The sequence below is a fragment of the Vigna umbellata genome, chromosome 5 (genome assembly GCF_029865625.1).
Source record: "Vigna umbellata cultivar VRB3 chromosome 5, Vumbellata_1.0, whole genome shotgun sequence".
NCBI classification, from domain to species: Eukaryota; Viridiplantae; Streptophyta; class Magnoliopsida; order Fabales; family Fabaceae; genus Vigna; species Vigna umbellata.
The window spans coordinates 55,722,914-55,838,917 of record NC_142169.1 but is presented as its reverse complement, the minus strand read 5'-3'; the positions used below and the strand labels follow the sequence as shown (position 1 = coordinate 55,838,917).

The window sequence follows — 116,004 nt, the reverse complement described above, 5'->3', positions numbered from 1 at the left end:
TGTTGTGTTTTCTAAATGTATTACTTTATTTGTCCATGCCTACACAAAGTATTTCTTATAAGGAATGATCCATGAGACATTGACATATTCAAAAAATAAAGGCCATGAATTACAAACATGATGAAAACGATCAACACAATCACTAAAGGTTGATGTATGTTCACAATCCATGACATTTTCTCATGCTTAATATCCCATGCCTCAACAAAATTGACCAACATGTTGCACTTGTTGTAAGACCCTTGAAACTTGTTGTAATTAAGATACTAGATATTTTTGAAATAAAAAAAAAAAAATTTATGTATAAATGCTACAGTAAAATGCTACAGTAAAATACGTATAGTGCTACAGTAAAATATGTACAGTGCTATAGTAAAAATACCTCGTGAATCATGTGTTGCTACAGTACTGCTACAGGAAAAATGTAGTACAAGCTACAGTACCGCTACAGTGAATAGTAGTACAGCTACAGTACTGCTACAGTAATTGTAGTACAGCTACAGTACTGCTACAGTAACCCCTAACTTCAACTATAAATAGGAGTGAGAAATGAAGTTTTAAGAGAGGAGAGTGAAATTGAGTAAGACTTTTGTCAAAAATAAGGAGATATTAGGAATAGAATCTGATTTGTAGAGAAGGTAGCGAGAGCTTCTGAAGAAGTGCTCTTCATTCAGAAAGGAGGGAGAATCAGGTAAGGGGAGCTAACCTTGAGCATTTCGTTTCGTATTATCTTGAGTCTTGAATATGCAATATTTTGCTTTTGTCTGATTTTAAATTTTGAATATGAAGTATTTTGTTTCTGCATGACCTTGAAATTTGAATGAGAACATGCTTTTGTGTTTAGATCCAAGAGTGATAGTTGTAAAATGTGATGTTGATTATGTTATGTCATTTGTATATTATTAGTTGTTTATTTTGTATTTTTGGATGGATTAGAAGTTGCCTAACCGGCTCTGCCAGATTCAACTTCTTGTTTCCCCAAAGCTTTTGTTGTTTCTTATATCTTTATTTTTGGAAGGACGAGAAGTTGTCTAACCGGCTCTGTCAGATTCAACTTCTTGTTTCCCCATACCTTTTATTTCTTATTTATATTGTATTTTTGGAAGGATGAGAAGTTGTCTAACCAGCTCTGCCATATTCAACTTCTTGTTTCCCCAGAAATTTTATTGTTTTATCTATTTTTTTATTGCATCTTTCTGGAAGGATGAGAAGTTGTCTAACCGGCTCTGCCAGATTCAACTTCTTGTTTCCCCAGAATTTTTATATTAGTATTATTTTGATGGTAAGGGAAGCTAATTATTTTTGTATGAATTTATTTTATAAAAATATATGCATATGAATGTTGAACTGGTATGCTCTTGTGAAACTATTTTATGACTTTTATTATATTGGGTGTTATAACTGAAACTGTGAAATTGTACATGTTGTGATGTGATGAATTTAATCTGTTTTGAATGAGTTTGTTGGATGAAATTGATCTTGTTGGAAGGTCTGGAGTAAGGGTTCTGTAATAGCTTGTATATGGGTATTAAATAGATGTACAGATATTGTTTGAGGTTGCTGTGAGAGGAAGTGAAAATATTAAAATTTGGCATTTCAGATTTAGAGCATAAGAGAACAGGGTAGATAATTTAAAAAAAAATCAATTGTTAATTATTGAGGGCCCTTCTTTGTTGGTAGGATAGAGGAACCTTAAAAACCTGAGTTGGCACATCCCTGATCATAGAGCAGCCCTGGCCTGGTCCAATCAGTTGTGACTAGTCATATGTGCTGGCGTCGAAGGTGAGTTTGATGCGTTCAGACATCTGGGTCCTCTCCGGTGACCAATTGGGGTAAAGAAAGATCTCTACTAGGATGAAAATAAAATAAAACAAGTTGATTGTAGATGCATAAAGTTATCATGGTAAAAACTTCATATATATTTCATTTATCGTTACATTGAGCCCATACTTTAATATGTAGTTCCTAAGATATGTTGATGTATTTTGGCTGATCTATGATCTTTGATTGGTGAAAATATGTTGAGTTATACTCGTTATGGGCAAAATGAGTTTATAATATGAAGTATGATATCTGGTAATATGTTTAATTTATTGACACCAAAACGGGTTATTGTGAATTTATGATTAAAGAATGAACATGATTGAGTTAGGTGGATAAGAGGGTATGAATTGTTGATTTTATGAAATGTTGGAGTGGATATAAGAAATCATTACTTATGAAATGATGTTTACTACTAGGAGTAGTATGTTCGAATTATACCATGAGAGCTTGATATGAGTGAAGTAACACCCGAGGTTTTATGAAAGCAGGCAGAAAGTGGTCTGACCATAAAGCTTTGACATAAACATATGATTCGTAAGTTTTATAGAAGCAGGCAGAGAGAGGTCTGACCATAAGGCTTCAGAAAGTAAGACATAGTATACAGGTAAGGCTTAAGGAAGCAGGCAGAGAGCGGTCTGACCATAAGGCTTCGTGAGTAAGCATGGTATACTTGTAAGGTTTATGAAAATGAGAAAGAGGATTTTGAAGAAGTTAAAAAAAAATGGATTAATGACATCGGGATAATGGTATTTATAAATTGCGGAAATACATGCTTGAAACATTTATATTATAAGTAAGTTTAATGATTGTATGATATGGTTGGCTTACCCTTATTTGTTTGTGCTATGATCATATAACTCATGTTATATGTGAGCAGATAATGTTGCAGATGCGGTTGAAAAAACTTAGAGATGATGAGAGAGATGCGGGGAAAAACTTTCAGGGATTTTTGTAAAAAAAAAAAGAATAAATTTGCATTGGAAAAATATGTTGTGTAAGACTTATAAGTTTAATTTCAAATTTATGTTAAGTGGTGAAGACTATAATGTTTAAAGTTTGTAAGTTTGGAATTGTACTTTAAAAGAATTGAAATAAAGTCTGATTGTTTATATCAGATATCAAATTAATTTAGTCTTTACTATTAGTAATACCCTTTTATTATATTTGGGTGTTACACTTGTATTGCACATTTTTCTGAATGTGGAAGCGACATAGGAGATAGTAACATTCAGGAAATACAGTGTCAATGACATTTGTCAAAGTTAGGTCTCTATCGCTAACAATGACTTATGGACCACCCTCAAATGTCATAAATAATCATCTTAGCCTTTCCAAAGTCCAAGTAAAATTATTTTGTCATTCACTTGATAAGAATACAAAGGTAGTTGAGAAAATCAACCCTGTTGATGTGACCACTGTGACACCCGGGCACTGACGCCGGTGCAAAAGGCACGATGTGCAAGGGGCACAGACAAGGAGCGGCTCCTGCCAGGCTTCCAGTGGAAGGGACACATGGATGAATCGAACATACATCGGAATGAGAGGGATCTAGAGACTGTGTAGGTATGGGACTATACAGTTGAAGGATAGCTTAAAGGGATTGATTTGGCTACTCATATCACCAAATGCATTTGCTTTTCGGTAGCCTAACTCATAAGAACTCCATGGTTAAGGGCTCTTAGCCTAGAGTAATTTAGGGATGGGTGACCTTCTGGGAAGTTTTCCCGGAAAGTGTGCGAGTGAGGTTTGAGGACAAAGCACATTGGAAAGCCTCGTGGTGATATGTGGGGACGTTATAACCACAATTATCTCAAGTAAAGGCGACTGATATTTGTAGGTTTTGTAATTCAGTTCTCAAACCTCTCAATGATCGTTTATAAGTGTATCTTACATTATATATTTGTTTGATTTTTGTCACATTACACTCATTATTTTATTTGAGAGTAGGCTTCAGTTGACTCTTAGTCATATCAATAAACAACGAATATTTAGTGAATTTTAACCTTTCAACTAAAGTTTGTGACAAATCATTATTATGATATCCACACATTACCTTCAATACCCACCATCTCCATTAGAAATTGGTTTGCCTCTCAATTTAAAAGGACATGCATTTTCTTGTGTCGGATATACTAGGTTGAGCATTAGATTTGTATTTCTTATACTTTTCATCCTTTCACATCCTGACAATACATACGTCTTTTTCTCATATGGACCATTAGCTTTATGAGATCTTATAATGACAATAATAAAACCAATATCAAAAGTAATCCCTAAATCAACTCATCATGTATGGAAATATCTGATCACTTAAAGTTACTTGCATAATTTCTCTAGCACATTTTATTTATTAAAGAAGATAAATATGACATAAAAATAAAATTTACTTGTGATCCCATTAAACTTAAAGGAAAATCTTTCATTTAAATATGAAGAGTCTTTCGTTTAAATATGAAGAGTCTAACCATCTACAATATGACATCAACATAAAATACCTCACTTGTTCAATAATAATAACTAAAAAGGAGATCAATAAATTTATAAAAACAAACATACAAAATAATTTTTTTAAATAAAATAAAAACAATAAACAAAACAAACAAAATAAATTTTAAAAATAAAATAAAAACAGTATTGGATTTCGGTATCTAGAATAATACTTAAACTAATTTTGAAATCTGGAATAATTTAACTAAATTTCGAAATCTGATAGTATCCATAATTGGATTTTTAAATCTAGTAGTATTCTTAACCGGATTTTTAAATCTGGTAGAATCTTTAATCGAATTTTCTGGTCAAATCTTTTACACTTCAATTTTAAAATTTGGTAAGTTTCTAAACTAAATTTCAAATCTATTGAGTTACTTACCAACTTTTGAAATTGATGCATTATAAAATTTGATAAGTTACTTAATCAAATTTGAAAAATTCAATATCTCTATATCAAACTTTGAAATTCGAGTGTCTTTTTCAATCAAATTTTGAAATGAGTTGATTATTGAAATTTTTTTCTTACGACTTTTTAAAATCAGATGACTACTTTTTACAAATTATATTTATAAATTCAATATATGCAAAATATAATAAAAATAAATACCGAATCTCTTTTATGCACACTGAAAAATTCAAAAAACAATTCTATAGGTGAAGAATAATGAAATAAATCGTACCTTTATGTTTTAAACAAATGAAGATGAATAAAGAAACGCATAAAAACATCGTTGAAAGAAGAAAAAAAAAAGCTGAAGTGGAAGAAAAAAATTGTAGTTGGAATTGCTTCTAAAAGTTAAACAGTAATTACTATTTATCTAATTAATTTAATATTTTATATATATAAAGGTATTGGAGTACAAGAAGAAAAATTAGAAGCTCAGAAAGAAAGCCCCTTATTTTTTTTTTCCTTTTATTTTCCAAAAAAAAAACTGCAGTGATAGCAATAAAAACAGCTGTGGTAACAACAGTTACGTATTAAAAAGGAATAATTTAGTTTATGGAATGTAGTTAATAATAATGTGTGCAAAAAGCAAAAGTCTTTATTCCATTTTTAGAGGTACAAATGGAACTATAGACTCAGTTACACAAGTAGCTGAAAAGTTAAAGAAATAAAAAATTATTACCAAATTCAAAGAAATGAAGAATAAAATACGTTTTTGACTTCTAATAAATATAGGATTTTATTTTGGTCTCTAATATCTTTTCTATTCCTAAAGCATTATCTAAAAAACTTTATTTAACTGTTCTGAACCTTATTAAAAAGCGAAAAGATTAAAGAATTTTATTTCTGATTAAGATTAAATTTAATCATTTATTAGAGACAAAAATATATATATTTTGTGGGTGAGGGAAGGATTCAACGATTTGAAATTTAAAAGAACAATTTAACAAAAATTACTAAAATATAATTATATTTTTATATTACAAAAAATATTTTAGTTAAAAATATTGTAAGAATACACTTGTTTTACATGTAACTAATTAATATGTCCCTTATTAAAGTAGCATATCAGTTCTATTTTCATTTTTAAAGGTTGACATAAAAGTTCTATGAACATGTATCATTAGAATCCAAATAGAGTTATACAATTATGGTAAAATTATGTAAAACCAGTAAAAAATGTATTACTCTAAGAAAACGGACATTGAAATATAAATCCTTTTTAAAAATCAAACCTCTAATTATGACTGTTTTAGATATTCCTGATTTCCTGGTAAGAACTGGAAGCCACGTGATGAAAGACGTATAACTTGCACCTACGTTTCTTCCTTTTCGTGAGTTTCCAACCGCTCTTGTAGAACATCAACCTTTTTCCTTACGACCGCTTCCAATCAAAGCTCACACGTGTCTTCCTTCTTACCGTTCCGAAACTATCTCATCACTCATCCCATAATGCTCCGTTTTGTTATCCCAACGCAAAATGGCAAATAAATCTAAGTATCTAACCCACCATCACTCCATGTGACTCATTGTTTCCTTCGCTTTCACTGCTCACTTTTTTGTCAACTTCAATTGGAGACAAAAGAAAAATCTAAACTTGCATGATATTTTCTTCCTTCTATTCACTCATTCAATCACTCCAAAGCCTTTCTCTATCTCCTTCTCTTTCCATGTAAAGGGTCTCACTCTCACTTATGGTATCATTCAGCATCATATCTCTTGATTCCCTTTTGTGGCTTAGCAACAACACTCCTTGAAATATCTTCCCATTTGCTTCCACGTCCTGATTTTGTTTTTGCTTATTAATCTCTTGTTTTTCCACTTGCACGTTTCTTCAATTCTTAAGCTTGATTCATAGAGATATATAGAGAGAGAGAGGCAACATTGATTGAAGTTGGAAGAGGTAATTGTTCTTTCACTTGGGGCTTTCTTTTTATGATCAATTTTATTGGTGGTAAATGAAAGTTGATATTTTTGTGACAATTTGATAAGTGGGTTGTGAAAAAAGGAACTGTTTTTGGTCACAGATAAGGAATTAGAAATGGCTGCTAAAGTAGAGGCTAATGGTGGTAGTGGTAAGGTTGGTGTTTCTGCAGTTTCTGCCAAGATTCCAGCAGTGGCACATCCATTGGCTGAAAAGCCTGATGAGGTTGCATCCAATATTAGTTACCATGCTCAGTTCAGTCCTCATTTTTCCCCTTTCAAGTTTGAGCTGGAACAAGCTTACTACGCCACTGCTGAGAGTGTTCGTGATCGTCTCATTCGGGTATGATCGTATACTTCTTGGAATTGGGATGTCTACAGTTTATTTGTTAGTCAAGAGTGTTTTATTCATAAGCGGTTACAAATATGGATGTGTTTCACTTTCATGTTATAGTTATAGTGATGATTAAAGATGTTGGTATCTCAATTTCTCAATAGCAATCGACAACTAATAAAATGAGATTTTTCTGAGAGATTTAGGACCATTAATTGGTCATGCCAACAAGCAGAGTATTTCAGTGTATATGGAATTGTGGACATGTATGTGCATGTGTGATGTAGTGAAACTTTTCATGAGCATGGATCTTGTCATCTCAAATTTTAACATGATAAGGTTGGGCACGGGAGAGGATTCATTCTTACCTTTTTATACTTCTCCATGGGACAGTTCAATTCAGTAGTTTGAATTGAACTGAAATTTGGACAGATTTATTACTTCTAGTTGGTATTTGTAAGCAAGAGGCAAGTTATGAATAATTTCTTACGAAACTATTAAGGAATCAAATTACACAAATAAAGCTTAACTAAGTTAAGCCAAAAAATAATTGACTGTTTTTAGAATTTTGTAAATAGTTTGTTCTCTCCCTACTACTGATTTAAGTCCTAGGTGGAGTTGTTTGCTTGGATAGGACTAATGCTGCTATTGTACATTGATGATACTATTTCAGCAATGGAATGAAACATACGCTCATTTTCACAAAGTTGATCCCAAGCAAACTTATTACTTATCGATGGAGTTCCTTCAAGGTCGAGCTTTAACCAATGCCATTGGAAATCTGAACATCCAAGATGCGTATGCTGATGCTTTGCGCAAATTTGGACTTGAACTTGAAGAAATAACAGAGCAGGTAATAAAGATTACAATCTCTGTATGAAATATATTTTTCTCTAAGGCCTTGGTTGTGATATTACCCTTTTCCATTGCAAAAAGCATTTTAGGCAAACCAAGTTCCATGGTAAAAAGTTCAGAAGGAAAAAGAAATGTAGACATGATTATAGTCTAATGATCACTAGTGAGAAATCTTATGCATGCTATATTATCATTGACAAATTATGTTATTGATGTATAACTTGTGAGGAGATTCATCCCAAATGTTTACCTGATTTCTACTTCCTAGATCTTTAATCACCACGGAATGGCTTTCTTAAATTCAACATTCATTTTCAGAATGAAAGCATCTTCCCAAAGTCTTTCATATCTAATTGATTTTAATTATATGGTATATAAAAGTTGTTTGTTGCACCATTCAACCTGAAACTTTGCAGGAGAAGGATGCAGCACTAGGAAATGGTGGTCTTGGTAGGCTCGCTTCTTGTTTTCTGGATTCAATGGCAACACTTAATTTGCCTGCTTGGGGTTATGGTTTGAGATATAGATACGGGCTATTTAAACAGAGAATCACCAGGGAAGGTCAGGAGGAAGTTGCAGAGGACTGGCTTGAGGTTTGATTTATCTCCTTTATTTGAAATCTGTGGAACTATATTACATATTTCATGAGATACTGATTTGCAAAGTCAAATGAAAACCAAACAGAAGTTTAGCCCCTGGGAAGTTGTGAGGCATGACATTTTGTACCCCATCAGATTCTTTGGTCATGTCGAGGTTAACCCTAATGGAAGGTTAGTGTAAATATAAGGATTCACTTTATAAAAGCAGTTTTAGCTGTTGTTTAATGACTATCTATGATGATTAAAATTTTAAAGCATAATCCCTTTTATCCTTTAAATGTTAATTCAAATGTAAAAACAAGCTATATTCAGATGCAGTGATATGAAAGTACTTACAGTTTGGTGTTTATACCAGCCGAAAATGGGTTGGAGGAGAGGTTGTGCAAGCACTGGCTTATGATGTGCCAATTCCAGGTTACCAAACCAAGAACACCATCAGTCTTCGCCTGTGGGAGGCAAAAGCAAGTGCTGAGGATTTCAATTTATTTTTATTTAATGACGGGCAGCATGATGCTGCTTCAGTACTTCATTCACGAGCTCAACAGGTTGGCATCTGTGAATTTTGATTACTGTTAAAGAGTAAGTAGGTTGCTTCCTATACAAAGTAGGCAGAAAAATGGGGGGTGACTTGTGTGTGACTGTATTAGGTATAGTTGATCAATGGTTGTGCTTCTACCTGCAAAGATCCTGTTATAGTGATAAGAATCAAATGAACAAAGCTTTTATTACCTATATATTATCCGATAACAATCCTTTTGAATTTTAGTTATATTCCCAGCCCCCATGATCCCCTCCCCTTGTCCTTGGCCTCTGTAAAAAGAAGCAAGCAAAAAGTTATGTGAAGCATTTCTAACCTAATATTTGTATTTTGTAGATATGTGCAGTTTTGTACCCTGGGGATACCACAGAAGGTGGAAAACTTCTACGATTGAAGCAGCAGTTCTTTCTCTGCAGTGCATCACTCCAAGTAAGTCAAATCCACTTGATAACTTTCCTTTTCATGCTAAGTGTTCCTTACAGTATCGTATTATTCCTTGCTCTCATTCATAATAAGAAGCTAGGATTGAAACTTTCAGCAGTGATAGTAGGTCAGTGACTGTGTATTGTTGATTAGATGTTATCATGATTCAAAGTATAAATTGTCATCATTTTTAAGTTTTAAGAGAAATTAGCAGTTATTTTCACTATCCTCTGTCAGTAAATTATGTAACAAACAAAATGTTCTAGTTTCTCTTGGGACTTGTCTTAATGAACAACTTCGCTGACAACACTTTCTTTATGTAACAAGAATGTTTTATAAATTTAATGACATGGATATTTTCACATGAGAATCAATTAGGGTCATCTTTACATAATTCATTCTTTCCAAATAACTTGAAATTTTGTTTGACATCCTTTCCTTACCATTGTCCACTCCTATCTTTGAACAATTACAGGATATAATATCCCGATTTAAGGAGAGGAGACAAGGGCCTTGGAACTGGTCAGAATTCCCTACAAAGGTTGCTGTTCAGTTGAATGATACTCACCCAACACTTGTAATACCAGAGTTGATGCGATTACTAATGGATAACGAAGAACTTGGATGGGAGGAGGCATGGGATGTGACATCAAGGTTAATAAATTGTACAAAAATATTGTTTGGAATGTTTGTTGTCCATCCTCTTTATTTCACCACCCCTCACAATTGCAGTGTATTATTGTATATCTCACTGCTATATCTTAACTAGGACTGTTGCTTACACCAATCATACTGTCCTCCCTGAAGCACTGGAGAAATGGTCTCAACCTGTGATGTGGAAACTTCTTCCACGCCATATGGAAATCATACAAGAAATAGACAAGAGAGTAAGTTGATCCCTTTCCATGTTTCTCCTTCATTGACTTCATGAAAGGTGCACTGATATATTTTAATGTGGAAACCATGAAACGCTTGCAGTTCACTGCAGTGATAAGTACAACCCGGTTGGATCTTGAGAGTGAGCTAGCCACCATGCGCATCTTAGACGATAATCCCCAAAAGCCAGTAGTTCGGATGGCAAATTTGTGTGTGGTTTCTTCTCATGCCGTAAGTGGTGTACTTTTTGGAACTCGATTAAAGAAGAGTTTCATCTATCTTACAATGTTATTGCTTTTTATCATCATATACCTCCAAAATTTTCCAATATTGGCTTAGGAAAGAAAACATTGAACCGAATGTTTTTGGACAACTAATATCGAATTCCAGTAATAGTGCTACTCGAGCAAGCATATTTCCTGCATGTTGTATTGTTTTCTTGAAGATTTATTGGCTGTCACGTCAAGAACAGCTGCAATGTTAATACTGTAATGCATGAATCTATTGTTTTTCCAAACTCGCCTATTGTTATAATAGTGGTATTATAATAAAGTTTAAACTGAACATTTGGAATGCCTGTAAACCAGAGACTTGTAGTGTTACTATAGCAAGTAGCAGACATATTACCTATGAAGAGTGAATTTTTGCTCTCTTGGGTAATGCAATTGATCAATGAATACTACAATATATACAGAAACTGTCTTGACCAATCCCAAAATATCCTCATAAACCAACAGTATCTCCTAACTAACCCTACCCGGGAAGGCAAGAAAGCTATGTATTAGGAGAAAATAGTACAGTAGAAAGATATTACATTGAGAAATAAGGTATTAAAAAAAGAAGAAAATAGTGAAAATATAGTGCAGTTTTCATCAACCTGAGTATATTCATCTTGCATGCTATCATGATTCATCAAAGAGACTAGTATTTGTTTAATTAATATCACAATATGCTCTATTAAAATATTGTTATTGATAGAAAAAAAAAAACTGCTAAAATGCAATCTATCCTCTATCATAATTTCCATCCATTCATCTAACAGAAAAACAATTGCAAGGTAAGAATTATAATTTAAGAAGTATGAATTAAAGATGGCCAGTGAAGGTGTCCAAAATTATGAATAAAAATATGTCATCAAAGGTAAGGAATACCAAACAGCCTTTTATGAGTCTATGTGACAATTTCCTCAATATTTTATATTTATATGTCTTTCTCTCCATGTTCTAATTACTAATTTTCTTTTTCCGTGTAACCCTGGTACATATGATTGTGAAATTATTTTAATTGAATTTCATGTACTTCTTCGTGTCTATCTCCTGTAGGTGAATGGTGTTGCTCAGTTACACAGTGATATATTAAAGTCGGAATTATTTGCAAATTATGTTTCAATCTGGCCAACAAAGTTCCAAAATAAAACCAATGGGATTACCCCTCGGAGATGGATTCAATTTTGCAATCCTGAGCTCAGTAGGATAATCACCAAGTGGTTAAAAACTGATAAGTGGGTAACCAATCTTGACTTGTTAACAGGTCTTCGACAGGTAACTACCCAGATTCTTCTTCTATGCAGCAAATTGATTCCCATTACGATGGTATACTAATTCCTGGTGTTTTACCCATAGTTTGCAGACAATGAAGATCTGCAGGAAGAATGGCTGTCTGCAAAGATGGCTAGTAAGAAGCGTTTAGCACGGTTTGTTTTGCAGGTGACAGGGGAGAGCATAGACCCGGATAGTTTGTTTGACATTCAAGTCAAGCGTATTCATGAATACAAGAGACAGCTACTTAACATACTTGGTGTGATTTATAGATACAAGAAGCTAAAGGTATGAGAAACAGCCTACTGTTTGATAGGGTATTCTTTGCCTCTTTTAACTGATGTTGATAACGAATCACAGTTGCATCATGTGGCCTTATCCTCATATCCAAGCTTCTATTTTAACATTTTATTTTTTGTGCACGGTAATATTTTGGAGCATCTATGTCTAGTGAAAATTCATTAACAGTGTTTAGTATGTAGTATTCATCTTCTTCCATCTGGGAGATGAAAATATACTGTCACTTATTTTGTAAAATATCCTAGTATTATCAAAATACGTTATCTATGCTGAAGATAGTCATTATAACTGAACGATGATAGGAAATGAGCCCTGAAGAACGGAAGAAATCTACTCCGCGTACTGTAATGATTGGAGGAAAGGCATTTGCAACATACACAAATGCTATAAGGATTGTCAGGTTGGTGAATGATGTTGGCGCTGTTGTCAACAGTGATCCTGAGGTCAACAGCTTTTTGAAGGTAACTTGATTTTGTGCAACTTCCTACATAAAATTCCTTTGTTTTTTAAAGTAGAAAAAAATAGGATACTAAGTTAATCCTTCGGATATTTCCATTACTTTGACCACTCAATGTTACTAATGTTGTAAAAGAGGAATGGGGAAACAGTTAGATCTCTAGAACTGGACCTAGATTTATAAATCTTATATCTGCTCCATTACTTGACTTATCATCCACACATGCATACATGACAACTACACGAATACAAACATTATGTATTTGCTTGATTCTTAATATATATCAGACTCTTAGGGAGAAGAAAAAGCTAACTGCTATTTGAACTTTTGTCAGGTTGTGTTTGTTCCGAATTACAATGTGTCTGTGGCAGAAGTGCTAATTCCAGGAAGTGAACTTTCACAGCATATAAGCACTGCAGGAATGGAAGCAAGTGGCACAAGCAACATGAAATTTGCTTTGAATGGGTGCCTTATAATAGGTACTTTAGATGGAGCTAATGTGGAAATCAGGGAGGAGATTGGTGAGGAGAATTTTTTCCTCTTTGGTGCCACAGCAGAAGATGTTCCTCGACTGAGGAAAGAAAGAGAGAATGGACTGGTGAGCATTTATTTATGCATGTTGGGCTACCAATTATTTTCAAAAGGGATGCAAAATCAAACAATTATTTTCTCAAAAATAAGCTAATCCAACTTTAAAACACGTGTAATAAGCTTGAAATTTCCACCAAAGTAGTTCTATCAACATTACCATATTTTGTGATTTGTAGTTCAAACCTGATCCTCGATTTGAAGAGGCAAAGAAGTTTATCAGGAGTGGAGTGTTTGGAAGCTATGACTACAGTCCATTGCTTGAATCTTTGGAAGGAAATTCTGGTTATGGTCGTGGTGATTACTTTCTTGTTGGTCATGACTTCCCAAGCTACATGGATGCTCAGGCAAAAGTCGATGAAGTGTATCGGTAGGACAGAATCTCTATTATGTTTTCTCATAAATTTTAACCAATAGTAGAAAGTGTTAGCACTTCTCCTGAAACATGTTATTTGTCCTATGTAAATAATTTTGTTCATACGATTTGCATGCAGTGATAGGAAAAAATGGCTAAAAATGTCAATCTTAAGCACGGCTGGAAGTGGAAAGTTCAGCAGTGACAGAACAATTGCTCAATATGCCAAGGAAATTTGGAACATAGAAGAGTGCCGCGTGCCATAATTTCTGCTGCATGTCCCTTGCATGCAAGTTTATGTATAGCACATAGAGAATGATAAATTTATAAGTAATAAAAAATATGAAAAAATAATATTCTGAAAAGAGAAAGTAAAGGAGACTTTTTTGCTTTCTGTTTAGCTTGTCACAAGATTTCAGCTTTGTTCTTATATTAAATGTTCTCTCAACCATCTGCTTCTGATAGATAGCGCCCTCTATATGCAAATAAATCTTTAGTTTCATTCTCTGTGAAATTTTCTATAGCCTTCTAAATTTGAGGATTATTTTTTCATCTTTGCAATGAATTAGTCTGGTGTATATTCTGGTCCAGTTGAATAAGATTCTGTTCTAGAAAGAATAAATGCTGTATATTTTCGTATGGATAAATAATATTCACATCTTTTGAGAAATTATCCAAGTATAGTTATCTCTCCTTTATTTTTAAAAAATACACTATTTCTCTAAAAAATAAAACGTGATATTTTCTCTACAGTCATTACTATTTTTCTTTGTTGATCATCTATCTACTTAGTTGGTAGTTGATTTTAAAGAACTTGTTATTGATACCAAGACTTCAGAAAAGGAAATTTTAAATACTCCTATTCTCTCCTCTGTCAAAGTTTGTTGTTGATATACATTAGACAAAGGGAGAGAGAAAAAACAAAGAGATGTCTATGATATCTGCTTGACACATAATTGGTATTTGCAAATAACAGATAATTAAATATCACTGTTTATAAATAAGTTGGATATAGTATCATATTACTCATATATATATATATATATATATATGAGTATTCATTATTCATAACGAATAGACACTTTTTATATTCCACCAAACCTGTCACTGAATTGAATCCATTCAACATAAGCTAAGCTCATTTTCTACCTGTTTAATCGATCACTAACTTGGAGCCGTAAAAGCATCCAGTGCCTCGTATGCTTTTTTTTCTGCCAACCCTTAGATTTTTTTAGGTTTAATCCTTTCGAACATCCCTAGTTCTGTAGGATCGTCTCAAGTAGATGTCATTGCATTAGTTAAGATTTATATACAATTTAAACTTTGTTTAAATTTGAGGAGGGAAAAATTGTTTAATTTTTAAAATTAAGACTAAATTGAGACAAAATAAAAATACAGGATCAAATTGCAACATAATAAAAATACAGGGATCAAATTGAGACCAATGCAATGACACGTGGCCTGACAATGACATGTGGCACTGCCAGTGTCATGTCACACTCTCATTGCCACGTGGCACACTATCAGTTTGACACGTGGCATTTTTAAATTTTACTTTTAAAAAAATAAAAAATAAAATAAAAAATAAAAATAAAAATAATAAAAATATAATTAAAAAATTCAAAAAAACCACGAACTGACACGTGTCACCCCTTTAACGGTGTTAGTATGGAACTAACGGTAAGGCCTAGATTGATTCAATTTTTCATAATAAGAGACTTAATTGAGAACATTTACAATACAAGGACCTACTTGAGACGATCCTACAGAAATAGGGATGTTCGAAAGGATTAAACCATTTTTTTAATATTTTGGTAGTCACAAACTCCACTTTTATTTCCAGTGGCTTTTGCTTTCTTCCATTGTTCACTGAACAGGACTGGATTTTATAACTTCCTCTTTTGCTTCCAAGGAGATGAGTTGGCATGGAGAAAGAAATGTGGTAAAAGGTGATTGAGATGTTGTGACCTAGGATGAATTTAGGAATAATGAAGATGCAGATTTCAAAGGAATTATTTGATAAAGAAAGGGTTGGAGAGTTCCATGTGTAACTTTGAGTGTCATGCAGAACGTAAGGAATAACGAAAAAAGGTTAATTCAGATTAGTGAATGTGTATTATTAGGATAAGAAATTTTAGAAATTCTAAAAAATTAAAATATATATTATTCGAATTATTTATTGTTAAAATTTTCATTTCTTAAATAATGTGTTTGGATGTAGACATATTATAGATTTTAAATTTTTTTATAAAATAATATAATTTGTTTTTTAAGGTAAAATTTTATTTTAAAAAATTATTCTATGAAGATTTTAAATTAAATTTTACAAAAACAATATTGGTCAAATTTAAATATTCAAATAATATTTAATAATTTAATTATTTTAGGATTAAATATGTTTACTAATTTAAAAATAAATATGTTAATTATTTACTAATTTAACAATTGAATTTCTCTTTTAAAGTAAAATTTTATTTTAAGTATATTGATTCTAAAATATGAGGCTTCACACATTTCATTAAGTAAATTATCATATAAATATTCTATCAAATATATATATATATATATATATATATATATAGAGAGAGAGAGAGAGAGAGAGAGAGAGAGAAATGTTTAATTGTATTATTTTGAACACACTGGATAAAAATTAAGTGGAAAAAGGAAAGTTTGATCTACATATTCCTGAGGTAATTTGAATACACCTATTATAGTTTTAATAACTTTCTTCTTTCAATTTCTCATTAAATAATATTATGATCTTCAACAGTAAATATATAAATTTGTTAAGGGCATCCTTCTCTTAATTAACCAACATTTTAGTTTTTATAATCTACAATAAATTGCTCTTTTTGAGTAGTCATGATAAAAAAATTGAAAGTATTGTTATTATAAAATTAAAACAATTAATAGAAATGAATTATTTTTATAACATGTACATATGTTTTATTACAATTGTATTTTTTTGCTTTGATAATTATTTTTCATTATAATAAATTATATTAAATTTTATAATTACTTTCATTACATTTTTGTATCATAAAAGTGAACATTAAGGCTAATAATGTCATAATAAGATTTAAAAAAACACCATTGATTTTATGAAAATAAAGCCAAATTGTCGATAAATTAGGTTAAAGTTTGAGAAAATACTTAAATACTTGGTTGTCCTAGTTTAACAAACGGATAATAATTTCAGGAGGGCCTCCTAAGGATTATTTCAGCAAAATAATTTGTTACAACCACATGTAATATGTTTCGGTGTACATGTTGTCCAGTGTGTCTTTATTGCTTTTGGCTGTCTGGGACGCTTGCTCTTCTCCAATTGTTGTTGTTCATACTTGCCAAAGGAGGGGAGGTACCTGCAAAGATACTCCGACGCTCAAGTCAGATGTGAGTTATGGAGCCTCAGCTCTCAAGAGAGTGATTATGATACTGCTCTGAAATATTATTCAGGGTCTCTAGAACATAAAGAGAACGTACCTGGACTCTGGTCCTGTCATTGTATTTATAAGTCAAATAAAAGTAACCACCTTATCTAAAAATGTGGTTAGTTACTTAACCGTCTAAGATATTTTATGTAAATATCTTACTACATAACATAATATTTTGAAGTTATAGAAATTTTGAAAGTAAAAAGGTTTAATTCCACCTTTCTACTTATCTTTTGTTGCATATTTGACTAGGGCTGGACATAGTATACTAAATTATACTAAACTATAGTTAATTATATTTTTAATAAACTATAAAAACTGAACTATTTAATATAATATTTAAACTGTATTGTTTAAGAGTTCAGTTTTTAAAAACTGAACTTATATTAGTTAACTGAATTTTGAATTGAAAGATTAAGCATGTTATCAGCTACATAAATAATTATTTTGCCATACCCTATTGGTTGTTATGCATAAACTTAGGTATAGATTGGAAGTTATGCATTTTATAAACTTACTGTAAATATCAAAAGGTTATGAACTTAAATAATTGTTTACAATATTAATAATATTAATAAATATCAAGACACTACAATTTCAATTTGGATTTAAATTATACGTTAATTTACTTAACAAATTCGGTTGGTACTTAAATTCAAATTTTAAAAGTTCATTGTACTTCATATTAATTTTTTATAATCTTAATTATTCACCAATTAAGACAGTGAATAAATTGGACAAATAAACTAGATATTCTTCTTCAAATACTATTCTTCAAATACTATTTATTTTATTATTTTAAATATAAAACAATATCTTTAAATATACCATTTTTTATTTTAAATATAAAATAATATCTTTAAATATACTATTTTATTATTTTAAATATAAAATAAATAGTATTTTAAATAATATCATCTTCAATTCCACAATTTAAAGTTTGTAATTATATATTTACCGCTTTTTGAAACTCGCTTATGTTTGAATGTAAAGTTTAGTTTAGATATATACTTAGTATGCTTATGTTGGAATGGATAGTATAGTTCAGTTATCAGTTATCAGTTAACTAATATAAGTTCAGTTTGTTAAAATTGAACTATAAAACGGTATGGATATTATATTAACTAGTTCAGGTTCTTTTAGTTTATTATAATAAGTTAATTACAGTTTAGTATTGTTAACACCCAATTTTGTTAAATAAATAAAAATAAAAAATAAGAAAATAATAATTAATGGTGGGTAAAAAGTATAAAATAATAACTATAATACCAGACACAATATATTTTTGAAATGTTAGTTTAATATGATAATAATTTGAATGAATATTAAGCTAATAATTATAAATAATAATTAAAATAGTATATAAGAGGAAAATATGATTTTAAAAATGAACAAATTTTCTAACAATAATTATAATTAATGTCATGAATATTACTTTCCCTATTTTGTTCGTATATCATCTCTGCACCTTTCTTTTTTGGTCGTTGGCCTATGGCCGATTTCTTTCCTTTTTCCCACCATTCTTGAAATAAAAAAAATACAAGATCTTAGAAATAAAAAATGTCAATCATGTTAAACCAAATCCTTGCCGATTCACTTTTAAAAAAAAATTCAAAATAATTCATAATAATTTTCAAACAAACTCACAAACCTTTTTTTAGATAAAAAACTACGCTGATTGTCCATCATAAATGGATATAGATAAAAGAAAGGTTTTGTTTCTTAATAGTTTTTTTATATTATTTTTTAGATAAAATTAAACATTTTGAAAAACCATGTCAATTTTATACATTTAATTAAAGATACTGTCGTACTAACACCTTCCTTACGAATAACCGACGGTTCCAAAACCTTTTCTCAAACCCGTTTTTCTGCTCGTCGTCCCGTCCCGAGTGACAAGTATAATTTAGTTAATTTTGGTCAGCCTTATTTGTGACGATGTAAACACTTTCGAAGATCACATCTAAGCACCAGAAGAAAGGCCAACATAAAGTAAAAGGAGCAAATGGAAAAATAAAAATCAAACCAAACCAAGGTTGAAATTAGATGTGATCTATACTGACAATAACATAATATTTCAATCCCGTACTACTAGGAATAGGGTCGTATGGTTTTTAGACGAAGTCATTAACGGAACCGAACGAAAACTTCACCTAGAACTACTGCATACATATGTCACCACACTAATACATTATCTACTACAATAAGCCTAAGGTGTTAAGTTGATTGGGAGCATCAAATTTCAAGTTGAAGGAGAGGAAGATCTTGGAGTATTAGACCTGGATACTGATCTTGAACTTGCAACCACACTGGAGGACCTTGACCGATCTTTCGAATATTTGGCACTTCTCTTGGAGCTTCTTGAAGGACTCCTCCTTGGCCTGGGAGACACACTTGGAGAATCTCTCCTCTTCGAAACGGGAGTGGCACTCCGTGAGTAGCTCCTCCTTGACCTTCTCCTTGGCCTAGGTGAGGCACTGTGAGAAACAGACCTGTAACGATGCCTTCCATAATAGCGATCATTGGGTGAGGTACTTCGTGAAACAGACCTGTAACGGTTCCTTCTGTAGGAGCGACCATCCGGCCAGTCATAGGGAGAGTATGATCTGTCACGCATGCTGACAGGAGACCTGCTATAAGGAGAACGAGAGCGAGAATATGACCTGTGTCGATAATGATCATATCGCACATAAGACCTGTACCGGCTGTAGTATGGAGAGTAAGACCTCCTTCTTTGTGAGTAATATGGAGAATAGGATCGCCTCCGCCCATAGTCAGGAGAGTAAGAACGACTCCTACTTCGGTCTGAAGAATAGGGAGACCGACTGTAGCTTCTTCTGTAAGGAGAATAGCTAGGGGAACGACGAGGAGAGTAACTTGGAGAACGGCGTCTCCCTGTAATTTAATGTTAGGTATTAGGAAGATAACCGAATAAATAAATAAATTTGAAGAGATAATAACTATGAAAACATACCACGAACAGTTCTCAACCCTAGATACTTCCCTGGCGTTGGGGTTCGACCACGTCGCCTTCTGGCCTGCAATAAATACAATAAAGATGGCATGAGTATAGGGCATTGCCAGTCACAGATAGATAAACAATAATATTATCAATGTAAAATAAAAACATTGCATGTTGGCCCAAAAAGTAGACAAACGGCAACTGTGAGAGGAGAATCATTTGAAGCACAAATTCACAATACATGAGATAATAGGATATAAACTCAAAAAAAGAGAGAGAAATGCAGGGCATACAACCCTAATGATCTGATACTTGGTGGTGTATTTGATTTGTTTGTTTAGTTGTGATTTGAGAGTTTGATGAAGAGCTGCTTCACACAGCTAACCTGCTGCCACAGAAACTTCAAATGGAAAGCACAAAACTTTCAAAACTCGGGAACTAATGAACCAATCACCCATATAACTTCTATGCATTGGAGTTGAACAATTTCAAAGCAAATAAGAATTCAAACCACAAAATAGGGCAGCATAGCTCAAAGACTATACCTTCTCAACTGTAATAACACGCCCTTCAAGTACAGAGCGATTCAAATACTTTACACATCGATCGGCCTCCTCAACACTCTCCATTGTCACAAAACCAAACCCACGGGATTCCCTTGTCCAAGGATCAACCACCAAATGTACATCTATCACCTAAAAATAATAACTTACGAGTAAGAAACAGTAGACAGACAGTATTTACATCTCCACGGAATGATAGGCTCTTCAACATCATTAAATTAACAGCAGGCATATTGAAGAGCTTACTTTCCCCTCGGCAGCAAAATGCTTTTCCAGTTCCCTCTTGGTGATCCTAGGAGACAATCCTGTCACATACAGATTGTTTCCTGGATTTTCTGCATCCCTTGATACACTCCTAAATCAAGATATAAGAGCAAATTAAACATGAATGCATAATCAGACAGCAAAGATGAAAAGATTATACCAACAGACAATTTACTGTTGAAATCACACAATTCGTTATGGAATCAACATGGTGCAGCAAGTTAATCATTATATTGCGAGAAATCACAAAAGTCTTTCAACCATAATACGAGAATGAACCAATGTAATCCTCTAATCCCTAATCGGTCACCAATATGGATCAAATCACATTATTCAATAATTAACTGTTTATCCCAAAAATTCTCGTCAACAAAAATGAAAGACAAATATGAACATCCATAGATTTTTGGAAGAAAAAACACCTGAACGAAGAATAAACTACAGTAACATCTTACTTGACTATCCCGTTGTTTTTTACGTTTCTATATACAGGGAGTTTACAACCCTTCACTCTATATAACATCCTCAAGCGTTGTGTAGCTCCATTATCACACTCATAAAACAAAGCCTTCACATAGTCACTCAATGGACATACCTACTATTGACTAATATTCATGTTTACAGAGGCAACGCGGTTAGGTGTTGTGTAGAGCCTCAGTTTAAAATTTTAAACTGCTGTATATTGAACACCTTACTTTAAACATCACTCAAATGATTCTATAATATGATATTCAACGAAAAATCTTTCTAATAAATTTACAGGGGAAACCCTACCTTGAACGGCTTCTGGACATGGACCTTGAGAGGGACCTGGACACAGACCTACCATATCGCTTATATGGTAAAGGAGAAGGCGAAGGAGAATACCTAAGAAGGATAGATCATAAAACCAATAAGCAAAAACACAAGCAACACGAAACATAATAACTACATTAAAATTGAACGAGAATCTAACCTTGACCTCCGTGAGTACGACATCTGCAACAATGAGTAACCCAAAAAGATAAAAAAATAATAAATCAGTTGTCGCATTGGACAATGGTCAATTCGCATAAATATCAGCATCCAAGCATTGACAAGGTATTGTGTTATTTTTCAAAACAATATTTGACCCCACAAACACAAAATTACCAATTTCCACAACAACAGCCACGTTCATAAAAACCATGCAAAACTAATAAATACCAGCGTGTCCTCGCAACAAAGCTTCCTATAAACTCGAAGAATTAAATTGCCATCTAAATCTCATATTTATATTCAACTCATGTTACTTTTAACTTTCAATCAAACGAAACATCACTGATCACACACATAACTCCACAACAACTTATTACCAAATCCCTCCGAAACTAAAAAACAAACTATTAAAACTAAAAGCAGTAATATCCACAAACTCTCGAATCAATTTAAAAGTAAATAAATAGATTCAAGCATCTTGACAAATTAACAACAACTCATTCCAAAGCCGTGTGAGAAGAACAAATTCGATTGCCGCAATGGAATTCACAAAAACGATAATTGAACAATATTGAAGATGAAATTAATGAATCGTTCGCCATACATTGAAAAAACGATGAAAATTGGGCTTTACCACGGCAACGGATGAACCACGAGGACTTGCTTTATTGAAAGTAAGAGAACAATGAATATAAAATTTGTGGGTGACGAGACGAAGACAGGTGTGTTTTGAAAAGGGTGAATGTGAGGGGAAAGATGTTTATATAGAAGAAGAAACGTGAGGCTGTGGTTCTTTTGGATGCTTCTGGAGAATCGGACGCCAAAGCGGAATTAAACTCGCTTGAATTCTTCTGAGGCTTTTGGGCCATTAAGAATATGTGCCTTCAACTTTTTGCACCCCATATTTTCGTCCTTCGCTCACAATATTATTTAAATTTCCATCTTTATTCTTCTAAATTTATACCACTTAAAAAACTATTAGTTTGTTTCAATGTCACAAAATTGTGAAAGAAATGGTGGTAATAAGAGTGTTTAAGCATTATTTTTTTAACCCACGAAGAATCATTTTTCAAATACATGCTACAGTGAAAAAACTATATTACGCACTTCACAACAAGTACAATATGAAAGTTTTTAATTTTTTAATTTATTACAAAATATATCACCCCAATTTTAATTTATTGCAAGATATATATCACCCTAATTTAGATAAAAAATACCAAATGGACATAATTAAATTGGTAATACATACTAAATTTGTGAAGAGGTACTTAAAAACACAAATTTTAGAAAACTGAACTTTAAATACAAACATTAAGTATTGTTTTTATTTTTTATCTTTGTTAAATAAAGAATTAAAATTTTGATGATTTTAAGTATTTTGTATCATTAATATTATGTTTTTACTAATAAAATTGTAATATCTCTTTTTTTTTCATTCTTAAAATCTATAATTAACCCAAATTACATAACTTAAAATAAAATTTCTTTCTTATTTTATTAAAAATCTTAATTACAAACCTAAATTACATAATTTAAAATAAAATTTCTTTCATATTTTATTAAAAATCTTAATTACAAATTGATTTTATTAAAAAAAACATAGCACTGAACCATTATATAAAACATCTTCCGATATTAACCTTTCTTTGTACATCTTCCTCACCTGTATCATCATTTGTTCGTGTAAAAATATAAAAATACAATTATAACATATGCAAACCACCACATAAAAAAGTGAACTAAAATAAACAATAACGATAGTTATATATATATATATATATATATATATATATATATATATATATATATATATATATATATATATATATATATATATATATATATATATATATATATATATAAAAGGAGTGAACTAAAATAAACAATAACGGTAGCTTTATATATATATATATGGTTTAATATTTTTGCAATCATCGTTTTTTTTTGTTGACATTTGCAAATTAGTCTCTCAGTTTTTTTATTTCAATTAAGTTTTTATTAGTACTAACACAATTAAATAGATATCACGAGTCAATTTGTGGTTTTTTTATTTTTTTAAATATTTTTAATTATTTATTATTTTTATTTTTATATTTAGATAAAAATGTCATGTGTTAATATGAAATTATGTCATGTAACAATGATAGTCTAACGTGGCAGTGTTACTATGTATCATTACACTTGTTTCAGTTTGGCCTTTTTATTTTTATTTTGTCTTAATTCAATTTTTTTAAAATTAAAATTTTTCATTTTGTATATAAATATTATATAAAAATTGATAATTTTATTAAAAAATTACAAGATTAAGTTTATTTATATTTTACATTGAGTTAATTATATAAATGTTAATTATGTTTTTTAAATGTATTTATAAGAGCTAAAATGACGTGATTAGTGAAAATAAGAATTTAAATAAAATGTGGAAGAGCATAGAAGAAGTAGGAGCAATATGACCTTTAATTACGGATTTTACGATATTTTTCTAATTTTTTATTTTAAAAAATTGAATTTTCAGGTTATTAATTTGTTCATTGAGTTACGTCATTTGAAACATTCACACTAGCGTGTCAGGTCATTGTTCTTCTTTTAACTCTTATAGGTACATTTAAATAACATACTCAAAACTTATATAATTAACTAAATATAAATAAACTCAATATTGTTAAAAGTATTTGTATAACATTTATATATAAATTGAATTTATTTTTAATTTGGGAAGGGACTAAAATGTTTAATTTTAAAAAAGTTAGGATTAAATTAAGACAAAGTAAAAATAAAGAACCAAATTGAAACTAACAAAATGACATGTGATATGATATATGAGAATGACATGTAGTACTACTACTATCATGTCACATTTTCATTACCGCATGACACAACATCAATAAAAAAACGAGGACTGCTGAGTGATTAAACCTATATATATATATATATATATATATATATATATATATATATATATATATATATTAATAAATAAAAAACATAAATTCAAACAACAGTTCAAACATATTATCACATGTTCAAAACATATCATCACAACAATTTATACAACCACCAATAAACTCAAGAAGAGAAACTGATTTGGAATTAAATTGTCACTTTTCATCACTCTTCTTGAAAACCCTAAAGAAGTACACAAATAACACTTCTCACTACTCTTATTTATAATTTCAACAAAATACAAATCATACTCCCTTTGAAAAGTCTGAAGCTTACTTTTGTTACAATTGAGCAAAGTTATCATTCACTATCTTTTATCAAGTCGTCACATACAAACATGACAAGATAATAAAATAAAACTTAAATTCTCTTTATTTTTTATTCTTCACTTAATAAAACATACCTTTTAGTTTCTAACTGTACATAATATCCAAGGTTATATGTTAATATTTTTTGATTGAATAATGATTAATCGATTTTTTTAAATATCTTTTAAAATAAACTAAATTCCTTAAAATATAACTAACAAACATTATAATATTTAAACATTTTAATATAATTTTCTAATTATTAAATTTTATAGGATCTCATAAATGCATTCTACTCTTGTAATAATACTCTTATAATAATAAAAGGGTAAACATTAATTAATATAATTGTAAAATTTCATGTGTAAGAAATAATTATTAAAAACTAGTTTTTTTATTGGAAATAGATTAGTTAAATTAAAATATTATTATAAAATAAAATAAAAAGCCGTCATTCTCTTACTTATCAAAATATTACGAATATCTCTAAAGATATTTTGAGGTAATATTTTATATATATATATATATATATATATATATATATATATATATATATATATATATATATATATATATATATATTAACTAATTATCAAATTCTATTATATATATATATATATATATATATATATATATATATATATATATATATCACGAGTCTAATAAATAAATAAATAGAGTATCTCATAGGATTATTTAACTCAATTTTTTTCAACACTTAATTTTTATTCAATTCTCTTGTTCACTATCACATTCATTTATATTATAAATTTCGAAACTCTTCTTTTGTGTTTTCTAACTCAATGTTTTCTCATAACGAGATAATAACTATGCATTTAAGAGCCTGTACCTTATCTCAAAGACATTTTGATCATATCTAAAACATTTTGACGTCTATAATGAAGTCAAGTAAAATTGTTTCTAGACCACAAGTTTATAGTAATGTACTATAGTAATGTACTCCTACTCCTTAGCTTGATTTTTGTCCCTACATAGTGTTTTCAATCAATAATTTAATATATGTTTCATAAATAAATTATTGAGTTAAATATGTTTTTAGTCCCTAAACTATTGACCGTTTTTGGTTTTCGTCCCTCTTTCAAAGTAAGGTACAATTTGGTCCTCATTCTTTTCGAAACGTTCGTTTTAGTCCTCGGAATTTTGATTTTAGTCTTCATTTGTTGCTAAATAAGGACCAAAATTTTAAACAGTGTTTAGTTTTCGAGAACTAGAACGAACGTTTTGAAAAGAATGAGGACCAAATTGTACCTTACTTTGAAAGAGGGACGAAAACCAGAAACGGCCAATAGTTTAGGGACTAAAAACATATTTAACCCTAAATTATTCTCTTTATAAAATAATCACTTTATTACTACTAATTATTTTATTGTCTTAATTATATGTTATTTTATTCAAAAAGTCATTGAAATTATTGTAGGAATGTTAAGTTCAAAATAACTAAAAATTGAATGGTAGAAAAACATTGAACAATAATACAAAATGATATGCTCTGACATTGTTTGAAAGTAAACAACGAACAACACATTGGTCAAACATCATAAAAAGATAAATGATAATAAAAAGGCTAATATACATAAAAAAAATGTCACACCTAAAGTGTGGTTGTATTTAATAGATGAGTTACAAAATATTGCCTTAACCCTTCATTATATATGGGAAATAGACATACTCAAACATTTCCTAATCACTAAAGATTGGGTAAAAATTTTAAGAGTGATGATCAATTATTTTACTGGATAGTTAGAGGCAAAGCCAATTATCACTACATTACAAATGTAAAAGCTTTTTTTTTTTAAATAACATTGTATTGTATGTATACATGATTTATCATGCTTTCTTGTCATCGATAATAGTTTACAACTCATTAACAAAAACTCCAAAAAATTTATGGAGCAGATATAGAACATTGGGTCCCTTAAAAAAAGAGCATTCACATACTAACAATCTAACTGAAGTGGTAAACAAAGTTACATTGAATAAGTTAAAGAAAAAGCTTGGTTAATCCAAAGGCTTATGGACTCATGAAAATTTAAGTATATTATATGCATACTATTACACTTATCAGGGAAAAAAAACACCTTTTTGACTCATACGGAGCATCTACTATGATCCCTAATGAGCCTGAAGAAGTCTTACGGGAGAAGAAAGCTTTTATTCGAAGTTTATAATAATAACAAATTAAGAGTTCATCTTAACCTTGTATACTAGGTAAAAGAAAAGACCCGAGTAAGGGATTGGGCTCTAAAGAACCGAGCAACACGACAATACAATACACACATCAAGAAAATATAAGTATGGAGGCAAATTGGTCTAAAACTAGGATGACCCTCATTGATGAAAAATATGTATATTAGATCGGTTCTAGAGTACATATTTGATTGGTTTTGCAACCGATCTAATATGTGTTGATATAATATGTTGAAAACAAATTAGATCGATTATGAAACAATCGATCTAATAACTTAAAGACAAAAACCAAGAATTACACCAGACACAAATAGTTAATTATTCAATAAAAGATCTCCAAAATCCAATATCTCACAATAGGAATAAACCTAACAAATCACACCCTAAAATTTTAACAACTGAACAAAAAAACCAATTAAAGAACAAAAAAAGGTTGAAGTGAAAAAGTCAATGCATGGAATCGACCACATTTGAGAAAATTAAGGAAAAGAAATTGTGAAGCAAAACAATACCTTCATAAAACTATCAATAAAAATTGAGGTCCTGGAAGCAAACGAACTTATAAAGGAAGATTGAGAAATTGGAATTGGGCAAAAGAGAAAACACTACCCATTTGACAAAGGCACTACGACAATGATGATTAGGAGTGACCTCAAGACAATAAGTTTGTTGAACAACGACGCATCAACAATAGGGCACGATAACAAGAGTAGTGAGTGTTTGAAAAAGAATATATATGATAAATACTTAGAGGTTTAAAAAGGCCTTATAAGCTTAAATTGAAATATGTTCGAGAACTACTTAAAAGCATCACAACAACTCAATTGAAATATATCCAATAACTACTTAAAAACATCACAATAACTAGGATTAAAATACATAAAACAAAGTACTTAAGAGCGTTTAAAAGCACCAATACTTAAAAGCATCACAACAACTCAATTGAAATATATCCAATAACTACTTAAAAACATCACAATAACTAGGATTAAAATACATAAAACAAAGTACTTAAGAGCGTTTAAAAGCACCAATAGTTCATATTGAAATATGTTCGAGAACTACTTAAAAGCATCACAACAATTCAATTGAAATATATCCAATAACTACTTAAAAACATCACAATAACCAGGATTAAAATACATAAAACAAAATACTTAAGAGCGTTTAAAAGCACCAATAGTTCATATTGAAATACACATGAGAAGTGCTTAAAAACGCAACATAAGCTCACATGAAAAAACAATGTGAGAACCATTTAAAAGTGTTTGTCCATAATGCATGATTACTAAACTTAGATGTCTATATATCCTAGTTGAACATTTGATATTTGATTATTTTAAAGATATGACTTTTTTAGGATAAAGTTTTTAACAAGACACATATTTGAACATTTATTTACAGCACATATTTATTAAGCTTGGATTCAACCTATTTGTGTGTTTTTTTTGGATATATATGAATACCCACAAATATTTAAATAATTTTAAAAATAAAATTACAAAAAAATATAAAAAGTAATATACTTCAAATTAAATATAAATATAAATTTATTTTAATTAAATTTAATTAAAAAATATATAAATTAAGTTTTAATTTAATTTTTGCGGATACAGATAGCATGATATCCATATCCAACCTATTTATAAACGAGTACTAAATTACTTGTTACCCACTATTTACATCACCAACTATTCACTGCAAATTTTATCAATAGATACTTGCTGATACAAATATTTTTGTCAATTTTGTCTACTATTTACCAAAATATTTTGGAATATTTTCAAATATATTTATAGAACTAATTATGATATTCTATTACATTTATATGATATTTACGTGTGTTTTTAATGCATGTGCTAAAAAAATCTATAAATACAACATCCTACCGCAGTAGTACGTACGATCCTTTAAAACTTAATTCTTACTCAATTTTCTTATGCAATATCGTATTTATATATATATATATATATATATATATATATATATATATATATATATATATATATATATATTGAAAAACACATATTAAGTAAATATAAAAATAATTCCCTTTATTAGTTATAATTACTTTTAGCAATCCTATTTCATGTAAGTTTAATCAGAGATATTTTAACATAATAGAAAATAAATTAGTCTTTTCTGTGTGACATAAACTTATTAAGAATGGACTCAAGCTAATAAAGTTGTGATTGATAGTATGCAAATATGACATATTTTAACCTACTATAGAAACAACTACACTAACTTAAAACAAATGATTTTGCGAGGACCACCATGTCCCTGGTGAAATCAAACCAGACATCAAACAAGGAAAATAAATGTTAGATCCTCTATTATTCAATAGAATGCGTCCAAAATTTTACAAATACAAAATGTGTTCAACAGTTGCAAAAATAAATATGATCAAACTTTACTATCTAAACAATTACCAAAATTGTTAATCACAAAAATATGAAAGTTTAAACAAATATTTTTATCTAATAATATATTGGCGTTTTTTTTAATTGACATGTAAAAATTCCACATGTTGTTGAATTGTTTTATTGGGTACATGTAAATGTTTTTAAGATATATTTTTCTAATACAATACTCTTTACATTTCTCATACATATTTTATTCACACTTTAACTTTTTGAAACTCTTGGGATGCAATTTTTTTTTAAAGACACGGAGACTTAAATTATATCATGATAATATACTTCAATAAAAATGTTCTAAAATACCTAAATCTCAATATTATGGTTATTATCATAATCATATTTACATAACTATGTAAATTTTTATTGATTTATTTAGGAAATTCATATGAGAGACTTTATATTAAGGAGATACGAGTTAAACTCGTTGACACTATTTTTACTCAATCTCACACGACAATATGTTTTTAAGTCTTATTATTATTATTTTTTTACATTGTTTATCTTCTCATTTGTATATAATGTGACATTGATTCAAACTCTTTATTCATAACAATCTTCTTCATTTTCAATTGATGCACTTTTTATTAAATGAAAACATTTATAATCACAATTACATTATTTGGTAACTTTTACTTAGTGTTTGTTCGGAATTTAAATGTGTGTTTAAATTTTACTTTAAATAAACCCTAAAAGAAAATCCATAAACTTGTTATCTTAATGTTTCAGCTTGAAAATGAATTTAATTTTATGCAAGTTAGACTTATATCACACTCATATAATTAAACCCTTCTTTAAAGAAAAAACATCACTGTTATGTATCTTAATGAGACATGTTTTAAACCTTCAACTATTTTTTTTTTAATGAACCTCATGTCAAATGATTATGGTTAGAGATGATTATATAAAAAGTGTATGAAATGCTACATCTTATACAATATTTTTCTTCATTAATACATTTTTTATCATAATTTTGAGACATCTTACTATACTGTAATTACTATAAAATCGAATACTCATACAACCTTAACTATATAATTTCTTTAATAGAATGAAACAAAAACAAATCTCAAATTAAAATTCTAATTTATTAATTACTCAATCAAATATTTTATTAGGTATTGAAACTATACATATTAAAAAAAATATTCTTGTTTAATTCTAATATAAATATTCTCCAAATTTATTCTAGATTTTTTTTTCTTGTTTATCTTTCAATAGTGTACATGAAATCTTCTTTCTATCTATTTCTTTATGTTTGTATTATTTTTCCAATGGATTTCCTCTTTATATTCTTAAAATCCCCCATAAAAAATACCAATAAAAGAAAAACAAAAATACTTTACTTGCATATCGCACTTTCACTTGATGCTTATGGTAATTCAACCTTTTCATACATACCCCATCCAAAACCCGCGAAAATCAAAGCCTTATTTCTTTCTCAAATCAAAACTCACCCAAGGAGAATGAAGAGCCAGTGAGTGAGCATAGCAAAAGGCGTGCTATAAAATAGAGCGTGTACACACAGTGGCGCTCCCATGGATCCGATCTATGCAGCCAACGAGCTCGCTTTCCGGGTCGGATTTTCCGGCCACAGTGGTCACCTCAGACTGGAGCCGCTCACCACGCCGGAGCGCCACAACCCGCTCCGTTCCATTCCCGATTATATTCCGGTCAGTCACTGCGTCGTTGACCTTTACGTTCTCTCCGTTTACTCTATTTTCTCACTCTCTAGGTTTTTCTGCTGCCGCATGCTACGTGTCGCTAATGCTTGAATTACTACCTAATCTTTATAATTATCTTCTGTTGATTTCTTTATCTGTAATTATTCGTGGTATTTTCTTAATCAGCTTATTCAGTGATATGTTCTACTATATATTGTCAATTTTGTATATGTACCAGATTTTCCTTTTCCATGGCGTAGTGTACCGAGTGAAAGTAACAGATATGGATTCGTATGGTAGGTTTTACACCAGGAATTGATTCTCCACACCGAACTGGTTTCAACGTTTAATTTGTGACTGAGAGTAATTGGATACACGTTCTAATCTCACTGTTATGATTAAACTTCAATTATTCAAAATCATTTTTATTGAAATCAATTGTTTGTAACTTTGAAAAAAGGGCACTAAAGTGTTTGGTTTACAAAACCCTGAAAATATGTTTGGAAGTGTGTCATGGAATGAAAAGAAAAGGAGAGCAAGTTGTTTTGTTTTTCAATTGAGACATGTTTTTCATATAGACAGATGATTTGGACATTATGGTGTTTGGTATTGTGCCTACTAACAGGGACTCATGTCAAGGTGGAAGCAAAACATCGTAGGCAGAAAATGCTGAAAAAAGTGCGTATTTGAAGTAAATGCGAACACATTAAATCTATGCTAGTTTATAGTTTTATTTATTTTAGTTTAAGAAACTATAAAACTGGAGAGTATTCATAGAAATGAAATTTTTTCCTCCGTTATCCTCCCTCCCCTTTCCCTCCAAATTCCTATTTTCAAGCATACGTAAAGAGTACTAAAGACTAACAACTTGTCTTTTTATTAACGTTGTACCTTACCAAACTGGCATCACAATGAGCACGTTAGATCCCTGGGTTTTAGTTTTACGTACGGTGCCTTGCTTTGATACCTTAAATTTGCATGTTCTTGGTTTAATTTATTTTGGAAAAATAATTATTTGTTTCTCTACAGCTTCCTGAGTGAACTTTTCAAAAATGACTGCTTTTCCTAAATTATGCAGTTCCTAAACATGGTAATCTTTGAAGCCCAAAATTGATTTATTTTGCCATTGGTAACCTTTTCCTACATTATTTCAGCCACCTGCCTTTCCTAGCGAGACACCTGAATCTATAAAGAAGTACATAGAAGAGACGTATCTCCAGCCAAGATTGGATCCTGATGAATTTTCGGCAGAAAAGGTTGGGAGGCAGTGGGAGTTTGACTGGTTTGACAGGGCTGAAGTTCCTCTCGAGCCATCACTGCCACGAACTATGGTTATTCCAGTTTGGGAACCACCATTTCGACGTTCAAACAATGGATCAGTTAAAGGAATCTGGGAACCAAAATTTGAGGAGGTGGGAGGTGCTTACATGAAATTGAAAATTCCAAATCCGTGATGGAAAGTTTGGTTAAAAATTAGAACAAATTTAGTTTAGAGTCAATATTAATTTATTTTGCCAACTTCATCGATAGTGCGTATAATGTTGTATTAGGTGGATGTATCTGATCTGAAGTTGGGAGAGACCGAATCTGGGCCATTACCACGCACTTCTGGAAAGGACTTTGTAAGGGGAAGCATTAACAATCGTCCTTTCCGTCCAGGAGGTTTGGATGATTCTAGAAGTGTAGAAAGAATTCTTCCAGAAGGTGCTTCAAATGGTGAATGGGTGCGTGAAATTTTGAATGGTGGTCCTGCTCAGACAATTCCTCCAAGCTTAAAGCAAGGGTTGGACTTTGGCGAGCTCAAGGTTATTTATTTATTTGACTTTTTATGGAAAATAATTGCTTGTTTTCTGTGCTAACTTATTCCAAGCTTGAAATTCAATATAACCCACACGTTTTACTTCATTTTTGTATCCTTTTTGAAGTCCCATCCATGCTCATGGAATGTCTGCAAGGAAACCAATCCTCTCCGGAGTTCATCAGTTGAAAAATTGGTTAGTCATTTTTCCCCATTTTGCATCCAAATTTTCAAGAGCCTTTTCAGTTTATATTATTTTAAGAGGCACTTTAGACCTTCTACTCCTTATGCTGGATGGTGCCAGTTCTTGAGAGACTGTCAATATAAGGACATGTTTTTTGAACATATTTAGAAGAAATCTTTTATATTATCTACTGTATTTTCTTAAATGATTTGCTTAAATCATGCTGGGACAGAGTGAATTGTCCGTACAGTTTGATGACTTGTTTAAGAAGGCTTGGGAAGAAGATGCTGATGGAGAACAAGAGCAAGATGGTAACTAGCTTACGCTAACTGCAGTTCTTTTTACCGACATTTGTTGTCTTAAAATTCTTGGACTGTATTATAAGTATAACCAAACAAACGAAATCATTCTGGACAATACAGACCTTTGTTAGATCAGATAGTTTTTCAGTTATTTTGTTCATGATTTGTGTTGTTTTTTAATGTCATTTGTCAGAAGTGGAGTCTGTTATATTGGAAGCTGAAGTTGGTACAGCTGAGGTGTCAAGTAAACCACATGATAGTGAAATGTCACTTGATGATATTTTGTCAGTTGACTCAGAAGGACCAGAATTGCATTTGGATGGATTTAGTGATGAAATTGAACAGATGAAGAAGGAAGTAAGTGGTTATGGGCTAAATTATCACATATTGCAGTTAAAATGACTGTTTCTTGTTATGCGTCACAATTTTGTTACGGTTTCTGGGACAATGTTTCCTCACCTAGTGGGAAAGGCTTTTGTTGTTTGTTACATGACAATCCTTAAAATAGGAATCCTGTTCTTTTGGCAGGCTTGGGCTATGCATGAGTCCAGTGATCGAATTGTAGATTGCTTTCATGAACTTGTTCCTGACATGGCACTAGAGTTTCCATTTGAACTGGACGCATTTCAGAAGGAGGTATATATTCATACTAATTTTCTTCTTGTCATCAAGGTGCAGTGATTAGCACTTATGGTTGAAACTACAAACGCATGTATGGAATAATTGTTTTACGGAATAGATGCTGTAAAAATTAAGCTAAAAAACCCATGTTTGACTGTTTTCTTAGCCTACTTTTGATCTTGGTTGAAAAGTGGAAACTGATAATTTTACCAGCATTTTTCTGCCACTATGTCTTCCTTTCACTTGTGTGAAAATATCCCCATGGATTTTGAAAGTAACCAGTTATTGAGGCCTCCAATCTATATTAATTAATGTTGTAACTTTTCAAGATTCTACCAATGAAGTTCTGGTTATGCAGTTTATTTCACATTTTCATTTTATATCTTTTCTTTAATATGACAAATAATATGTTTTTCTACTTTCGTACTTCATACTTTCTATTTCTTGTATCTAATTTGTTCTTTTAATTAAATTCATTTGATGTATTGGCAAGTTCAAATTTAGTTCTTTTTATTCTTAGTAATTATTTCATGCTTCTGCTATTGTGTTCAGTTGGTTGTATGATGATTGGGATGTAACCTCGTTCCAAATTCTTGAGGGGAGGGGGGTGCCATGATATTTGGTTATTGGAATCATTTGTCTTGACCTTTGCACATTTGCCCAATCGAGTCAAATGCATCAGGAGGAGCTGCATTAGTCAAATTTTCAATATTTTTTGTTATAAGAAATAATTTATTGTTAAAGAAATCTATGATCATTTTATAAAATAAATCTGTATGTTGATTGTAGCTTCCAACTGAGAGAAGATATTCTTTCTCATAGTCTAAATTTTATCACTTATATTTAACTATTATATTATCTCTTTTAATTCTAGCATGAATATATGGCTTATATTTGTCTTATAATTTCATTTTTTATTCTTTCATAACAATTGTAGGCTATTTATTATCTTGAGAAGGGGGAGTCTGTTTTTGTTGCTGCTCACACATCAGCTGGAAAAACTGTAGTTGCCGAATATGCATTTGCTTTAGCATCAAAAGTATGCCCTGAATCTTTACTATTCATGAAGTTTCTTTGTTTCTTTTCTTTTGCTTCCCGGCAGCTTAATTGCATAAGTCATGAACCATATTGTTCAATACCATTTATATAACAGTGCTCTTTTTCTACTATTCTGATGATATTTTGACTTAGTCTTACAATATTGTTAAGTTTTTCCGTATTAAAATTTTACCAATCTTCACAAGACAAATGCTTTAGTTGAAGTTTCCCATTTGAAATTTAACAATGCAGCATTGCACTAGAGCAGTGTATACTGCTCCAATAAAAACAATCAGCAATCAGAAATATAGAGATTTCTGTGGAAAGTTTGATGTTGGGCTTCTTACTGGGGATGTAAGCTTGAGGCCAGAGGCTTCTTGTCTCATCATGACCACAGAAATTCTAAGATCAATGCTCTACCGGGGTGCTGATATAATTCGGGACATCGAATGGGTAAGTAGCATTCTGGTTTCTCTTCAACTATGAAAGGCTTGTCCTTGTGAATTTGTAACAACTTATAGTTTCGTTTTTCCTGCATTAATGTGGTAGGTTATATTTGATGAGGTGCACTATGTCAATGATGTAGATAGAGGAGTTGTTTGGGAAGAAGTAATTATCATGCTTCCAAGACACATCAATATAGTCCTCCTTTCTGCCACGGTATAAGTTAGTCCTTAGTTATCATACTTAAGATTTATGCAGGACATTCTGTGTAAAATGCATGTGTTCTGATACTTCCAACACTTAATATGTTTCTGTATCTCAAAGCACATGGAGCATTATAATATTGGAATGAAGGATTTAATATCAGAAAAGTAAAGAAGTTCTTTGAACATTGTAATGCTAGCCTGGGAAGTTATATATATATATATATATAATTTTTTTTTCTCTTATAAAAATATATTTGTGTTCAGATTTCTCTCCCCTCATGTTATCTCAGCAAAGCTATTTGTCATTATCCTAAAAATAAGTATTTTGCAGGTTCCTAATACTATTGAATTTGCCGATTGGATTGGCAGGACAAAACAAAAGGAAATAAGGGTTACAGGGTAAGTGATGATTCTTTCTTACAATGGTCGTCAGAGAAAGAGTAGATTTAAAGATATTCTTTAAAATATGCAAGAATACAGAAAATATATTTGTTCCTTTTCAAATTAAAGATTGTAATCAAAAGGCGGATGCTATTAGGATGTCACGTATTCTTCGATTTATGAATTCCTTCAATTTCAAATAGAGTTGTGAGTTGTATTTTGGTATTTAAAAATTAACACTATAAGACTAGAATGTACATTGAGTGCATCAAATAGGAGTTATGAGCTCTTTCGTGATTCTCAATTGTCTTATTATTTTTGCTCCTATAATGATCCTTTTTCCTACCAGAACAACAAAAAGACCTGTCCCATTGGAGCACTGCCTGTATCATTCTGGAGAACTTTACAAAATTTGTGAAAGTGAAACATTTCTGCCTCAGGGGTTGAAAGCTGCTAAAGAAGTTTCAAGAAAAAGGAATTTGACTGCTGGTGGTGCTTCAGGACCAAAGGTGGGTATTTCAGCAGGTCATGAAAATGCCAGAGGTTCAAAACGTGAAAATGTATCTCGCATGAAGCAGCATGGAGCTAATTTCTCTGGAACTGGTAGAGGCTATCAAAATAATAGCAATGGCCAGAGCAATTGGGAATTGAGGAGAGCAGATGCTTCAATGTGGTTGATGCTTATCAACAAGCTCTCCAAAAAGTCATTATTGCCTGTATGTTGATTGTGCTCTATATTAATATGTTTTCAGCAAAAATACAAAAGGAATTATCGGTAAAATTATTTACAATTGAGGAAAACCAATTGTTTAATCATTTCCAGGAGTTGTTAGTGATAACAACTTGAGGATTTGATTGCTTGTGAATTATAAATGTTTTACCAAGCTCCATTTTTTTAATTTTTTCTCTATTTTATTATTGGGTGCTATTATTTGCTGATAATAGTTGAAATATAGGAAAAACATTTCAATTTCAACAATGTTAATTCTCTCTTAATATTTAGAATATATCATTGGATTTGTTTCTCCATTTCATGGCACTCCATATTTCCTTATATTTCCTTATATTTCCCTATCTGGTTCCTTATTTAAATTGGGCTTAAATCCAGTTCTGGTCCCCATAGTTTTGCATTTTGCAATTTTAGTTTCTATAAAATTTTAATAGCACATTTGATCATCTATGTTTAAGAAAATTAAGTAATTTTAGGCCAACATAATATATCATCTCATAAATCATTTCCAAGAAAATTACTAACAATAAGTGCTAACATTTTTTCTGATATTAATGTTAAAGCTTATAAATAAACACTGCTGTTAACATTCTGTCTAAATAAGTAACTATCATTGTTATCATTGATAGACACATAGACATTTCTTAGAGAGTGGAAAATGTATTAGCAGTAGATCAAAATTGTTTAATTCTGGAAAATCGAGGACCGTGATTAAATGTCTACAGTGACCAAAATTGCACATTCATCAAATGTGCAATTTAAGTGGATTTAAGCCATTAAGTGCACTTGAAATTGCATGTTGACTTTATAATTAATAAAATAAACAGATTTCTGTTTTTTTTTTTTGTGTCTAATCTGTATATTTTAGAAAATAAGCAATTTTCAGCTTAATTTTATAAGCATATCATATTTACTTTTGTTAAACTTCAGGAAGACAGAAACATTGAGTTTAAACCGTGTGTTTATGAGACAACACAGGTGTTTTATTTGTATTAAAAAAGAGAAATCATCACAATCAATAAATGAGGATAATAAAGGAAATTTGATATCTTTTAATAACAAAGATGTGATGTAGGAATATATAAAAAATTTCTTAACAATACACACATGCATAGTCTACATATTCCTAATTATATAGGATCAACTCCTTATTTCTATAAGTATAACAGTGATTATATATGTAAAGATCAGCTCTTTATTTCTGTGATTATATCACTTTCCCTCAAGCTGGAGTGTATACGTAGTGTGTGCATATGTTGTTGCAAATATAATCAATCTTCGTCCTCCTAGTGACTTGGTGAATATGTCGGGCAACTATTCATTAAAGTAGACAAATCTAGTGGTGATGTATATAAACTCCAGTTTTTCCCTTGGGAAATGACAATTCGCCTCAATATATTTATTTGTTTCATAAAAGGAAGGGAGCCAAAGCATTATTATTCTCAATTTATTGTTACTATTTTAGATTTTATTTGTTTATTTGGAACTTGTTTTTTGAATGCAGGTGGTTATATTTTGTTTTTCTAAGAATCGCTGTGATAAATCAGCTGATAGTTTGACTAGAACTGACTTAACTAGTAGCTCAGAGAAAAGTGAGATCCGACTTTTCTGTGACAAAGCATTTTCGCGACTGAAGGGATCTGACAAATATTTACCACAGGTCAGTTGGTGTATGGCTTAGTATTTTTGTGACTGTGCTTCTCATAATGGAGATATACAGGTTGTTCGAGTACAGAATCTTCTTCGCAGAGGTATTGGTGTACATCATGCTGGCCTTCTTCCAATTGTAAAGGAAGTTGTTGAAATGCTCTTTTGCCGAGGGGTTATCAAGGTGAGATGGCCTTTTGTTTTATTGGTATTCACAGAATTATCAGATATCATAACAAACCCAGCTAATATTCAAAGATACAGTAAATTACTTTATATTTAAGAGTCATATGTCCACAATTTTCTCCCCGTGGTTGTGATTATATTATTTTAAGATTTATGTTGACTGCTTGACTTATTTTTTTTTTCTGCAGGTCTTGTTTTCAACTGAGACATTTGCAATGGGGGTCAATGCACCTGCTAGAACAGTGAGTCTCTTTTCAGCGTTGCTGCTAAAATTGAATAAACATTTCAATTTTTTCTGAAATTTTCAATGAAATCTAATTAATTATTAAAGTTATTATCTTAGGAATTTTACAAGTGACTATGAATGTGTTAAATAAAAAAGTTTGCTGTGGTTTATGTTTAGTTACTTGAGTCTCATGTTACTTTAGTATCTTTTTTATCAAACACATGTTCTTGTTGAATAATAAGTTTGTGCTCTGTACAGAGGTTATTTTAAACTTTGCTGGAACCTGAAAAATTATAAAAAAAAAAAATATTTTAGATTGGAACAAAGATATTATATTTTAATTTGACATTTAAAAAAAAGGAGAAATAAGAAATGACTCGAGCGGATTAGAGTCATTCTTTCCGAAAAAATGCAATAAGAAATTAAGCTATTCTTAGGAAAGAGTACTCGTGTTAAAGAGTAAGAAACTTGTTTAGTAACAAAAAAATGTATAATATTTATTTTTAATGACAAGTACAGTATTGGGAACTTGTAAAGCTTTACTTTTCATTGACATAGATAAGATTTAATTGGTGAAGAATTTTTATTAAAATATCATTCTTAAAGGAAACAAATTGATTATAGAAAAAAGAGCTACTTGATGCTCGATTCGTTGACTTGAAATCTCTGAAAGAATTGTCAGACTAAGAGCTTTCCTTCATCATACTATTATTGAAACACCAGGACACAGTCAATCTTGTTCCATATGAAAGGGCAGAGAAAGGCCATAACAATATTTGAATTTCATCCAAGGCATCAACTGCCCAGTACCTTTGAGTGGCAAAAACTGCCTATGCTTGCTATCTGGTATAATAGTTTATATTATATTTTGAGCAAAATCTGTTTTGTGTTGTATCTATTTGTAATGTACAATCCTAGGGGAAATTTCTCTCTTTAAGCTTTTTGCTGTAAATCCTAGGGGAAATTTCTCTCTTTCTTTTAGCTTTTGTTGTAAGCCAAATATATTTGAATCTGAATTAGTAGGGAGACATAAGATTTCTCAAGCTTTTTTCCCCACATATACTCTTTCAAATTGGTACATGACTTGGGCCTGTTGTTCTCATTATTGAATGGCTAACAAACTACTCACAAATATCTAGTCCGAAGCTTGAAATGTTTTTTCCTTGGTGAGGGGGGTGTGTTGGTGGTATCATATTGGCTGAAGGCATGACCAAATAAATTATAGGATATAAGTGAGAGTAAATCCAGTCGATCTTTGTGAGATTGAATTATGTTTTCAAGACAATCTTTTGTAATTCTTAAGTGGAAGTTCTTAGTTTTGTCTCTGTAGTATTTTTCAAAGTCTTTGAAATTTGAAATTGTTCTGTTGTGAAAGGACAAATATACACAAATGCTTCTTTGAAAGTTGTGTTTGAAATGAGAAACCCCAAATAGATGGTTTATATGCTAATTCTAACATCAGTTACTTCATGGTCTGTGCTTTTTGGTACCTAAATGTACTCTTGAGCTCTCTCTCGTTTTTGTTTTTTGGATAATCGAGGTCTCTTTCATTTATTTTGCATAATTTAGGTTGATAATTATAGTTTTACATCTTTAAGGGCAAGACAAGTGCAATGGTAGGATGCTGCTTGGAATTTATGGATTCAAATCTTGGAAACAACTCTAGAATTTTGGGATTAAGGTTGTGTGCATTTGATTGGTATACGTTGCCGAGGGGATCAGTTAGTTAATTATTAGATTCAATGAGTTTGTTGTAGTCTGAAGACTGGATGATAAGAAATAAGGCATATTGCCTGTGGATAGGGGGAAGAAGGATGATAGGGGGGATTATCCTGTTAACTGCATACAGTTAGTAGGGCCTTTAGGCAACCGGAGGTGCAAACCCTGGAAGCTCTATAGTCAGGGGAATTTCTCCGTTTTCTCTCTAATAACGTGATACAGGTTCTTCTCAGCATCTAACTTCTCCATACACTTGGTGTGAACCTTGCACACTTAGTTGTCTTTTTGTTATAGTTATATACCCATCATTAGTTTGGATTTTTTTTGTTTTGATAAATAGTAATGATTGACAATTTGTGTATCTCCTTTCCTTTATTTGAAGAATATTTCCTATAACCTTCAGTTTAATGTACACTGCTTTTATATTCTTCCACAGGTAGTTTTTGATTCTCTAAGGAAGTTTGATGGCAAGGAATTTAGGCAGCTACTATCAGGAGAATATACTCAAATGGCTGGTCGTGCTGGCAGAAGAGGACTTGACAAGATTGGTACAGTTATTCTGATATGTCGTGATGAACTCCCAGAAGAGAGTGATTTAAAGCGTGTTATTGTTGGAAGTGCAACCCGACTTGAATCTCAATTTCGGCTAACCTATATTATGATTCTACATCTTCTTCGGGTTGAGGAATTAAAGGTGCACATGACAATCCAAGTCTTCTATTTAAAATGTTATAATAATGGTGGTGAAGATACTATAATTAGTAGTGTCACAATAATTGATTGGATGTGCAACTTGGGGACAATTCAAATTCCTTAACAATTTGAGATAGATCCTCCTAATTTTAAATATCCAATTAGATCTGATTGGACAAACTTTCATGAATAGTTTCTCTTATTTAATGATCGATTAATACTCCTTAATTCATATTTAAGATGATAAGTTGTTGTTTCTCCGAACTTCTGAAAGCATCTTTAATCATGTATTTTTCAAAATTTGGTTGGAGACGCTTGTTAATAATAATTTCTGGAAATCTCATTTTTCTGTGATATCTACTCATGCATTACAAGGTTAGAGGAAATAAGGAAAGAGAACTAACTCTAATTGTAACCACCTGGCCGCTGATGGAATTTGAGCTGAGGGCAGTTATGATAGTTATCTATATATCTCTATACCATTATATAGAAGGGATGCATTATTTGGTTAGGTGTCTTTTGACTGGACAATTTTACCTTTTATAACAACAACAAATAAAAAATAATTTGCTTATATTTAATAAAATAATTAATCAAACAACTTCCTCTATTTCAAAATTTCAAAATAACTAACATTTCAAAACTTCTCTTTTTAAAAATAATTGTTGTAATTTGAGATAATATCTTTAGAATCTTCCTAATGAGAGGAAATAGATATATAATATTTTATTTTATTTTATTTTTCTAGTTTCCTTATTTTCCTTTTTAGGAGAATTAGATTATTACAAATAGAGGGTATCAGAATGTATTTTTTATGATTGAGAATAATAAATCAGTCTTATTTTCCACTCGGTATCGAAGCCTGTCTGATCTGGCTTCGTTGTCTTTGCTGTCTGCCGGCCGCCATGGCCGCCGACGGCCCCCTAAAAGTCTCTTCTTTAACATGTGTTTTTAATGGGCTCCAATTGTCCTAGTCAAGTTCTGCTTAGAATTCTGGTCTTTCTCGAATATTACCAACTACATTTGTTTTTTTTTATAACAGCTACACACAGTTGTGTTGTGCTTCCATAATTTGGCCTAGCTATAAGCTATACTTCCTGTTAAAATCTGACCTAGCTATAAGTTATACTTCCAGTTAAAATCTGACCTAGCTATAAGCTATACTTCCAGATTTTAATATGACCTAGCTATAAGCTATACTTCCAGATTTTAATATGACCTAGCTATAAGCTATACTTCCAGATTTTAATCTGTCCTAGCTATATGCTATACTTCCAGAATTTATCTCAGAATTTACCTCAGAATGGGTATTTTAAGTGATGCCCAATCCTTTTTTTGGCATTCTCATTGGCTGCCAATCAAAGATCGAAAGTCTCTTCTTCTAGGAACCATGAAAGGCCACTGACTTCACTGTTAATTCCGCTGTGCAACGCTGCTCACCGTCGTCGACCACCGCCGGCCACCGCCGACCAGCAGATCTGGATCGTCTCTTCGACTGACAACCAACCGCATCGGTTTCGATGGCTACTTCTCATTCATGTGCCGCCACGAGCGCCAAATCAGTCCGATAGTCGCCGCCGCTGCCGTCGTCATTTTCTCCGGCAAAGATAAGGGTTGGGTGCGCCTCAGGGAGCGCGACTCAACCCTGGTAATCCACCTCCCAGAAGCCTCCGCGCGTGCTGCCTTTCTTCAGCTGGTCTCGGGTGCGTGTTCGTCACGCGCCACCCTCCCGGTGCCAGAATCACACTGCGCTGCTGTCGGTCGTGTCGCCGGACCTCCATCTCTGTAATCTGCTCCTTTTGATATGTCACTTTAACGCCATCATCTCGCCACTGTACTGAACCGCTAGGATATACTTCATGACCCGCTCTCGACAGGGAGACCTCTTTCGATGCCAACGCGTCAGTTCTTTCCTCTCCATTACGAAGGGTTCTCTACCTCTCCATTCGTTTCTGTTTCTTGAGCAACAGTGCTTCGTTCCGCTGCTACCATAGTCGGCGTCAGCGCAGTTAGCCGCCGATGCAGTCAGTCGCCATAGCCGCAGTCAGTTGTTGTAACCTTTGCAGTTTGTCGTTGCCGCCTCAATAAGCTGCTGCATTTTGTTTGGTCAAGATTAAGAGTGCCTCATGAAGTGCACTAGCTGTCATTTCCGCTATTTGCCGTGAGGGGAAATATTTTCAGCCCCTACAAAGAACTTCCTTCTTGGGCTAGAGTTTAGCCGTACTTCTTGTGATACAGTGTTAAGTATCACCATTTAGGAGTAGTCCAGCAGAGAACTTTGGACCTTCAACATGTCTTTGGCCTTTTGATGCCATCATAAGTCCCAATCTTTGGTGTTTTTGGTTTCTGCCAATGCCTTGTTGTAACAGCTCACTGAGAGTTGTTCTATGAGACCACCCGCTGATTTGACTCGTTTGATGTTAGGGATTTCAGATTTGTCCCCAAGTACGAATCAATTCTCACTCGTTCTTTCACCTTCACGTCATTGACGTGTGTTCAATCGTGAGGGGAAGAAAAGTTTTAGCCGTCGTAGGGTAGTTAGTCCCTGAAGGTTTGTTGCTGTCAAGGTTATCAAATTCGAGAGTTTACGTAAACTCGTGAGAGTCGAGTAAATTTGACTCGTAAACTCCACTCATAAACTCGTAAGAGTTTACTTCAGATGAAAAAAATTATATAAATAATAACTTAATTCAAATAAATCTATAAAATTATATAACTTTAAATAAATAAAATTTATAGTTATATTATTCATAAAAATAAATATTGTAAAACATATTTACTTGGATTATTGTCATTAATTTTGATGTATTTCATTAAACATATAACTTTCAAGCTCGCAGAATCGCTCCAAACTTGTGATTCTACACTATCCTACCGATTTCACAGTCGATTCTACCGAGTTTACACAGAAAACGAGTTTACTTTCGAGTTAACTCGGAAGCCATGTCTGGGAATTTAAACTCAGTTAACTCGAGAGTTTGATAACCATGGTTGCTGTTTCAACCGCTGTAGGGTGGTTAAGTCCCTATAGGTTTGTTGCTGTTAGCCACTGCAGACAATTCAGTTCCTGTAGGTTGGTTGTTGTTAGGGCAGTTAAGTCCCTAAAGGTTCGTTTTTGTTAGGGTCATTAAGTCCCTAAAGGTTTGTTGTTGTTAGGACAGTTAAGTCCCTTAAGGTTCGTTGTTGTTAGGGCAGTTAAGTCCTTTAAGGTTCGTTGTTGTTTAGGGTGGTTCAAGTCCCTACAGGGTTGTGGTTGTTAGCCTTTGTAGGCCTCCCATCTGTTATGCATGGAAATCAAGTTCTTGAAGTTCACTATTGATGGCAATCCAGTCCTTGCAGTTTGTTGTTGTTCGCCATTGGAGGCCTTTCATCTGTTGTTATAGTTTGTTGTTGTTTGCTGCTGCAAGTCATCATCCATTTTTGATGGAAATCTCTCTCGTCCATTGTTGTCCAAGTTGAAGTTTCATGGTGCTAGTTCGCCCTCGTCTATTGCTGTCCAAGTTGAAGTTTCATGGTGCTAGTTCGCCCTCGTCCATTGTTGTCCAAGTTGAAGTTTCATTGTGCTAGTTCGCTTTTGTCCATTGCTGTCCAATTTGGTTTATTGACGTTCTCTACAATTGAGTTTGACTATTCCAGGATTGGTTCATTCAATCTTGTATGATCGAGCTTGAGGGGGAGTGTAGTAATTTGAGATAATATCTTTAGAATCTTCCTAATTAGAGGAAATAGATATATAATCTTTTATTTTATTTTATTTTTCTAGTTTCCTTATTTTCCTTTTTAGGAGAATTAGATTATTACAAATAGAGGGTATCAGAATGTATTTTTTATGATTGAGAATAATAAATCAGTCTTATTTTCCACAATAACTACATAATTTTTTTATCACTATTATTACAAAATTACCTATATTTTTATTTTACAATTTTATCTTTTAGTAAAAGGGGATATTTCTTTTGTAACTACCTCTAATGTCCCCCAAATGTAATAGTCTAACTTTTGCATCAAATATAATTGTCTAACTTCCCAACTTTCATAACGTTAACATACATTTTTTTTAAATCATTCTTTTAGGATTATATTCTTTTGAAAATTGTATTATTTAAATTAAAAATGTGGATACACATGCACTCTTGTGTTTCCCTTGTATAAATGATAGGGTTATGTGCACAGTATAAAATGCAGCGTATTATAGTTTGTTTTATATTATAAAATGAAGGATGACAGTTATTTGGAGAAAATAACTGCTGCTAGTTATGTATTCTGAGTATATGTCTGATATAAGATTATGTAATTGACCAGAAATACTCTGTAGTAGACTGTGTCTCTGGGACAGCAAGTGTTTGCTATATTGTGCGTGACTACAATGTTCTGTATTATATTTTATTACTTTATCAGTTGGTGTTCTATCAGGCACTTGGTAGGATTTAATGGGGAACTATTAGGGTGACATCGGGGGAGGGGATGGGTTCAGTTTTGTTTAGAGTGGGAGGTTATAGGTTCCTTAAGAATCTATGACATGTCCTTTTATCTTGTAATTTTCTGCTTCTGGCTAGTATCCAAGAGAGGGAGAGAGAGAGAGGGGGGAGTGGTGTTATGCATATACATGCATGATTCTAGCTCCTATCGTTATCCTGTCCTAAAGATCAGCTTCAATCTCTTGGTCATTAAAAACTGGAGGTCCAATATAGTATTTTAATCTGAAAATTATGTTTAGATGAATTATTATGAGGCAGTTGGTTATAAGCTCTGATTATGGAGCAAAATGGAAAACTGACAGTCAAAATTACTTGGAATGAATGTGCAATTTCAGCCTCATCTATCACAAATGTTAGAAGTAGTTTCATTTTATGTTGGTGTTGAATATAGTGAAAAACTATATTTGGATTAATCTCCCTTGTGTTAAATACACACATAGGGTTCTCTATTTATAATAAAAGAAATATGGGCTAAGCCCAAAATACAAATGAGAAATAATAACAAACTAACTAAAAGATAAAAGATATAATATATCTAACAGTTGGAAAGTTTAACTCTTATTATTATCTAATTGGGTGTGATTTTGGGTTGCAGGTAGAGGACATGCTTAAAAGAAGTTTTGCTGAATTCCATGCTCAGAAAAAGCTTCCAGAAATGCAACAGCTTTTGAAGCGAAAACTTGACCAGCCCAGAAAGGCTATTGAGTATGTTACTTATCCAATGTTTCTTTTCAATATTGTTTCGGGCTTTAGTTCCATCTCTTCGTAAACAATCATTTTGTCATTATACTGCTCTTTTACTTTTTAGCCGCGTGGCTGTTTCTAAATAAACTCGTTGGTGAGAGTGGTCACCTTTATTATTCAGATAAAAGAACATTCATAATTGGGAGGTTGAAAGAGTGTTATATATAAAATCAGCGATTATCTTTCATCTGCTTAAGCTCTCGGTAAGGCTGGTTCATGACAAACAATACATATGTTAGAAATATCTGAAGATTTATCTTTTAGATAGTATCTTTAGAGAGAAATGATATTCATTCATGTGACAGAATCCCGTTAGTGTATTATTAGCACAGATGAAGAACATATCATACATAGCATTACATAGGGATGGGCCCAAGCCCATATACAACAATCCTGATCTAATTCGCTGTTTTATGTATCGGATAATGCATATCACCAATGATCAATGCGAGGCTCCTCCACGAACTAACTAACAACATCAATTGAAAAAGAGAGGTTCGGCCTTATAATGATGAGATAAATGAGTGTTCTGACCAATCAACTATATTTTTTGGATTCATCTGAGAAAGCTCCACCTTGACCTGCCATTAATTTTTATTTGGATGTATATGACTATGAATAGGTTGATATTTAGTCATGCCAATCTCTTCTAAAATATCCAAGACGTATTTCTTTTGTGATCAAAAAGCCTTCCTTTGAATGAGCTGCCTTAATACCAAGAAAGATAACATTTAAGAACATTTGTGCCCCTTTTTTATTAGAAAGATAACTAATAAATACACATTTAAGAACTTTAAGATCTAATTTACTGCTAGTAAGATTATGGTAGTGAATAAAAACATGTTGAAGTGAATAGGAATATTGTAAAAGTATTTCTCTTAATCATTATGGAGATATTGACAATATTTGTATCTTAATAATTCGCTATTTGGAACAAATAGGATCATAAAGTAAATGATGAAGAGAGGAGTAGAAAAATGAGGAATAACAGAATTTATTGGGTAAATCTGGCCATTATCAATGTAAAACTGTTTAGAGCCTTCATAAAGAACATTTTGGTGAATGTTCTGCTATCTGCTGTAATGTAACTGATAGGATATAATGGGTTTAGGATATGTTTTGTGTGTTCTTGAGAGAAAGAGAGGGTTGATCGACTTCTTGACTTCAAGAAGTCTATCAGTAACATGGAAGGAAGCACCAAAAGCTAAAAAACTAAGTGAAAGCTGAGTCACATTAGCTACCCAATACAATACTCACAAAGTATCTTATTATTAAACGATAATCTATCTATTTACATACACATATTTCTGATGCTGCATATTTATGTGTAATTTCTAAAACATTATATGTTTCTATTATTCAGATGTATAAAGGGTGAACCAACCATTGAAGAATACTATGATTTATATTCAGAAGCTGAGACATACAACAACCAAATATCAGAGGCAATTTTGCAGTCTCCTAGTGCCCAACAGTTTCTCAATAGGGGAAGAGTTGTAATTGTAAAATCAGAATCAGTGAGTTCTTATATTCATATTTTATGTTTTGCAGGTGTTGGAAATAGTAGTGGAAGTTAATATATAACATGAATCGAATGGGAATTAGAATTAATATGATTTGGAATGATTAGTCATTATTGTTGTTCTTGAAAATGTTAGGAATGTTAATTTATTCTTTTATGTATATGAATATTGACAGTGCTGAGTGCCACTAAGTAAATTCACGAATTCAGAGCTTATTAACTAATATTTGGCATCAGAGCACCCTCAGACCTCTCTTCTCAATCCTGGGTTTAGCCATGTAGTGCAGCGGATCATTTAATCCCTTAAAAAGTCTAACAGTAATGTCTCTGACACCTGGTCTAGTAGCTTCAAACAATTTTAATCAGCAAGTCCACCAAAATATCCCACCAAAACATAATTAGCTAGAGAAGCGAGAGATAGCAATACAAAGAAGCTCTGCGAAGGGAATATGATTTGCTCCTACAATTGATAATTCAGTTATTACAAATGTATCTAGGCATAACCCTCCATGGTTATTGTTCCCTTCTATATATATTTCTGCTGCCAGGTACTATTCATTTCCCTTCAGGTACTAATTGCCTGACTAACTTCCCCTCCTTCTAGTGTACACATTGAGTATTTTCCTCTTTTTGTCCCCAAAGTACTTCCTCTGTGGAGGCAACTTTGTTCCCAAAGTCGAAGTCACGGAACATTAGGGGGGTATCCTTCCAAGCTGCTTCATGAGCTGGCTGATTTTGCCACTGAACTAGTATTTGTTCATATTGCTTGGCTTCACTACTGATATTGTTTGTGATTAACACCGGCTGAAGAATAAGCTCTTCTTACACCAGCTGAAGCTGAGGGAAGTGTTTGCTCTACATAGGGCTTCCTACTTCCTTTAACTGAGGCATGGAAGTTTGGGTGATCTAGGCCTTGTCTGGTAGCTGTGCCATTGGGAATTATGTCAGGGTTGTTGAAAATAATGGTAGAAACCAATGTGTCATTGGGATTTATGGGAGTTAATGTATCGTTGGAAGGATTAGAGTACCAGGAAATAGTTTAATTCTTTACTATTGTTCTTCTAAATTTAATATAACATGTGACATATTACTTATTACCTATCACATAATATATAGTATGTAATAATGTATTCATTTTGAGTACCAATCTGCAAAACAATTCATAGACTACTCTTAATTATCATTTTAAATCTAGTAGGTGATAACATTGAATTTTTAGCTGCACGAGAATATGATCAAGCGCCTATCTTAAAAGGATAGCTGACTGGTTTATGTAATTTTTCTCCAGAAAGAAAACTTCTGAAACGCCTGTATGCTTGATAAATATTTATGAAATTTGGCTGATCTATAATATCTTAACAGGGAGAAGGGACTGGTTTTTGTAATTTTATCTAGAAAAAAGAAATCCTGAAACACTTGTATGATTAAGTTGTGATAAATATTCATGAAACTTGTCTGATACGTAGTACTGAGATTGGCCAATAGTTTTGATGCCCAAATGTGCCAGTTTGATGACATGCAATGCCTTCATCATGAGCAGAAGCTTAAAGATTCTGAATGAAGGACTGCAGGCCTCAGCAATGGCTGAAAACAAGGAAACCAAATTCTGATTTGTGGAATGGAATTGAATGTCAGAGCTTGACAGTTTTGCAGAACTATTCTTATAAAATTCTAATTGCTTTGGGCTTTTTGGTCCTTAAAATTTCAGCCATAAATTTAACGATGTATTATTTGAGTTATAACACCCATCTTTTAGAATTTGAATCTTCGGAACAAAGTAATAGATGGTTAACCTGCATCGTAATTGATTTACAGGCGCAGGACCATTTGCTTGGAGTGGTTGTGAAAACTCCATCACCCAGTAATAAGACATATATTGTTTTCGTGATTAAACCTGAGATGCCATCCTTGATGCAAAGTGCCTCCAGTGGTGCTATGCAGAATAAAAGTGGGTCATTCGACCAAGGTTATTTTGTAATGCCAAAATCAAGACGTGGGCTTTTAGATGAATATAGTACATCTGTTTCTGCCCGCAAAGGAAAAGGTATCATCAACATCACAATGCCCTATTGTGGCTCTGCCAGTGGAATGGGTTATGAAGTTCGAGAAGTTGACAGTAAAGAGTTTCTGTGCATATGCAGTACCAAAATTAAAATTGACCCAGTTGGACTTCTTGAAGATGTTAGCAGCTCTGTTTATTCAAAGACTGTTCAGTTGCTTGTGGATTTGAAATCAGATGGAAATAAGTATCCTCCAGCTTTGGATCCCGTCAAAGGTATTACCATTTCTGTTAAATTATGAGTTATACTTTGAAACTTTATCCTATTTTATAAATAACAAGTGGGCCATGTTTTGGCCAAATTTAAAATGAAAAGAAGAATGTCAGATGTATAGGCAAGAGGAGACATGATAGAGTAATAGAAACAATTTTTCAATCAAGCGAGTTTGACAACACCTTCTAACCTGCAATATTGATGTTTCTAGAGTTGTGGTGTTACACATACTCAAGCTCCTTCGGGTGTAATAATTTTTTCTTTTATTCCAATACCTGGGTGTCCTGCTCTTATTTGAAAACCTTGTTTAATATTGCTTTTTCATCCAGAGCTGAAGTTAAGAGATGTGAAGCTTGTGGCAAAATACCAAAAGTGGACTAGATTATTGGAGAAGATGTCCCAGAATCAGTGTCATGGGTGTATAAAATTGGAAGAACACCTCAAATTGGCGAAGGAGATTAAAAAACATGAAGAAGAAGTCTATGCTCTTCAGTTTCAAATGTCAGATGAAGCACTTAAACAGATGCCTGACTTTCAGGGCCGGGTATAACATATTAATTAATTTTTGTTATGCTTGATTCTTGAAAAAATACTTTTGATTGTGCAAGTACTCAGTCTAATGGTGCCTTTGGTTGTTTTCGTTTTTCTCCTTCAGATAGATGTTCTGAAGAAAATTGAATGCATTGATGAAGACCTTGTTGTTCAAATGAAAGGTCGTGTTGCTTGTGAGATGAATTCTGGGGAGGAACTGATATGCACGGAGTGCTTGTTTGAGAACCAAATGGATGAACTGGAACCAGAAGAAGCAGTGGCGATAATGTCCGCTTTTGTGTTCCAACAGAGGAATACGTCTGAACCGTCACTCACACCCAAGCTCGCGGAAGCTAAACAAAGGTAACTTGCAATAGTCCATTTTTTTAAGTACTCCTGTAACACAAGCCAAGCAAGACCCTCAGTGATTATTTATATAACATACTAAATGGTATCGTTTAGTCTGCATTCCTCTATTTATATGGATTCTAACCTGGATGTATTTGTTAGATTGTACAAAACAGCTTTAAGACTTGGAGAGCTCCAAGCGCAATTTAATCTGCCAATAAACCCTGCTGAGTATGCCCAAGAAAATCTAAAATTTGGTCTTGTAGAAGTGGTTTATGAATGGGCAAAGGTATCCTGCCACAGAAAATAACTCACTGTTTAGTTTTATAGTTTCATCTTTAATTTCTCGGGTAGTGAATAAACCGTCTTTTTTAATGCAGGGTACTCCGTTTGCTGAAATATGTGAGCTTACTGATGTTCCTGAAGGCCTGATAGTAAGGACCATTGTCAGATTGGACGAGACATGTCGGGAATTCAAAAATGCTGCAGCAATAATGGGTAATTCTGCTATCTGCAAAAAAATGGAAATTGCTTCTAATGCAATAAAGCGTGACATTGTATTTGCGGCTAGCTTGTATATTACTGGTGTATGATCATTACTGAACATGCTGATTTTTTCGAGTTTAGAACAGATACTTGCATATTGAGTGATGCTTTGTATATAATTAATTCCTCGCATAACATGTATGCTCCTTAATTGTGTATCTGGGCTTATCTTTTTGTAACTTTTATCTTATTTTACAATTGTTTTTAAAAAATTAGTTTTATTTTATTGGTGTCAGTGACTTTGCATCATCATTATGTTTTAGATAAGGATAATGATATTTTAACAACATTTTTTTGACAACATTTTAATCACGTATTATTCTGTGATTGGTCCAAAATTACTCCACAATCAATAATAATAATCATAAACACCAACATGGACCAATCACGTAATGACACGTAAAGTATTAAAATTTGTAAAAAAATGTTGTCAAAGTATCATTATCTTTTAGATAATTTAGATTTTTGTTTGTATGATATTTAACAAGGAAATTTATTTATATTTGATGCTTTAGATAATTTGGACATTTGTTGGTATGTTATTTAATAATGACATTTATTTATATTTTACATATATTATTTGTTATATAAAGTACTGCCATGAAGTGTCAATTAGTTTTTCCATTTGTATGTAATTTTCTAATCTTCATCGATTTTGTAAAATCTTTTACATCAATGGAGGTTAATTGTTTTCGAATTCTACATAAACATTAAGTTGAACTGATATGGAATTTACTGGTGAGTGTATATTAACAAACTCAATCATTTTTTCAGGAGTACGTCAAAATTCTTACGTCAAAATTCTTATGTCAAAATGTTTGTAGCAATTATTAGTATACACCTATCTCTTAGTAATACCGGGGGAAACACGTTTTTGTCATCATTATTAAAAAAGCTATTATTTTTTTAGAAAAAGTTTCATAAAATATTATTTTATGTAGATATTTAATTGAGTTTAAAAATAATTATAAAATCTAAATAATAAAGTAAGAAAATGGGATATGTTGATAAGAATAGAATTAGTAATCAATTGTATGCTAATGTCTGTGACAAAAATTATTAATGGTTATAAATGTCAGTAAGTTATAAATTAATATTTATTTAATTACACTTGGGTTGTGAACTCATTTCAATTAGGAAAAATGGATGATAGTGTGTATAACGTATTTTAATAAAATATGTATGTTAATAAGTCAAGGTGGCGATTGATTATTTTTTAAATATTTCTGGTAAGTTAAATTCAACGTATTTTAAAGATGCAGGTTATATTAGAAAACTTATTATAAAACTGTGTGTGTGTATATATATAACATGAATTATAAATTTAGTGTTAGACTTTCGTTTTGAACGAAATTGGAAGACATTTTTATTTCTGCTGTATTATTTGTTGATAAAGAAAAACGTTACTATAATAAGAAAGAGTTACATCAGTAATCAAAAGGAATTACAATCTTGGAGTAAAATTTTAAAAAAATGTTATAAAACATTAAGTTGATATCAATTTTATACATCAGTATATATGTATAGATATAACATTCATGAGTTTCATACTTTACCAAGATACAAAATCAAACGTGATATGTAAAAAAGTAACAGAGGAGACTGCATTTAAATACTAAAGTATATAAATATGAAGATAAGGACTTTTAGTATTATTAAAAATAAAAAAAAATGAGATTTTCAATAAGAAGAGAAATAATATTAGTAGTTTTTAAATTATTTTATTATTTACTGGAAGTTATATAATTTGTTAGATAAAAGATTATATAAATTTCACTTAATAATTAAAAATATTCTTCAAAGTTTTAATTATTTTAATTCATCTAATTAAATGTTAATTAATCAATTACATTTTTTTATAATATTAATATAATTAAGTATGTTTTTCATAATTCAACCTTTAATAAAAACGGATTAAGATTTTTAGTTTTATTTATCATAACTTAAGATGTTTTAAATTTATGATAGACCGAGACAAAATTAATCATATTAGTCTACTTTGCTATCCATAATTAGTATTAAATATTTATTTATTATTAACATTAAATGAAGTTGATGGTGTAGTATATTAATATTATTTATTAATTTTTCTTAGTTGAAATTTCACAATATAAAATAAAAAAGTTATCAAACAAAACATGTTATAGAAAGCAGTGGAAAAGTATAGATCAGATAAATATTTTAATTTTTTTTTCTTAATTTAGTAATAAATGAATATTATTATATTAATTTTAGTCTTCAAATTTGCCTAATATAATAAAAAAGTACGAGCAAATTTCAGCCAGCAATGCAAACAAATTCAACTAAATTTCGGTTAGAACCATCTGAAATTAATTCTACTAAATTTTGATCGAGGTTTAAATTTAACCAAATGAAACCAAGTTGACTTGGATCAAATTTTGTCAAACTTAACTCCAATCATAATTCGATTGAATTCAGTTAGAATTTGATTGATTGAAATTTAATCTAATTAAGTTGAATTAGTCCAATTGAAGACAAAAATCGTGTCAAGACGACCTGTATTAAAGTTCTAAGTCGAACCTTTCCAAAATACTCACTAATTTAATTGGAAATCATAAAAGACCGTCTGTATCGAAAATTTAATACTATACTTTTCATGTTTATATTTTGGTGCATAGGATTTTTGTCAACATTCTCACCTTATAACTTTTTTAACGGGAAGTTTTTGTTCTTGGTATTTTATATATCGAACTGGACTAAATCCTGTGGATTGAACGAAATTAAGAGCTCTACTTCTCAGTTAGTCCTATTAAACACTTTCAATGAGATAAGTTATTTATAAACTTAAAATTTATGATTAAAGTTTATTAATTAATAACTCATTTATCTCCTGCTGTATAAACTAGTTTTGCAAAACACATTTCAATGCATCATCTATTATTTCTCAAAATTACCAAAAGTATGTGACGTTTGTTTCATTATTTAATGAGCCTGAATTATAATTTTAAGAATTCAATAAATTCCTGTTATATTAATTAATAGGATTGAGAAAGAATACAAAGTTGATTGAAGTCTCAAAGTTACAGACCCATTAAATACTAATTACACTTAATTATCTCCCTAAAGTCCGTTACATACAGCTAAGAAATAATACATATCTAAAACAAAAGTATTACCATATCAGCACCCTCATTTATTATTAATAATAATAATAATAATAATAAAAGTTCTTATATGACAGGAGGAAATGAGAAAGTACAGTGAACGGTGATTGAGTGAGTGGGGTTATACAAAATGAAGTAACCGTCAGTTCCGAATAGCAGAACCGTTGTTTGAATTAACTCGTTAACTTTGCTGGCTGCATGGAACCTTCTCCTGCTCACTATCTCTCATCACTAACATCTATCTAATGCAACCAAGCGTTTCTTTCACAATGCCGATGCTCATTTAAATCTCTCTCTCTCTCTCTTCCTTCACTGTTCATCTTTTTCTCTCTTTCTTCTCCCTTTCTCTCTCTCAATTCACCACCTTTCAAGCCATGGACTCGCACTGGAGCTCTCGCCAGACGTACCATCTCCACCACCCTCACTTTTCTTCTGTCCTTTTCTCTCTTTTTCTCATCTGGGTCGTCGTTATTTTTCTGATCACGTTTTTTACTCTCTTTCTTTCAAGGTTTGAACGCTATGTTTATGACTATCTTGTCAAACGAAACATGCACCGCACTGCTGAGGTTTTCAGGAACGAGACCAACCTTCATCTGGATGCCGCTGCTTCTTCGACTGATGGTATATATAGCATTTCTTACTTCTTATTTTTTCTGCTATGTTTTGTTTATTCTCGGTGCTTCTTCCTTTGGTTGTTGCTCTTCTGGGTGGATTTCTTCCTCTCTGCATGTTATCTGCCATTTTTTGGAAAAAGTTTTGTCCTTTTACTTGTTCATGTGTTGGGTTTTGGTAGAAGAAATTACTGAAGGTTTTCATGGTAAGTAGTTATGTTGTTGGTTCTCTCATGAAATCTCTTTAATCCAATTCTTGTCCATCAATTTGAAAAACACGTTTTCTCTTTGTTTTTTTTTTTTAGTTCTGGGCGCAGAAAAGGAGATAGGAAGAAGAAATTATTTTATGTTCCTGAACCACAAATTTTCAATTAACAGAAAAAAAAAAGTTAATAACTTGTTAGAAACTGTTTTACAAAATGCACAATTTATGAAAACAAGTAATCTGCCCGCATGGTCACGTATCATTTAATAACCATTGATTGAAAAGTCAAATGTTGAAATTGTTATAAAAGTAAACGTACCTGGGAAATATATTAATTAAGTTTAAAATCTCAATTCTTGATTTTTAATTTGAGAGTTACTGTTTCATCATCCTAAAATGTGGACCTTAGAGGAATCGTGTTTTTAGATGCTGTGATAGTTACATGTTGCAGGGAAATTTTAATAACAGATTAGTCAAATCCTCAAATGGATACAGTTTGGTATATGACAAATATTTTAGAATTTAGACTACGGTTACAAAAGTAATTAAAGCACTTAAAGTATATATTGATATATATTAAATTATCACAGTCCAAAATTACATTTATTGTTTCCATTAAATGTTTCTCTCTCATGAGTAATTGCCAAACAAGATCATTTGAGGTGTTATAAGTTATAAAATCAATATCCATTTGGATATTCTTAAAGTATGCTATAAAGAAATCCTTTAATTAATTCATGTTAAAATTTACAGTACGAGTGGTCTAGATTTTGATTCATATGTATTTTCAACAGATTTAGTCATTGTTTTCAATGATGAACCATCCGTATTAATACTGGTTATGAAAAAAAAAATTATCCCTCTCTTTCTAAATGTTATAGGCTATTTATCTACTAAGCGAAAGATATCTATTGCAATATGTGTACAATTAATTAATTAAACAACAAAACTTCTATGTCTACCTCTCCACGACACCCTTTATTTATTTCTCTTTTTGGTTGTAAAAATAGCATTTCTCAAAAGTAAAAAGAAGGTTCAGAGATGAGAATTAAAATTGCAATGGTTTTGTAAACTAGGAATTTTAACATGTTGGGTGTTCTTCAAAATATGATTTTTTTTACTGTATGTAATGTAAGAATGTCCTTTTTTTTACGGTATTTTAACAACAATGTTAGCACTTGCAATTATTAAACAACCAAATTTTTGAAAAATTTAATATTATTTTATTATTCGAGAGTTGAGACATCTCATTGAGTTTGTGGAAAAAGATTGACTTTTGGAATTGTAGTTTAGTTGTTTTGATTTTTGGATTGTCCAAATATCCTTTCAATTTAACAGTTACGAAGTTTGACTTAGTTGGCAAATTGAACGTCATGTGAGGAAACTTTGTCTGTTCTGTTTCTTATCTGTGCTGCTTTTCTTGAAGAAGTCTTATTGAGGGAATGATCCCATTATTTAGGGAATGTTTGGAAGAGTGTATTTAAGCCCTTTCACTACACCCAAGAAAACCCTGCAATGGCTACCACCACACACGACTGTTCGTAGCTGGTGAAAAACTACGATATGAAACAGAGGGTATTTGTGATTATTTTGTTTTCTTGATTAAAAATGTAAATATTTTTTAGTAAGAATTTCTTGGTGTTAGTTTCTCTTTAGTAATTTTTGTTCTTTCATATACTTTCTATTGCTTCTTTTAGGTATTAGTCTAGGGATTATTAATTGTTGTGTGGCAGTTTTTGTGACTGGAAAATGGGGGATTGATTTTTTCAGCTGTGGATGTCCCAGAAGGATTTTTGCTGGAGTGGTGGTCTGTCAACAATGATTTTGACTTCTTCAGACAAATGCATGTGAGTTACCTCTTCTTCTTATTGTAGCCAACTCAAGTTGGTTTATCGATGAAATTATGTGATAAAATCTCACCTGGGATGGAACTAGTTGCAGGAAAAACGTGGGTTTTTAGGAGGAATGCAAGGACGTAATGCTTTTCAAGAAGTAGGGTCTTCGATAAATGTTCAACCAATGTATCAATTTTCTAATAATTTTAATCCTGGTACGTTTCTTGCTCTGCTTCATTAGGCCACATTAGAGTATCTTAAATTGAATGACCTAGAAAATGTTGAAATCGTCTTGCCTCAAATGTGTTACTCCCTTTACACGACACCCATTTTAAGGGGGTCTTCAGTGAAAGCACCAATTGTCTGGAATTGAGCACAAGATAACTAAATCCAAAAACCTAGTTTATCAAGTGAGAGAGTCTCAAGACTTTAGTACTATATCAAGTAGCTCATACTACTTAATGTGGAATTTCTAACAGGAATAGTCAGAAAATTATGCATGACAAGAGTAGGATCTGTCTACTTTAGCATTAAGTGTTGAAACTGGATGTTAGTTAACTGACAACAATCTATACTTTCTGTGGATGACAGTTATGACTGTTAAAAATAATTAATAAATTTCTTCTTTTCATCTGATTTTTTATATAAAAAATCCCATCTCTAATATTTTACAACTTAGAACTTGAAAGATACACATTTTTTCTATTAATTCACTTGTGTAAAGTATTTAAATAAGCTAAAGAAAGGACATCAATATCATTTGAGCTTAAACATCTGAAAGATTAGCATGGTAGAAACCTTCATGATATCCTTAAATATGTTCTTGGTAGTTGATTATTATGAATAGAGGACAAGTAAAACTATTATTTCACTGATAACTTGGATGTTTCATAATAAAGTTTGGGTGACATATTCAGGGTCAATGCAAGCTCATCGTTCTCCCACCCCCCTCCCTTTACCTGCTACTCTCTTCTTCATATATATTTTTCTTTTTTGTTGCAGTTCAAGCACTCAACATAGGAAGCAACTTGATGCCATCACGTGTAATGAACATTACTTCATCTAATATATTTTAGTTTGCTATAACTTCTATTGTTGGATATTTTAATAAAGGCATTTTTTGGGCAGGTAACTGGTGAATGGCCAGTATTTTCCTCACCTTCTGCTCACCAAAAAGTAAGTGGTAAACTGCCACAATTTCTGTTCCCTTTTCCCCGTCAAGAGGCATTTGGTCAATTGCAACAACTTTCATCTTCACATCAAGACGTGGTGATGACACCAGTTGAGAAAAAAACAGAGGTTTCTAATGTCAATAGTGCAGGCGCAAATTCTGGATTTGTTGAGGTAATCTCAATTTACGCCCGATTTCATGTAATTATACTTCTAGTAGTCTCATTACCCTGGGAGAAATGTGATAGAGTTGCCAATGACTGCTTGTGTTTTTATAAATATAAAGTTTCTATACAATATTTTTACTATCAAGAGCTTAACTATTTATGTTAATAAAATATTTTTGCAGGAAACAGATCCGCTCATTGAGAATTTGTTAAAATCTTTTTGGTTGTTTGAACCAGATGAACCAAGCCTGTTTGACAAGTCAACAGTAGGACAGGTATTACATAATAGAATAATCCAAATTGGTGTATGTGTTATACAACTTGATTAATCATGTCTACTTTATATGGCAAAATTTTAACTCAATCTGTCGAAGTAATATACTCTATCATACACAAGGGATGATTTAGTGTATGCCTGGTTCAATTTAATTTGGAGAAATAATATACTTATCTCCTAGTTTCTTGAAAGAGCTTTTGGAAAAAAAGAAGTAATTATTCTCCAAAGAAAGTTGTACCCAAACGAAAGAATGTATTACTGTAAGGTATTCAAGTCAATTCATTACTTTCTTGTGGCACACATTCTTTGGAAATAAGACGTTTTTTGTTTCAAATAAAATATGAAATGTTTTCAAATTGTGAGAATTTGGTGATGTGTCTATGTGCATTGAGAGGTATAATCTATTCATCCTCTCAATAATTTTCTCTTCCCATTGTTTATTGGTTCTAGTTTGCTTCTCAATGTCTCATCAATGGAAGAATAGGTCACTAGTTATTGTTTGTCAAGCTTTAGTGTCGTTTGAAAGGCCACTTAAAATCTAAAATATTGGACATGCATGTGTCTCTATATGTATATGTAAACATAGGTTTGTTGATACCCTTGTATAATTGACTAAAATTAAAAATAGAGGTAGAAAAAAATAATTTTGGTATTCCCTATAATACAAAACTTGTATTATCTCGTGCTTTTGGCACTACAGAGCAGCAGAAATGCAGAGAATTTGGTGGAACGTGGAGTTGGAAACACTAGTATGAATACAATTGCTGGTTCAGCACAAGCACTAGAGGAGGATGATAACAAAAGTGACACAAGTGATTGTTCCAGCAGTTTCGAATTTGTTCTTTCTGATGCAGATGCCTCATCAGGTAACTATATTTTTAAGGGAGGATTAACTAACTTGAATGCATTAGTTGGTATTATCTTATTGCAGTCTGTATAACTTAATTTTTACATTGACCTCCCTTATGATTAGGACTGATTACAATTTCATCCCTGGTGATTGAAAAGTTACACTAGCTCCCTTACTTTTATGTATTATTATTAACGCTAACAGTTGTATCCCTAATTAATGTTGAATTGTCCATACAAATAGAGATTAATATAGTCAAGTATTGAATTAACATATTAATTGCAACAAGATATTCTTATTCTCCAAAATCTGTGGGAGATCAACTATATCCCCCAAGTTTTAGTACAGACAAAGAATGAGTTTTTGAGGCAACAAAGCATGCAATCAAATTAAAGGATTCATCATTAACAATATTGTCAATAACGCGGCACCTTTCTTACATGATTTCAACTATTCATATTTACATACACACACACACATACCTGTGTGTGGACTTTGCGTGTCATACCTTATTCCTGTTTCGTTCTAATTATGGAAAATTTGGCTTGCAGACCCTCAGTTGGAATCCAATGGAGAAACATAAATCAGTATCTTCAAGCATGGAATGTGATTTGTTGTCTGCAATAATGAATTCCCTTATGTAAGAGGATTTGTTACTATGATTTAATCAATGTGCAATACTGCAATGCTACTAAATAAGCTTTATTTTAGTTATATCCTTCTACTTCAGTTTTATATTGTACACTTATGCTAGTTACCTAAAATATCTATGTTGTTTCTTCTTTTGTCTTGTCCCTTTTGGGTGGAAAGAGGGATGAGCAGATATCGGATTTCAGGACTGGGAAATACTACATATCCATAGACTTTAGTTTCGTGTATGCTATCTAATAAAATTGTGATTCATTTGTTGAAATCAATTGAGATATGATATTCTCTCTAGTATTGTATGATTATCTCTTTATAACATCATGTTAATACATTTATACATAGTGATGATTAGATTATTTGTAAATTCATGCTATCTGGTATTTGGTAACAAAATACAATATGAATATACATTTTGCGTACACATTACAGTACTTATAATCTTTTGGACAAGTTTTAATACAAGGAGGAATCAGTTTAGTTTGTCATATAGAAAATTTTTTTGAGAGTAAACTAGAAAATTCTTCTGTTAATTATTCCATAAAAGAAATACTTAATAAACCATTTAGACCAAGGATTAATTAACGTAGTTCGGTACTTTTTTGTTGAGAATTCAAATGTGAGTTTAAGTCTCAAATTAGATAAAAATGAGAAACTTGAGCACCATATAAGGTAGAAGACATATAAACCCATTGTTTTAAGATTTTGGGTTGAAGGTGGTGTCATTCTTTTATGCAGTTTGATTCAAGTCTCATTGGTGTTTTGTCTCTCCAATGAGCCTACTTTCTTGACAAACCCATTAGTGGTATCAAAGTTGATGGTTAGTCTTGGTGACCAGCTCAGAGTGCAGTATGGTCGCATCGAAAGTCTTCCTAACAAGGGTTTCAGGTAAGCGTGTCCCATTAAAAATGAATGGCGATACGAAAAGGGGTACTGATGGTTGGAAATGCTTCTATCTTGAGGGGGGAACGTTCCACTGTGGAAGAGAGTCACCCTTGAGGGGAAGATTGTTGGGAATCCAAATGTGAGTCTAAGTCTCACATTGAGTAAAAATGAGAAAGTTGAGTACCATATAAGATAAAATACCTATAAACTTATTGTCTTAAAGTTTGGGGCTGAAGGTGGTGTCATTCTCTTATATAGTTTGAGTCAAGTCTCATTGTTATTGTGCCTTCCCAGTGAACCTCTTCTCTCGATAAATAGACCAAACACAACTTCCTTAGTTAAGTGATTGTCATTTTCTCCTCATTAAGTGTTACTCTAACCTTCTCCAGGATATATTTGTGGATGTCTACTCATCCACCTCATCATTTTTAACTCTGCTATGCATATTTCTTTCACGTACAACCATTTATGACTGTAGAACATCGATAATCTTTTAGCTTTCTTATAGGACATCCCTTTGATCTCAATATGAGCTTTGGGATCTCAATTTATGCTTGAATTTACTTATTTTCTTACACAAGAAAAGCTATCCTTTGGAGAGTTAAGATGTTCATATGACTCTCAAAGTCTCAAAACAAGGGAACTCTTCCAATAAACTTTATAACAATAGAGAAGATCGTGGGTGAATCAACAATTGAAGTGTCATAGATAGACCAAATCTTCGTTCGAAAAGTGAAGGATGGAATTTTAGGTACAAGTCGATAGGGAACCGTGAATATTTTGGCTTTAGGATAGTGATAATGGCTATTTTACCAAGACAAAAAAGACTATTTATGGCAACTAGTTTTTGTAAGGAAAAAGTGCAATGCAAATGAATTCATGTGAGATTATTTGCATAATAGCCCCATTGAACAAATAAATCCATGATACAAATCTCTTCTATTTCTTGATTTCCTTGACCTCTTACCCTGAAGGAAGTCTACTTTTAAGAATTATCATACTGATATGACTCTTGAAGCTTGAGAAGAAGGGTATTGTTCCAACTACATGATAATGATGGAGAATATTGTGCAGTCAATCAACAATTGAGTTGTCATTTATGGAATCAACCTTAGATGGAAAAGTTTATGAAATTTTTGGTGCAACTCGTGATTTGGTTGGGTACTGTGAAATTTTTGGCATTGGAATAACAATTCTTCCCATTTCATTGTGATAAAGAAGTCGTAGTCTATCATAACTAGTTCCTCCCAACGAAAATAGCTCAACAAAGATAAATCCTCTCGAGACTATTTGTAAAGTAGCTCCATTTAACTAATAGATGTACTAGTCATATTACCTAGCTCCTTCTATAGGAATTGAATTAGAGGAGGCCCATTTAACTCAATGGTGAGTAATGGCATGGTAAGGTGTAAGTCATCTACTCAAATCTAGTATGCAAAATCACGTGGAAACATATTGGAAGGCTTAAAGGTGCCTTGGTAAAGGAACAAGTACTCAATTCTAAGGAGTATGTTAGTATCTATGTGTAGATCTAAACTATGTAAATAAGCATGTGTTTGGGTACATGAAAAGTCACATGGAAACAAAGAAGTCTCAAAGGTTTCATGGTAGACAAAGAAGCCTTCAATGCCTACAAATAGACTATTAGTCAAGTTTGAAGGTAAATCAAGTAAAAAATCCTTAACTCAAGTTTCCTAGAAAAACATTACAAAGGGATTTTAATCGGAAGTATGTAATATTCAAGTCGAACACAAGGTATGATATAACGCCGTAATTAAGTTTCCAAATTTGCCAATAGACATTAGTAGCAAGTTTATATTGTTATTGCTTAGTGCAAATTATTATATAACCTTGGCCTACAAATTATGAATATGATATGAAAAATATTTTTTGGTATTCATAAAAGCAATAAAAGGTATATGCACAAGGTCAATGTGTTGGTGCGAAGACAAAACATGGAAAATCACAAGGGGTTTGTGATTATCCAATCCGAAACCTAATCCGAATAATGCTATTTTTGTCACATTAAATCTTAAGCAAGTCTCTTCAACTATGGCCAATTACCTTGGTGTAACCATCAATGTATCGGTTAGAAGTTGAGTAAAATTTTAATCGATCATTTTTTATCGTTAGGAAAGTTTTCAAAACAAGTAACAACTTTCAAATATTTGTTTGATACACGATGGTAGGCAACACATGCAAGGAAAAGAATTCACAGAAAAACAAATTAACAATGAAAAAGTGTCATTTTTAAAACCTTTCGATGAGAAAGATGGAATCATAATAGATTGTCTAAGGTAAGGTCCTTCCAAGGAAAATATGATGTAGATAAAGAAAGAACGAAGAATGTGATGAGTATAGATACACAATTTATATGGGTATGTAGTTCATTCGTTTACACTACTATCCTAAGACCTCCTTTGAAATGAACCTAAAACATTGTTGATGTGATGTAAATCAATATGTGAGATGTTAAGGTTGTTGGAAGCTTTCAATCACTATGGTAAGGAACATACTAGGACACCTCACCATTCCTCCTTCAATAAACTTGAAGATTTGAATCATAATTTTTAATGATTCTAAAAAAATTGTCATTTTTCAAAACTATCAACAACATAGATATAATCACGACCAAAGTCTACGACGAGGTCCTTCTGAGGCTGATATGCTATTGGTAAAGAATGCAATTTCTACTTTCAAGGAATGCTATAGATAAAGAAAGTCATTCATTCACATTATTATGAAGGGGCTTTCATTAAAATGAATCTAGAATCTTGTGGTGTCATGGTGAATTCCATATGCAAGATGTAAGGCTGTTGAGAGATCCAATCACCATGGTGTAAGGAATATACTAGGAAACCTTAGCCTGATGCTCCTTCAATATACATGAGGTATTGAGTCACAATGTGGAATGATTCTAAAAGATGTCACTTTTTAGAATGTATCAAGAGGGATACAATCATGAAAATGTCCATGGTAAGGTCTTTCTGAGGCTTATATGGTGTAGTTAAAGAAGGAATTCATGGTTGTGAAAGAAATGGTACAAGTATAGATTCACAATGTATCTTTTTCCTTGGTCAAAATACTTTATCTAAATTGAAGCCACATTGTTGTGTGATGGTGAATCAATACTCAAGATGTAAGGATGTTGAAAAACCCAATCACTATGGTAAGGATCATATTAGGAAACCTTGGCCTAGTGCTCCTTCAATAAACTTAAGGATTTTAGTCACAATGTTCCAATGACTATCTTGTAGAATATGTAGAAACTAACTAATCACAAAGCAAAAGGGATTTTTTAGTTTGGGTGTTACTTTGTCCAATTAGAGGTTTGGAAAATAACCAATCACATACCAATAACAAGTTGGTCATCAAGAGTATGTTACCTTTTCTCTTAACAGAAATGAGAATGCTATACCATCATTATGTTGTTTGCTATCCCAACTATGTTGACACCACAAACAACATCAATCATATCCAATCACTAACCCTTAATAACTAGAGAATATTGAAGATGAACCAAAACCTTTGTCTAACCCAAAATAAGGTAATATGTGTTGTTTGAATTTTGAAGTTACCATCAATCATCACTTATGAAAATAATGACACCTATATATGCTGGCTAAAAATTAATTGTTAGGTAACTTATGTGGAGTAATCTATCTTCAAAGCATACAAGTGAGAACTTGCCTAAGCAAGGACAAAATACATAGAATATTAAGTTTCTCAAAAGTAGTTTTTAACATGCATCTTTGGGTCTAATCTAACTTTGTGGGGGCAGTTGATGGGAAGGTATCATTGGAAACTAGTTATGAGATTTTATGAGCTGGCCATGCCGATGAACAATTATTGATGAAGTTAGGGTGATACCTAGAAGAACTCTGACACTTAACTTAGGCAACTATTCATTGAGTAACAACATTGAGAACGGGTCTTTGTAACTATGAGAAAGGACCTCATCATAGGTACATGGTGACCTTTTGGGATCATGCCCTTGGGTTCCCCCCTACCCTCCTTCACTCTCTGGACCTTATCTTACAACAATTGCACTAACTTGTGTCACAATTGATAGGGAATCTATATGTCCTACTATCTTGGGCATTCACAATATTTTTCTTTAGGCTGAACAAAGTATGCAACAAACAATGTGTCCAATAAGAGTAGTATGTGATTGGAAAATCAGGTTTTGATACCAATTGCAATATAAATAGTGAACAGAAATAGAGAAGGGAGGGAAATATAAGGAGATCAAACTTTCATTATTTCTAAAATATTGAACTACCTTCACTTGTAAAGCAAGGGATTTCTGAAGGAAGTGTTCAAAGATGAGGATTCTATCAATAGGTCTGTCATTGGTTTTGTCCATGATTTCCTTAATAATGGTTTCCTTATTTGGTATGTGTGATTGTACATAGCTTTAACACATTTATCTGATTTTGAATTTTTTTAAGGAGGATATATTAACCTCTTTTGCAGCATTAATTTATTTTCCGATGTTGAATAAGATATATATGGACAGTTTTTAAAACCATCAAAACCAAGATCCTCTTATTTTTGTAAAACAAGACATTTTTGTTTTTATAGTTATTGCCTTAAAGATGCACAAGCACCAAATCTAGCATAGTGGGAATGAATATGTCCTACTTTTTGTTAAGGCTTTCCTATTCTCTTAAGCAACATATATGGTATTGTTTCCTTTCTCTTTGCTCATTCCTGATTTCTCATTGGTTGGACTTCGTTTTTTTGTTTTTTCTAGAACACGAATCTTGTCAACAACAGAGGTATCAAGGCTAATTTGTGATGAACAACTAGCATGCAGAAAAGGCTTCTGAACTGTTTTGTCAACTAGGAAAGAAAATGCTGTGTCCAATTTTGTTTTGAAGTTTGCATAGATTACCAGCTTTCCCAAGTAAGCTCTTGATCACTCAGCAGAAGGAATAAAGGGAAATTTCCACAGTATTAAAAGGTGATTTGTTTTCCTGAACATGTTTTCAAAGCTTTTTTTCTTCTTATATACTACAAATTTTTAAGGCTAATAATGTGGTGAAATTTTTACTTTCAGAAATTCCTTTGTTTGTAGTATATAATAGCTGAAGTGCGGGCTATTGCATTAGCAGTTTAGTTTCTTAGTTTAATCTTCAATAACAGTTTGTTGGCTTCACCATTTTGTTTTAGTTGTCATTTTGTGAATCAATCAATCTTTTGCACCCCTAATCAGCCTTCTTTTGTTGTCTTCAGTGCAGCACTTGGTGATCCTTCAGTTACCATAAGACTATTTTTTCTTTTTCTTCCCATTACATGCTGAAACAAATGAACAACAAAGAAGACATTAAAGAGGCTGACTCACTAAGATTCCTATTCTGTAAATCATCTCATTTGTAGCAGGTAAGCATCTCTTTAGAGCTAACACTGTCATAGTGGTTCTTTTTTGTTGACATTAAAGAGGCATAGCTCAAGGAAAACAAAGAAAATCCTAGCCTTTTGGAAGGAACATACTACATCAGCCATTATCACTGTAGAAATAGGAGGAGGGAGCAACATTAAAAATATTTACTTGTTCCTGAAGAAATAGTCCGCACTTAGCCGAAGTATCAGCAACCTGAACATGGGCACCCACAATCTGTTGGTCTCAGAAATGTTATTATTTGCTGCAACCAAAGAAAGTGCAGGATAAATCCTGTCAACCAATGTTTGTCGTTGTATACATTGGAATCTGAGTAAACTATGAACTTCCTAAGCCTCTACTCCAAGCAATATTAATACCATTGTGAATAGCCATATTGGTCATTTATATATTAGCGACATTTTTCTGTATTTCCGTTTGTTAGATTCTGTTTTATTAGCTGTGTTATTTTTGTCAGGATTTGTGTTTTATTTTTTTCTTATTTAACAAATTATAATTAAAGTGTATGATGGAGATATCCCTGAATCATTCGGATTTGGTTGTCTAGGTGCTATTATTATACTTCCTAAAATAGCTTTCTAGCCTTGTATATATGAATTGTATTCTCAACATAATAGATTAAAAAATTCTACCCTAAATTATAACTTGGTATCAGCGCTCTCAAATTTTAGGAGCCGCCTCATACTGCACCCACCAAAACCCTAGATGGTAGCCTTCATTGCTGCCACCACCCCTTTCAAGACAACTTTCATTGTTGTCGCAAACCAAACCCTAGCCGCAGCCTTCATTGCTGTCAATCGTTTTTTTTATTTTGGGTAGCCTTCATTCACTGCATTACGGTCTTTGTACTGCATGGACATGGCAAACCAAATTCCTAAAGTGGTGAATACTATGTCACAGCACACTTAGGAACAACTGAAGCACCTCAACATTGCCTACCGATGGATTGGGAAGAATTATTTGAAATGGGCCCAACTTGTTCGGAGAACTTTGAGAGGTAAAGGGAAAACTAACCACTTGACTAAAGATGCTCCTAAAGAAGAAGATCCCAGATTTACAAAATGGGATGAAGAGGACTCTATGATCATGGCATGGCTACGGAACTCCATGATCCCAGAAATCACTGATACTTGCATGTTTCTTAATTTTGAAAAGGAGATTTGGAATGCCATGGAGCATACATACTCCAAAGGTAAAGATACTGCTCAAATATATGATGTAAAGGTGAAGACTGTCACTGCAAAATAAGGAAACAAGATTATTACAGAGTATACCAATCAACTCAAATCATTCATTATGGATGGAATTAGACCATTACAAGGTCATAAAAGCCAAGTGCTTAGATGATTGAGCAATGCTCAAAGAGTATATTGAGCAAGATAGAGTTTGATTTCTTGGTGGGGCTTAACTATGATTTTGATCAAGTGAGAGCCCAGATCCTTGGAAAAGAAAAAATTCTAGGAATTAATGAAGTAGTAGCTATGGCCAGAAGTGAAGAAAGCAAAAGGGGAATAATGTTGGAAACCCTAGCCATGATAGCTTTTGGATCGGACATGATGGTAGACCCGAAAAAGGGGGAAGGTCTTCCTACATCACTGTCGCCTTGGATATCCTTCCTTTAGGGTCATAAAATCGTTATTCCACTCCCTTTTTAGCAAATTAGATGTAACAAGTCTCAATTGTGAAGTGTGTGAGCTTGCTAAGCACAAACATGTTCCTTTTCCAGTTAGTAATAATACGAGCACTTTTCCCTTCTATTTAATTCATACTGATGTGTGGGATCCCTCAATTGTCCCAAATGTTTCTAGTGCCCGTTGGTTTCTTACCTTTATAGATGATTGTATTCGTGTCATGGGTTTGCTTACTAAAACCAAAGTTCGAAGTCAGTTATGTGGTTCAATGTATTTTCTCCATGATAAAAAATCATTTTGGTGTTAGCATTAAGAGGATTAGATTCGATAATGCTAAAGATTAGTTTAATCATGGGCTTATTTCCTTTTTTCATGTTAGAAGTGGACTTTAAGCCTAACTCAACCCCACAAAACCGGCTTGTAGGGTGAAGTTTGCACCCACTTATAAACTATGAATTGGCCTTATCTTTAGTTGATGTGAGACTTCCAACACACCCCCTCACGTTGAGGTATATACATCTCGAGCATGGGATTAGACATTTTTAATGGGTGGTCCGATAGCGGATGGAACAATATGTCCAACAAACAACAAATATCGTTAGGATAGGCTCTAACATGGCTATGATACCATGTTAGAAGTGGACTTTAAGCCTAACTCAACCCCACAAAACTGGCTTGTAGGGTATGAATTGGCCTTATCTTTAGTCGATGTGAGACTTCCAACATTTCAAAAAGAAGGTATCATTCATGAGTCCTCTTATGTCAAAACACCTCAACAAAATGGGATTGCTGAGAGGAAAAATGGGCACCTTCTAGACCAAACTCGAGCTCTTCTTTTTCAACATAAGGTTCCTAAAAGGTTTCGGGGGAGGCTTCACTGCGTGCTACCTAATTCATAGACTACCTTCTAGTATTCTAGCTTCCAAAACCCCTGTGAAGGTTTTGTCCTCTTTTTATCCTAATGTGTCTACATCCAACCACCTTGTTCCAAGAATATTTGAGTGTATCTTTTATCCATATCCATAGCAATGATAGAGGTAAACTTGATCCTAGAGTCTTAAAATGTGTTTTCATAGGATACTCATCAACACAAAAGGGATATAAATGCTATCACCCACCATCCCAAAAATTCTTTATGTCGAGATATGTCAACTTTTTTTAGCACAAAAGTTACTTCAACAAAGATCAAGGGGAGATTGCCAAAAATGAAGATGATCTCCTTATGCTCCCTGACTTAAGTTTAGGACCAGAAATATGGACTAAAAGTGTAACAATTGAGAAGGAATCCACTAAATCCACTCAAGATGGGGCTGATGTAAGATTCGGTAAAAAAACTGGTATATACAAGGAAGACAAAGGCCATTCTAGAATTTGTCCATGTCCAACCATCCAATCCAACATTACTGGATGTAACTACTCCTAATCCTTTAATGTAGACTGAATCAGCCTTTAATTTTCCAAATGTACATGAACTCATGAATCCAGTTCAGCACCACTTTATGAGGAGCTAGATATTCCAATTACCCTTAGGAAAAGAGACTAGGAAATGTACCACCACGCCACTGTACCCTCTAGCCAATTACCCAGCCTTCAAAAACTTCACACCTACCCATAAAGCCTTCCTCACAAGCCTAAACACTACAACCACACCCATCTCTTTATATGAGGCATTGGGTGATAAAAAATGGAAACAAGTCATGGATGTGAAAATGGAAGCATTAGAAAAGAATAGTACCTGGGATTTGGTTGCTCTCCCAAATGGAAAGAAACCAGTAGGGTGTAAATGGGTATATACTATAAAATACAAGGTTGATGGATCCATTGAGAGGTACAAAGCAAGGTTAGTACCTAAGGGATTCACTCAAACCTATGGAGTGGATTACATGGAAACATTTGCTCCATTGCAAAAATGAATACACTTAGGGTGATATTATCCCTAGCAGCTATTTATGGTTAGAACTTGCAACAATTTGATGTTACAAATGTCTTCCTCCATGGAGAAATTGAAGAGGAGATTTACATGGAATTTCCCCCTGGATATGGTGGAAAAACAATTGCCAACAGTGTTTGTAAGCTAAAAATGGCATTGTATGAGCTCAAACAATCACCACAAGCATGGTTTGGAAGGTTTACTAAAGTTATGATAGGTTTGGGCTTTAAACAAAGTCAAGGAGACCACACTCAATTGACTAAACACTCTAAGTCAAGGGGAGTGACAATATTACTAGTTTATGTGGATGATATTATAGTGATAGGTGATGAGGAGGAGGAGCAACAACTCTTAGGCCAACATCTAGCCAAGAATTTTGAAATTAAGACCTTGGGAAAATTGAAGTATTTTTTGGGAATTGAAGTGACCCATTTTAAAAAGGGAATATTCATATCTCAATAGAAATACATCACACATCACTGATTTGTTGAAAGAAACTGCTAAGACAAAATACAAGCCTACAAGTACACCAATTGATCCAAACCTGAAATTGGGAAACACATAAGAAGATATTGTATAGGAAATGTATCAAGGGCTAGTTGGCAGACTAATATACTTATCTCACACTAGAGCTAATGTTGCATTTGTTGTGAGTGTAGTTAGCCAGTTCATGCACCAACAGAAGGAGGTTCACTTACAAGTTACACTAAAAATTGTGCAATATTTGAAGGGGACTCCAGTCAGGGGAATTTTGTTTGAACGAAATGGGAATATAAGTCTGGAAGCATATACAAATGCAAACTATGCAAGGTCAATTGTGGATAGAAGGTCACCTACATGATATTGCACTTTCCTTGGAGGGAATCTTGTGACTTGGAAGAGTAAAAACCAAAATGTGGTAGCTAGATCCAGTGTTGAAGCAGAGTTCAAGGCAATGGCACAAGGGATATGTGAACTATTCTGACTGAAGATCATCTTGGAAGACTTAAGAATAAAATCGGATGAACCGATGAAACTTTATTGTGATAACAAATCTACTATTAGCATAGCTTATAATCTAGTGTAGCATGATAGAACCAAAAATATTGAGATTGACAAACATTTTATCAAAGAAAAATTATCTGCACTCCTAATGTCTCCTCACAAGACAACCTTGCAAATATTCTAGTGAAGGGGTTGAACAACATCAATTTTGAGAGTATTGTTTCCAAGCTGGGAATGGAAAATACCTATTCACCAGCTTGAAGGAAGTGTTAGAATCTGTTTTATTAGGTGTATTATTTCTGGCAGGATTTGTGTTTTATTATTTCCTTATTTAGCATATTATAATTACAGTGTATGATGTGGATATCCCTGAATCATAGGGATTCAGTTGTCTAGGTGCTATTATTATATTTCCTAAAATAGTTTTCTAGCGTTGGATATATGAATTGTATTCTCAACATAATAGATTAACCGATTCTGCCCCAAATTATAACACCATTTGACTTAAGGCTCTGGTGTGGATTGAAACTACTTTCGGCCTTGCTTTTTAAATTTTCTTAACTAACAACTGGTTTGTTGTGCTATAGGCATTGATAGGTGGCTAGATATTTACCAGAAAGCATGCAAGTGTTGCCACTAACAGTTGCAGTGTTCAACAACCAAGCATACCACCTAGAAATCAGCCATGCGTGTATATGTCCATGTTTTAAAGTTATATGATTTAATGAACTTATATGAGATGCTTCTGACATAATAATTCAGCAGAAAGTGATGTGCATATTTTTGGTGAGGAAAATGATGGAACATTCAGACTTGTAATTTCGGCAGAAAGTCAACTAAAGAATTACTGCACAGGACTAAATCACAAGCAGTTTTCTTCAGTCAAAATTGCCCAACTAGTCATGAGAAGGGTTGTCCCCCAAGTGCATCAGAGGAATGCAACTTTCATCCATAGAGAATGAGAGTTATCTTATTGAATATTATTGTATAACATTTGGTGCCATTTTTGGGTTATTTATAGAACCATTTGCCACTTCTCTCTCTACTTTTGCTGAAGCCTAGTTTCCATTTTATGCTTCACTTATGATGATATTTTAATTTAATTCTTGAACTTCTGATTTGTGAAGATCAATATGACTTTGCTATTACTTTTCCAGACTGAGAATCTAAATTAATATAACTCATTTATCTATTACATACTAAAATGATGACAAATTCATATTTTATATACTAAATTAAGGGTTTACTTATTTTCTCCTCAAGAGAGTAGTACTAAACAATTGAGAAAGTGTAGGTATATTTTTATCTTAAAAAAAGAGGACTTTTTAATTTTGTAATTTATTCAGGATTAAAAGTATGTTATATTTTAATTTTTAATGATAAAAATAATTTCAAAAGCTTAAAATTATAAGCGTGAATTAAAGAATTATCAAGCACAGATAAATATTTATACTTCTTCAATTATCAAATTTAAAATGAATATTCAATTAACTTAAAACTCCACAGTCTATACCTCTCAGGCCCCAAGTAAAGAACATTCAGAAAATAGAACACAACATGCAGATCCTGGTAATAAACTTTTGTAATAGGATAGGTTTGTAGATAATCTAAAAACTGAAGGTTGTTGTGAAGATCCCAAAATCAATGCCACCTCCAAAGCTACAAACTTTCTATTTATAAACGACCAAACTAAGTTCCAGGTAATTTAAAAGAAAATAAAAATTGTTTCTGCAATCCATTAAATTCCTTCCTAATTCTCATAAATTTTCCCATTGCTTCCTTCTGAATTTGTCAAATATCTATATCTATTTGTTCATTACTAATTTTGGGTTGAATTATGATTTTAGTTCCTGAAATTTGAAATAACTATGATGTTGTTCCAAAATTAAAAAAATATATATATTTAACTTCTCAACATTTGAAAATTTTGACTTTAACACTATACTATGAAGACTAAAATAAATTTTGTAAAATTTAAAGTTTAGGAATTGAGGTTTAAAAATGGGTCTAATTTCTCAAAATTTTATATTTAAGGACTAAAGTAATGTTCTGAGAATAAAACAATTAAATTTAACGGACCAAAATCAGAATTACTTTAAATTGCAGCAAAATCATAATTGAACAAAGTTTTTAATTCGTTTCTGAGTAGGTCTCTGTAGCAATTACAAAATAATTTGAAAACATTATCTCATCAATCAGAGTGGCGCAGCGGAAGCGTGGTGGGCCCATAACCCACAGGTCCCTGGATCGAAACCAGGCTCTGATATTAATTTTTTCAATTTTTTCAACTTTCTTCCAATTATAATTTTTTCAACTTTCTTCCAATTATAATTTTTTCAACTTTCTTCCAATTATTTGTGCAATAAAATGAATTTTTTATTTTAAAATATTTTATGAAATGCTATCTAAATCTTTCATTTTCTTTTGCTACCTTTGGAATAAAATCATTGGATTAATTAACATGGTGTTTCTTTATGTTATACTAACATAAATTATTATATGTTGTTATTTGATACACTTTATGGGCATAATATCCTATTGACATAATTTTGCAAGTTAGAGTTCCCCATTTGTATGAACTCATACAAAAGCCCACACACGAAAACAACAGATAAATCAAATGTTGATAAACAGTTCTATCAAATTTATATATTTTTCATTCACTCTGGGACATGTTCTTGGACCTTAAAATTTGAAAAGGGTTTTAAGAAAAAGAAAATTTTGAAATTCATCACATACCCCACTTGATCACTTTATAATTAACTTCGTGCATTATGCTTAGCTTTGTAGTCTTTATATATAGCATCATGGGTATGTTCTCTTTCTTTCTATTTTTTTGATGTTTTTCAATCACATCTATTTGACTGCTTTTGAATGTATTATTCCTCTCAAGTTGTTATACAGGATTTGTCACCAACTTTTGTTTTCATATCTTTTCAATGTTTTCACCCTACAATTCTTCACTTTCACAGTTAATTTTACAACCATTTTACATTATCTTTGTTCATGATGAAAAGTAATTATGAACACATACTTCATTTTTCTATCCCATTAATTTGTTCATCATATTACACGTTACATTTATCACTTTCTTTTCTTGGTTTCCATCACAAAAAGTTACTCTTGATTTTAAGATTTTCCAATTGGCAATCCTTTCTTTCTATTTCTTTCTTAGTAAACATTTTCTCATCTCTTTATTGTTATTATATACTTTATAGTACAGATTTTATAAACTATAGTTCATAGTAAACATTTCCATTATAATATATACTTTGCTTTGAATATGAATACTTTGAAAATCTCAGCTACATGTTTTTCCTTAAGCAAGTGAAAGTTATAAGTTTTCCACATCCCTTTTTACAACTATTCTTTCTACACCTACTAAAACCAAGAGTTTTATTCTCTCTCTCTTTTCTATTTTCAAGAAGAGTTCAAAACATGTAATTCATTTTATAAGCCTATATTATAAGCAAATATAGGTGTTTATGGTCTTTTAATTGTTTTCAAACTTGGTAGGAACAATAAATAGTCACAGATAATCAACAGTGTATTATAGACCAGACATACTACAATCTCCAATTTATACCATTTTACCATAAATCCAATACATCACAGATACAACATGAAATGCAAACTAGTATCATATTTTAAACACAATAAACTTGCATCCAAATCACAAGTTCTTTTATTTAATTTAACTTGGTTCGCATCCTAAAACATCAAGTGGAATACGCATAGTGAAATGAAGCTGAGACAGTAACATCTTCATCTGGTCACTCGATTTTTAATTCTCACTCCTGTTAGGTTTGTCTGAATTGAAATCCACCTGATGCACATTTATGTAATTTCATTAGAAAAATGAAAAGAAAAGATAACAGTCATACAGTAAAAGAGCAGATTCATCCAAAATCCTATACAAGGTTGCTCTGTTACCTCAATGGAAGTAGCAGGAACCCAATCATTGGTTGCTGGGTTGCACATGCAAGAATGATGGCAACCAGTGTCATTATCTGGTTCAATGTGAAAGCTTTCTCCACTTTTCTCTACTTTGATAAATCCTGTTCCAGTCTGTGGATGACACACATATTCATCAATTCTTTAACATCAACAATAAACTATACATATTGTATTCAATATTCATATACAAGTCTTTATATCTTTTATTCATTCTTTTCTGAATCTGCAGCAACAAAAACTCCTTTTAGATTGCATCAATTACACAACATAAATAAATTTGATTAATACTAAATTCTTAAAAGTATCCCATACTCTAGAATTTCTTTCTCTATCTTTTCTTTGCCCATTTTCTCATGGTTCAATAGTCCACTATAAGGTTGGGTAACATTCAATATAAATTTTCCAGTATGAAGAAGCATGGTTTCAATATTTTGCAATCAAATTCACTATAACAAAAAGAAATTAAATCAATGCAGAGATCTATTTATGAGAAACAAAATATATTAACAAGAATGCAAGTGGGATCGGAGTGAATACCGTATGGTGGTGTTTGTCCACACTGTTTAGATCTTTGTAATACTCTGTTTCCACAAATTCATCTGCTACTTCACTCCCTTTGTACACCAGTTTCTGCACATAATTGAAGAGAAAAATATAAGAAATATTAACACAAAGTTCAGTTTGCCTTTGATCAAAACTTAAACATTTGTATATAATAATTTACCTGTATTAGTAAGTCGTTTAAAAAAAGAATAAATTTACCATTCAATTAGAATTTTTTCCATGAGTTTATGTAAAAATAAGAATTTTCTTAGATTCATATCATGATTTGTGATCTCTAATAGATTATCCATGTAAAAATACATAAAAAGTACTACCCTTTTTCCAAATTATGTACAAGTAAAAGCTTTTTACCATAGATCTCTAAAATCTCTTTTTGTTTTCTATTTTTAATAAAAAAAAATGTCGATGAAGTGCAGAGAAAAACGAGGTTAAAATAGAAAATAGGAACCTTCTCTTGGGGATCATTCTCAAGGTGTTGAAAGTGTATGAATTCTGGAATAGAAGATTTTGGGGTACTGGAAAAAGCATCAACATATTGAGTTGAATAGTCACTGCGTTGAGGCTTGGTGTGGCGTTGTGGAGCGACTCCATCAAAGTAGTCTCTGGTTTTGGCCTCTAAGGAAGCTTCTTCCTGTGCTGAGAGATGAACGTCACTCCTGTTGGGCCTTCTGTAAACCTCCATTTTCTTCCTAACTATGAATGTTCTGTGTGAATCTGTGTCTGTATTTGTAAGACTTGGGGGTTGGTGCAGATATTTTTGGATAAAGGTATGAAAAAATATCTGTACGAGGGAGGCTTTTCCTCATGCAAAATATCTATCTACCAATCTTATCCGTTTGGTGACGATAATTATTAAATATTTTTATAAAAATATTTTGTAAGAAATTTTATAGAAATTATTATTATTATTTATAATTTCAACTAAAATATATTACTTTTAGTTCGGTAAAAAAATAATCTTACTAAAAGCTTCATTTTATCTGAATTTTATTAACAATTAAATATGTGTTTACTTTTTAGTAATTATCATGTGTATGATTTTGGAAAAATAATATTAATAAACAATTAAATATTAAAGAGACTTTTATTTTTTAATTTTTATTTAAAAAAAGTTTAGCTCTTTTATAAATATAATTATGATATAACCGAATCGTAAAACACCACCTAAAAATCATATTTATAGCATTTTATTAGTTAATAATTCATTTAAAATAATAATATTATGCTTAAATATAACAGTATTTTTTTAATTTAATTTGGTATGATTGTTATGAATATAAACACCTATACAATAATTAAGAGTAAAAAGTGGTTTATGTAAGATGAAATTTAAATATTTTATTATTAAAATATAATACTTATAAAAAAATTAATTATTCAACACAATCTCTCAAAATTTATTTATTTATTTTATTTGACTTCGTTTTAAGATTCTGAAAATGAATTTGTTTGTCTTTAGAATTCACAATAAAGATTAATTTTATGTATGTGATTCAATTGGATTCAAGATTAATTTTTACTTGTTTAGATTTGAATTTTTATTTAGTTTTTCTTTTGAGTATTGTTTCCTCTACCACCACCAAATGTTCCTTACAGCACTATATACTTAATTTGTCCTTTCAAAGAGATGGATGTCAACATCTGTCTCATTTTCAACGGATGTCAACATCCGTCTCACCTTCAACGGATATCAACATCCATTTTACTTTCAACGAACGTCAACGAATGTGACCACATCCGTAAACTAAAAACCAAAAAAATGAAAAAAATACTTAACGGATGTGGCACATTCGTTTAACTAATAATATAAAAATTAATAATATTTATATATTAATTTAAAATATAATAAATTAATAAACTAAAAAATTTAACTGATGTGACCACATCCGTTTAATTATTAATATAAAACATATTATAATAATTAATTAAATAATAACATATAAATTAAATTAATAATAATTATTTTATTAAATTAAATTAAATTAATTTATATATAATTATGTAATAAATTTAAAATAAAATTAAATAATATTTATATATTAATTTAAAATATAATAAATTAATAATAAATAAAAAAATTTAACGGATGTGGCACATCCGTTTAGTTATTAATATAAATTGACTTAAATATTTACTTCGTACTCATGTTAAGAGGTAAATTTCTGTTTTAGTACCCGGTTTTAAAAATGAAGACATTGGGTCCCTATGTTATGAAAAGTGTATGAATAAAGTCTTGTTCGTTAAGTTGACAGCAACGACGTTAAGTCTATGCTGATGTGGTCGTACTTTTTCTCTTCTCTTTTCTGCTGTCCAGCTTTTTCTCTCTATTATTCAGCTTTTTCTTTGATGATTTGTTGAACTTGTTCTTTCTTTGTGAACCTTATTCATATACTTTTCATAACATAGGGACACAATGTCTTCATTTTTAAATCAGATACTAAACAGAAATTCATCACTTAACATGGAGACGAAATAAGCATTTAAGCCATATAAAATATATTATAATATATAAATTAAATTTATTATTATTATTTTATTAAATAAAATAAAATTAATTTATATATAGTTATGTAATAAATTTAAAATAAAATAAAATAATATTTATATGTTAATTTAAAATATAATAAATTAATAAATTAAAAAAAAACTTAACGGGGACACATCTTTTTAATTATTAATATAAATATATTATAATAATTAATTAATAATAATATATAAATTAAATTAATTATTATTATTTTATTAAATAAAATAAAATTAATTTATATATAATTATGTAATAAATTTTAAAAAATTAAATAATATTTATATATTAATTTAAAATATAATAAATCAATAAATTAAAAACTAAAAAGAAAAGAAAAACTTAATGCATTTGGCCAGATCCGTTTAACTAATTGTATAAAAAATATTAAATTAATAAACTAAAAAAAACTTGAATCGGATGTAGCTACATTTGACGTATGTGACATATTCGTTGAAGTATTTTTTCTTAAACGGATGTCGACATCCGTTAAAGAAAAAATGTGGGGTTGTAGGATATTTTTAAAATAGGTTTAATAGGTTCGGAGGTCCCTATATTTGCGGGTTCGTTTCACTTGGGTCCTCCAATTTTAGAAGTGATCAATTAGGTCCCTAATTTAACAAAATTGAGTCAATAATACCCTTTCCGTTAAATGCAAGGGAATCTGAATGCAAATTAAACAGGTGGCATGCTGAGGCATCATTTTATTTGCAGGTGGCAGAGTTTGAGCTTAATACGTGGCAATTTCTGCAATTTTTAATTTGCATTCAGATTCCCTTGCATTTAACGGAAAGGGTATTATTGACTCAATTTTGTTAAATTAGGGACCTAATTGATCACTTTTAAAATTGGAGGACCCAAGTGAAACGAACCCGCAAATATAGGGACCTCCGAACCTATTAAACCTTTTAAAATATAAAGGATAGTTTTGGAATTTTTAAAAAATGTGGTGGTGCAGGGAGCAATGTGGGGTGGTCTAGGGAGTAACCCTCTTTTCTTTTTTTATAAGTGTGGTATCATGGGAGAGTTAGAATAATTGGAGTTTCAGTTTAGGGGCAAAACATATTTAACATATTATAAATAAAGAAAACTAGCTCAATTTCTTATAATACCATAAGATGATATATCTTTGTACAAGTAACTTGATCATTAAAATATGTTTATTTAGGTATGATGTTTTTTATTTGATTTTGATTATGGTTTGACTTGAATTAATCTTAAGATAAAATTGTCTATAAGATTGAAATGTCTAAACATCTTTATATGTTTTGAAGTTTAACAAACAATAACAAACGAAATAAGCATATGACACAATGTTATCTTTTGAAAAGTAATATAGGTAAAAGATAAGTGGTTTATGAAAAACCTTTGTGAAATCTAAATACCTTGAGAAAAACTTGGTAAACGTGCCAATACATGAACAAACACATTGCTAAATGGTTTCCCATGAGAGTCTTGTTAAATGTACTCGTGCTATACGTTGCTAAGAAAAGCTCAAACAAGCTCTCAATATGTCTTGATAGATAAAACGTTAAAAGATATTTTTTGAAAGATACGCTAAAAGTCTTAAATGGTGATTCAAAAACCTAGGTTGAAAGACACCTTGCAAAATGCGCTTTTGAACAAAACAAAGATAACTTAAAGAAGCGTTTTCAATAAAAGCCTTACATAGGCTAGACAATACCTTGTACCAAACGATTTCTTTCATCCAACGATGAAAACTTTATAAACTACTTGGTATCTTAGTCAAATGCTTAAATGATTAAATCTTGAATAATAACATCTGAGTCAACTATATAAGGGATCGACACCACTCTTTACCCAAAACCTTAAGGCAATGGGTTAATGGATCTTTCACCTTTATATGCTGTTTTATTTTCTCATTTCTATCCAATGTGGGACTTAGACTCACTTGGATTCCCAACAAGTTCGTACAACCTATTTTTATAAATAACTAAAAAAAATGTCTACTCTAATAAGTTGACTTTTACCAATGGTTGCTGCCTACGACAAAGCTAAGAAGATCCGAAGATCAAAACAAAGTACTATCTAACAGACATTTTCTTGAAGCCTATATATTGAAGAATGTCGAAGAAAAGAGCAAGAGAACGAGCACACGAACACGAAAGTAAATGTATATGAAGAAATCAAAGCTCAAAAGAAAAAGAAAATACTCCCAAGCTTCATAAAATCATAAGCTTATTGTTGTAAGAAGAGAGAAAATTATGAGAGGCTGTTAGATTGAATTGTATTGTATACACATCTTCTCTTTAAGAGTAATTGTCTAAGGATTTATAAGCAATCTGTTTGATTGCAAATTCTGAAGAGAATTCAAACATTTAATGCTTAACTCGGTGGAGTTAAATGGTAGCTAGACGAGTTTGTCTAGTGGAAACCATGAGTGGGTGAAACTCAACTAGACAATATATCGGAAAGATACCTGGAGTGTTAGGTATACCAGGAGTGGTGAAGAATACTGCATAACCAGAAGTTGATGAAATTCAACTAGTATCGGGAAGATACCGAGAGTTTCTATGAATACCAAGAGTGGTGAAGAATACTACACAACCAAGAGCGGGTGAAACTCGGTTCTAGTCAAAGTAATGAAGGTTACTTGGAGTGACTAGGTGATACCAAAAGGAGGTGAGAATACTTAATTGTAATCTTGTTAAAGATTATAATGGAACCCTCTAAAAGGTCTTGAGAACTAGACGTAGCTCGGTGGAGTAAACCAATGTAAAACTACTTGTGTGTTTATTATTTCAATTCCGTTAAACGCTTTTCTCACCAACCCTACAGTTGTGTATTATCTTAACTACTATAAAAGCTCTTGTCACCAAACGTTATTTTTTATTAAGAGCTAGCTTTATCAAAATGCTACAACAAACTTGATTAAACGATTGAAAAATATTTACTTAAGAATTTATACTTTGAACATATCTTTCAAGTCAAGCATTTAATAATTTATATAAATCTTTTAATCCTTGACCAGGCCGTTAAATTATCTCTTTTGCAAAGTTGTCCTATAACATTATTCAAATCACCCCTCCCCTTCTCCTTTTCTAATGTTTTCGGTACTTCATATGGTATGTTGAGTACGATAGTCTAACTTCTAGTCAATTTGGTTCAATTTAATGTTATATGGACTAAATAATCACTTTTTATATAAAAAAGAGAAGTGAAAAAAAAATCAATTTTGAACCAATTTGAAGAAATGATTTCTCATTAGAGTTTTCTTAATTGTGAGACTCACTGAGAGTGAACATTTATATAGTTGAAAAAAATTATTTATTTAAAATGTATAGAGCTAAAAAAACATAGCTAATTGGACAAACCTTTAAATAAGACTTATAATGTTTTTGGTTTGTTTGGTGATAGACTTAGTCTTGGGTGAATACATTTTTGTTTGGAGAGCTTTAATTGTTAAGTGAATAAGTTCTCACTCAATGAAATCGATTTTGTAAAATCTTTCAATAGTAATTCTCTAATAAAATCAAATTCTCGTGGGACAAGTTAAAATTTACTTGTTGTGTTGATAATTTTAATTGAACGAATTTTAACATATTCATAATTCGTCGAAAAAACAAAGTGTTAACTTAAAAAAAAGTGTTTTATGAACGTCAAAGATACAAGTTTCTAAATATTTATAAATGTCAAAATTAATATATTGTATTTTAATATTATATTAATGCAATGAAAATTTTTAATTGTGATTTATTAACATTTAATTTGATATGAAGTATATATGATTAATATGTAATGTGTTTTGATTAAGAAAGTATTGGTAGAATGTGAAAAGTTTTAATTTTATATTATATGTGAATATAATTATTTTTAAGAAAAATATATTATATGGAGAGGTTTTAAATGTTGATAGTAAGTCAAGGTTTATATGACCGAAGTATATGGTGTGGAAAAAATTTGTTTTGAGATAAATAATAAAAATGTATTCTACTTTTTTGAAATAAAATTAAGTGTCTATAATAATAAATGTCAATAGTTGTTAACACTGGACTAAGATATATATTAAACACTTAATTTTGTTGTTGTGATAATATTATTAAATTGAATGTAAAAGAAATGAAAATATATTTTTCTAATAAACTTTAACTATGCAGAGGGTTTAAAGGTTGTTTCTAATGAATTTACTTTTGTGTGGTGTTATTTTTTAATTATAACGATGATATGGATTAGAAAGTGGGTTTTAAGCCTAATTCAATCCCACAAAACCGGTTTGTAGGGTGAGGTTTGCACCTCACTTATATATTATAAATTGGCCTTATCTCTAGTCGATGTGGGACTTCCAACAATATGTTAGAAATAAGACACTTCTAGAGTGATAAGAGATAGAGAAAAAAAGATTTATTTTATTCTAAATTTTTTTATTGAATAATTATTACATATTATTATTATTATTATTATTATTAGTATTATTATTATTAGTATTATTATTATTATTATGAGACATGGAATTGTATCCATGAAAATCTAAAAAACAACTTTTATTTTTATATTAATTTTCAATTATTCTCTAGCGTCCAAAGGTGAAAATTTAAAAGATAATTAATAGATAAACTTAAAAATTAACTTTTTACTGCTCTACATTTGTTATCATTTATTGCATAATGAACAAAAAAAAATTAAAACTAAAGCTGTGAAAGTCGTTGGTTTTAGGACATGCTGAGTGTCAGTAAAAAAAAGTGTATTCTTGTATCAATTCACTCTTACTTTTACACATTTTGTTTCTGTTATACACATTCGTATAATCAAACCCTAAAAGACATTTTCATTACTTCTAATGATATATTTATCTTCTTTTTTATTCTGCAAAGTTGTAATTTAGTTGTACTTTGACGACGAAAAAGAAAATTGGATGGAAGCATTTAGATAAGGTGTCTGACCCCATATGACACCTACTTCGAAAAAACACAAATCTTTCAAAACATAAAGAGAAAATTCGTACGAAGTTCTTAATTACCACATTAACCCTTATGTTAATATCTTCATAGTCAACTAAAAACTCAGAATTTCTGAAATATTCTCTTCTCCCTCTAAGATTTTGTATTATTTTCATCATTTTGATTAGTTCAATTTTAATTATAAGTAATTCTTTCAATCTTCAATTCTGTTGTATTTATGTTTGTTACTTGAACATGAAATTATATCGGAGACAGATACATAATAATAATCCCTGTAACATTTTTCAGAGAATTAAAAATGGTAACAATAGCAAGAATGAATATTTTTTTAGAAAACATTGCAATTAATCTTTAATTTAATTTCATCTGATTTTTTTAATTAAAAAAATAGGCAAAGGATATTACAGCTAAGAAAATTTATTGTCTCCACACGTTTCACTGTATCCTCTTATCTCATCACATGCTATGCTATCACTACCAATTGCTATAACCACCTTCTTCCCAATCAATCACTTCCACTGTCTTATTTCATCCACACATTGCTCTACATGTAGCCACCACCAACCCCACCACTCTAATAACCGTGACTCACGGCTCTTGCCACCGTCTGCCTCCGCACGCTGCCAGTTTACTCCGGCAACAGGTCAATCATCTCCCTCTGCTTATGGGTCCCTAATAACGTCACCCTACCAAAGCCATTGCATTGCTTTTGCTTTTCAATTTTCTTTTTCCTTTTCTTTTCACGTTAACTTCAACACAATCCCCACTCTTGAAAACTGTGTCTCACAATTGAATTCTCACCGGTATCTCACATTCCATCACATTCTTCCTTTAACAAGAAAACCACATGGAGAGCGATGTGGCTAAAGGAGTGTTTTTTAATTAGCTTATTTTAGTGTATTTTTATCATTATTAACTAAATCTTATTGAAAAATTACTATTTCACATATACTTTGAATTAGTAATATTTTTCGTTTTTATAAAATGAAGAAGTAACATTTTTTCTAACGGAGGAACTGAAATTAATTAACAGTGACTTAATATGAAAAAGTAAAAATCTACTTCTCGTGTATAATTTTAGTAATTTCAAATAACCAATTATAAAAATAAAAGAAAAGAAAATCTAATAATAATGTTCTTTAATTAAAAACGTAATTAAACAGTTGCAATATGATTAATGACGTGACATGGTGATGGTGCGCACCCTCCTCGTGGGTGGTCTGACACTTCACTTAATCCAGCAAAGTCACACTAGTCTTATACACACAGCACGTGTTTCCAATATCCATTCCTATTTTTTTATCTGTTATTATTATTATTATTTATTATTATTATAATTATATAGAGTCACACTGTAACTGGTCCTACTCACATTCACTTTCTTGCCACCATTTCTGAGCTTGACTTCCCTCTCAGTGGCGTCTCTGTCAAAGTCCAACACAAACGCATCTAGACTGACCCATGACGCGAAAGGTCTCGAATTTCTCCGATCTGATCCAAAGGGTCACAGCATCCTGCCTCCTTCATCCGCTGGCCACCGCAGCCTCCGGCAAGGAGGACGATAACTCACCCTACGACTCTGAGGAGAACAGGAACGAGGAGTACGAGGATGAAGAAGAGGAGGAGGAGGAGGAGTACGAGGAAGAGAGAGCGTTGGGACCTTTGAAGGCTCTGAAAGTGAAGCAGATGGAGGGGCTTATGGAGGAGGTGTTCGAGACGGTATCGTCGATGAAGAGGGCATATGTGAGACTTCAGGAGGCGCATTCTCCGTGGGACCCGGAGAGGATGCGTGCTGCTGACGTGGCGGTGGTGACGGAGCTCCGGAAGCTGGCCGTGTTGAGGGAGCGGTTCCGCCGGAGCGGGGGCGGGGAAGGGAGGAGGAAGGGGAGGAGGAGAGGTGGTGGGGTGGCGTCGGTGAGGGAGGTGGTGGCGCCGTACGAGGCAGTGGTGGAGGAGCTGAAAAAGGAGGTGAAAGTGAAGGATTTGGAGGTGAAGAATCTGAGGGAGAAGCTTGATAGTGCTGTTGCTCTTACTACTAATGGGAGTGGTGAAAAGAAGCCTGGGAGGTCCTTGTCTAAGAGGAGGCTGGGAATTCAAGGTACATTAAGCAATATACATGCCACTCTTTTTTTAATATAATATATTTATGTATATATCATGGAATATGGTGTTTAGAATTAGATGGATGGAATATTGAGAAGAATAAAAAGATTGAAAAGTCTCTTTTTTTTATATTTCGTTGCTTTGACTTGGAAGTATGTCACTTTTGTTCGAAGTTCTTGCATCTGAATGGTTTGGCGTTTGGCAAGACTCTCCTACATTGCGTGATCTGGGGTCTCAGATGCTCCTTCGAGCTAAATCAAAGTGTGTTTAGTTGAATTGAAGGTGTCAACTGTGAGAAATGATTTTGCTCCAAATCTGACTTTAGAGTGTGTTTGTGTAAAATTGGCAAACTTGATCTTCAATTAGATTGATTTGAGATGAAGTGATTTATATTTGAATGTTTTTATTCTAAAAACAGGCTAATATGAATATTCAATGTAAACATTTTTATTCAATGCTGAAATTTCTTTAAGTTACTTCATCACTGAATCATCTTTTCATCGTCCGTAAATTTACTAAATTACTTATGCAGCAATTGCAGCAGTACCAACTCCAGAATTGTTTGAAGCAGCAATGGTGCAAGTGAGAGAAGCGTCAAAGTCTTTCACATCTCTGCTGCTGTCTCTGATGCACAATGCACATTGGGACATAACAGCTGCTGTTCGTTCCATTGAAGCTGCTACTGCCTCAACTGACAAATACCACAATACTTCAACCACATCCATTGTCTCAGCTCACCATGCCAAGTATGCCCTTGAATCCTATATATCAAGGAAAATCTTTCAAGGGTTTGACCACGAGACTTTCTACATGGATGGAAGCCTCTCCTCCCTCCTCAACCCTGATCAGTTTCGACGTGATTGCTTCACTCAGTACCGGGACATGAAGTCCATGGATCCTACTGAGCTTCTTGGAATCTTACCAAGTTGTCACTTTGGCAAATTCTGTTCCAAGAAGTACCTTGCCATTGTCCATCCAAAGATGGAGGAGTCCTTGTTTGGGAACTTGGAGCAGCACAGTCAAGTCCAAGCAGGGAACCATCCCAGGAGTGAGTTCTACAATGAGTTTTTAGGGTTGGCCAAGACAGTGTGGTTGCTTCACTTACTGGCATTCTCGTTGAACCCTGCACCAAGTCAGTTTGAGGCAAGTCGCGGAGCTGAGTTCCATCAACAGTACATGGACAGTGTCGTCAAATTTTCAGGTGGGCGAGTGTCAGCTGGTCAAGTTGTAGGCTTTCCCGTTAGCCCTGGATTTAAGCTTGGGAATGGGTCTGTTATAAAGGCCAGAGTTTATTTGATAGCGAGAACATAAAAGTTTTTTCTGAGGGGAAGTTCTTTTTGCACCACTTTTTTTCTGGTTCCGCCGCCTCACTTTTTTACATTCCACAAATTAGGTTCTAGGATACTAGGAATTGCTTTTTGAAATGTAAAAAAGAAAAAAAAAAGTAGAAAAGGTGTGAGAGAAAAAGAGGATGCAAATAGAATCACTCTTTAGGGAGTCATGATTTGGAAAAACGGATCACAGTGAGCTAAGTTTTACCTAGCAGGATTCAGGGCTGTTAATGTAATATGAAAATTCCGTCGGCTAGGCTATTGATTTTCAAGTGATTGTGTCTGGACGGAAGTGATTATGAAATTGTTCATTACGAAATCTATATTGGCAAGCTATTCTTTCTCTCTCTGAATATTTGACTTTCAAACGAGATAGAGACAGAAAGGAAACTTATTATATTCCCTAAGTCGAAAACTATCCGGGATTTAAATAAAATTTGTTATTAATGGTGATACCCCATCATATTTGAATAAAGTAAAAAATTATAGAACCTCTAGATATTAGTTTGCATACATGTTTCATTTAATTTGTCTATTCAATAAGTCGGGAAATAGGCAATTTATTTCCCAAAAAAATGTATCTGCATCAATCCAGTACAGTGTAGGTCTTTCAAGTAAATGTAATTTCAGGTCTATTAATTGGCTAAGAATGTTTGAAACTTTGAATTGTGGCCTTCACATGGCATAAGCATGAGACAATCATATACGAGGTAATTTGACGGTTTATTCATTGACTAAATATTTTAAGCATGATGTCCGTCCACAAGGAAGAAATGGGGAATGAATGTGGAAAGACCACCTTTCTTGTAATAAATTTGCCGTTCATCTGATAGCACTCAACCGAGAAAGAACACTAATTTTCCTTCGTCAATATCAATCATGAAGTAACAATTATCCTCTCAAAAATCTTTTCGCCTGCCACATGAATCAAATAGCACTTTCAGTATCGACAAGCAAATTCATAGTCATTAAAACTTCCTGTTAGACGAAGCAGTTCCTCAAAACAACAAATGATCCCATGATGCAAAAAGCAGTCTTTCTGCAATATTCACAGGGCTAGTTTAATGGGAAAATTCACAGCTGTCTTCATACAATGTGAGTCTTGAAATGTGATTTGAATTCTCTTAAGAAAGCACGTTAAGTGAAAAAGTAATAGTGTATCCACCCTCCATTTGAAAATTGACTATTTTAGTCGGCTAGACATTGGTAAAATTCAGACATTTGATTCAGATTAAGGAGACAAATAAGTTACAAAAAGCTATTTTCGCTCAAGACTTGTAATGCTAGAAGCTGAAGCAGAAGGGGAAAAATTCATTGAAAATATTGATTACACTACGGTAAACCTTACGTTCACTTGCAAGCTGCGTAATTGAACATACACAGTGGCTTAAACCTTAAAGCAGGGCATTTGTAAGTGGATATCAGGGTGCAATACGATATATAAATTACAATAGATAAATCTAACAGCATTGCCAAGATAAAACGTGTATCTTACTTGTTCAAAAGTAAGAAACATAATCACATTCCAGGCTCCTACTCGACCAAAATTTGGAAGGAAACCTTTATAGAAGGCCAAAAATCCCTGCAATACATTTGTAACATGAGTTCAAGCTGCAGAGAAAAGGACAAACTATATGCAGACCTCACGCCAGCTTACTATCAAATGAACACGCCAGGGGCAAATGTGAAAATAATTTTAGATTGTTAAAGGATCATAACAATTCAAAGGATCATAACAACAAAGATTGCGATATGGAAAATCACATTCATTGAATAGGAATTAAGTACGCTGCTCAATAGCCTCTTTAATTATGCACCGAAAAGTTTGCGTCCGCTCTCCCAAATCACCTCATACAAGTAAGGTGATAACCATAGTAATGAATCTTTCAATTTATAAAAATATTGGACAACCAAATAAAAATATAGCAAGAAAAAGGTGACAACTATTATAATGAATCTTTCAATTTCACTTGGTCCAAGATTTTAAACAGCAAATATACATAAAATCAAATAAGGAAATTCATAAACCTCATTAAGCAAAGTCTTGAGAAAGCAGTCAAATGTGCTTTTGTAGGTTGAATCCCCCATCATCCTGGATTTCACCTGAAAAATTATGGGCATTAAAACAAGTAATCCAGTAGCTTCATAAAAGAGTGTGCTTCTTCATACAAATTTCACCAATAGTGTCAAGGAATCTAGCAATAGTCCTAGAATTTCAAAATACCCTTATAATTTCACCAGAATGTTTATGGAGGAACATAGACAGAAGTATTGAAAGCAAATTGCCCTTGGAAAAAGTGTTTGGGTTACGTTTGGTAAGATCCAGTAACACTGTCAACTTTAACTCTACATCATCCAGAACCAAAATGTTAAATCAAAGTATTCAAATTGTACCATTGACTATTTGATTCCCCTTACTTCTTTTCTAGCCTCTTTTTATTATAAACACAACTTGTTGCTATCGAAGTGTTCTTCTTAAGCATAAGTGCAAACTGAAGACAAAAAAAGGGGAGAGGGATGTTGTAACACCTACCACATCAACGGGAGAACCAATAAATACAGCAAAAAGACCTGCCCCTAAGCCAGCAAGAAGGTGAGTATAGACATTGTCCATGAACCCTGGAATTTTCAAAATCGTCTGCATAAGTATAAAGAATCAGAGCAGCATTGCAATTTGTTGGGAAAATCAGTCCAAATTTCCAAGCATTAATGATAGTAAGTGGAAAGCCAAGGATGCATGTTTGTAAACTCAAGGTGAATCCACTATCATAATGAGATGTATATGAAAAGTGGATTAAAGATAACAAAGTCTCTTTATTGAAGGAAGCCGCCAACCTTTATTATATAAAGGGATTACATGAAGTGAGAAGTTACAGAGAAAGAGGGGTGGTCTTGTATATGCTTTTGGCTATTTCTCTTTTTTGTGGTATTGTTTTGTGTGTCTCATATCTCTGATCCTCATTGTGTGTGAAAGGGATTTGTTTCCCAACAAAATTAAATTGTGCAAGGTTGTACTTCCAAGTATAGCAAAAATACAATTTAGACTACCCAATAATGTGATTACCCGTTTCACTTTATCATAGCTAGCTAATTCAGCAGCATTTATAATTGCATTCCTTGCTATGTTTGGCCCAAGCCCAGTCCACAAGGCCCCTATTCCTTCCTAGTTTAACAAAAGAAAATATAGAGAATTAGACTCAACTAGTAAATTTTCAATATAATCAAAGAAGCAAGAACAAAAAAACTCATAAGAAAGGCTTACTTGTCTCAATATAGTTAAATAAGCATCTATGGCACCAGAATAACGCCTAGGTACCCCAGATGGCAGATGACCTTCGGATTGAAGCCTAACTTTAACAAGATCAGTTGGATTAGCAATCGTGATTGCTAAAGCACCTATCATGAGTTAAATAAAAGAGATTCGTGACTGCAATATATAATATAATAAAAAATGTAAATTCAATAACTTCTATTATCCAAATTATTAGCCTTTTGTTTTCCAACTTCCATTATCCAACTGTAAAGTCAATAACTTCACCCTAAATTTACATTATGCAACTACTATTTCACATTTATGATAAAGTATTGTGCTACAATATGAAGATGAAGTTTCTTGGTAAATAACTAACAAATAAAAAGCATAGCTAGAATTTTAATTCCATGTAAATGGGAAAAATGAACATAGTTCAAGCATCATTTGCCTTTTCTTTTATAATTTTTTTTTTCCAACTGGAATAAAAGAAGATGCTAATTTCTCCACAAAGGAGAGAAAATCAATTAATGTTATGCAATCTGAAATCTGAAATGATGCATTAGAACTGTTCAGAAGTACTCACCAGTGAGCAGAGCAGCCAGGATCATATGGTATATTGGAACCTCTCCAACAAAGGCACTACCAACAAGAAATGTTTTGACCTGTTCATGGTGCAGTTCATATGTACAACCCATGTTCCTCCAATCACAGTCTTATTCAATGAAAGTTAGATATATATACTCACAGGATCATATAATCCGATTCTTAAGCCTCCATATAAACATTGGCGATGCAAACCAGGAACAATTCCTTTCCACAGAGCTGATATACCCTCTTCTCTAGCAATGGTCTTAATTGTGCTTAGCATGCCCTTGTATTTAGGTAAACCCACTCCATCATCAACCCCTGCCCTCTTTTGTAGTTGAAGTCTGACCTTAGCTGTGTCCAGAGGAATGGTACAAAACTGCACAAAACTCAACCACAAAAGAATTATTAGAATTACTTTCTCATAGGCAAGTTTCTAGGTTAAATTTCTATAGCAGTAGTTTGATACAATATTGGCATAGATGCATCTAATTATGAATAGTGTAACTTAAGAAAGGCAAAAATGAAACTTGTAAAAAAGTTTGAAACACGGTAACTAAATTTTTTAGAGGTTAAAAGATGGGCACAGTCATTGTAAAAGTTCTTTTACACTGTTAACTAATTAGAAATCATCATTGATATGACGTTTACTATGGTTACTGCCAAAGTCAGCCAAATTACCATTCATGGTGGTTCATAGTTGATAGTGCATTATACATAATTAATGGATATACTATTTTATCTTTCACAAAAGGAAAAAAAATTACTAAAGAAGAAAATTAGAGTAAAACTCTTGCAAAAGAAAAACCTTTAACTAAGAGAATCAGTCAGGTAACCAGTCATGCCAAACTATCTGTATAATAAGAACATCAAGGATCAACAATAACATGTACAAGTCCACACACCTTGGTAAGATGTCGACTCACATTCACCTAAAACTGGAACCAGTATGTATGTTCTCTCCGTTCACTAGGATCTCTCTATTCTTTCGTCCAAAAATACTCATTTTGTGAGTAGTTAGACTCCACTTTTTAGCTTGATGTGCCAGGTCGTATTCACTCTGTTCATGATCCTACTTAACGTGTTTAATATCAATTCAAATTAACTGTCACTTTAAGCAAATTTTAACTGAAGAACCACTCAGTTATTATTATCATCATCCTCCTAGTATAGTATTATAAGAATCAACATTTTTTTGTTATAATTCGATCACAGCACTAAACTCTCTACATTTTATGCAGACACTATCTACTCAGAACTAAATGCAAGGAAAGTTATATAATTCACATAGTCTGGTGAATATCCCACACAATTTGACTTTTCACGAATTGTACACAAATACACAAGCAAATAAACTTGATCAACTCAAGTCACGCAATCCTGACATATCATTCCTTTGGTTTATAAATGTACGATTCAGTTTCTATCTACAACAATAGGATATGCGAGAAGCTATATTACAAGATCCAAATGCCGAATCCAAATCGGTTAGAGAAGGAAGGTTACCTCGGCGAAACAAGCTGCGAAAGCGCTGCACAAGAAGGATAAAGCGAACGAAATCTGGTTCGGATCTGACATTGTTAACGTCACCGGGAAGAAGAAAGGGTTTGGGTGTGAGAGTTTAAGAAGTTGAAGGAGACTAGTCGCATTAGCGTAACCACTCTCGTTAAGGAGACTCTACTTCAAACCAGTTCACGGTTAGAACAGTGTCACTCGGTGTCCTTTTCACACTCCAAACAGACGAAATGGATGTGAGTAATCAGAAAGCTATGCTACAGTTGGATAATATAGTTGTTGACAACTGTCTAATTATAGTGACTAATTTGTTAAAATTATTTTCATTTAATTTAGAAAAAAAAATCAAATTCTGCATTTTTCATGGAAATAAGTTATAAAAAACTTAAGTTAAAAACAATATAAAAATGTCTATTGTATAAAAATAATACACTAAACAAACTAAAATACTACTTTTCTCCTTAAAACTCACTGTCAACACTTGATATTTATTAAAAAAAATTTGTTCTATCTTGAAATTGAAATGTAGAGTGAGATAAAATGAAATTTCAACCCTAAACCAATTTCATCTCTAAAATAAGTTTATTAGGTTAAATATTAATTTTTCTTATATACTAGAATAATTAAGTTATTAATATCACTTACGCCACCGCAAATTATGAAGTGTATGCATGTGCAAGTAAGAAAAAATGTCAAAAACTTGTGTTTCTTAGCCATGAGGTGGGAGACCAACTTTCTTAATTAATATACCAGCAGTGATGGCACCATGCTTATCACGTAACAAAGTAAACTTTTAAAAAAATATTAATCTGAAATATACACAGTATTAAATTATATATAAAATGTGTATAATAAAGTATATATTTTAAATACTGATTAAATTAATAATTTACCAAAACATGATATATCTCAAAACAAATTATATATAATAGAATTTATTATTTATATTTTTTATATTATTATTAAAAATGATGAATTTACATTATATAAGTGTTATATAAATAGATAAAAAAATTATAAATCTGAAGAATTGTATTAAATTTAAAGTCTATTGAATTTAAAAAATTTATGTTAAATAATAAAAAATAAATAAAAGTATGTCATATGAGAATGTTTATTGATTTTCTCAAAACTTATGTTATATTTTTGGTCGCAATTTTTTGTTAATATATAAAAAATAATAATCTCTTTTAATTTTAGTATATTTTGAGTATGTAATATCTTTTAATATTTATTGATTGTCATTGATTATATCAATAATATATTTTGATGACAGCTACAATCATATATGTAGTTTTGAGAAAATACCTAACAAATTATAAAAAAGAAATATTAAAAAGGAAATAATTAATAAGCTAATGTTTTGTCTAAAAGGATTATATCTCAATAATCAAAACTATGAACGTTCTGTAAGAAGAACAATAGTATAACTCAAATAAAATATTGATCTGTAAAAGAATGTTATGAGCATCAAAGTTGTAAGAAAAAGAAAAGAATATAATTATTTAAACAATAATTTTGAAAGGTTTTTTATTTTCATTTTCTCTAACAGAGTTGACTATATCATTTTCATTTTTAATAATTCTTATAAATAATTTAAATTTTACAAAATTAAAAATCGACTTATATTGATTTGATAAAAAATATTACAGTTAAATTGCGCTCAAATATCATTAATTTAAAGACAATATCTGCGGAGTAATATTACATGATACTAAAACACAAAAAAATAAAAATTTTGACTTAAAAAAAACTCTTAAACTTTATAATATGCTTGAATGATGAATTTTCGGTTTGATTTATGTTAATAGCAAGTTGAAATGGTTTCTTGTATATTTAGATAAAAATTTTAAGAAATAAAAATTTCAAATATTATAACATCATAATTTAAAATTATAAAATTATAAATTTAAATTAAAAATATATATATTCTCCAAAATCTTTATATTTTCATAGCTTTTTCTGATGGTTCGAGATTTTGTTGGATCAATTTCGATTTAGATGTCATCTCTTTGGTTAACATTTCCACATCATGAACCTAACATCTCTTTTTTGTTATGGTTTTAATCAAGGTTTCTTTAAAGGTAAAGGGAATGACAATTATTTTACAGTTATACTGAAATCAATTTTACTTTCTGTCGGTCTTGACTATAATTATTAATTAATATTCATTAAAATAATTAGAAAAATAGTTTTAACTAACAAAATTTAGAAAAATAACATTCATCGATGTTAGTTTGAATAATTATAGTAATAACAATCTAAAAATATATTTTTAAAATTTAACGACAAAAAAATATAAAACGTTGACCAAAAAATACTTTAAACAACACCAAACAGAAAAACATGATTAATTAATATTTTGGAACAGTTAAGTATTTTAATATTGAATTTTTTTATAAAAATAACAAATTTGATTGTTTTTATTTAGATAAAACATTAAAAGGGATTTTTTATTAAAATTAATTTAAATTTAGTAGAATTGTTTAGAAATTGTGAATTTGGTAAAGTGGAATAGTTTTGCACTGTCTCCTTTGAATATTACTATATATCTTTATAACGAAAATAACTCCAATAAAACTAGTTTTTTTAGAAAAAAAAATTATTATATTATTCGAAGATAATATTAAAATATTTCAAAATATTAATATATATTGTTTTAATTTTTTTTTATTGGTAGATAGCATTCATTAAAAAAGTATGTGTAGAAAAGAATGTTTATTAAACATAGAGTGGGATTTGTTTTACGAAGAAAATAATTACAAAATTATATTTAAATTACTGAGAAGGAAAGTATATATGAAAAATAATTATTGTTTATATTAAAACTTAAGTCACAAAATAGTATATGTCTTTATTTAATCACTATACAAACAAGTTTTGTTTGCTTCTATTAGTTTTTCACTTTTTACATTCAGTAAATATCTGACATTATTGTAGGTGGCGTAATTTGGTGTCAAAGATAACAACAGATATAATTTATTTTATTTTATGTTGAATACGACCTGTATTTGATGTAAACTAATGTGTGTTGTACAAGGGTCAATGTAAAATTTGATAGTAATTAAAAAAAAATTGAATTTTAGTCTATTAATGTCCTTGACAAAAGTAAAATTCTGTCTTTTCTTTAAAGTTTTACTACATCTATCAATTAATCAAAGAAAAATATGATGACAAAATATAACACATATTAATGATATACACACACATAACACTTGCATTTGTACCATAATTTTCAAATCATTCGATAAAAAGAACTAGAAAATTGTGATTTTAGTGGAATGATAATTATTAGTTGTTAATGGAACATACAATGCCTCACATAGTAGATAATAATTAGCATTATTTGATAAAATATTACATTAAGTATGAGTTACCAAGATACAAAATATATATATATATATATATATATATATATTTATTTATTTATTTATTTATTTGTGACTTAAAAATCCACATTTGTAAATAATTTTGAATAAAGTCTTTTGTGTTTCAAGATTTTTGAATAGTTTGAAGTTCAATAATCCAAACATATTTGGTTGTCCTTCCTCTATAATGATTGTGTTCATATATCTAACAAGACAAATTAAGTATAAATTAAATGTAGTATAATGGAGATTTAAATAGGAAACAACTTAATACTTACATAGACCACAATTGGATGATTGAAATGTATAATATGGGATAAAACACTCTATCCAAATACTCTTGACTCCAATTATAGTTTTAGTGGCCTTTTGTTCAACTTATGTTACTTGGTTAGAAGCTTTGTTATAGGATCATCATTTGTTTATGTCATATCATCATCATCTTCGTTATAGTAGGTTGTTGCATGACTTGCTTTCCATGACAGAAGATACGGAATAAAGGTATTAAAAGGTTTAGTACATTTATTTATAAATTATAACATATAAAAACAAAAAAATGTAGTACTTAGGTTGTGCAAGTTAATATCTTTTTTTTTTGTAGTTGTTCTTCAAGTCTTTGATCGAACCTTTGATTCATGGATGTCATGCTTTCATTAAGTCTTTCTTCAAATTGTATCTTCATCTTCCTTATCGCATCCCGACTTAAAAAATCACTACTTCATTCTAGTGGACTGAATAATCTTGAATTCTAAATGAACCTCCAATTACGTGCCCACGACCTGAGTGCTTAAGTCTTTCAATGACCTTCGTGAGTATATTGTCTCGACCATGGGAAACAAGTAAATTCTGAGTCATTTTCTCAATTAACTCATCTTACAACACATATTCAAGTTTAATCACAAAATAAACCACTTCATAATTAACTTTGGTTTTGGCATTTATGTTTGTACTTACTATTTTCTTAGAGATCACTTTAGTTAATTGTGATGTCATTTGTCCATCGAATTTAGTCTGAGAAACCTTTAATGTAACGTATCGAGGAAGTAGATATATTAGGTTAAGGGACTCAAGCCTTAAAGCCCATGCTTTTGTCTTTTATAGGCTTTGGGTATTGTAGGCAAGTATCACACCACCTTAACAGGGGAACCATTTATGTCTTCATCAACACTATTTATATCAAGTTTCTTTTCAAACTGCTACAATCCACTTGTTGAACACACCTTCAATGAAACAAACTCGTATGTGTATAATACACAATCATTGGGGCATGCATGTATTTTTTTTGTACTCTAAACCCATTGAATGTAGAATTTTCTTCACATCGTAATTATGATTAGGTAATGTGTTATTTTCCAAAAGCATCTCCTTCAACAACTCCAACAATTTTGTGAAACTTTTATTGGTCCAACAATTATGTGAAACTTTTATCAGTCCATCAATTTATTACTTTTGAACTAAATTATTTCAAAGTTACTGAAAATTTTGTAAAGTTAGCGCATCTTAAGTACAACTCGTCCTCTAAACCGGATTTCAAATAATCATATAAATGAGTTTTTCCAAAATTTTCTTCACTAACATTATGTACCATATCCTCTAAATGATCACTCATTCATGTGTGCTTGTGACGTATGATTGTGTAATACTTCTCCATGTCAAGTTCAAATTATAAAACTATTGACTATGTAAAAGAAGAGAAGATGATCATACATTGTGCCCAACTCCTAATGTATTTGATTTAGACAACGAACACAAGGACAATAATGTGTTTTGTTCGCAAATATTTCGGGTTATTGAGTATATTGCCAAAATTGAGAAACTCCCTTTTAATACTCTTTAATAACGTGACATTAATTCATCTAGGTTCGATCTATATTACGTTTGTAACAAACTCTATCATTCTCAAAATTTTAGTTCTCACAAGGTGAAACCCTACCCATTTGAGAAACAAATATTTTTCATAATTGATGACTCTATCTACACATAGAAATATCATAATAACCATCAGGATATACCATTATTATCACTGATCAATAAAGACTCACGTTGATGACTCAAAAGATGCATGCAAGCATAACAATGCTCACGTGTAAACATATAAAAGAAAAAACCAAGAAAAAGAATCGAAACTCAACTTACTTAAATGGAGAAATTGATCAGTCTGAAAGTTCGTCACAAGGATTAATCAGTTATTCAATTAGACGAACAGATAATATAAATTCTTAAAGAGAAGCCAAAGAACTCTATAAAAATCATTTTTAGAGATATATGTTTTAGAATAATAAAACTCGTTCATAATAAAATAATTTATATTAAAATTATTTAATATTAAAATAATTAAATTTTACTATTTTTAAATCATTATATCTTCTAAAACCTAAATTCGTAAGTCTTTAGAACATGACTTTTATTATTGATTCATTAATTGTTAATATACGCGTATCTAAACAAATATTACACATACTTTTAGAATTTTAGCTTAAGATTAAACGTTACATGTAATATTTTTATAATTTTTCTAGTAACAATTAATTTATTTTATGTTTTTAATAGATTTATTGAATTTATGTCTCTTTTTTAATAAAAAAAAAAATGTTAGGCTTAATAGCCTATTTTGTCCCCAATTTTGCTGATTTTTCTCAAAAAGGTCATTTGTTTGAAAAAAAATGTTAACTTGGTCCTCACTTAGTAAATATTGCGTCAACATCGTCCCTTCCGTTAAATAGAAACAAACAGAGTTAATAAATTGATGATCTGACAGAAGATAATGGTAACGTGTCATTTTTAAGTGGTATGCGTGGTGACGTGTTAAGTAATTAGAGATTGAGGTGGATAGTACAGACTCTGGGCCTGCAACACAATTAAAATTCTAATTATTATTATTATTTCTAGCATTGCAATTTCAGTATCCAACTCTGAATTCAACTCTAGGCTTCCATGCCCAATTAGGTTCAATTGTCCAACCAGGATCACTAGTGACATCGCCGAATCACCGTGACTCCTTGTCACCACCAAGGAATGGACATTGCCAGTCTAACCCGAACCCTCTTCCACGACCAAGAGAAACCTAAACTCACAACAGCCATTAAGTCTCTCCGCATAAAAACCCTCTGCATCAAATGAATAAAGAATTCCAGGAACACCCACGACCTCAATCGAACCCTAAACCGTAGAGAAGAACAAAATCTCCACCCATTCACAAGAATAGGGAAGAACCAAAGATTCCCAAATCAACACTCTCGCCCCCAAATCACGCAACCTGCATAGAAGATTCAAGAAACCCAATTTGCAGACCCAAATACCCAAGGGAAACCCCAATTGTAAGAACCAGATTCCAAAATCCCCAAATTCCAGATTTCATAAACCCTAGTCAGGAACATAGCAAAACAAAAGGCCTCTGCAAAGTCAAATCAGAGAAGGAGAAAATGAAAATCCAAAAAGGAACCCCAAGATCTCCCAAACAACCAAGCCAACACCATGCACTGCCACAAAACACCCACTAACTAAGACCCTCATTGCTGTAGAGATGTCGGCGAACGAACCCACATGTCGTGGAGATGAGTTGTATCTAAGCCACCGAACCTAGCCTCCTTCCCTGTGAAACGAACCAGAATTGGAAGAAGAAGAAGAAGACTACTTTGCAAGATCGAAACAGCAACGAAGATGAGGGACAAGAAATGTGTCTCCCTTCTCTACCAAAAACGAACTCAAATCGAAACGGAGAAGACGAAGGCTTGCTCCTTACCATGCTCATTGCGCGAAGAAGAACCAACCCAAACTGGGTTTGATCGAGAGAAAATAAAAACGAGCCAAAGGTTTTCAAAATCCAAAAGCTGAGAAAAGAAAATCTAAATTCCTAAAAGCATGAGTCATCCATTTGAAAGTTAATTTAGATTCAATCCTATGTATCGTATGAAGTTTAGGAATTAATTCAGAATTTTTAATTAAAAGTCATTAAAAGGAAAACATTAATCCAAATTAATTATAATTAAAGGAAATACTAAACACGTCACCACACATACCACTTAAAAATGACATGTTACCATTATCTTTTGAATCATCAATCCATTAACGCCGTTTGTTTCTATTTAACAAAAGAGACGACGTTGACGCAATATTTACTAAGTGAGGATCAAGTTGACACTCTTTTCAAACGAAGGACCTATTTGAGAAAAATCGACAAAATTGGGGACAAAATAGGCTATTAAGCCAAAATGTTATTATCGTAACATCCTAATTTTTATAGTGTTCAACTACTGTATGATATATTACATATTTAATATTATAAAACAATTAACTCGAAAAAAAACATATAAACTGGTATTACAATTATTCAGAAATAACATAATTGCAATATATATGTGTGTATGTGTGTGTGTGTGTATATATATATATATATATATATATATATATATATACACACACACACACTGTTTTATACTGTAAGAAGATATACTACACTAACCAAAAGCGTAATATAGACTTTATAAACCAAAAAGAGAATGACAAACGTCCTACTCTAAGTTTCAGTTTTGCCACCAACTAGCTCCTACTTACCAGAGACACCCCATAAGCTCATACCATTAAGGTGATAATAACAAAAGAGAAAACAAAAACACCCAAATAAACAAAAACAAAAGGATAAACTAAAGTACCAAAAGAACATTCATACATTTTAAAACAATATATCACATAATAAAATAATTCAAACAATACAAAAATAATCATATTAACTTTAAACATCAACCATCCAGATAGATGTATTGATGTTGGACTCATGGGGAACAACTTGTCAATCATGTGTGGTGGAACAACTTGTCAACATCAAACTACAATTCCATCAAACTACCACATACCAAGGTTAATCTGTCAAAACATCTATGGTCAATACATGACCATCAGACCAAGGACTTCCCGCTACTCTCCACGACATAATCACCAATCTCTACTTGAGATTGAGAATTATTAGGAGTGTCACAATCATCCTCCAATCCCGGAGTCCCTACTCCAATACATCACACAACATAACAATCATAAGGATTTCCCCATGAATCCTTTTCACATCATACTTAATCCACACTTTTCATTTCATTTAAATATCATCATACATATAACACATACTAAATCCATATACACATCCATGCTTATCATCCATAAAAAAATCATTAATTCCATACAAGTAAGTAATTAATCTATATAAACCAACTCAACCAAACAAGGAATCAAAAGAAGATAAAACTTAAATACATAACATCTCAAACAAATATACATTAAAGAGTGTAAAAAACATCTTGAGTTGTATTGATTCAATTCTCATCACTAATCCCCATTTTTTGGTGTATCTAAATCATTTACTATAAACTTATGTGTCAAAAACAAAATTTCGAAGATCATAAAAGCAAGAAGAATTGTGAAACAAAAAGCTTAGCAAAGGCTCCTAGCGTTAAGCAACGCATCCTTGCCGTTGAGTGTCATTCTTCTCGCAAAAGTGGCGCTTGAGCGCCACCTCTATGCAACTTATCATCATACCTATCGTAAAGATGACACTCAACACCACTAGGCTACCGCTTAACCCTATACCAAAAAACAACAAACTTCAAATTTGATTTGGTTGCACCTGAGACCCATCCAAATGACCAATTGGTAACACTAGTATTGATTTAAAAACATGTTTATGACTAAAATTGAGTATCAATTTGCTTATTTAGTCAGGATTAAGGTACACTAGCCAAACCAACAACTTAAAAGCTCACGTATTAGATTCTACATGTTACAAACCATATTTTACATGATACAAACCAGAATTTGGTGAACTAAATGACTAAACAAGTTTTAAATTGCCCAACAACAACCCATACCTCAGGTTTCTCTCGAAAACAACTCTTCTGGAAATTCACCTATAAAAACTCCCAAATTAGACCAAAAACTAGTCCAACACACTCCAATTTTTCTACATCAAATTCAAGCTAAGTTTTCTAATTATACCCCTAAACATAACAACTAAAGTTATAAAAAATAGATAATATTCAACAAGCATTCATAATAATACATTTCTAATTTTAGATCATGCATATTTACATCAATTTCAAGCAATTACACCACTATACAACAAAATCTCAAGAAGCTCGATCTCTTTAATCAAACTCTAGCATACCAACTCAGGTTTATCAACATACTAAAACCATAGAAAAGAGACATTTAGCTTTCCTTACGTGATAAAAGTTTAAACAGCTCGAAAGGACCTAAAACTACATCCTCATCTTAGAGAGCTTTATCTGCACTTACCAACTACGAAATTATGATCAAGAAACATAGTTAGAATCACTGATCAACAAAGAGTATACCAGAAAACTAAAAAGATATGTGTGAGAGAAAAATTCTCACATGTATGAAAAATACATATGACTCTCTAACTTATCCTTTTAAAAAATTTGATCGGATAAATTAAAAGACATTGTCGTAATAATTACTTTGACACTCTTTAATATTCAAATAAATAACTCAACTGGTAAAAGAACTATTGAAAAAGAAAGAATTATAAAAGAAAATACTTTAAAAAAATTGTGTAATTTTAATCAAACTCATCGTAAGACTTTTATTTATACTTTCAATCTTTAATATTAAAATATTTAAATTTTATTACTTAGATCACATTATCAATTTTAAAACAATTATAATAATTTTTCAATTATTACCAACTAATGATTGTGACAATTAAATGTATACGTGATTTTCTTATCCAAAGTAAATATACATAAAATATATAAAATTCTAATAATAAAAAACATACATGTGAAAAGAATTGATTTTTGTAATTACCGACAACCGTTTTCAGTATACACAGCTTTGTTATCAATTATACTATCAATCAATATAAATTAATTTATTTTTTAATTCAATGATTATTTTATAATCTGATTAATTTTTTTTTATAAAAACACACTTGCTTATTTTATAAATATTTTTTTTTATAAACAAACACACATGCTTATTTTAATAATGTAATAATAATAAGGTAAGCACATTGCATTTAAGAACAAAATTGATTCAAGCTATGTTGACGTTTATACATTAAAAATAATATTCTATTGTTGTCGAATTTTTTTCTTTTTTATTTTAAAACTATTAGAAATTTCAGTATATCAATCTTTTTGGTTCAACTTTGTGAAAAAGTAAAATAAAAATTGAAAAGTTTTCCATTCCCCGCCATTCCCCCAAACGTCCTGGCGGGAATCCAATTATTCTCCCAAATCCCGCCAACTGCTTCCAGAAGCTTCTCTATATAAAAACCCTTCCCTTCCTTTTCATTCATTTCCACTCTAAACCCCCAAACTTTCTCAATATCAAACCCTAATACTTTCTTCAGAAGATAAAAATGTTGGAACTCCGTCTGGTGCAAGGTTCTCTTCTGAAGAAGGTCCTTGAATCAATCAAAGAACTCGTCACCGATGCTAACTTCGATTGCTCGTCTACCGGTTTCTCCCTTCAGGCCATGGATTCCAGCCATGTGGCCCTTGTTGCACTTCTCCTCCGATCCGAGGGTTTCGAGCACTATCGCTGTGACCGCAACATGTCGATGGGCATGAACCTCAACAATATGGCTAAGATGTTAAAATGTGCCGGCAACGATGACATCATCACCATTAAAGCAGATGATGGGGGTGACATCGTCACTTTCATGTTCGAAAGTCCCAGTATGTTTCTATTTCTCCAACGTTTTTGAATTTATTGGTTGAACTTGTTGAGTTAGGGTTATTTTTTAATCATCTATATGTTTTGGTTTTACTTTTGTGCATTTGGTGTCCGAGAAGCAGATTTAGCTTGATTTGTTGTGTTGATGAACTTGTTGGGTAGCCTACTGAGATGCATGTTCTTAAATTGAAACTGAGCATGTATTATTTATCATGTTTGATTTTAATTCTTGTTGAAGAAATATTTCTATTTTAAAAGAGGATTTTGAAGTTCAATTTTAATCTTTGTCTTTTACACAAAGAGTGTGGTTTTTGGCTAATGAACTGATTATATAGGTTTGATATGAAGTAAATTTGGTTTAATTGTTGGGTTTTACACAAAGAGTGTGATTTTGGCGAATGGTCTGACTATATAGGTTTGCTGTGTGGTGGTTTGTTTAACGGTTCGGTATGTTTCGTGTTTGTTTTCTTTGATAGTATGATGCTTAACTATATATTCTCACATATAGTGATAAAAAGGATGTTACAGAGTGCTATGTGCGACTTGATGTAATAAAATGGACAGAGCTGAAATGAATCTTTAAAGACGTGCTTGTATGAGTGTGATCTCATACCAATATCACTTTCTTTGGATGTGATTTGAATTTGGTCTCGTTGTTTTACAGCGCAAGATAAAATTTCTGATTTTGAAATGAAGCTCATGGATATTGATAGTGAGCATCTTGGGATACCGGAGGCAGAGTATCATGCCATTGTGAAAATGCCATCTTCTGAGTTTGCAAGGATCTGCAGGGATCTCAGCAGCATCGGGGATACTGGTAATTAGCTTTGTTTGGATTTGTTAATTTGTTGTTATATTTGGAAAGCTATGCTGATAATGTAGTGTGTGACGTTGGTTGAAGTTGTCATCTCGGTCACCAAGGAGGGTGTGAAGTTTTCCACCAAAGGAGATATTGGATCTGCAAACATAGTTTGCAGGCAAAATACTTCTGTGGATAAGGTGAGTTGACTATTTTTGTTTTATTCTTTATTCTGCTATTATTTGGTACATAGTAAAACATGAATTTAGTGGGCATTTTTAATTTCTTGATTGATCTTGCAGCCTGAAGAAGCTACTGTTATTGACATGAATGAGCCAGTGTCATTGACATTTGCATTGCGTTATATGAACTCTTTTACAAAGGCAACACCTTTGTCCAACACAGTTTCCATTAGTTTGTCAAATGAGCTGCCAGTTGTTGTTGAATACAAGATTGCTGAAATGGGTTATGTCCGGTTCTATTTGGCTCCCAAGATAGAAGAGGACGAAGAAGAGAAACCTCAAGTTTAATCACTATTTGATGTTGGGTTAGGTGATTAGGATTTTTCATCCAGTCGAACTTTGTAGTTTTCTAAATACATTTCTCTTGAAGACACTTAAACTTTGAGCAGTGAATTTAGGATTCAAGTATTTTACCCCTATTGTTGCCATCAGGCCGCTTTATTTTGCCTAGAATTTGTTCAGAACAATGTGAAAGTATAACAATTAGCTATGCAAATTTTCCCGCTGATGTATTTTTAATGTCTGGGAACTGTTTTCAAAATGTTAACAAAGTACTGGTTTATCTAAGCAGAACATGAACATATGGTATGTTAATAAGATGAAAAATAACAGTTGAAATAGAGGCTGCCTAAATATCTAGTATTAATTCGCCAAATTGAATTAACTTCGATTAAATTTATAGGTTGAAGTATTAAGAGTTAAAAGAACGAGAAATTATTGCAGGGTTTAAGAATATTACTACTTTAATAAAATTTAAATGTGGTACTTGGGCATTAATTAAGAACATCGAATATGTGTGGTGTTTTGAAGGTCATAACATTTATCCGAAAAGGATGATGTAAAAAATTTACAAGCTATTAAAAATGGTCTAAATACTAAACTTCTGTGAGTAAGAAATTGGTCATGTTGACAAAATATGCCAACGTAGAGTTGAACAAAAGTAACAACAATACATGAATCTTCTCTAGCTATTGCAATTGTGATTCCAATTATTTCTTTGCTCGAAGAAGGAAAGCAACAGCCACCGGAGCCATGTACATAAGAAGGTACATAGGATTGATATTTTCCCTGAGAAACCAAAGAAATAATTTCAGCACTGACCTGGCCAAAAAATCTCAAAGATACTATGTTGTGGAATTAACATGGATGACACTCATTTAGTTAGCAGCAGTGTTCAAATTCAATGGCTGCAAACTTTGAGCTCATTATGCTTCAGAAGACAGCAAGACCCCTTGAAGCACTGTTTTGAGTGCTCTGGCTGCTGTTGCACTGACGCACATTATGAATCCGAATAGGTGAAAACTTGGTTCTCCTTTCATCCATGCAAGCGAAAAAGAAATAGGAAAAATCAACAGCTATAGCTTGTCACTCCAACCAGAACTCCAATTTTGTTTATATTTATGACAAACAACCTACCAAGTTAAACATTAAAACAAACAATCTTTCGATATTGATTAATATCACATACAATCAATGATCTTCAATTACCTAATAACTTCTTTTTCTCCAAACTAAGACAATTTCGCCCATTCTCAAAATGAACAGGCTAAAACTAATTCATAAAAGAACACATTTAAAACGAATTTTCAAAGAAACAAAAGAAAGTCTTACATACCCTATACAGACTCAACGCTCAAATCCTCTCAAACATCACCAAATGAACACCGCCATATGCTATCACATTTTCGGCATCACAAGCACAAGCGGTTAGCTCCAAGTTACAAAGGTAATAGTGGAGTTAGTAAAATTGGAGTGTTAATAGCTTTCCTTCAAATGGGCAGACGCAAATCTGTCCCCCTAAAGCCCATGAGCCCAAAAAACTGCTAGGAAACTAAAAACAAGGAAAGAGGGTTACTCCCTACACCGTCTCACATTGCTCCTGCCCCACCACATTTTTCAAAAATTATAAAATTATCCTTTATATTTTAAAATATCCTAATTCCATTTTTTTTTCTTCCGTTGAAGAAAAATTCTTCAATAAATAAGTTACATCTGTTCAAGTTTTTTTTTAGTTTTTAGTTTATTAATTTGTATTTTAAATTAATATATAAATATTATTTAAATTTTTTTAAAATTTATTATGTAATTATATATAAATTAATTTTATTTTATTTAATAAAATAATAATTATTAATTTAATTTATGCATTATTATTTAATTAATTATTTAAATATCTTTTATATAATTAGTTAAACAGATGTGTCATAAGTTTTATTTTAGTTTTTAGTTTATTAATTTATTATATTTTAAATTAATATGTAAATATTATTTAATTTTTTTAAATTTATTATATAATTATATATAAATTAATTTTATTTAATTTAATAAAATAATAATTATTAATTTAATTTATTTATTACTATTTAATTAATTATTATAATATTTTTTATATAATTGAACGTCACATCGTTAATGTTTTTCTTTTATTTTTTAATTTATTAATTTATTGTATTTTAAATTAATATATAAATATTATTTAAATTTTTTTAAAATTTATTACATAATTATATATAAATTAATTTTATTTTATTTAATAAAATAATTATTATTAATTTTATTTATGTATTATTATTTAATTAATTATTATAATATTTTTTATATAATTAGTTAAACGGTGGGCGCATCCGGTTTTTTTTAATTTACTAAAATATTATATTTTAAATTAATTTATAAAGTATTTAATATATTTTTTATAATATATTATGTAAATAAAAAAAGTATTGTTAATATAAAATGTATAATAAAAATAAGAAACTAAAATATAAAAAAAATTAAAATATATAAGGGATGTCAACATTCATTCACGAATATTAATATTCGTAAGATGAAACGAATGTTGACATCAGCTTAAAGTGAAACAAATGTTGACATTCATTTTATTCAAAGAACAAATTAGGTATGGATGAGCATCATCTGGTGGTGGGTGGAAGGAGCAACTCTCACAAAGGAAATTTTGTTTTGTAATCTATACGTTTCTTGTGCACTCCCATAAAATTAAAATCCATGCTTTGTCATTCAGTTTAAATCGCAACGTGCACTATCTTTTTAACTGTGCAATTTAGAACTTAAAAACTTATATACGGGATTACACAATTAAAAATAATAATATGAAAATCAAATTCATCTTTCAGATTGTATAATTAAAGAAATCATATTGTATTTCAATTTACATAATTTAAAAAATTTTCATAAAAAAAGTAAATTTTAAATTGTGTAATTCTAAATAGAATTATATATATTTTTTGGATTTGAAGTGATTTTTAAATTGCACATTTAAAAACAATTTTTTCATAAAGAAGTGAATTATATATTGAGAATTTGTAGTTTCATTACTATAGAACAGACAAAAACCCTCTCTAGGTCTCTGTTCAACGGATTCTGTTTGGGTCTTTATTGCATTCATTATTGTTACTGTTTTCAGTTGATCAGAACTCTATAAATAGAGTTCTGTTTTGTATTTTACAGTCATGAGAGAATATAACAATTGCAACAGTGAGAAATAAACGAGATAAGAAAAGCTTTCATTTTACTTACTTGTTTCTTTGATCTCTTCATTTTTCTCTTCTACTCCACCACTGTTTGAAGCTCCCAAGGTCACCGGATCATCGCATCAACGCTGTTCTCCTTCGCCCTCTGGAAGAAGCCTTTGGAAGGCTCTGTTCTCTCTCTTCATTTGTGCAGAAAGTGTTTTGGACACGTCTGCGGAGATGTTTCAGCCTCACGGTCTTAATCATGTTGTGGGCCGCCTAATATTGGGCTTCTTCTCTCTGCACACCATTTGGGCTTCTGCTTAATATGGTATCAGAGCAGGTCTAGTGCCTGCTCTGCTTCCGCTCTGCCTGCTGACTTTCTTGATTAATTCTTGGACTGGTTTGCACAGCTTTAGGCCTCATGGAACAGGCTGAATTCAACAACCCATCCAGCCCTTACTATCTACATCCAGGAGAGAATCCTGGACTTACTCTCATCACACAAACTCTAAGCGAAAACAACTACTCATCTTGGAGTAGAAGCATGAGAAGAGCTTTGCTCTCCAAGAACAAAGTGAAATTTATTGATGGGTCCATAAAGAAACCCCAGAAAAATGACATTCTGTATGATGCATGGGAAAGGTGCAACATGAAGATATTGTCTTGGATAACCAAGACCCTTTCTCCACAAATTGCCGAGAGTGTCATATATGTGGAAGAAGCAAAAGAATTATGGGATGAGTTGAAAGAAAGATTTTCTAAGGGTGATCATTTCAAGATTTCGGACCTCCTCCAAGATATACACTCCATTAGACAAGGGGAGAGGGGAGTTAATCAATTCTTTACAGATTTGAAGATTCTGTGGGAAGAATTAGAGTCCTTGAGACCCATACCCATCTGCACATGCAAGATACCATGCAGTTGTGCTCTTTCAAAGGTTTTCTTGAAGTATAGAGAAATGGAGCATGTAATATGTTTTCTAAAGGGATTGAATGACTCTTACAACACTGTTAGAACACAAATCCTCCTAATGGATCCCCTTCCAAACATCAATCGGGTCTTCTCACTTATTATGCAACAGGAAAGACAAGAAAAACATGGGTCAACTGATGCTAAAATCATGGTTAATACTGCTGACAGAAACAGCCAGTGGAAAGGCCAAGGACGGGGACCTGGATTGCGTGGTCAAGGAAGAGGAAGAGGCAGAAATCCTAACCATGGCAAGCAATGTTCTTATTGCAACAAGATGAACCACACAGTTGATGAGTGCTACTCTAAACATGGATACCCACCTTGGTACAAGAAAGCAGAGGGCAGTCAAGACAGAAAGAATGAGTGGAGTTCAGTCAATGCTTGCCAAAACACCACTGAACCAGATGGAAATCAGAAAGCACACTCAAATAATAACAACAATATCTTCAACTCTCTCACTGCAGAACAAATGCAGAAGCTGCTCAGATTGATAGACAAAGATGATGAATCAACCCACAAGATTAATCAAATTAAGAGGGCTGACAGTGCGGATAAGCAAGGTAATTCCTCCTGGATTATTGATACTGGTGCCACTGACCATGTGACACATGATAAAATGAATTTTATCACATTCTACCAAATAAAACCTATATCTGTTAGATTACCTAATAATACTGTCTTAACTGCTAAACATGCTGGCACTGTACAATTATCTAAGGACCTTGTCATTTTCAATGTTCTATATATTCCTGAATTTCATTTCAATTTGATCTCAGTTCAAAGTCTTATCAAAGACCTGAATTGTAATCTAACTTTCTCATCCAAGACTTGCCAGATAAAGGAGAACCATACATTGAAGATGATTGGATATGCTAGTTGTTGGGGAGGGCTCTATTATGTGCAGGACCTTTCTAAACCAGACCATAAATGCACTGCCAAGACTGCTTTTTCGTTTAAAAATGCTAATGTAAATCTGTGGCACTATAGATTGAGCCACCCAGGGGACAAAGTTATAAAACAAATATGTGATGATTTTCCTTATGTCAAACTAGGTGCTAATATTGTTTGTGACACTTGTCATTATGCCAAACAGCGAAAGTTACCTTTTCTACAGAGTACTACTACTACTGCAAACTGTTTTGATGTTGTTCACTGTGATATATGGGGCCCCTTTGGTACTGCTTCTATTCACGGTCATAGGTACTTTCTCACCATAGTTGATGACTATAGTAGGCACACATGAATTTTTTTAATGAATAATAAAGGCCAGACTAGGGGTCTGCTACAAGATTTTATAACCAAAATTAAAAATCAGTTCAACAAGGGAATTAAAACCATTAGGTCAGATAACGGCCCATAATTTAACTGTGTGGATTTCTATAAGTTGCATGGTATTAATCATCAAAAGAGTTGTGTTGAAACCCCTGAACAAAACTCTGTTGTTGAGAGGAAACACCAGCACATTTTGAATGTTACTCGTGGCCTCCTTTTTCAATCTAATGTGCCTAATTCTTACTGGTCATATGCTGTTAGTCATGCGGTTTACCTTATAAATAGGTTACCCACTCCCATTCTGAATAACAAAACTCCCTATGAACTGCTTTATAACTTGCCCCCTTCCTATTTAAATCTCAAAATTTTTGGATGCTTATGCTTTGTCTCTACTCTTGAACATAACAGAAACAAACTTGACCCAAGAGCTAGAAAAACTATTTTTCTAGGCTATAGACCTGGTGTCAAGGGATACCTTGTACTTAACATAAATTCCAAAGAGCTTTTTATAAGCAGAAACGTGGTTTTCCATGAGAACATTTTTCCTTATATGAATCTGCAAGACACCAATACTAATTCATCTACTGGAAAGGATACAACCAACTCTCTTAGCGATCTCCTAAGAGATCACTATCACAAGGACACTGACATACATGACGAGCCTGATGGTTCTGAGCAGGAAGATGTGCAACAGCTCACTGTTAATGAGGACAACAGTGACAGTGTGGGAGATAATCAAGATGTTCAAATGCAAAGAAGGTCAAATAGACCCAGAAAAGCTCCTGACTATCTTAAAGATTATGTCCATCAGGTCAATCAATCCCTATCTCTGAAAAATGATCTTAAAACACCTTACCCGATATCCAAATTATTGTGTTGTGATAATCTTTCAGGGAGACACCTAAAATATACCATGGCTGTCACTGGTAACAAGGAGCCTAAATCCTACAGTGAGGCAAAAGGCATGAATGAATGGGTACAGGCTATGCAGAGAGAAATTAAGGCCCTGCAAGATAATGACACATGGGCCCTGACCCAGCTGCCTCCAGGGAAAACTGCCATAGGATGTAAGTGGGTGTATAAGACAAAGTACAAAGCTGATGGAAGCATTGAAAGATTCAAGGCTCGGCTAGTAGCAAAAGGCTACACACAACAAGAGGGAATAGATTACCTTGACACCTTTTCCCCTGTTGCCAAACTAACCACTGTCAGATTGCTCATTACCCTAGCGGCTTCAAACAATTGGTTTTTGCATCAACTAGATGTTGACAACGCTTTCCTACATGGAGACCTCAATGAAGAGGTATACATGGAGCCACCCCCAGGTTTGATGGTTCACAGTAAAGGACAAGTCTGCAGACTGAGAAAATCTTTATATGGCTTAAAGTAGGCCAGTAGACAGTGGTTTGAGAAACTATCATCTTTCTTAATAGCTGTTAATTATGTTCAATCTAAGTCTGACCACTCTCTGTTCATTAGAACAACACCTACCAGTTTCACTGCCCTTCTTGTATATGTAGATGACATTGTTTTGACAGGGAACTCTATGACTGAAATCAATTGCATGAAGGAACTCTTACACAAAGAGTTTCGAATAAAGAACCTTGGTGAGCTCAAATATTTTCTAGGTTTGGAAGTTGCCAGGTCAAAGAAAGGCATTCATTTATGCCAAAGGAAATACGCTTTGGACATACTGGAGGAGACAGGGATGTTAGGATGCAAGCCTTCCACTACTCCTTTCCTCAGTGATACAGTTTCATTATACATGGAGGACAGCTATCTGGAAGATCCAGGACCATATAGAAGGCTAATAGGAAAGTTACTCTACCTTACAAACACTAGGCCTGATTTATGTTTCTCAGTTAACTTACTTAGCCAGTTCATGCAATCACCCACTGATCACCACTACCGTGCCATTCAACACATACTCAGGTATATTAAAGCCAAACCCTCTGAAGGGCTATTTTTCTCAGCTAACTCTCCTATGCAGCTAAAGGCATTTAGTGACTCTGACTGGGCTACTTGCCCCAATACTAGAAGATCCACAACGGGATTCTGCATCTTTCTAGGATCATCTCTGATTTCGTGGAAGTCTAAAAAGCAGAAGACCGTTTCCCGATCATCCACAGAAGCTGAGTACAAGGCACTAGCAGCCACTGTATGTGAAATACAGTGGCTCTGCTATCTACTACGTGACTTTCAAATCATGGAGTCAGGGACCCCTGCCTTATATTGTGACAATAAATCTGCGAGGCACATAGCTCACAATCAAAGCTTTCACGAACGCACCAAGCACATTGAGCTTGATTGCCATGTTGTTCGTGAAAAGCTTCAGGAAGGTCTCCTCATTCTCCTTCCCGTACGGTCCGATGAGCAGCTTGCCGACATCTTCACAAAGTTCCCTCATCGCGTCAGATACAAATCTATCGTTCCCAAACTTGGATTGGTAACCATACACCATCCAGTTTGAGGGGAGGCTATTGAGAATTTGTAGTTTCATTACTATAGAACGGACAAAAACCCTCTCTAGGTCTCTGTTCAACGGATTCTGTTTGGGTCTTTATTGCATTAATTATTGTTACTGTTTTCAGTTGATCAGAACTCTATAAATAGAGTTCTGTTTTGTATTTTACAGTCATGAGAGAATATAACAATTGCAACAGTGAGAAATAAACGAGATAAGAAAAGCTTTCATTTTACTTACTTGTTTCTTTGATCTCTTCATTTTTCTCTTCTACTCCACCACCGTTTGAAGCTCCCAAGGTCGCCGGATCATCGCATCAACGCTGTTCTCCTCCGCCCTCTGGAAGAAGCCTCTGGAAGGCTCTGTTCTCTCTCTTCATTTGTGCAGAAAGTGTTTTGGACACGTCTGCGGAGATGTTTCAGCCTCACGGTCTTAATCATGTTGTGGGCCGCCTAATATTGGGCTTCTTCTCTCTGCACACCATTTGGGCTTCTGCTTAATATTATACAATCTATAAATAACTTTTACGTAAAAGTTTTTCTAAACTACATAACCTAGAAATGTTTTTTTTTTAATTTTTAATTTTTTTTATATATAGAAAGACCACTTTTCAAATTACACAATTTAAGAGTGTAACACAACCCATTGTTAAAGTGGAATACAAATGTTTCTTTCATAAATTCACTACATAACTCACGAATAAAGGAATAATGACAAATAGGAAGGGAATAACCGCCGTGAGAGGTGGAAAACAAAATATCCTAAAAGAAGAATATTCCCTTTCATGTGTTTTTTTCATTTACTGTGTCAACTTTGTTAGTGTTCTCTTAATTGCTTCTTATCTTATTCATTGACATATTCATACAGTCTTTTAGCTCAAGCCAACATTGCTTACTTTTGAATATAAGAAATTTCAGAATTTAAATTTTTTTGGCCTTAATTTTCTTGATTCTAATATTGCTGACATCAACCACCAAGACTACCATTATGAACCTTTTGTAATGAAGTTAATGTATGAATTCGTAAAACAAAAATCCAGCAGCAAAGACACATAACATGGCACAAAAATAAAGACAATTCCAAATAAAATATAAAAAAACAACTTTCCATATCGAAAGACATAACTCGTGAAGAACTTTGAAAAAGATAGATATTATGTTACGCGGTGTATTTAGAAGTTGCAAGATTTATTCAAAGGTGACATTAAAACAGAAATGAGAAAAGCAAAAGAATAAGAAATAGAGACCAAATCATGTTAATGTTGAAGAAAGAAATGAAAAGGTAAAAATTTGAGTATAAACATTCGGTTAACACCTTGTTCACGTCGATATATATATATATATATATATATAAGTGAAATTTAAATATGTCTTAATATTAAAAAAATATTTTATAAGAACATATTTATATATAGTAAATTTATTTTACCTCGAATTAATATAAAACTTTCCATTATCGTAGTTATATTATTAATATTTCCCTAATCAAAGTTAAAATTTTGTGACTTTTTTTTAATATACTAATGATAATGAATTATTATTTAATTAAATAATTCATTTTGCTATCCGTGTAGAGAAATTAATCTGGAATAACGATTCTTTAACATGATTTTCAATATTCCAAAACTCCTTAAGAAAACAATTATTGAATAATCAATTTTCACTGATTTTTTTATAATTTGTAATGTAACATTAATATAATATTAAGCAATTAAAAGTAATTTAAATATGTAAGTAGGTAATTTATAATATTTATGAATGATTTTGAATTTTATTAAAAAATTGAGAATGTTATGATATATATGTAATGAAATTATTATATCTAATTAAAAAATAAATAACTTTTTCAAAGGAGTTTTAGAGAAAAAAAAATGGTTAAATATGTTTTTCCTCCCTTAAGTATCACACGATTTTGGTTTTAGTCCCTACTCGAAACTTTGATGGTTTTTAGTTCTTTTAGTTTTGAAACTATTATAATTAGTCCTTAAAATTAAACTGCGTTAAATTTTTGTATGAGGTGGCTAACAGTGAGCCAGGTGTGTGTCACGTTTGGGGTTTCTCATCTCTTTCACACCGACCACTGTTCCCTCTCTGAGTCTCCATTTTCATCCAAGCCAGCAGCTGCGTTGGCAACTGCAGAAGCAGTGGTTTCATCAAGACCAAACCAAACCGTGCCCATCACCAAAAGCAGAATCAGAGACCCTTTTTTATATCCATATTCTCCACCATCCAACAAAAACCCAGATTCAAAATCTGCTCTTTCCTTGAAACACACCCCCAACCCTAACTGTACAACTTTTGCAAACCTGACAATGAAAATTGAAAGGAAGTATAAAAATAAATTTAAAAAAATAAAAAAGGAAAGAAAATCCTAACATTAAGGGAGATGATTAAGCGTTGAATAGCGAAATTCCTAACCATCTTGAATAAGGGAGATTTTTTTTTTCAATTGGGGAAAAGTAGTTTTAGTCGAAGATTTCGGCGAAGGATTTCCGGCTCCATGTCTGTGAACGCGGTGGAGGCCTCGATGGACAGGTTGACGCCGCCGTGCTCCCCAAACTCGTGACGCGTGAGGGCCAATGCAGTGGCCGGACCCATGTCGCGTGTCGCGTTCTTCCTCTTGGCACCGCCGTCCGAAACTACATCGTTGGTGTCGCAACGCTTCCTATTGGCCACCACGTTTTCAGCCATGATAATCGAAAACGAACGGGGAAAGAGATAGAGATAAATTAGATTGGGGAAAAGATAGATAGCAGAGAGGACAGGACTTCCCCTCTATTTATTTCTTCCCTGATATCCCTCCTTCACCTTCCTTCGCGTTTGCTGAACCTGGACCCCATATTTGTTTGGGAGCAGCGGGGCCAAAGATTTTAAGTCAGAACCAGAGGGGAGTATTCCTGCGAAATGGTCATTCTTGCCATTGAATATAATAAAGCTGGCAAGTGTGGATTCAACCAATTAAGCGCATCCTGCAAATATTAAAAAGTACAATAAATAAAAAGAAAACCAATGTGGCAGATAGGGGAGAGGACAACTTGGATAAAACGTGGTCTCGCCGTTTGCCACATTTACTAAAAGTTAACGCCGTCCAATTTTAAGGATTAATAGTAAGAGTTTCAAAACTATGAGGATTAAAAACCATCAAAGTTTCGAGTAGGGAATAAAACCAAAATCGTGTGATACTTAAAGGACGAAAAACATATTTAACCTCAAAAAAAATCAAGTTGAGACGTTTTTTCTCAGTATGGATAGTAAAATGAGTAGAGTAAGTTAGATAGATAAATGAGAATATAAGTTAAGAAAAGTAGAATTTTGTGAGAAACAAAGTGTAATAAAAGGATTCCACTCATATATCATAACATTTATCTTGG

The 116,004-nt window shown here is 32.0% G+C and overlaps 8 protein-coding genes and 1 non-coding gene across 14 annotated transcripts; 6 read left to right on the top strand and 3 right to left on the bottom strand.

The window, feature by feature from the left end:
- Positions 1 to 6,467: 6,467 nt before the first annotated feature.
- On the top strand, positions 6,468 to 14,059 carry PHS2 (alpha-glucan phosphorylase 2). Of its 2 annotated transcripts, XM_047301505.2 has the most exons (16): positions 6,468 to 6,662; positions 6,787 to 7,025; positions 7,690 to 7,869; positions 8,288 to 8,464; positions 8,556 to 8,641; positions 8,826 to 9,015; positions 9,345 to 9,437; positions 9,907 to 10,085; positions 10,201 to 10,318; positions 10,410 to 10,538; positions 11,630 to 11,848; positions 11,930 to 12,133; positions 12,448 to 12,606; positions 12,937 to 13,200; positions 13,370 to 13,560; positions 13,685 to 14,059. In XM_047301505.2, exons 2-16 carry the CDS (start codon positions 6,801 to 6,803, stop codon positions 13,809 to 13,811), a joined length of 2,541 nt encoding a protein of 846 aa, XP_047157461.2. In that variant the 5' UTR covers positions 6,468 to 6,662; positions 6,787 to 6,800; the 3' UTR covers positions 13,812 to 14,059. The 2 variants fall into 2 exon arrangements, with proteins under 2 accessions (XP_047157461.2, XP_087971300.1); XM_088115174.1 differs by lacking the exon at positions 6,468 to 6,662 and having other exon boundaries at positions 6,773 to 7,025.
- A 4,934-nt stretch (positions 14,060 to 18,993) lies between these two features.
- On the bottom strand, positions 18,994 to 22,493 carry LOC124828252 (uncharacterized). Of its 2 annotated transcripts, none has more exons than XM_047301506.2 (7): positions 22,360 to 22,493; positions 21,724 to 21,746; positions 21,543 to 21,635; positions 20,751 to 20,859; positions 20,487 to 20,636; positions 19,954 to 20,017; positions 18,994 to 19,874 (listed from the first exon to the last, which is right to left on the bottom strand). In XM_047301506.2, the coding sequence occupies exons 2-7, from the start codon at positions 21,744 to 21,746 to the stop codon at positions 19,222 to 19,224; spliced, it is 1,092 nt and encodes a 363-aa protein (XP_047157462.1). In that variant the 5' UTR covers positions 22,360 to 22,493; the 3' UTR covers positions 18,994 to 19,221. The 2 variants fall into 2 exon arrangements, with proteins under 2 accessions (XP_047157462.1, XP_047157463.1); XM_047301507.2 differs by having other exon boundaries at positions 22,330 to 22,460.
- Positions 22,494 to 30,977: 8,484 nt separating this feature from the next.
- LOC124828257 (RNA helicase, ATP-dependent, SK12/DOB1 protein) lies at positions 30,978 to 52,123 on the top strand. The gene is made up of 23 exons (XM_088116088.1): positions 30,978 to 31,280; positions 32,426 to 32,683; positions 32,822 to 33,076; positions 33,197 to 33,265; positions 33,486 to 33,564; positions 33,749 to 33,912; positions 34,084 to 34,191; positions 35,114 to 35,215; positions 35,467 to 35,667; positions 35,764 to 35,874; positions 36,196 to 36,263; positions 36,595 to 36,961; positions 38,480 to 38,635; positions 38,696 to 38,806; positions 38,997 to 39,050; positions 41,190 to 41,447; positions 46,520 to 46,629; positions 48,032 to 48,185; positions 50,006 to 50,465; positions 50,793 to 51,007; positions 51,119 to 51,357; positions 51,505 to 51,631; positions 51,723 to 52,123. The coding sequence occupies exons 1-23, from the start codon at positions 31,146 to 31,148 to the stop codon at positions 51,933 to 51,935; spliced, it is 4,014 nt and encodes a 1,337-aa protein (XP_087972214.1). The 5' UTR covers positions 30,978 to 31,145; the 3' UTR covers positions 51,936 to 52,123.
- A 3,166-nt stretch (positions 52,124 to 55,289) lies between these two features.
- On the top strand, positions 55,290 to 72,652 carry LOC124828218 (uncharacterized). 3 transcript variants are annotated; one of them, XR_015786872.1, is made up of 12 exons: positions 55,290 to 55,416; positions 55,522 to 55,634; positions 57,600 to 57,676; positions 57,765 to 57,879; positions 58,667 to 58,707; positions 58,793 to 59,008; positions 59,184 to 59,276; positions 59,979 to 60,144; positions 60,680 to 60,768; positions 66,415 to 66,624; positions 66,897 to 67,043; positions 72,195 to 72,652. XR_015786872.1 is itself a non-coding variant. In XM_088116340.1 (9 exons), the coding sequence occupies exons 1-9, from the start codon at positions 55,388 to 55,390 to the stop codon at positions 60,709 to 60,711; spliced, it is 882 nt and encodes a 293-aa protein (XP_087972466.1). In that variant the 5' UTR covers positions 55,290 to 55,387; the 3' UTR covers positions 60,712 to 61,041. The 3 variants fall into 3 exon arrangements, 1 of the variants encoding a protein (XP_087972466.1); XR_015786873.1 differs by having other exon boundaries at positions 55,292 to 55,416; positions 57,771 to 57,879; XM_088116340.1 differs by lacking the exons at positions 66,415 to 66,624; positions 66,897 to 67,043; positions 72,195 to 72,652 and having other exon boundaries at positions 60,680 to 61,041.
- Positions 72,653 to 73,801: 1,149 nt separating this feature from the next.
- On the top strand, positions 73,802 to 73,873 carry TRNAM-CAU (transfer RNA methionine (anticodon CAU)). Its single transcript has one exon. It is a non-coding gene; the product is annotated as a tRNA-Met (tRNA).
- Positions 73,874 to 75,171: 1,298 nt separating this feature from the next.
- LOC124828219 (uncharacterized) lies at positions 75,172 to 76,837 on the bottom strand. Its single transcript, XM_047301468.2, has 4 exons — positions 76,577 to 76,837; positions 76,102 to 76,194; positions 75,541 to 75,675; positions 75,172 to 75,433 (listed from the first exon to the last, which is right to left on the bottom strand). Exons 1-4 carry the CDS (start codon positions 76,808 to 76,810, stop codon positions 75,392 to 75,394), a joined length of 504 nt encoding a protein of 167 aa, XP_047157424.1. The 5' UTR covers positions 76,811 to 76,837; the 3' UTR covers positions 75,172 to 75,391.
- A 7,219-nt stretch (positions 76,838 to 84,056) lies between these two features.
- On the top strand, positions 84,057 to 87,358 carry GIL1 (glucose-6-phosphate isomerase, putative (DUF641)). 2 transcript variants are annotated; one of them, XM_047301471.2, is made up of 3 exons: positions 84,057 to 84,214; positions 84,988 to 85,669; positions 86,207 to 87,358. In XM_047301471.2, the coding sequence occupies exons 2-3, from the start codon at positions 85,033 to 85,035 to the stop codon at positions 86,983 to 86,985; spliced, it is 1,416 nt and encodes a 471-aa protein (XP_047157427.1). In that variant the 5' UTR covers positions 84,057 to 84,214; positions 84,988 to 85,032; the 3' UTR covers positions 86,986 to 87,358. The 2 variants fall into 2 exon arrangements, with proteins under 2 accessions (XP_047157427.1, XP_047157426.1); XM_047301470.2 differs by having other exon boundaries at positions 84,079 to 85,669.
- A 187-nt stretch (positions 87,359 to 87,545) lies between these two features.
- LOC124828223 (mitochondrial uncoupling protein 2-like) lies at positions 87,546 to 92,593 on the bottom strand. The gene is made up of 9 exons (XM_047301472.2): positions 92,350 to 92,593; positions 91,004 to 91,222; positions 90,842 to 90,920; positions 90,268 to 90,401; positions 90,070 to 90,168; positions 89,539 to 89,643; positions 89,034 to 89,108; positions 88,501 to 88,587; positions 87,546 to 87,920 (listed from the first exon to the last, which is right to left on the bottom strand). The coding sequence occupies exons 1-9, from the start codon at positions 92,419 to 92,421 to the stop codon at positions 87,897 to 87,899; spliced, it is 894 nt and encodes a 297-aa protein (XP_047157428.1). The 5' UTR covers positions 92,422 to 92,593; the 3' UTR covers positions 87,546 to 87,896.
- Positions 92,594 to 103,024: 10,431 nt separating this feature from the next.
- On the top strand, positions 103,025 to 104,979 carry LOC124828224 (DNA sliding clamp PCNA). The gene is made up of 4 exons (XM_047301475.2): positions 103,025 to 103,417; positions 104,080 to 104,232; positions 104,317 to 104,414; positions 104,517 to 104,979. Exons 1-4 carry the CDS (start codon positions 103,099 to 103,101, stop codon positions 104,742 to 104,744), a joined length of 798 nt encoding a protein of 265 aa, XP_047157431.1. The 5' UTR covers positions 103,025 to 103,098; the 3' UTR covers positions 104,745 to 104,979.
- Positions 104,980 to 116,004: the final 11,025 nt, after the last annotated feature.

Excerpts from the sequence above, each read along its gene's own strand:
- PHS2 (XM_047301505.2), top strand. The coding sequence starts at position 6,801 with ATGGCTGCTAAAGTAGAGGCTAATGGTGGTAGTGGTAAGGTTGGTGTT. Across the intron at positions 7,026-7,689 it reads TTCGTGATCGTCTCATTCGG|CAATGGAATGAAACATACGC; the intron begins GTATGATCGTAT and ends ATACTATTTCAG. Across the intron at positions 13,561-13,684 it reads AAAGTCGATGAAGTGTATCG|TGATAGGAAAAAATGGCTAA; the intron begins GTAGGACAGAAT and ends ATTTGCATGCAG.
- LOC124828252 (XM_047301506.2), bottom strand. The coding sequence starts at position 21,746 with ATGTCGTACTCACGGAGGTCAAG. Across the intron at positions 20,860-21,542 it reads ATGTCCAGAAGCCGTTCAAG|GAGTGTATCAAGGGATGCAG; the intron begins GTAGGGTTTCCC and ends ATCTTGATTTAG. Across the intron at positions 19,875-19,953 it reads AGGGTTGAGAACTGTTCGTG|GGAGACGCCGTTCTCCAAGT; the intron begins GTATGTTTTCAT and ends ATTAAATTACAG.
- LOC124828257 (XM_088116088.1), top strand. The coding sequence starts at position 31,146 with ATGGATCCGATCTATGCAGCCAACGAGCTCGCTTTCCGGGTCGGATTT. Across the intron at positions 31,281-32,425 it reads CCATTCCCGATTATATTCCG|CCACCTGCCTTTCCTAGCGA; the intron begins GTCAGTCACTGC and ends ACATTATTTCAG. Across the intron at positions 35,875-36,195 it reads TAGTCCTCCTTTCTGCCACG|GTTCCTAATACTATTGAATT; the intron begins GTATAAGTTAGT and ends AGTATTTTGCAG.
- LOC124828218 (XM_088116340.1), top strand. The coding sequence starts at position 55,388 with ATGGACTCGCACTGGAGCTCTCGCCAGAC. Across the intron at positions 57,880-58,666 it reads TTCTAATAATTTTAATCCTG|TTCAAGCACTCAACATAGGA; the intron begins GTACGTTTCTTG and ends TTTTTGTTGCAG. Across the intron at positions 58,708-58,792 it reads GCAACTTGATGCCATCACGT|GTAACTGGTGAATGGCCAGT; the intron begins GTAATGAACATT and ends TTTTTTGGGCAG.
- LOC124828219 (XM_047301468.2), bottom strand. The coding sequence starts at position 76,810 with ATGGAGGTTTACAGAAGGCCCAACAGGAGTGACGTTCATCTCTCAGCA. Across the intron at positions 75,676-76,101 it reads TGGACAAACACCACCATACG|ACTGGAACAGGATTTATCAA; the intron begins GTATTCACTCCG and ends TGTCATCCACAG. Across the intron at positions 75,434-75,540 it reads TTCCTGCTACTTCCATTGAG|GTGGATTTCAATTCAGACAA; the intron begins GTAACAGAGCAA and ends AATGTGCATCAG.
- GIL1 (XM_047301471.2), top strand. The coding sequence starts at position 85,033 with ATGACGCGAAAGGTCTCGAATTTCTCCGATCTGATCCAAAGGGTCACA. Across the intron at positions 85,670-86,206 it reads GAGGAGGCTGGGAATTCAAG|CAATTGCAGCAGTACCAACT; the intron begins GTACATTAAGCA and ends TTACTTATGCAG.
- LOC124828223 (XM_047301472.2), bottom strand. The coding sequence starts at position 92,421 with ATGTCAGATCCGAACCAGATTTCGTTCGCTTTATCCTTCTTGTGCAGC. Across the intron at positions 90,921-91,003 it reads GAATCGGATTATATGATCCT|GTCAAAACATTTCTTGTTGG; the intron begins GTGAGTATATAT and ends CACCATGAACAG. Across the intron at positions 89,109-89,538 it reads TTGGTTCTCCCGTTGATGTG|GTGAAATCCAGGATGATGGG; the intron begins GTAGGTGTTACA and ends ATAATTTTTCAG.
- LOC124828224 (XM_047301475.2), top strand. The coding sequence starts at position 103,099 with ATGTTGGAACTCCGTCTGGTGCAAGGTTCTCTTCTGAAGAAGGTCCTT. Across the intron at positions 103,418-104,079 it reads TTTCATGTTCGAAAGTCCCA|CGCAAGATAAAATTTCTGAT; the intron begins GTATGTTTCTAT and ends GTTGTTTTACAG. Across the intron at positions 104,415-104,516 it reads AAAATACTTCTGTGGATAAG|CCTGAAGAAGCTACTGTTAT; the intron begins GTGAGTTGACTA and ends TTGATCTTGCAG.